General features: G+C 52.3%; 3 protein-coding genes and 1 long non-coding RNA gene across 13 annotated transcripts in view; 1 reads left to right on the top strand and 3 right to left on the bottom strand.

The window, feature by feature from the left end:
• The window catches only part of LOC133340865 (aspartate, glycine, lysine and serine-rich protein-like), a 34,111-nt gene extending 22,436 nt beyond the window's left edge, over positions 1-11,675 (bottom strand). For 3 of the 10 annotated variants that reach the window (XM_061549319.1, XM_061549317.1, XM_061549310.1), the window contains exons 1-2: positions 11,470-11,675; positions 2,181-2,310 (exon numbers count right to left, since the gene is read on the bottom strand). The gene's annotated coding sequence lies outside the window, so the exon portion shown is untranslated. Of the gene's footprint in view, positions 1-2,179; positions 2,311-3,337; positions 3,443-3,554; positions 3,577-11,447 lie in introns of those variants that run through there. The other 7 variants (XM_061549311.1, XM_061549313.1, XM_061549315.1 and 4 more) reach the window with 7 other exon arrangements.
• Positions 11,676-15,638: 3,963 nt separating this feature from the next.
• Positions 15,639-32,314, bottom strand: LOC133340859 (serine incorporator 1-like). The gene is made up of 10 exons (XM_061549297.1): positions 32,130-32,314; positions 29,184-29,345; positions 28,431-28,624; positions 27,261-27,340; positions 25,068-25,205; positions 24,030-24,199; positions 22,170-22,260; positions 21,031-21,211; positions 19,831-20,100; positions 15,639-18,875 (listed from the first exon to the last, which is right to left on the bottom strand). The coding sequence occupies exons 1-10, from the start codon at positions 32,166-32,168 to the stop codon at positions 18,737-18,739; spliced, it is 1,464 nt and encodes a 487-aa protein (XP_061405281.1). The 5' UTR covers positions 32,169-32,314; the 3' UTR covers positions 15,639-18,736.
• An 840-nt stretch (positions 32,315-33,154) lies between these two features.
• LOC133340540 (uncharacterized) lies at positions 33,155-44,518 on the top strand. The gene is made up of 3 exons (XR_009754913.1): positions 33,155-33,553; positions 37,978-38,178; positions 39,350-44,518. It is a non-coding gene; the product is annotated as an uncharacterized LOC133340540 (long non-coding RNA).
• A 12,590-nt stretch (positions 44,519-57,108) lies between these two features.
• ADA (adenosine deaminase) lies at positions 57,109-121,558 on the bottom strand. The gene is given in 13 exon segments (XM_061549328.1): positions 57,109-59,478; positions 61,690-61,819; positions 64,507-64,589; positions 66,231-66,332; positions 70,424-70,495; positions 71,252-71,376; positions 75,324-75,439; positions 77,071-77,099; positions 77,101-77,215; positions 78,268-78,390; positions 79,593-79,654; positions 118,786-118,843; positions 120,655-121,558. Coding segments are annotated over 12 exon segments (1,110 nt in total). The 5' UTR covers positions 118,834-118,843; positions 120,655-121,558; the 3' UTR covers positions 57,109-59,373.
• Between the last annotated feature and the right edge of the window lie 338 nt (positions 121,559-121,896).

Raw genomic sequence — 121,896 nt, forward strand, 5'->3', positions numbered from 1 at the left:
ACTTAGGGGAGGCCCAGGAACGGTTCAGATAATCGTCACTGGTGTTAGCCGTGAGCGGGAATCGAACCCGGGTCGCCAGGTTCATAGCGCAGCGCGCTAACCGCTGCACCACCGCTTGCAACTACCGCCGTGCAACGCCCAATGTTTGAATTCCACGGTGAGACGGGGTCAGGATAACAATGAGGCTTGGGGCCGCAGGAATTCGACCTATGCGCGGTAGCTGGTGGGTCGGGGGGGGGGTCAGTCTCGGCGACCCACGCAGGCCACCTTAAATTCAAGCGGGGTCCTCGATCGGTGGCGAGTTTCAATGGCGGGTCTCTTGCCGGTCAACATTGACCTGCGTGGAGACCCCCAAAAGGTGCTCGCCACAAATGAACCACGGTTACCGCAACAGCTCGATCGTCTCGTCGAGGAGCAGAAACCATCATCGCGCAAACTCCGGGGGTCATCCTCGCAGCAGCAACAGCGGCTTTTGCCTGCTAACCATCGAATAAGTAATATAAAAAAAGTAAAAACACGCTTAAATGAAATGTATCATACTAGTAATGGAAGAACTCCACGACTCCAGGAAGTGGTCCCGAGGCTTGCCATAACGTAAGGGACCGTAGCCAATTACAGCCAACGTCAGTTGAGCGTGGACAGTGAGTCCCAACCCGAAACATAACATAATAAAAAAGAATGTTTAAAAATATGTTGATAATTTTTTTTTATGATAGAATATAGTATTATCATCAGTATGACACAAGCACACCAAGTTTGCAGTCGATACCACATTGGGAAGTGGGTTAAAATTGAGTTACAAGATTTGAGGATACAACAACAGAGTGAGTTAAATTAAAGCAGCTACCGCATCGTACACTTTCAGATGCGCTTCTGCGGCCGTCTGGAACGCTCTTCCTTCTGATATTAGGAAGCCACCGGAGCTCTGCACTTTTAAATCATCTCGATTGACAAACTCATTTTCTCACAGCTGCTTTTTGCGTTTAGTTTGCGGTCCTTCCTTCGCACCTCCCATGAGCACGATTGGCTACGTAGAGTGTAAAAGAAGTTCAAAATACTGTACACACATAGAGACCAATAGACTCTCATAGAGACCCACAAACTCACATAGGACCCAACTGGCTGGCATAGAGATCCACAGACTCACATAAGAGACCCACAAACTCACACAGAGACCCATAGACTCATAGACATCCATATACGCACGCAGAGCCCAACTTACTGATGCTGTATATAGATCCACTGACTGCCATAGACATCCACAGACTGATACATGGACGTGAGTTGTGATTAGACCGAGTTTGCAAGTGTGCCGAGTTCATTGTCTCTAACCCCCCATCACGTGCAGTTTGGCTCTGCACTTAATGTGGATAAAATTCAGCTCTGAGATTTATACAGAAATAAATAAAAAGTGAGTTCGTCGCTCAGTCCGCTTGTCCTGGCGAGGGATGTGGCAGTCCACACCTCCCTTTCCCTGGCAACGGACTCAAGCACTACTACACTACACTACTATACACTACACTATATACTACACTATATACTACTATACACTACACTATATACTACTACACTACACTACTATACACTACACTATATACTACACTATATACTACTATACACTATACACTACACTATACACTACACCATACACTACACTATACACTACATTACTACACTACACTATATACTAATATATACTATACACTACTACAATACACTATACACTACACTATACACTACACTATACTCTACTATACATTACACTATATACTACTACACTACTATACATTACACTATATACTACTACACTATATACTACTACACTACTATACACTACACTATATACTACTATACACTATACACTACACACTACACTATACACTACACTAAATACTAATATACACTATACACTACTACACTACACTATACACTACTACACTACACACTACACTAGATACTACTATACACTACTACACTACACTATACGCTACTACACTACACTATACACTACTACACTACATACTACTACACTACACTATACATTACTACACAGTACACTACTACACTATACACACCTATACACTAAACACTACTACACCAGACACTACGACACTGCTGCTGCCCGGTAGAAAGTCCAGGGGAAGTCTACTAGGGGTGGGGGGGAGGGGTAACATCCTTACTGGGTGCCCACACCACCTCCACTGGCTCCTCTCGATCCGCAGGAGGAGCGGCAGCGGCGGCTCGACTCCGAGGCTCTCCCGGATCACTGAGCAGCTCCTCGCCCGATCACGGCGAGAGAGACCGGTGGTCCTGCGGGGAAAACCTCATTTAGGCCTCTAGTAGCCGCCATAAAACAAAAGAAACGAAACAGAAATCCGTTGGTGTGTTTAACACGTAGGCTTTCGCGACCAATGTTATTCATAATCAACGTTTTTGGGTTTAGATCGCGTTTATTTATGTGTCGTAACCCTCCACCACCCGACACGGCCAATCAGTAAAAATGTGTCACGTTGACAAAGACAAATAGTTCACTGCTTTAGCCCACCGGTGTGTTGAAGCCACAACGTTGGTGTGTTCAAGTTCAAGTTCATGTATTAGGTATAGCCCTGTGAGCCATTCGGCTCTTGAATCGGGTGCAACCGCAACAAACAAAAAACATGAACAAAAAACATCTTAAAGTGAATATGTGACTGAGTGCAAACAGAAAATCCAACGAAAAGACAGCAAAACATTGCAGAAAAAAAATCACCGTACACCAACGCTTGTGTGCAAAAATCCCAGTGGGATGCAAGTCAAACAACCAACAACAACCACAAGACAACTTAGATTAAGGCCATCAGTCTAACTCTGTACTACAACAAACAAACGTGGCTAAACCAATACACTTTTCGAAATCACCAAAATAAAGCCACGTGACTGTCAACGGTGAACCACTGCGAGTGGGGAAGGTGCAGCCCCCTCAGACGAGAGTTGGACCAGGCAGGGATCGCGTGAACTTTGAAAGGGGGTTCTCAAAGCTAGCTCTGTGATAACCACTTCCAGGGGCACGGCTCCTCGGGATTTCGTCAAGCCTCCTGACGTCACGGCAATGCTATTCAAATTATGGGGAATGAGGGGGGATATTCAATTATTTTTATCTCTAAAAACGTTCTGAGAATGTGATGAAAACATCGTGCAAAAATGCGGTTCTGCGGTAATTTTGGCCGGAGTCCAGCGACGAAAATTGAAAATTATCTGAGCATCGCAAATATCTGCTCGACTGTTATGGGACGAAGCTGTGCGTGGTAGTGTCCCGGGGAGCGGTGGCGCAGCGGTTAGCGCGCGCTGTGCTACGAACCTGGTGACCCGAGAACGATTTCAACTCATGGCCAATTGACGCCAGTGACGATTATCCGAAACTGTCCTGGGCCTCCCCTATGGCGACTCGGACTGAAATGGCCACCTGGTGTGGTGTGTAAAACATTGTTTTCAACGACAGTGTGACAGAACAACAAGTTATTTAAAACGCGGTTTGAATAATATATTTTTTTCTTCATGAAAATGATTTCACTTACGTTCCACGTTTTGTTGAAATGTAACTCGAGCGGCAACGCGATGTTGCAGAAAGGTAAACTACTAACGGAGCTGTCTAGCAGCAGCGGCTGCATTTTGTGAACGCCCCTCCCCATCTAGAGCGTTAGATGCTCGAGACCGTGAGCCGCAACGACGATGATGCGGATTAGTGGCAAGAGGAGGATGAGGAGGATGGTGAGGAGGAGGAGGATGAGGAGGATGAGGAGGAGGATGAGGAGGTGGAGGATGATGAGGAGGATGAGGAGGATGATGAGGAGGAGGATGAGGATTAGGAGGATGATGAGGAGGATGAGGTGGAGGATGATGAGGATGAAGAGGAGGATGATGATGAAGAGGAGGATGATGAGGAGGAGGAGGATGAGGAGGATGGTGAGGATGATGATGATAATGAGGAGGATGATGCGATATATAATAATTATAATCACCTCTAGGGCGGTGGAGGAAGGGGTGGAGGGGGGGGGCGGTGGAGGGGGCGCGGTGGAGGGGGGTGGAGGGGAGGTGAGGGAGGGCGGTGGGGGTGTAGAGGGGGTGGTGGAGGGGGGGTGGAGGGGGGTAGTGGAGGGGGGGTGAGGGAGGGCGGTGGGGGGGGTAGAGGGGGGGTTGGAGGGGGTGTGATTCCCGCACCCTCCTCCCTGATGTCACTTGCTGAGCCCCGCAGCAGCGAGGCGAATGTCTCGTGCGGCTACTCGGCACCGGCGACTCTGCCGTGCGAGTTGCTTTGACCTCTCTTATCGGAGGCATCGTCTCCCCCCCGTGCGACCTCTGCTAGCCAGTCCTTCGTGGTCTAGAGATGCCGGCGTCGTTCCACTCTTCATGCCTTTGAACGCAAGAGGAATGTGGCCTTCGACCAACCTACAAAGACAAAGATCCCCCGTGTAGCCTGTAGCGGACTGTTGGGGCAAGTGCTGTTAGCGAGCGCCCATGAAGGCCGGTGCGGCACACGAGGGGGTGGCCAGCACCACGCCCGGCCGCCTTTGTCTCCCCAGCGTACCAGCTACTCATTTGAGGCCGAGTCAACCTAGTGAAGGCCCCGGTCCGGTTCAGATAATCGTCACTGGCGTTGGCCGTGAGCGGGGATCGAACTTGGGTCAGCCAGGTTCGTAGCGCGGTTCAAGTTCCAAGTTGTATTTATGAGGAATATCCCTGAAGACGGAGGCTCGTGTTGCCTCCGAAACGTCGTGATTTTTATTATATTTTTATTTTACTTTTATTAATTTTAATTTTTCACCTACGTGACTTTACCGAAAAAAACCTAAGAATATGAATCATTGCAGTCACGAAAGCTTCAAATCTAGAAAAAAATATATCCCTGTGAGCCACGTGGCTCTTGAGTCGGGTGCAACCGCAACAAACTCAATATGAACAGAGAAACATCTTAAAGCGACGACGCGCAACAGAAACATCCTGGAATAAACCAGCAGCGACTAGACACGGACTGCACGCCTGCCTTCTCATAGCGCGTACGGCAATAAGACGAAACCAACTCTCATCACAGAACTCGCCAGCCACTTTGTGGCCTTGCTAACAACATTACCGACTGTAATCACCCAGAAATGTCTGTCCGTCCCGCGCGTGACGTTACTCCACATGAGGCCCACCCCCCCACGTGACGTCACTCCACGAGGCCCCCCCCCGCGTGACGTCACTCCACGAGGCCACCCCCCCCCGAGTGACGTCACTCCACGAGGCCCCCCCCGAGTGACGTCACTCCATATGAGGCCCACCCCCCCCGAGTGACGTCACTCTACATGAGCCCCCCCCCCTCATTAATATTCATGAAATGGTGGATTTTTACACGAACGCAGAGGAAGGTCGAGCTGAATGAAATAATTTATCACGCAAAGTCGCTTCAAGTTATGACGTTTCTTGACAGAAAGTGGCGGTAAACAAGTATAACCCGTAAAAACAAAGTTTTTCACTCTAAATCCTTTATATACGTGGCGGCTAGAGTCCTCTCGTCCTCTGGCTTGAGATGGCTGCCACCTATGGGTCAGATGATTGCATGGCACCATTAAGCAATTGGTAATTAAATATAATATTTTAGTCCTAAAAAGTGTAAAATTTTGGGAAAAAGAATTTCACGAACATTAATTGTCACGCACAACGAGTCTGTGTGCAAAATGTCAGCTCGATTGGATCACGGGAAGTGGGTTAAAAAACGACCGAAAGATTTGCACGGTCGTAAGCGCGCAAGCAAGCAAGCGCGCAAGTGAACTTAATATAAAGGATTTAAAAATAAATCTACGCAGCACAGTGCGACATGCGTGCGTGACGTCACTGCAAAAGAGCCCCCCCCCCCCCCCCCCCCGTATTAATATTCATGCACGCGTGGAAATTTACACGAATGCACAATAAGGTCGCGCACTCCACATGCCGCACCCCTCGCGCCATTGATAATCATGAGCCGGTGACGTCACTCCACATGCTGCACCCCTCCACAATAACCATGAGGGGGTGACGTCACTCCACATGCCGCACCCCTCGCGTCATTGATAATCATGAGCCGGTGACGTCACTCACATGCCGCACCCCTCCACAATCACCATGAGGGGGTGACGTCACTCCACATGCCGCGCCCCTCCACAATAACCTTGAGCCGGTGACGTCACTCCATATGCTGCACCCCTCCACAAAAACCATGAGGGGGTGACGTCACTCCCATGCCGCGCCCCTCCACAATAACCATGAGCCGGTGACGTCACTCCATATGCTGCACCCCTCCACAATCACCATGAGGGGGTGACGTCACTCCACATGCCACACTTCTCCCCTCATTGATAATCATGAGCCGGTGACGTCACTCACATGCCGCACCCTCCACAATCACCATGAGGGGGTGACGTCACTCCACATGCCACACTTCTCCCCTCATTGATAATCATGAGCCGGTGACGTCACTCACATGCCGCACCCTCCACAATCACCATGAGGGGGTGACGTCACTCCACATGCCGCGCCCCTCCACAATAACCTTGAGCCGGTGACGTCACTCCATATGCTGCACCCCTCCACAATAACCATGAGCGGGTGACGTCACTCCACATTGGGCAACTCCCCCCCCCCCCTCCCTCATTAATAATCATGAGCTGAACAATTTTTCTATTTGATTTTCAGATTTAATGCAATCTACACCCGTCCTTGGACGGGCAAACAAGCTCGTTATTATATAATAGGGGACATTTCAGGGTAAAGGCCCTTCGACAGTACCATAACAAGGGCGGTATGCGGTCCCTCTCTTGTGTGAGTCCGAGGGTCTTGTACGAGTCTGTAAATCTCTTTGAGTCTATGTGTTTGTGTGAGTCTGTGTGTCTGTGTGAGTCTGTATCTCCGTCTGAGTCTGTGTGAGTCTCTGTATCTGTGTGAGTATTTGTGTCTCTGTGTGAATCGTTGTGTATCTGTGTGAGTCTGTGTCTCTGTGTAAGTCTATGTATCTGTGTGAGTGTCTCTGTGTGAGTCTCTGGATCTCTGTGTGAGGCTGTGTATATATGTGTGAGTCTATCTCTGAGTGAGTCTTTGTGTCTTTGTGTGAGTCTGTGTCTTTGTGTGAGTCTGAGCCTTTATGTGAGTCTCTGTGTGAGTCTGTGTCTCTGTGTGAGTCTGTGTCTTTGTGTGAGTCTGTGTGAGTATCTCTGTGTGAGTCTGTGTCTCTGTGTGAGTCTGTGTCTCTGTGTGAGTGTCTCTGTGCGAGTCTCTGTGTCTCTGTGTGAGTCTGTGTGTCTTTGTGAGTCTGTGTCTGTGTGAGAGTCTGTGTCTCTGTGTGAGTCTGTGTGTCTCTGTGTGAGTCTGTGTGTCTCTGTGTGAGTCTGTGTCTCTGTGTGAGGCTATGTGTCTTTGTGCGAGTCTGTGTCTCTGTGTGAGGCTATGTGTCTTTGTGTGAGTCTGTGTCTCTGTGTGAGTCTGTGTGTGTCTCTGTGTGAGGCTGTGTCTCTGTGTGAGTCTGTGTGTATGTTGTATTCGCACCGTACGGAGCCAACCGTGCAAATCGGAGGTACGGCGGAAGGACAAGAAACTCAACACAAAAATAACTTCTAAAGAAACGAGTGTCAATCTAGATGGTGATGATGATGATGTAAAGGTGCATAGCTCCCGTGGCTTCCTCATATCTGAAAGAAGAGCGTTCCAGACGGCCGCAGAGGCGCATCTGAAAGCGCCGCGCGATGCAGTGGCCACCACCGTCTTTGTTCGTCTCGCCAAACCGCCATAGGAATGTGGAATGTCCACCACTGGCTCGAAGTGGGCGGGGGGGGGGGGCTAGGGAGGGGGAGCTGAGCTACGTTTCCGTTTCTATTTTGAGCAGCCGCTCGGCTGAAAGGAGGGCGAGGGCGGTCCAGTGTGCATCGAAGAGGAAGAAACGAGATCGGTCACCCCCCGACACCACCTGGGGGTGAGGGGGGGGTGAGGGGGGGGTGAGGGGGGGTGAGGGGGGGGTGAGGGGGGGGGTGAGGGGGGGGTGAGGGGTGGGTGAGGGGGGGGGGTGAGGGGTGGGCGAGGGGGGGGGGACCAGTCCCACCGGTGGGACTGGTGGGACCGGTCCCCCCCCTCCTCGCCCCCCCCCTCCTCGCCCCCCCCTCCTCGCCCCCCCCCTCCTCGCCCCCCCCCCTCCTCGCCCCCCCCCCTCCTCGCCCCCCCCCCTCCTCGCCCCCCCCCCTCCTAGCCCCCACCCCTCCCCCCCTCTTCGCCCCCCCCTCCTCGCCCCCCCTCCTCGCCCCCCCCCCCCCCTCCTCGCCCCCCCCTACTAGCCCCCCCTCCTCGCCCCCCCCTCGCCCCCCCCTCCTCGCCCCCCCCCTACTAGCCCCCCCCCTCCTCGCCCCCCCCCTCGCCCCCCCTCCTCGCCCCCCCCCTCGCCCCCCCCTCCTCGCCCCCCCCTCGCCCCCCCCTCCTCGCCCCCCGCCCCCCCCCCCTCGCCCCCCGCCCCCCCCCCCTCGCCCCCCGCCCCCCCCCCCTCGCCCCCGCCCCCCCCCTCGCCCCCCGCCCCCCCCTCGCCCCCGCCCCCCGCCCCCCCCCTCGCCCCCCGCCCCCCCCCTCGCCCCCCGCCCCCCCCTCGCCCCCCGCCCCCCCCTCGCCCCCCCCGTGTGTCCTCTCCCCCGTGCGTCTCGCCTCTTGACCCACGCGACACGAGCATTGATGGTGGTGGTGATGGTGATGATTGGTGATGATTGGTGATGATGATTGGTGATGATGATGATTGGTGATGATGATTGGTGATGATGAATGCAATGAGGGTGATGCTACACATGATGATGACAGTGGTGATACATGATGATCAGTACAAAAACGGATGACATTCGTGCTGCCGAGGATGATGTTACTGCAAATGGTTCTGCTGATATGTGATCTTTCTGATAGTGTTGATGTCACCGGTATGCTGCTGATGGTCCTGGCAATGCTGATGCTGATGATGTTACTGATAATGATACTGATGATGATATTACTGGTAATGTTACTGCTGCTGATGTCACTGATAATGTTACTGCTGATGATGATCGTGTTACTGGTAATGATACTGATGATGATGTTACTGGTAATGTTACTGCTGCTGATGATCGTGTTACTGGTAATGATACTGATGATGATGTTACTGGTAATGTTACTGCTGCTGATGTCACTGATAATGTTACTGCTGATGATGATCGTGTTACTGGTAATGATACTGATGATGATGTTACTGGTAATGTTACTGCTGATGATGTCACTGATAATGTTACTGCTGATGATGATCGTGTTACTGGTAATGTTACTGCTGATGATGGTATTACTGGTAATGATGCTGCTGCTGATGATGTTACTGGTAATGCTACTTCAGGCAGTAGACGATTCAGTGACGCCCTGAGCGGTGCCAGTGAAACACGCGGACGACCCAACTAAAATGTGTATCATGGGTCCCAGAAATCACAGCAGCAGCAGTAACATCAGGATCAGTACCAAGAGCAGCAGAAAAATCATCAGTAGTGAAAGCAACATCGCTGCCAACCCCGTACAGCTTATTGGTTACTTTCGGTAAAGTCACGTAGAAGGGAAGTAATAAAATAATACAAATAAAACATAATAAAATAATTCTCACGACGTTTCGGCCACAACGCAAGCAGCCGTCCTCGTTGTGGCCGAAACGTCGTGAGAATTATTTTATTATGTTTTATTTTTATTCTTTTATTACTTCCCTTCTACGTGACTTTACCGAAAGAACCAAGACGATGAATCCCTGCAGTCACGAAAGCTTTAAATCGAAACCCCGTACAGGTTTACACGTATTCTTGTCCAGGAAAATTGAAAAATGTTTGTGTCTTTTTGTTTGTGCTTCTCTCCTTTGTGATGTGACTTTGTAGGATGAAGGCTGAGATTTATAAGTGGCACGGGAGTGACCAATACGATCTAGACTGGTCTGTAATAAGGTAGGGGCACTGATAAGGGGTTGATAGCTATGCGACAATATGTCATCATCAGTAGCGGTATATGCAACAGCGTAATAGTGCAGAAGCAGCAGTAGTATCAACAGAAATATAACCATCGGTATCCACAGCTGCAACGTCATTTAGATCAGTAGCGACAATATGAACATCATCAGTGCGTCTTCTTGGTTCTTTCGGTAAAGTCACGTAGAATGGAAATAATAAAATAATAAAAATAAAACATAAAATAATTCTCACGACGTTTCGGCCACAACGCAAGCAGCCGTCCTCAGGTGAAGAACAGGTCTGTCGAGACGACAGAGTCTGAATGACACACCCCAGGCTTGGAGCGTATATTAAAGCTGTGAGGGAGGAGGAAGAGCGCCTTGACAAAAGAATTTGCATATCAAGAGGCATTTTAGCATATTTATGGGAAATGCAGATATGCTATTAGTACTACTTGTGAAATGCGTAGGAGGTTTGGCGAGTGGTTTAAAGTTATGTTTTGCCCGTGCATTATGCAGGATTAGCAGCATCAAAGGGAGGGGATAGGGCGAAGCATTAAGACGGAATGTTAATAGTCTGTAGCTGCAGCAAAATCGATCGGCAATGATAATCATCTTGAGCAGCAGACGTATTACAATCATCGTCGTCAGCGTCGTCGTCGTCATCACGAATCGCATCATCTCAGTCGTCTCAATCATCGCGGTCGACCTCTGTACCCCCAACCCAGACGACTCTTAACCCTCTGCTCACTCCGGGTGTCAAGCAACACAGCGCACCATGCCATCAGCACGCGTTCGACTGCGCACGGAAGTTCGCTGTTGACGTGTCTCTCTCTCTCTCACGGCGTCAACAGCAGCAGCAGCAAGACGCAGCAACAACAACCAACACAGTACAAGGGTTAGAGTCAATGAGTAGGGTAAGGTCAAGGGTAGAGTCAAGGGTAGAGTCAGGGGTAGAGTCAGGGGTAGAGTCAGGGGTAGAGTGACGGATAGAGGGGTAGGGGGTAGAGCTAAGGGTATGTGTTACGTTAGAATCGCGAGTAGCGTTAGGGTGAGCGTTACGATTTATCCTGAAGGTGAAGCTTCACTTACAAGAGAGACCACCCCTCCACCCTCCTCCTCCTCCTTGGTCAAGGCGCAGTTTCAGATGACAACGCTTCGGTTGAATTTCAATTTAAAGCTTTCGTGACTGCAGGGATTCATCTTCTTGGTTCTTTCGGTAAAGTCGTCACGTAGAATGGAAATAAAGAAATAATAAAATAAAACACAATAAGATAATTCTCACGACGTTTCGGCCACGACGCAAGCAGCCGTCCTCGGGTGAAGACCAGGTCTGTCGGGGGAGACGCTGTCTACGTGACTTTACCGAAAGAACCAACAAAACGCTTCGGTTGTTGGGAGTCGCCGTTTCGGGCGTTTGACTTGCGCCAGTCTCGCGCAGGTAAATCGCTCGCGCGAGACGCTCACTCTCTCGCACTCTCACCTGTGAGCATCACCCTCCTCACCTGGGCACGGCGGGCTCGAGGCGAGCAGCAGGATGAGGGCCCCCCGTCTTTGGCTTAATCGGCGCACCAAAGGTTACACACCCTTCACGATGGCAGCCGGGTAAACCCGCACACGGCTCAGCTGTACAGAACTTCACGAGGAAGTTGAGTGGATGTCGAACAGGCGAGTGTGTGTGTACCTGTGTGTGTGTACTTGTGTGTGTATGCGCGCCCCCTACAGATGAGTGTACCGATGTCCCGATGCAGGTGTGCAGGTGTCAGTGTGTGTGCCCCTACAGGCGAAAGCGTGTCTTGGCGTCCCACTCTATAGGCCTGTTGTGTACCTGTGCGTGTGTGCCGTGCCGGAATTCATCGGGGGCTCGCTCACAGCACTTGGTCCGACAGTCTGTTAAGACCATACGGGGGATATTTGGGGCCGTCCATAAATGACGTCACACGATTTTGAACGATTTTTGACCCCCCCCTCGTCACAAAAACTCAGACCCCCCCCTCAAATATGACGTCACAAAGCTCTGCCCCCCCCCCTTCCCAAAACCATCTTTTCATTTTGAAAATAAAACATGCTTCAAATCGCTTTAAACTATTGTCATTGTAGTGCGTATTTAATGTGGCGCTGCACTCTGATGTTGTAGGAGAAAACATTTATTAAAAAGGAGGCGTTGGAAAGCTTAAATTTAGCATAAAATTCAAAAATGTTTAATAGCAATCATTAAAACATTTTTCAAAATGTATGCTTCTCCATTCTCCCATGGAGAAGCAAACTGCTCCTTCATGGAATAAAGGGTGACCTTAGTAAATTTAAATAATCAAATAGTTAATAATGAAAATGTATCTATTTATTTAAAGTTGCGCATTTTGATGTGACGTCACATTTCTCAACCCCCCCCCCCTCGTCACACATCGTCACAAACGTCTGAACACCCCCCAGGTGCGTGACGTCATTTATGGACGGCCCCTTTGCCTTTATACAGGTGTGTACAGTACCTGTGTGTGTGCGCGCCTCTGCAGGTAAGGTGAGGAGAGGTGGTGGAGCGGTCAGCGTGCTGCGTTCCGAACCTGGCGATCCGAGTTCGATTCCCTAGGTCTTCTCAGCCTCGAATGAGTCCCGAGTACCATATTCTTAGGTTTTTTCGGTAAAGTCACGTAGGTAAAAAAATAATAAAAGTTAAATAAAAATAAAATAAAATTAGTAGTTCCACTAGAGAGACAAAGGCGGACGGGCGTGGTGCTGGCCACCCACCCCCCTCGTGTGCCGTTCCGGCCTCCATAGGTGCCACTACTCGCTAACCGCACTTGCCCCAACAGTCTGTGAAGGTTCTCGATTTGAATTTCTCTCACTTGATACAGCTATCGTGCTGTGACGGTTCCACCTGAAGACGGAAGCTTGTGTTGCCTCCGAAACGTCGTGATTTTTATTTTATTTTTATTTTACTTTTATTAATTTAAATTTTTTTTACCTACGTGACTTTACCGAAAAAACCTAAGAATATGAGTCTGTGAAGGCTACACTGGAATTTGTAGGGGCGGGAGGGGGTCTTTGTCTTTGTGTGTACCCCAAGCCTGCGTGAGAGCATGTGTCCAAAGTGCACCGAGCACAAAAGCGCTGTGGCGACGTCCCCTGCCTTGTCGTGTCCGTCTGTCTCTTATGGGGAACGGTGGCGCAGTGGTGAGCGCACCGTCCAAGGTCAAAGTGAAACCACAGACCGCTGAGCTGCGGAGCGCTTTTGTTTTTAAATCCTTTATATTAATTTCACTCGCTTGCTTGCTTGCGCGCTTACGACCGTGCAAATCTTTCGGTCGTTTTTTAACCCACTTCCCGTGATCCAATCGAGCTGACATTTTGCACACAGACTCGTTGTGCGTGACAATTTATTTTCGTGAAAATTTTGTTCCATAACTTTACACTTTTTAGGATTTTTTTTTATATTTAATTACCAATTGCTTAATGGTGGCAGGCAATCATCTGACCCATAGGTGGCAGCCATCTCAAGCCAGAAGACGAGAGGACTCTAGCTGCCACGCATATAAAGGATTTATAGTGAAAAACTTTGTTTTTATGGGTTAATTTTTTTAGAAGCGACCTGGCGAATCACAAATGACAGCTCAACGAAAGTGGCTTAGCCACGTGGGGACTGATGGTAGCAGCCGAATACTGTGGACGCGTGGACGTTGATTTTAAATGTGGAGGGAACAAAAACAAAAACCGGGGGACCTGGAGAAAAATCCACGGCGGGAGAGACACGCAGACTCCCAAATATAGAGCAGGCGTCAGGGTTGGGATCAAACCCACGAAACCTCCTGTGTACCAGGCGAGGTAGTTAACATCTCCTAGCCACGGTGAAAAAGACACACAAACTCCAAATATACAGCAGGCGTCAGGGTCGGGATCGAACCCACGAAACCTCCTGTATACCAGGCGAGGTAGTTAACATCTCCTAGCCACGGTGAAAAAGACACACAAACTCCAAATATACAGCAGGCGTCAGGGTCGGGATCGAACCCACGAAACCTCCTGTATACCAGGCGAGGTAGTTAACATCTCCTAGCCACGGTGAAAAAGACACGAAAACTCCAAATATACAGCAGGCGTCAGGGTCGGGATCAAACCCACGAAACCTCCTGTATACCAGGCGAGGTAGTTAACATCTCCTAGCCACGGTGAAAAAGACACGAAAACTCCAAACATAGAGCAGCAGGCGTCAGGGTCGGAGTCGAACCCACGACCTCCTGCGTACCAGGCGAGGTAGGTAACATCTCGACACGGTGAAAAAGACACGCAGACTCCATAGAGCAGGCGTCAGGGTCGGGATCGAACCCACGACCTCCTGCGTACCAGGCAAGGTAGGTAACATCTCGCCACCGCGATGCCCCAAAAAGCCAGAAGGGGCACGCGGCTCCAATATGGGCTCGGAGGCGTGGTGATGAATATCGAGACTCTGGTGGAACACACCCCAGACATATTCTTAGGTTTTTTCGGTAAAGTCACGTAGGTAAAACATTAAAATTAATAAAAGTAAAATAAAATAAAAATCACGACGTTTCGGAGGCAACACAAGCTTCCGTCTTCAAACAAATATCCCCCATATAGCCTTAAGACTTTTGGGGGCAAGTGCTGCTAGCGAGCACCTATGAAGGCCGACACGTTGTGAATGGGGGCGGGGGGGGGTGTGGAGGTAGCACCACGCCCGGCCGCCTTTGTCTTCCCGATGCAGGAACACCTGCACCGAGCCAGGCGGTGATTGACCCGGAACTGTGGAGGCAGCAGCGAGGGGTCGGTGGGTCACCACACAGATGATGATGTTGATGATGATGTGAAACTCATCCTCTTCTGTGGGCGTGCAGGAGAATGAGGAGGATCCGTACCCTGGCAACAAGCCAGGAGAAAGTATGGGATAGTGTATGGGGAGTTTCGATTTCAGGCTTTCATGACTGCAGGGATTCATCTTCTTGGTTCTTTCGGTAAAGTCACGTAGAAGGGAAATAATAAAATAATAAAAATTTAACATAATAAAATAATTCTCACGACGTTTCGGCCACAACGCAAGCAGCCGTCTTCAGGTGGAGAACAGGTCTGTCGAGAAGGCACAGTCAAATAATTTTCACGTCGTGAGAATTATTTGATTATGTTTTATTTTTATTATTTTATTCTTTTCCTTCTACGTGACTTTACCGAAATAACCAAGAAGATGTATGGGGAGTGTTTATGATAGTCTATGGCTATGGGATAGTCTATTGGATAGTCTATGGGATAGCGTGTGGGATAGTGTTTCCGTCTTCCGCACGTGTATTTTCTACAGGCACCCAGGTTTCCTCCCGCACGTATAATAAACACCCGTCATTAAACACCTTAATATAGAGGACTGCCAGAGCTTGGGCGATCTTTGGGAGCGCCGCCTATGAGGCTGCCGCTGCCTTTCCACTTGTCTGTGGGTCATCCTCCTGGTGCCTCCGAGTCTCTATGAGTCGTCCTCCAAGTCGTCCCCTCTCTCCGAGTCGTTCTCTCTTGAGTCGTCCTCCAAGTCGTCCCCTCTCTGAGTCGTTCTCTCTTGAATCGTCCCCTCTCTCCGAGTCGTTCTCTCGAGTCGTCCACTCTCTGTCCTCTCGAGTCATCCTCTCTCTGAGTCGTCGGGACGCTCATACACGTGCGCACACACAAACTCGCATGGCGATGAACAGCAAACATTTTCATTTACTTTCCGAAATCAACATCGCATTCAAAGCGTGCTCAGGGACGACGCAAAGTGCTCGTGACAGCACAGCGTCGTCAACCCGCGGCGCCCACCGATTACCAAGAACTCCCAAAGAGTGATCGTAACGAAGCAATGCACACAACAAAACAGCGGGTAGCATCGTGTACAGGGTACAGACCAGGAGTGGTGCAAGTACAGGGACTCCTGCACTTACAAACATTCGACTTGTGAACTTTCAGAGATACGAACAAACCCGTCCGTATGTCCAGTTGCCTGTTCGGACCGAGAGTCGTAAGTTCAACCGCCGTGCAATAAATAGATGGCGGTGGTGGCATCTACATCTGCAGAACGTGAAGAACCAGTGGCATCTACATCTGCAAGAACGTGAAGAACCAGTGGCATCTACATCTGCAGAGCATGAAGAACCAGTAGCATCTACATCCGCAGAGCATGAAGAACCAGTGGCATCTACATCTGCAAGAACGTGAAGAACCAGTGGCATCTACATCTGCAGAGCATGAAGAACCAGTAGCATCTACATCTGCAGAGCATGAAGAACCAGTGGCATCTACATCTGCAAGAACGTGAAGAACCAGTGGCATCTACATCTGCAGAACGTGAAGAGGCCAGTGGCATCTACATCTACAGAACTTGAAGAACCAGTGGCATCTACATCTGCCGAACGTGAAGAACCAGTGGAATCTACATCTGCAGAACGTGAAGAACCAGTGGCATCTACATCTACAGAACGTGAAGAACCAGTGGCATCTGCATATACAGAACGTGAAGAGGCCAGTGGCATCTACATCTGCAGAACGTGAAGAACCAGTGGCATCTACATCTGCAGAACGTGAAGAACCAGTGGCATCTACAGAACGTAAAGAATCAGTGGCATCTACATCTACAGAACGTGAAGAACCAGTGGCATCTACATCTGCAAGAACGTGAAGAGACCAGTGGCATCTACATCTAGAGATTATACAACTTTCAAAGCCATTCCCCCGTGTTTAGTGTACACGCCGTACAACACGTTTGGAATCGACGGGAGTACAGTTGGACTTGTGAACAAATCGACTTACGAACAGACCACTGGAACCGAACTCGTTCGTAAGTAGACCGCACATCCATCGTCATCCCGCCGCGTCCACTGATTACCAACTCCCCAAGAGCGATTATAACAAAGCAATACACATGCAAGAGCGGATAGCGTTGTGTGCAGGGTACAGACCAGGGGTGGTGCAGTGGTGGTGGTGTTGGCTCAATGGGGGGGGGGGGGGGGGTCTCAGCCGAAATCAATTAAGGGGGTTACCCCCCACGCCCCCCCTGCCCCTTAAGTGTATAAACTCAGTGAGATGACAGAAGAGATTTGAGAGAGGAGACAAACGTGGGGCGGAAAAATGTAGACATGGAGATGTACGGTGAGATGACAAGCCGAGAGACACGGCCAAGACAGAGACACGTGAGTGAGAGCGAGCAGACAGAGGCAAGCGAAGACAGATGGAGGCACGAGAGAGATGAGATATGTCGCGCGATTAGAGAAAAAATAAGAGAGATGCGGTATGATGACAAGCGAGATACAGAACGTGTAAGAGAAACTTGGGACTTTTTTTTAATTAGCATTTTTTTATTTGAGCTCATTTTTACACACCACCTATTATTTATTATGCAATGGAACCACTTCAACCACCACTCTGTGACCGCCTCTCCCCCACCACCACCACCACAGCTCAGCTCTGACTCGGGGAGTTGCCGATGCCCAGTGCCAGCCACCACAACCAAATGTCCCGAGCCTGCAAACCCTCCAAGGGCCAAGAGCCAAATAAAAGTTACAGTCCTGTCTATTGAAAAAGTTTAGAAATCCGCGGGAGCGCCCCTCGGCTGCTTCCTCAGATTTCCCACCCCCGTGTCAACTAAAGTTATATTTCAAAGTTAATAATAAGCTGTGTCTCGATGCAGTGGTATATGAACTTATCAGGGGGCATGGTTTCGCCACCCCTGGTATATACTGCGTGTGTGTGTGTGTTTACATATGTTGAACTTCTTTCGCACCGTACGTAGCCAACCGTGATAGTCGGAGGAGCGGTGCGGTGTGCGTGCGCATTCACCACGTAGAAAAATATTCACTGCGTTTCCACGCACAAACAAAATGCACTAATCTCTATCCAGTGGTGCAGAGCCAGTGGTGAAAATTCCACATTCCTATGACGAGGGCCGCACGAACGTATGTTAACGCGTGTGTGTGTCGCCGTGTTTGTGCGCGGGTACGGGAACCGCGGGTGGGCAGCGGTCAACCGGGGAAGCCTTCACATCCAGCAGTGGATTGACCATGGCTCCTTCCTTTCACGACGATGCTGGTAGTATACATATGCGGGTCATGCTTCTGGACAAAATCTTTCCTGTCATAGGAATGTGGAATATCCACCGTCCCCCTCTGAAACCTGCCGAAACGCTACACACCCAGCCACAAAAAACAAAGCCCCTTGGTGCAGGGAGACGTGCGTGTGTCTGTGCGTGTGTGCGTACGTTTCTGTGCGTGTGTGTGTACGTGTCTGTGTGTGTGTGTGTACGTGTCTGTGCGTGTGTCTGTGCGTGTGTCTGTGCGTGTGTCTGTGCGTGTGTCTGTGCGTGCGCCTATGTGCGTGCGCGTATGTGTGCGTGCACGTGCGTCGAGTAGTATAGTGGTTAGTGCAACGCTGCGCTATGAACCCCGGCTACAGAAGTTGCATTCCCGCTCACGGCCACCAACACCGGTGACGATTATCTGAACCGATCCTGGGCCTCCCCTAGGTCGACCCAGCCTCAAATGAGTACCCAGTGTGCGATGTGCAAACATCGTCACTAGGGAGAAAAAGGCAGCCGGGCGTGGAGCTGGCCACCCAGCCTTTGTTGTATGCATGTGCGCGCGTGTGTACGCGTGCATGTGTGTGCGCGTACGTGTGCGTGTGTACGTGTGCGTGTGTACGTGTGCGTGTGTACGTGTACACGTGTACGTGTGTACATGTGCGAAAAGCATCGGTGCCGACCCCGGGTACGCCCGTGACCCAGTGACCCGGTGCACCCGGTGACCCGATGACCCATCAGTCGAACTCGCGGTCGGACAGAATGAGCGGGGCGATGAGGGTCCAGGTGTAGAGACCCAGGCAGATCCAGCTGCTGGAGATTTTGACCCAGACGGACGGCCAGGACGTCACCATCGTCTTGCCGTCCACGTCCGGCCTGGTAGAGGCACAGTGGTGGGAGGGGGGGGGAGAGGAAGGGGAGAGAGATGGAGGGGATAAACAGAGACACAGACAGAGAGAGGCATGGGAAGCGGGGAGAGATGGAGAATGAGAGTCAAGTCAGGCTCCAAACCGGCATATGCTGCTGCTGGTCTCACAAGACGGATGAATCTGGCTCGGGGCCCAGCAGGGCCAGGGCTGGGCCTTTATGACGAGTTCACCACGCGTGGTTGACAGTTGGTACGCGGTGAGGTCACAGCATCACTACCATGTCACCCTACACCGCATCTCCACTCATTCACCACGCGTGACGTCAGTCGGTACGCGATGAGGTCACAGCGTCACTACCGCGTCACCCTACATCCGCGTCTCCACTCGTCCACCTCGCGTGGTTGACAGTTGCTACGCGGTGAGGTCATAGCGTCACTACCATGTCACCCTACACCGCGTCTCCACTCGTTCACCGCACGTGACGTCAGTCGGTACGCGGTGGGGACACAGCGTCACTACCGCGTCACCTGCACCGCATCTCCACTCGTTCACCACGCGTGACGTCAGTCGGTACGTGGTGAGGTCACAGCGTCACTACCGCGTCACCCTACACCGCGTCTCCACTCGTTCACCACGCGTGGTTGACAGTTGGTACGCGGTGAGGTCACAGCGTCACTACCATGTCACCCTACACCGTGTCTCCACTCGTTCACCACGCCAGACGTCAATCGGTACGCGGTGAGGTCACAGCGTCACTACCATGTCACTCTACACCGCGTCTCCACTCATTCACCACGCGTGACGTCAGTCGGTACATGGTGAGGTTACAGTGTCACTACCATGTCACCCTACACCACGTCTCCACTCCACGGCTCGCGTACTTCACCGGCAAGCAAAGAGAAAAACCCCCGACGTGGCGCCTCCCGGCTCGGCTCGGCGGCGGTGCACGGCGGAGCGCTCACCGGTACCAGTTGGTGAGCGTCATCATGATGTAGAGCGAAGCGAGGCACATCAGGAAGTGGAAGAAGCAGTAGCTGTAGGTCACTCCGCCCGCCTCGTTGTCTTGGGCCCGGCGCACCGCGCCACCCTCTTCGTCGCCCTCCTCGTCCTCCGGCCCGCTCCCCGACTTGACGGCGACGCCATCGTCCGCCGAGCCGCCCTCGTTCACCAGCACCGACTCGTCTCCCGACAGCGTCAGCCGCCCCACCTGGCTGTGGCTCGACGTGCGGATGCTGGGGGGGGGAGAGGGACGGGACGCGGGCAGAGACGGGGCGGAGACGGGGAGAGAGATGGGGAGATGGGGAAGGATGATGAGAGAGAGAGAGAGCAAGAGGGGGAGCAATGTGAGAGATACAGATGGAGGCAAAAATGTGAAGAGATGGAAATACAAAGAGACATGATCACCACCATCTCTATTCAGACCACCAGCACCACCACCTTCATTACCAGTAGCACCTCCATCTCAATTACTGCCACTACCTCCATAAACAACACCACTATTATCAACGACAGCACCTCCACGAGCAGCACCACCTCCCATTAGCACCACCACCAGCACCACCAACAACACCACTAACACCACCACTACCATCAGCACCGCCACTATCATCAGCATAATCAGCACCATCAGCACCACGACCACTAACACCACCATCAGCATCACCAACACCACCTCCCATTACCATCAGCACCACCACCACCAACAACACCACCACCAGCACCACCACCAGCACCGTCAGCACCGCCACTACTATCAGCACCACCAGCAACACTTCCTATTACCATCAGCACCACCACCATCAGCACCAATATCAGCACTAACAACTCCAGCACCTCCACCACCAGCACCACCACCACCACCAGCACTACCACCAGCACCACCACCATCAGCACCACTATCAGCACTACCAACTCCAGCACCACCAGCACCACCAGCACTACCACCAGCACCACCACCATCAGCACCACTATCAGCACTACCAACTCCAGCACCACCAGCACCACCACCCACACCACCACCATCAGCACCACCGCCACCACCAGCACTACCACCAGCACTACCACCAGCACCACCACCATCAGCACCACCACCAGCACCACCACCAGCACCACCACCACCCCCACCACAGCCGTGGTGAGCAGCGGGCGGTGTGGCGGCTCACCTGGAGTAGAGGACGCACAGCAGGTAGACGACCAGGCCCACGATGCTCTGCGCGTCCCACCACTGCGGCGACGCCGGCACGGCGGAGGTGGTGGGGGCCGGGGTCGTGGTGTTCACGTGGCCCCCCGCGCCCCCCGAGATGGTCGTCATCAGCGACATGAGGCTCGGGTTGCAGGTGCGCTCTGCGCGCGGAGAAAACATTCAAGTGAAAGTCGTGCGCGGTCCTCGCCCCTCGAAAGAGCTCAACGGCCGAATCGGAATCTTTATTTTAAACTGGAGAAGGAATCCGAAGAGCTATAAAGCTAGATTTGAAGCTTTCGTGACTGCAAGGATTCATATTCTTAGGTTTTTTCGGTAAAGTCACGTAGGTAAAAAATTAAAATTAATAAAAGTAAAATAAAATAAAAATAAAAATCACGACGTTTCCATTGCAACACAAGCAATCATCATCAGGTATAAATGAAATAGCAACAGAAAATTCTAACCAGAAAAACTATAGACAGACATATAAGCAGACAGATGTCTGCTTATATGTCTGTCTATAGTTTTTGCTTGTGTTGCAATCGAAACGTCGTGATTTTTATTTTATTTTACTTTTATTAATTTTAATTTTTTACCTACGTGACTTTACCAAAAAAACCTAAGAATATAGCTATAAAGCTCTTCTTCACAGATGTCCTGTCGGGGCACAGGGTCACAATGTTACGACGACAACGCTACAAAAACACGAAGTGCAAATATAGGAAAAAGTAAACACTTAAAAAAGGAAATGAAACTAAACAATGTTTATCTTACCAGGTAAAGCCCACTGAGCTATGAACTTATTTTTCAGAAGCGACCTGGCCATAAATGGTAGCTCAACGAAGTGGCTTATCATCACGTGGACATTTATAGCAGCAAAATAATCCAAAATAAACTAAATGCATGTTTCAAAAATGATGAGGGAAAAACCGGAGGACCCGGATAAAAAAATATAATTCCACGTGACCACGGCGAGAGAGACACGCCAACTCCAAATATACAGGCATCAGGGTCGGGATCGAACCCCTGACCTCCTGCAAACCAGGCGGAGGAAGATAACATCACACCAATGTGGGGCACGTCAAATAAATCATTTCACGCATCGTTCGCGATGGGTACCTGGCTCACTGCTCATCGCCGACCAGGTGAGGTACATGGTGTAGAGGGTGATGATGGAGGACTGCAGCAGGCCTGACCGGGGCTGCCCCTCCTACAAAGACAAAGAGAGAGCCCACCCCCGTGTACCCCTTGCGGCATGGTGCACGACACGGCGGTGTGGCCACAACCACCATGCTCGGTGCTGATACTGTTCACACACCGCACCAGGTGCATGTCTCTTTGAGCCCGGGTCAGCCTAGGGGAAAGGCCCAGGACCGGTTCAGATAATCGTCAATGACATTGGCCGTGAGCGGGTATGGAACTCGGCCCTCCGGGTTCGTAGCGCGGCGCGATAACCGCTGCACTGCCGCTCCCCACCGTGCCCCACCACTGCGCACAAAGACAAAGATCCCCCTTATAGCCTTCAAGAAACTGACGGGGGCAAGTGTTGTTAGCGAGCAGCACCTATTGAGGCCAGCAACGGCACATGACGGGGCGGGTGCGGCCAGCACCACGCAGCGCCCGGCCGCTCTTTGTGCGTTTCCCCGGTGTCGACGTTTTACACACCGCAGCAGGTCAGCAGGTACCCACTTTATTTAAGGCCGAGTTGACCTAGGAGAAGCCCAGGGACAGGCATGGATGGCGTCACCGTGTTTGGTCCCTTGTAACCTTGCTCCACTTAACAAGGAGTAGGGAGAGGGGGGGGGGTTACCTCTCATCTAAAGCAACGTCAACGGTGCTGTTTGTGGCTGGACGCTTGGTGCTCTTGGGCCTCATACGGACAGGAGCTCGGTGAAGACAGTGAAGAAAGTAATGCTCTCGACAATACTGGTAGGAACCACCTGGTTCCACCAGGCCACAGGGGATTATTGTGTCCGTCCGTCGTGCAGGGAGGGGCTGGGTGGGGAGGGAGGGGCTGGGTGGGGAGGGTGGGGAGGGGCTGGGTGGGGAGGGTGGGGAGGGCCTGGATGGGGAGGGGCTGGTCACACCGTGGTGCCCTTATAAAACTCAACGTTTAACCTACTCACGCCGGCTTGTACCCGCCCTCAGAGTCGGGCATATTTGCGGAATACACCACGCCGCCGTTGACCCTGGCCATTGACCGAGCAACCCAACGTTCCTTACAGCTCCCTCCGCAGGAATGTGTTTACCATCGCTCACCCACCCCTCTCTGCGCGACGCACGCAAGAGCGGATTGGGGAGGCCAACACCACGTCCGGCAGCCTTTGTCTCCCCAGTGCCGAGTGTTTACACACCGCAGCAGGTGCTCACGAAGCGGACGATCTGATAGTATGTTTCGTTTGAGATTGTGTCAGACGTAATGAGTTCTCACTCATTGCTCTCGTAGAGAGGTGGTGAGGAGCCGGCGCTACCAACGATCGCCCAAGCTCTGTGGTCCTCGAGCTATTAAGGCGTTATCGGTCAATTAACAGCGAGCGTTTGTATGTGGGAGGAGAGCAGACCACCCCGGGAGAGAAACCCACGCGTGCGACGGGTAAAACACTCCATCCCGTGAGGACGTACACGAGTCCACACATTTTGCTGCCTTTAGTATCGCCCGTTTAATTTATGGCAAGATGCAGAGGAAAGTCAGAAGCAACGCTCCAGGAAGGCAGAACGACTTCCCAGACTGACTTCCTGTATTGAAAGAATAACAATAAGTGTACTGGATTGGGACACCATGCGAACGTGTGTGCGTGAACATGTGGGAGCTTGCATGTATGAGCACACGTGTGCACGTGTGAGCGTGTGCGAGCGCGTGAGTGTGTGCATGTGTGCGCGCGTGAGTGTGCGCGAGCGTGTGTGAGCGTGTGTGAGCGTGTACGAGCATGCGTGAGTGCGCATGAGCGTGTGCGCGAGTGTGACCACGTGCGCGCGTGCCTGGATCTTGGGCAGCACGGAGGTGATGGAGATGGCGAGGCAGAGCAGCATGTTGACGGAGATGAAGGCCTTGTTGGCGACGCAGCTCTCGTGGCCGGCGTAGAACAGGAAGAAGAGCACGACGGCCACGAGCGACACCGCGTAGCCCAGCACCGTCACCGTCATGAGCGCTGCGAGGGGGGGGGGGCGCCACTCGCGCGAGTTACGGCGCTATCCCAGTCACGGGCCCGCCCCCCCCCGGATCAGCCGCACACGCGCTGTGCGTTATGGTCTATAGCGTTCACCGTGCGCGCCGAATGGAGGCTGGTGGGTGAGTTGGCGAGCAGAGGAATGGGCAGGCGGGTGAGTTGGCGAGCAGAGGAATGGGCAGGCGGGTGAGTTGGCGAGCAGAGGAATGGGCAGGCGGGTGAGTTGGCGAGCAGAGGAATGGGCAGGTGGGTGAGTTGGCGAGCAGAGGAATGAGCAGGTGGGTGAGTTGGCGAGCAGAGGAATGGGCAGGTGGGTGAGTTGGCGAGCAGAGGAATGCGCAGGTGGGTGAGTTGGCGAGCAGAGGAATGGGCAGGCGGGTGAGAGGGTGAACGGAATAGTAGATGAGCCGGTGAACGGGAAGGTGGGCGAGCAGGTGAATGCATTAGTGGGAGAGTGGGTGAAGAGGTGAGCAGGTGAGTGGGTAAGCAGGAGAGAGGTAAAGTGGACAGGTAAACGGGTAAATGGGCTCGTGGATGAACAAGTGAACGAGTGAGCGAGCGTCAGTGCAGGATGGCAGGTAGGCGAGTGAGCGAGTGGGTGAATGGGTGAGCGAAGGATTGAGTAGGTGAGAGAGTCGAACAGCTGAATGGGTGGGCTAGAAGTGGAGTAGGCAGGGTGAGTCATCGAGCGAGTGGTCAGGTGAGCGAGTGGGCAGGGTGAGCAAACGGGCAGGGTGAGCGAGCGGGCAGGGTGAGCGAGCGGGCGGGTGCGAGAGTGGGCGGGCGGGTGAGCGGACGGGCAGGTGAGCGAGCGAGCGGGTAGGTGAGCGAGCGGGCGCGATCGACTTACCCGCATACCAGCAGCGTGAGTTTCCCTCCTCCATCCTCTCGATCCAGGACTCGTTCCAGGAGTGGGCAAAGTCCACCAGGAGGATGAGCTGCATGAGGATGAAGCAGAACGCTCCCCCCATGCCCACGTAGAACCACGCTGGGGGAGGGTGTCACCGGGGGAGGGGGGTGGGCGGGCGGTGGGGGGGGAGGGTGGTGGGTGGTGGGGGGCGGGTGTGGTGGTGGGGGGATGGTGGGAGGCGGTGGGAGGAGAGACAGCGTTACAATGCTACCACTTTATTGATGGGCGGTACGGTTACGTTTCGAAGGGGTAGGAGTCATTTACTGTCGAAAATTTGAATTTCGTTCTGGTTGAACGAAATAAGCAACTGACGACGATGATGAACACATGCCCACACCAGAGCAAGTCCTCCGTTTACTTTTGGGATGCGTCCTTGGAAAAAATGACGTTAGGCGAAACGTCGACCTAAACCTATTTTACCGTTACATTTAGTGTATGTTCCCGGGGGTAATTTTGTGGTCAAAATATTGTAGACGAAAATATTAAGTACCAAAAGACAAAAAAAGGATACTCAAAAGATATGATAGAACCAGTTTAAATATACAATGTAATAGAGTACTCTCCAGAGCTGGGCTGCAGAAGAGAGGGGAGCGCAAGAGCCAGTATGGATATTAGGAAGCCACGGGAACTACGCACTTTTACATTTCGGTTGAAAACTCATTCATTTAGAAATGCTTTTTGGGATTAGTTTGTTGTCCTTGCCATGCACCTCCGATTTGCACTGTTGGCTACGCACGGCGTGAAATAAATTCAACATAGTACATACGTGCCCAAGTTGTAAACACCGAGGGGTGATAGGCCACTAGGGGGCGCCGTGGCATAGAGAATCAATGCAGTTTAAATCGAAGTTCAAGAAACTAACACTTTTTAAATCCTTTATATTAAGTTCACTTGCTTGCGCGCTTACGACCGTGCAAATCTTTCGGTCGTTTTTTACCCACTTCCCGTGATCCAATCGAGCTGACATTTTGCACACAGACTCGTTGTGCGTGACAATTTATTTTCGTGAAATTTTTTCCCCAAAATTTTACACTTTTTAGGAATTTTTTTTAAATATTTAATTACTAATTGCTTAATGGTGGCAGGCAATCATCTGACCCATAGGTGGCAGTCATCTCAAGCCAGAGGACGAGAGGACTCTAGCCGCCACGCATATAAAGGATTTATAGTGAAAAACTTTGTTTTTACGGGTAATTTTTTTTTTTACCAGGTGAGGCCCACTTAGAAGCTACCTGGACATACATAAATTATAGCTCAATGAAGTGGCTCATCATCACGTGGCAATTTCTAGCAGCCGCCAAATACTCTAAACGCGTGATGTCGATTCTAAACGTGGAGGGAAAAATCAGAGGACCAGGAGAAAAAAATCCACGCGATCACGGGGAGAGAGAGAGAGAGACATCCGCAAACTAAAAATATACAGCAGGCGTCAGGGTCGGGATCGAACTCGCGACCCCCTATATACCAGGCGAGGGAGTTAACATCTCATAGCTATCTTCTTGGTTCTTTCGGTAAAGTCACGTAGAAGGGAAATAATAAAACAATAAAAATAAAACATAATATTGATGCTACCCCTATGCCCTCCCTTTGATGCTGATAATCCTGCATAATGCACGGGCATAATATGACTTTGAAACCCCCCTGCCCACCTCCTACGCATTTCACAAGTAGTACTAATCACATACCTGCATTTCCCATAAATATGCTAAATTCCTCTTGATATGCAAATTATTTTGTCAAGGCTCGCTTGCCCCCTTCCAACCCAGCTTAAATATACGCCCCAAGCATGGTGGTGTTTCATTCAGACGCTGTCTCCTCGACAGACCCGGTCTTCACCTGAGGACGGCTGCTTGCGTTGTGGCCGAAACGTCGTGAGAATTATTTTATTATGTTAAATTTTTATTGATTTATTATTTCCCTTCTACGTGACTTTACCAAAAGAACCAAGAAGATGAATCCCTGCAGTCACGAAAGCTTCAAATCGAAATCTCATAGCTACCGCGGCGCCCCTTCTTTACCAAACCCTAACTCATTGGCGACGTTCTAGCGAGGCAACGTTCTAGCGAGGCGACGTAAACAGAGGACTTCCTGTCGTGGCTTGTTGCCAAGGCTTCAACCCTCTTAGTCACCCACCGGTGGTGAAGCCGCCTTTGGGGATGAAGAAGGACCCGACCAAGATGCCGACGAGCAGGAGGAATTTGAGCAGCCAAAACCTGCAGAAGAACAGACGGCGTGAGTTGGGGGGGGGGGGGGAGAAACTGCTGTGTATTTTCAACTCTCTCTCCGACGACGGCTGCAACAATTCACGTGCGCCGGCTCTGTCCGTCCCTATCATTCCGTTGCGGTGAGGGTAAACGCTAATTCTTTAGCCGGGTGGCGGTGGCGGTGGTGGCTACGCTGCCTGCAATCCTCCAGTGCTGTGCCGGAGGCAGCAGCGAGGGGCTGGAGGATCACCGCACAAATGGTGTGAAAATCCCTTCCCGTGAGTGGGCGTTAAGGAGGAGCAGTACTCCTGGCTCGCCAGGAAAAGGCAGTACGGCAAAGTGCAGACTAATATCATTTGGCTAATGGCGATTAAGCAGGTGGTGGTGGCTACGCTCCCCGTGGCCTGTAACCCAGCGCTGTGGAGGAGTCAGCGAGGGTTTGTGGATCACACGCAGATGTGAAACTCCCTTCCCGTGAGCAGTGTATGAATGTCTGAACTTCTTTCGCACCGTATGTAACCAACCGTGCAAATCGGAGGTGGCGGGGGAAGGACAACAAACTAAACACAAAAGGCAGCGTTGAGGAGACGTACCCTGGCTCGCCAGGAGAAAGTGGCATAGGAAAATGTGGAATCCTAACTATTCCGTCTGTATTTCGATTTAAAGCGTTCGTGACTGCAGGGATTCATCTTCTTGGTTCTTTCAGTAAAGTCACGTAGAAGGGATTAAGCGGCTGGTGGTGCTGGCTACCACCACCTGAGGACGGCTGCTTGCGTTGTGGCCGAAACGTCGTGAGAATTATTTTATTATGTTTTATTTTTATTCTTTTATTACTTCCCTTCTACGTGACTTTACCGAAAGAAATAAGAAGATGTATTCCGTCTGTATGGGATTGGTGTATCCCCCTACTCGGGAGGAAACCCATTATCGGTGCGCCACCTTCTCCTGTCAGAGCCAGGGTACGGCTGCCTACACGGTGCCGGCTCACAGACAAAGGGGCTACCGCACCGCCCCCCCCGGCTACGGGCGCCGCCGAGAACCGTTCGGCGTGATCCGCACGACAATGGCTCGGCCGCGTCGCGTGTCTCCCGTCACGGACCCGTTGTGCAGGTGGGCGCGAGGGTCGCGGCTCGTCTTCACGTTGATGGTGATGATCGACAGCAGCAGGAAGAAAACGGAGAGCGAGAAGCACACGCGGTACACGGCCTCGTATCCCACGAGCGCTTCGCAGTTCACGTAGCCGTGCACGCCGGGCACCTGCGTGCCGGCGCCGCCGTGGCACAGCGCTGGCACCTGCGTGTTGCCGGTGTGGGGGGGAGGGGGCAGGCAGAGGGCAGGAGGAGGGGGAAGAGACGGGCAAGCGCACACACACACACACGCGCGCACTATGAGTGGCAATATACTCACGTGGGGAATACAAGGCAACATCGTCCACCCGATGCTAAAACTAGTGCAGGCTGCAGCCTTGCGCTACGAGAATGATAGCGGGGAATGTACTGACGATTAATTTGAAAGACAAGGATCCTTGCATGGCCTTTGACAGGCTGTTGGGCAAAGTGCTGTTTATAGCGAGCAGCACCTACGAAGGCCGGCACGGCACACAAAAGGGTGGTGTGGCCAACGCCACGCCCGGTGGCCTTCGTCTCCCTGGTGGCAATGAATGTTTACACACATCACCAGCTACTCATTTGAGTCGACCTAGGCCCGGCTCCGATATAATCATCAACGGTGTTGGCCACGAGCGGGAATAAAACTCCGGTCGCCGGGGTTCGTAGCGCAGCGCGCTAACCACTACACTACCGCTCCCCACAGTAACACACACACAGGCACGCACAGTCACAAACGCGCGTACCTTCTTGAGCTGATTCTCGAGCCCCGGTGCCAGCATCACGGCCGCCATGATGGTGCCAAGCAGCAGGAAGAAGGCGTAGACCAGGCGCGTCACCGTCGACGTGCGGCCGCTGGGGCAGCAGCTGCACAGCAAGCAGGACGCGCGGCCACACAGGCACGGGATCTGTGGGGGCGGGGAGGGGTGAGGAGGGGGGCGAGGGAGGGGGGCCAGAGGGGAGCGAGAAGGGGGTCAAGGAGGGGGCGAGGGAAAGGGGCGAGGGAGGGGGTCGAGGAGGGGGGGCGAGGAGGGGGGCGAGGGAGGGGGGCGAGGAGGGGGGCGAGGGAGGGGGGCGAGGGAGGGGGGCGAGGGAGGGGGGCGAGGGAGGGGGGCGAGGGAGGGGGGCGAGGAGGGGGGCGAGGGAGGGGGGCGAGGGAGGGGGGCGAGGGGCGAGGAAGGGGGGCGAGGGAGGGGGGCAAGGGAGGCGAGGGAGGGGGGCGATGGAGGGGGGCCAGAGAGGGGCGAGAAGGGGGGTCAAGAAGGGGGGCGAGGGAGGGGGGCGAGGAGGGGGGGTGAGGAGGGGGGGTGAGGAGGGGGGCGAGGGAGGGGGGCGAGGAGGGGGGCGAGGAGGGGGGCGAGGGAGGGGGGCGAGGGAGGGGGGCGAGGGAGGGGGGCGAGGAAGGGGGGCGAGGGAGGGGGCGAGGAAGGGGGCGAGGGAGGGGGGCAAGGGAGGCGAGGGAGGGGGGCGATGGAGGGGGGCCAGAGAGGGGCGAGAAGGGGGGTCAAGGAGGGGGGCGAGGGAGGGGGGCGAGGAGGGGGGGCGAGGAGGGGGGCGAGGGAGGGGTCGAGGAAGGGGCGCGAGGGAGGGGGGCCAGAGAGGGGCGAGAAGGGGGGTCAAGGAGGGGGGCGAGGGAGGGGGGCGAGGGGACACAAGGCAGGTGCAGACAGCATTAGGAGGCCATTGCGAGCCCCGTCTCCAACCAAGTCGTTATGAAACCACAGAACTCCTCTTATGCACGTCCCTATTATCCGTCCTTCATACTGTCCGACAATCCTATTAACCGTGGCAGATGTAGCGTCCAAAAAAAACGCCTATTACCAGTGGCCTTATTCCTTGCTATTGTCTGAAAATATTCCCGTGTTTGCAAATGATAATACCCGCGCTAAATTCATCCTATTACACGTGATTCAGAGGAATTCAATTACTCGAAAACATTCTTTGGTTCTTTCGGTAAAGTCACGTATAAAGATAAATTAATAAATTAAATAATAGCATACGACGTTTCGATTGCAACACAAGCAATCATCATCAGGTATAAATTAATTAGCAACAAAAAATCTAACCAAAAAACTATAGACAGACATATGAGCAGACAGATATCACCAAGATACATAGAGAGAGTAACACAGTTACAGAGAGGGAGATCGTCTCTGTGGGGTGGCCTTAAATAGACAGGGGGGCAGAGGCAGAGAGAGGGAGGGGTTAGAGATACAATTTACATGTAGCTATTATTTAATTTATTATTTTATCTTTATACGTGACTTTACCGAAAGAACCAAAGAATAATTCCTGCAGTCACGAAAGCTCCAAAATTAAGATTGAACTACTCGAAAACACTAGAATTGTGATTCTCAAGCGCAGTGAAGTTGATGGTCTCAGCCTGGCCCACCAGTGGCTTCGATAGAGACCCATAGACTCGTATAGATTCAGAGATCATTAATCAATGACTAAAAATACACGTTAACTCCAATCCAGAAGGGCATTCCGAACGTGAGGACATCGTGTTTTTGTGTCCTGTTTGTTACTGTATCGTCCTTACCCCGTGCCCCTACTGGACATGTGAAGGGCGGCGCTTCATAGGATTCCTCCAATATAAACATTGCAGATTTTCAGGTCTCAAACATGCCCATTTGCTTGTTAAGTTTACTCAATTGTCTGTGCTAATCCTACATAATGCACGGGCATAATAGGACTTTGAAACGCCCCCCCCCACCTCCTACGCATTCCACAAGTAGTGACTAATCCCATACCTGCATTCCCATAAATATGCTAAATTCCTCTGTTGATATGCAAATTCCTTTGTCAAGGCGCCCTTCCCCCTCTAAGCCAGCTTAAATATACACTGCCAAGCATGGTGGTGTTCATTCAGACGCTGTCTTTCCGACAGACCTGTTCTTCACCTGAGGACGGCTGCTTGCGTTGTGGCCGAAACGTCGTGAGAATTTTATTGTTCTATTTTTATTATTTTATTATTTCCCTTCTACGTGACTTTACCGAAAGAACCAAGAAGATGTCTGTGGCGGGTTTATATCTACGCGATCTTACCCCACAAACACCTATCAGGGGTCACGTTAACAACGCGGCCACCACGAACACCGTCAAATCCCTCCTCATGGACCACCCACCACCACCACCACCATGAGAGATGAGACGTTCAAGAAGTATTCTTAATTTTTTTCTGTAAAGTCACGTAGGTAAAACATTACAAATAATAAAAGTAAAATAAAATATTATACTATTTTATTTTACTTAAAATAAAATATATTATTTTATTTTACTTAAAATAAAATATTTTATATATTTATTTTACTTTTATTAACTTTTAATGTTTTACCTACGTGACTTTACCGAAAAAAACCCAAGAATATGAATCCTTGCAGTCACGAAAGCTTTCAAATCTCGAACGTTCAAGAAGACCTCTTCCACCCCTCAGGACGAGGCCGTGGGGACCCTTCGCCATGCCGGGGTCATTCGGCTCCGTGAGCGAGCCAGGAGCGAGGTCACCCGTGGGAGATCGGTGGCGGTGACAAGGGGAGGCCCTTGTCCATCCAGCAGTGGATTGACCATGTCTGCCCACGATGATTGTGACGAGGACGACGACGGCAATGAGGGCGAGGGAGCTGGCCATGATGAGCGGTGTTCTGCCCGCCCGCTCGTGAAAACAAACAAACACAAAAATGTCAACTCACCCAGCTCGCAATGGAGCAGATGCCAATCGCGGCTCCCATGGCGAGCGGGTGGTACGTCGGCTCCTCTTGCGACGACTTCTTAGTTCTGCTTTAGTCTCCTGCTGCTCGTTCGCGGTTGTTGTTGTTGTTGCTGCTGCTGCTACGACTGTTGCGTGCGACGCTGGGAAGGGGAATTCCGTAATTGCTCTTCCGAGTTTACGTGCGTGATGACGTCACGGCGCAGGGTGACGTAATGACGTACGCGACCTCGTGCCGAGTTTACGTGCGTGGTGACGTCACGGCGCAGGGTGACGTAATGACGTTACGCGACCTCGTGCCGAGTTTACGTGCGTGCTGACGTCACGGCGCAGGGTGACGTAATGACGTTACGCGACCTCGTGCCGAGTTTACGTGCGTGGTGACGTCACGGCGCAGGGTGACGTAATGACGTTACGCGACCTCGTGCCGAGTTTACGTGCGTGGTGACGTCACGGCGCAGGGTGACGTAATGACGTACGCGACCTCGTGCCGAGTTTACGTGCGTGGTGACGTCACGGCGCAGGGTGACGTAATGACGTACGCGACCTCGTGCCGAGTTTACGTGCGTGATGACGTCACGATGCTGACGGAATGACGTCACCGACGTAATGACGCACGCAAACTTGTGCCCGGACAGCCGCGTCTCTCGACAAAGACACGTACGCGTTGTCGTTACGTCATCACGCACGGCGGTGTTGTTGACATACGTAAAGCTACGGGACGTCATTACGCACGGCGTCTTCACGGTGACGCAATCACGTGCGAGGTAAACCAACGCGATGACGTCATCGCGCATTTATTGCCGTCGTCGCACGTTACGTAACGGTGTTGGTTGACGTCACCGCAGTGACACCGGCTTAAACGTTCTACCGTGACATCATCACGCGCGAGCGCCGCCATGGTAACGCCTCGATTGTACCACGTTGTCAATAAAAACAGGGGACATCAACAAACCGATTAAACTACTGTTATTTGCAATAACATATTTGCCACACGAATGCTCGCTTTTATATTGTACAAATAACTAAGAAACCCAATTTTTTTGTAACAAATAGCCTCGGTTGATTTTAGTCCTAAGCAATGTTAATTTAGAAGATTTTATTTTAACAACCTCCCCCCCCTGCCGAGCTCGCAGTTGGTAGGGGCCGAGATTGCGCAACAGGTCAGGGGTCACGAGGCGGCTGGACGCGTCTGTCCACTCGGCGTGCGAATCGTTGCGGTGATTGTTGCCCGGCGCGTTATCCCGTTCGCGTCGTGACGGCGATCGCCTTGTAATTGTCAGACACGTTTATAATTGTCGGTCGCCTTGTTATCGTCAGTTCACATCGCGGTCGGTGACGGCGACGGTCAAAGGAAGGCCTCGGCCTCAGTCGGAACCTCGACAGGAGGGCCTGTGCATGTGAGCGGTGAGTTGGGACTTTTAAAACTCGCGTGACTGCAGGAATGAATGTGCCTTGGTTCTCTCGGTAAAGTCACGTAGATGGGAAACTAAAATTTAAATTAAAAGCAAAAAAAACGGAGCAGTATATAGAATCCGAACAAAAGCCATTGTAACGAACAATATGTAGTTAATGTTAATAGGGAACCGCATTGACAATGGTAATACGTACCGTAATTAACATTAACTTATTCACACCAAGAAATAAACAATAATGACTGTTGTGTAAAGTCGGCTGTAATCACATTATTGATACCGTGTACCACATATTCTTGGTTCTCTCCGTAAAGTCACGTAGATGGGAACAAAAATCTCAATTAAAAGGAAAAAAAACGAAGCAGTATATAGAATCCGAACAAAAGCCATTGATACCAACAATATGAAGTTAATGTTAATAGGGTACCGCATTAACAATCTTCAAAGGTACCGTAATTAACATTAACTTAGTCCCACCAAGAAATAAACAATAATAACTGTTGTATAAAGTCGGCTGTGATCACATTATTGATACCGTGTACCACGTATTCTTGGTTCTCTCCGTAAAGTCACGTAGATGGGAAACAAAAATCTAAATTAAAAGCAAAAAAAACGGAGCAGTATATAGAATCCGAACAAAAGCCATTAACGAACAATATGTAGTTAATGTTAATAGGGAACCGCATTGACAATGGTAATACGTACCGTAATTAACATTAACTTATTCACACCAAGAAATAAACAATAATGACTGTTGTGTAAAGTCGGCTGTAATCACATTATTGATACCGTGTACCACATATTCTTGGTTCTCTCCGTAAAGTCACGTAGATGGGAACAAAAATCTCAATTAAAAGGAAAAAAAACGAAGCAGTATATAGAATCCGAACAAAAGCCATTGATACCAACAATATGAAGTTAATGTTAATAGGGTACCGCATTAACAATCTTCAAAGGTACCGTAATTAACATTAACTTAGTCCCACCAAGAAATAAACAATAATAACTGTTGTATAAAGTCGGCTGTGATCACATTATTGATACCGTGTACCACGTATTCTTGGTTCTCTCCGTAAAGTCACGTAGATGGGAAACAAAAATCTAAATTAAAAGCAAAAAAAACGGAGCAGTATATAGAATCCGAACAAAAGCCATTGTAACGAACAATATGTAGTTAATGTTAATAGGGAACCGCATTGACAATGGTAATACGTACCGTAATTAACATTAACTTAGTCACACCAAGAAATAAACAATAATAAGTGTTGTGTAAAGTCGGCTGTAATCACATTATTGATACCGTGTACCACATATTCTTGGTTCTCTCGGTAAAGTCACGTAGATGGGAAACAAAAATCTAAATTAAAAGCAAAAAAAAACGGAGCAGTCAATAGAATCCGAACAAAAGCCATTGATACGAACAATATGAAGTTAATGTTAATAGGGTACCGCATTAACAATGTTAAAAGGTACCGTAATTAACATTAACTTAGTCACACCAAGAAATAAACAATAATAATGACTGTTGTATAAAGTCGGCTGTAATCACATTATTGATACCGTGTACCACATATTCTTGGTTCTCTCGGTAAAGTCACGTAGATGGGAACAAAAATCTCAATTAAAAGGAAAAAAAACGAAGCAGTATATAGAATCCGAACAAAAGCCATTGATACCAACAATATGAAGTTAATGTTAATAGGGTACCGCATTAACAATCTTCAAAGGTACCGTAATTAACATTAACTTAGTCCCACCAAGAAATAAACAATAATAACTGTTGTATAAAGTCGGCTGTGATCACATTATTGATACCGTGTACCACGTATTCTTGGTTCTCTCCGTAAAGTCACGTAGATGGGAAACAAAAATCTAAATTAAAAGCAAAAAAAACGGAGCAGTATATAGAATCCGAACAAAAGCCATTGTAACGAACAATATGTAGTTAATGTTAATAGGGAACCGCATTGACAATGGTAATACGTACCGTAATTAACATTAACTTAGTCACACCAAGAAATAAACAATAATAAGTGTTGTGTAAAGTCGGCTGTAATCACATTATTGATACCGTGTACCACATATTCTTGGTTCTCTCGGTAAAGTCACGTAGATGGGAAACAAAAATCTAAATTAAAAGCAAAAAAAACGGAGCAGTCAATAGAATCCGAACAAAAGCCATTGATACGAACAATATGAAGTTAATGTTAATAGGGTACCGCATTAACAATGTTAAAAGGTACCGTAATTAACATTAACTTAGTCACACCAAGAAATAAACAATAATAATGACTGTTGTATAAAGTCGGCTGTAATCACATTATTGATACCGTGTACCACATATTCTTGGTTCTCTCGGTAAAGTCACGTAGATGGGAACAAAAATCTCAATTAAAAGGAAAAAAAACGAAGCAGTATATAGAATCCGAACAAAAGCCATTGATACCAACAATATGAAGTTAATGTTAATAGGGTACCGCATTAACAATCTTCAAAGGTACCGTAATTAACATTAACTTAGTCCCACCAAGAAATAAACAATAATAACTGTTGTATAAAGTCGGCTGTGATCACATTATTGATACCGTGTACCACGTAATCTTGGTTCTCTCGGTAAAGTCATGGAGATGGGAAACAAAACTCTAAATAAAAAGCAAAAAAAAAACGGAGCAGTAAATAGAATCCGAACAAAAGCCACTGATACGAACAAGTTAATGTTAATTACGGTACGTATTAACATTGTTAATGCGGTACCCTATTAACATTAACTTCATATTGTTCGTATCAATGGCTTTTGTTCGGATTCTATTTACTGCTCCGTAAGTGATCAAATAAACGTAGTTTCGTTTTGTTTGCACTGTGTGCGTGTTGAACTTGTACTGGATGGAAGAACAACAAACACGAACACACATTATAAAGAGTTTAGTTGTTAATCTAGATGAAGGAAGAACGTTCCAGACGGCCGCAGAAGCGCGTCTGAAAGAACGCGATGCCGTGACCAGCGGAGATTGCGTGATGGTTTATGCTCTTGGACGAGATCAGCAAGGTTATCACACGTGTTTGTTGAACTTTTTTCGCACCGAAAAAGAGTTCTATAACTCGGTGGGCCTCAACTTACACCCGATTCAAGAGCCGAATGGCTCACAGGGCTCTACCAGATAAATTGAAACTGAAAAAACTAACTGAAAAACCTGGTAAAATAAAAATGTCATGTGAATCAATCCTTATGTATCTTCATGTGTCTCCCTATTTCTGTGTCCCTGTGTCTTTGTTACTATTTCTCCTCGTGTGTCTCCGTGTATATGTCTTCATGTGTCAGTGTGTCTCTGGATGTACATGTCTCTGCCTTTATGTGTTCCCATGTATCCCTCTTTGTCTCTTTCCCCATGTGTCTCTGACCCCATGCCTCCCCATTTGTTTTTGTTCCTATATGCTACCATGTGTCTCCATATATATGCCTCCCCATGTGTGTGCCTGTCCATGTGTGTGTGTCCCTGTCTATGTGTGTGTATGGGGAGCGGTGGTGTAGTAGTTAGCGCTACGCTGCGCTATGAACCTGGCGACCCAGGTTCGATTCCCGCTCACGGCCAACACCGGTGACGATTATCTGAACCGGTCCCGGGCCTCCCCTAGGTCGACTCAGCCTCAAATTAGTACCTGGTGCGATGTGTAAACATCGTCACTAGGGAGACAAAGGCGGCCGGGCGTGGTGTTGGCCACCAACCCCCTCGTGTGCCGGCCTTCATAGGTGCTCGCTAATGGCACTTGCCCCTCCAGTCTGTTAAGGCTATACGGGGGGTCTTTATCTTTGTGTCCCTGTCCATGTGTGTGTGTCCCTCTGTATTCCCACATCTCTTTGTTCATGTGTTTCAAATTCTATCCTCGTGTGTCCTTGTCCCTTGTGTGTATGTATGGGGGAGCGGTAGTGTAATGGTTTGCTCGCTGGCAATACGAACCCTGTGACCCGAGTTCGATTCTCGCTCATGGCCAACACCAGTGACGATTATATGTGAACCGATCCTGGGCCTCCCCTAGGTTGACTCGGCCTCATGAGTACCTGGTACGGTGTGTGGGGAGACGAAGGCGGCCGGGAGTGGTGCTGGCCACCTACCCCCTTGTGTACTGTGCCGACCTTCATAGGTGCTAGTCAGTAACATCACTTGCCTCAACCGTCTGTTGAGGCTATACGGGGGATCTTTGTCCATTTTTTTCGTGTGTATCTATGTGTCCACATCTCTCGCTGTGTCCTCAATTCTCATCACCACCCACATCCCCACCGTGTCTCCACAGAGACGCCGGGGCGTACCGCGAGTCCTGCGATCTCCCTCGATGTCTCGTCGTCCTCCCGCACACCACCACCGTCACTACCACTAATCCTCCTCCTCTTCCACTTCACCATCTGCCTCCTCTGCCCAGCGCCCCCCTCTGCCCCCCAGTGCCCCCCTCTGCCCCCCGCGGTGCCGATGAGCGCGTACGAGCGCTCGCTGTGCCGATTCGTGGACGCCGGTCGCTCAGGCCGGCGGAACGCGTTGCCCGACATCATGGCGGCGTCGTCCTCGGTGGGAACGGCGGGCCTCTCGGAGCAGCTGGCGCACGCCCTCACGCTGCTGGGGCCCGGTACGCTCTCGCACCACGGCGTCGGTGCGCGTGGGACGCGTGCACCACAACAGCCGGCGCAGGCGGGCGAGTGCACGCGCACGTACACAACCGGCACCAGAGCGAACAGCGACGTGAATGCTCAACGCCCAAAGCGCACGTTGACAGATGCGCCTGCGGTTGCAGCCACTTTTTTTCGGTCCCGCACTGAACGTCGTGCAGGTGGTGCACACTGACTGACTGAACGGTACCGATTGGTGGTCGAGGGGTGCGGCGTGCTGGTTCACACTCTCCGTCTCGTGCGTATTGAGAGGGGCCCGTTGACTCGGCGGCCGTGCGAGCGACTCGCAACGGGGAAGGTTTTGCGAGTTCAAACTCTGGTTTTGGGGTTGATCTCGGCTCGTCGTCCCACCGGGGTCGACAGAATTGGTACTGCTCTTTTGGAGAAGCTAGCGATGGTTGTCCCATGGATCGGCTTTTCCCCCCGCCACAGGAACGTGAAATCTCCACGACCGTCTCTGCAGGGCTGTACACGGGAGATGGGCCATAATGTCTCAATGCTCACTTTGAGTGCCTACTGAAGGCTGCATTTGCAGTGACAGCAACAGCAGCAGTCAGACATAAGCAGCCACACCTAACCCAACGGATGCACCTACTGCAACAGCAGTACTAACAAGCAAGAGCCAATACAAAACCAGCAGTAACGCACTCGTTCACAGCAGCGCTAACAGCGGTAGCACCATTTACTCTTATTACAGCAGCAGTAGTCGGCCTCAGTATTTGCTTTTTGACATGCCCACATGGTACGCATGCATTTGTGTCTGTGTACACGCGTGGGGATCGGTAGTGTAGCAGTGAGCGCACTCTGCTACGAACCTGGCGACCCCATTTCGAATCCCGCTCGCAGCCAACACCAGTGACGATTTATCTGAACTGGTCCTGGACTACCCCTAGGTTGACTCAAATGAGTAGCTGGTGCCGTGTGTAAACATCACCACTCGGGAGACAAAGGCGGCCGGGCTTGGTGCTGGTCACACAACCCCGTCGTGTGCCGTGCCGGCCTTCATAGGTGCTTGCAAACACTTGCCCCAACGGTTTGTTTAGGCCATACGGGGGATGTTTGTCTTTGTTGTATGTCTTCATGTGTGTCTTCGTGTGTGTGTGTGTCTTTGTGTGTGCGGGGTTGTTCTAGGAGAGCCACCGACTGGCCTGGCTCAGGGCTGTCTGCAGAGCGATGGCTCGGCGGCCAGGCTCGGAGACGGAACGGAACCCAAGCGATGAGGGTTTCTCCACCGGCCCCGTTGCACAAGTCCAGGGAACACTGAACACTAATGACACTGAACACTAATCACCCTGAACACTAATCACCCTGAACACTAATCACCCTGAACACTAATCACCCTGAACACTCAATCTAACACAAGATGCACACACTTGTCAGAGGCATACTGGACACGACTCAATAGCACATTGAACACGAGGCAATGTAATACTGAACACTAACCCAAGTGTATTTTGAAAACTATTCAAGTTCTTACTGAACACGAGTCAAAATGAATGCTTATTCAGCTACACATTGAACACGAGTAATGCTGAACACCATGCAGATGCATGCTGCACACTGGTCATACTGTGCATACGTAACACTGTTCAACAGCATACTGAACAGTGTTCATATGGCATATTGAACAGTGTTCATGAGCTTACTGAACACTTTGGTTGCATAAGCATACTGAACTAATGCGAACTGAACACTGCAGCACATGGAACATTCGTCACCATCCTGAACACTTCCCAATGAACACTACCTATCATCAACGCTATGCAGGTGATATCGGACACTATTCAGTGGCAAGCTGAACAATCAAACTGGCGTATACGGAACTCTATTCAATAGCATGCTGAGCACCATGCAGGTGCAAATTGAACGTGAATCACATGGCACACGAAAGCCATATTGAACACTAGTCAACTCGTCAAGGTGCACAGTGACCACTAGTTAGGTGCAGACTGACCACTAGTCATGCTGAACGCTCGTCAAGGGCACGCTTTCGGTTAGGGATCGGCCAAAAATCCCAAGCAAAGGGGGGGGGGGGGACCCCCTTGGAAAACGAGTCTTGAGACTCGGTGAGGCTTTTCCTGGGGAAAACAGCGCAGGATCATTGTTGTTTTGGGCGGTCATTCACTTGCACAAATCTCCGGGCAAACCTCTCTCGTGCACACAGAGACCCTACGATTGATCTTTCATAGCGGAGCGACGGCGTTGTTAGCGAGCACCTTTCAAAGCCGGAATGGCACGCGAGGGCGCCAGCGTCCGTTGGCCCCCAATTACGCGTTCCCGACCGCTTTTGTCTCCCCAATGCATTTAAGGCTCGGTCCACCTAGGGGAGGCCCAAAATAGCTTGCTGGTAATGTTTGCCACGGCCCGGAATCAAACCCGGGTTGCTGGGAAAATGTAGCGCAGTGTGAACCACTCCCCTACAGCTTAACACAAAGACAAAGACCCCCCGTGTAGCCTTAACAGACATTTGGGGCTAGTGCTGTTAGCGAGTACCTATGGAGGCCGGCATTGCATACCAGGGGGTGGGTAGCCAGCACCACGTCTCCCTAGTGGCGATGTTTACACACCGCACCAGGTACCCATTTGAAGTTGAGTCGACCTTGGGGAGGCCCAGGAACGGTTCAGATAATTATTGTCACCGGTGTTGGCCGTAAGCGTGAATCGAGCTTTGGGTCGCTGGGTTCATCGCGTAGCACGCTTACCACTATGCCACCGTTCCCCAGCCTAACACAGACAAATATTCCCCTTATAGCCTGAACAGACTTTGGGGAAAGTGCCGTTAGCGAGCACCTCCGCTTAAAACACACGCACGCACACGCGCGTACGCACAAAACCACGTGCTCATCTCACACGTAGAAGGTACGCACACAAGCACGTACCTGCACACGTGACACGCACTAACTGGAAGGGAACAACAGAGGCTATAGTTTCGCCTTTTGACTCGCGGCCTCCGCAAATATTTATTTTGTTTACGGATCGGAGTCGACGCTTTGCCAACATTCTCCAACGGGCGTAGAGGCGACTACCATTATCTCGCCTTCTGCTCTGCCTCGGAAGTTTACCGTCACAGCCACTTAGTCAATTCGCTGCTGGATGGTGGGGTTGTCCCCCCCCCCCCCTCCCCCCACTGCCTGCCGCACGGCTCGTGCGGGTTGCCCGGTGGGGGGTCGGGGAGCACCCACGAACAGAGGTCGCAAACGGGTTTTGATTCCTTACCCGTACCCGTACCCGGCCGCACCAGGGTCGCAAATGGGTACCCGTACCCGGCCGTACCCGTACCCTACCCGTACCCGGCCGGGTACGGGTAGGGTACGGGTATCGGATACCTGATTGCGACCTCTGGGATGAAGCCATGTTGCAGGCGCGAGTGGGTTGATTCTAGGAACTTGAATTGTGAGAAGAGACAAGACGTTGGGAAATGAGTGACAAACAGTTACTCACCAGTGACTCACGGTCTACCCGTACCCGTACCCAGCCGCACCAGGGTCGCAAACGGGTACCTGTACCCGTACCCGGCCGGGTAGCCGGGTATCGGGTAGGGTACGGGTATCGGGTGCCCGGTTGCGACCTCTGCCCACGGGTGAGGGAGCACAGAAGTACGGCGCAGCGATTGACTTTGCCGGCGTTGTTCTTCCACTGCCCACCCGCAACAGCCGATAGCAACCTGTTTTGGCGCGCGGGGGTCGCCCATCCAATCACTATCCAGGCTCAAACCCCCGCTTAGCTTCCGATATTAAATATTTTAAATAAGTTGCTCACTTGGTATTTCTGTCATCATGGCAGCGCGAGGCTATCGCGAAGGTGAGACGTTTGGGTTACGTGACGTGTTGGCGCCTAACAAGTTAAAGTCGTGTAAAGTCACGGATGGATATCGACGGCCAGTACAGTGGGTGGTGGTGTGATGTTTGCGATGTGGCGTTCACACTCCTGGGTGAATCGTCTTCAAATTCGGAAAATATGATCTCTTAAGTGTCCATCGCGAAGGATACTCTGCGTAGTATTTAACGGTTAGTCACACCAGCGGTATTGACCAGGGCGGCCGCTGGGCTTGAGCCACGGACCTCGGGCGACTGGTGCGAGCTTGTGGTGAACGTTGGCAGCGTTGAGTTGATCTCCCGCATTAGAGGGGTTCAAGCAGAGAATAGAGATGCTTGTTGCACCAACTTCAAAGCACCGACGATGTATCGCATGCACATGCTCCCAGGGGTTGTGGGGAGCGGGGGGGCAGGGGCTGTGAAATAGGGGGCAGGAGCTGTGGGGAGCGGGGGCAGCGGTTGTGGGTAGCAGGGGCAGGGGCCGTGGGGAGCGGTCGGCAGGGGCACTGATGAGGGGGGGCAGCCAGGGCAACAGCTTTGTTGTCCTCTGGATACACTCGCCCCCACCATAGGAATGTGGAACTTCCAACCGCAGGCTCATGGCTGTATGAAAAAAAACGAGATAGGCACCAACGCCTCCAAACTGAAGTCGAACGAGAGGCATCGCCATGAGCGAGAGAGCGATAAGAACCCGCAATACGAGGAAACGGGGACATCCCCTGCTGGGCAGCTTGTGTCCCCATCCATCCCATTACACTGGTCAACACACTTTTTCTGGCATAAGGTATTCCAACGGGTTTAAGGTGCTGATTCCAAATCTGGCATCAGTTTTTGTCTCTCACATCAGGTTTTTGAGATATCAAATATTGCATTTTCAATAAAAACTGTGGAAGAAAAATATTAAATAAATGTGGATATCTACATAAAATTATATTATAAACACACTATCCTAAAAAATACAGCACCATATTTTAACACTAAAGCCGTCACTGGCTCGCAACAACTTGCAATCGTAAGCGACAGAGTTAATTTCGGGTAAAATCAATGAAAATGGGGTATGCCGATAGAATAAAAATGAGATGTGATAGAGCAAGTCTGAGATCAGGTTTGGAATCGGCAAGTCCAGGCCAGAAAAAAGAAGTTTTTAAAAATCCTTTATATTAAGTTTACTTGCTTGCTTGCTTGCGTGCTTGCGTGCTTACGACCGTGCAAATTTTTCGGTCGTTTTCTAACCCACTTCCCGTGATCCAATCGAGCTGACATTTTGCACACAGACTCGTTGTGCGTGACAATTAATTTTCGTGAAAAAAAATTTCCTAAATTTTACACTGTTTAGGGAAAAACATTTAAATATTTAATTACCAATTGCTTAATGGTGGCAGACAATCATCTGACCCATAGGTGGCAGCCATCTCAAGCCAGAGGACGAGAGGACTCTAGCCGCCACGCATATAAAGGATTTATAGTGAAAAACTTTGTTTTTACGGGTTAATTTTTTATTGTTGACCAGTGCAAAAACCCCGCACCGATCGGCCCTCGACGGCCGTGGCGCGAGCCTCGTGATGGCCGTGTCGGAACCGGCGAGGGCCGCGGGGGGGGGGGGGGGGGGGGTCCGGTCAGAGCAGCCTTTTGTCGACTACGAATATTTATTTACAAACAAACGCTCCCCCGTGTAGACGACGGAGGACGCTTTTGCTTTTTCTGCTTCCGAGTTCGGTCGAGCGCGGCTTGGTGGGGAATTGTTTGCGGATACGGGACGCGGAGTGGCCACCCGTCCACTTGAATGGCAGTGCCGGTGGTGGTGAGGGAGAGCCCTCCGTGGGGTGGTCAGGCGAGGGGGGCATACCGACGCTCCGAGCGTTTAGCAGGGGCGCAGCCACTGGCAGGCGTCATCGGGGTCCAGATACACCCAACATGTTCAGATGTGGCACAGAGACACTACGAGTTTACACGAGGCTAGGATACACAGCAGATGTAGATGTGGCACAGAGACACTACGAGTTTACACGAGGCTAGGATTCACAGCAGATGTAGATGTGACACAGAGACACTACGGGTTTACACGAGGCTAGGATACACAGCAGATGTAGATGTGGCTGAGAGACACTACGGGTTTACACGAGGCTAGGATACACAGCAGATGTAGATGTGGCTGAGAGACACTACGGGTTTACATGTGGCTAAGATACACAGCAGATGTAGATGTGGCTGAGAGACACTACGGGTTTAGTGGGGGGGGGGGGGGGGGGGGGGGGGGGGGTGGTTGGTGACCTCTACCGACCCTCTCTGTCGTCTACCCAGCAACCGCCGGGAACTATTCGCGAGGTCACCCGCGCAACCTCAAACGCGTGGCCGTGGCCCCCTTGGCTCCTGCTTGGCCTAACCGAATGGGGGGCTCTCCGCTAGCTCGCGTTTACCCTTTGCATGTGTCTTGTAAGCAATAACGTGACTGAACGTGACTTTAATAAAGAACATGTGATGCTGACGTTTTGAATTTGTACCGGTGTCCTTACCGTCGAGTTTCAGGTTGATTTAGTTTCGCCATGACGTCACCCTGCTGCTGCTGCTGCTGCTGCTGCTCTATTTAACACATTCCTGCGGAGGGAGCTGGTAGGAACGTTGGGTTGCTCGGTCAATGGCCAGGGTCAACGGCGGCGTGGTGTATTCCGCAAATATGCCCGATTGTGAGGGCGGGCACAAGCCGCCGTGAGTAGGTTAAACGTTGATACGGGTAGGAACAACAGGTTCCACACTGCCCACCAGGGATTATTTGTCTGTCGTGCATATCCGGAATTCCGCCCCACCCATGCACCTCCCCACCGAACGCCGAGCTACGCCGCGATTGGTTGACGATGTCGGGGAGGGTGGGGGGGGGAAGGGTAAACACGCCCACTCATCCAACTGCCCCACCCCCGAACGCCGCGCTGTCCAACCAAGTTCCTACCTGCCCACTCCGAAGGAACGTGTTAAGGGCACTACGGGGTGAGCAGCCCCTCCCCACCCAGCCCCACCCCTCCCACCCCCCACCCTCTCCACCCAGCCCCTCCCAACCCAGCGCCTCCCCACTCAGCCCCTCCCCACCCTCCCCACCCAGCCCCTCCCCACCCTCCCCACTCAGCCCCTCCCCACCCTCCCCACTCAGCCCCTCCCCACCCTCCCCTCCCACCAAGCCCCACCCTCCCCACTCAGCCCCTCCCGACCCTCCCCACTCAGCCCCTCCCCACCCTCCCCACCCAGCCCCTCCCCACCCTCCCCACTCAGCCCCTCCCCACCCTCCCCACTCAGCCCCTCCCCACCCTCCCCACTCAGCCCCTCCCCACCCTCCCCTCCCACCAAGCCCCACCCTCCCCACTCAGCCCCTCCCCACCCTCCCCACCCAGCCCCTCCCCACCCTCCCCCACCCAGCCCCTCCCCACCCTCCCCACCCAGCCCCTCCCCACCCTCCCCACTCTCCCCACTCAGCCCCTCCCCACCCTCCCCTCCCACCAAGCCCCACCCTCCCCACTCAGCCCCTCCCCACCCTCCCCACCCAGCCCCTCCCCACCCTCCCCACTCAGCCCCTCCCCACCCTCCCCACTCAGCCCCTCCCCACCCTCCCCTCCCACCAAGCCCCACCCTCCCCACTCAGCCCCTCCCCACCCTCCCCACCCAGCCCCTCCCCACCCTCCCCACCCATCCCCTCCCCACCCTCCCCACTCAGCCCGTCCCCACCCTCCCCTCCCACCAAGCCCCACCCTCCCCACTCAGCCCCTCCCCACTCAGCCCCTCCCCACCCTCCCCACCCAGCCCCTCCCCACCCTCCGCACCCAGCCCCTCCCTCCCCACCCAGCTCCTCTCTGCACGACGAACGGACGAAAGAATCCCCTGTGGGCTGGTGTAACCAGGAGGGTTACTACCAGTAAGACCGGGAGCAAGAGCAGAGCCTCACCATTCGGACAAATCGCCCGATGAAGCTGGATGTAATTACCAGCGAAACGTCGTACTACTCAAATTTTAAACGATGTTGATTCACTCTTCAACACACCGGTGGGCTAAAGAAGTGAATTATTTTGTCCTTTGTAAACGTGACACATTTTTTTACTGTTTGGCCGTGTCGGGTGGTGGAGGGTTACGACACTTTTATAAATAACGCTATCTAACCCAAAAAACATTATTATGAATAATATTAGTCTCGAAAGCCTACGTGTTAAACATGTACTCCTGTTTGTGACCCCATGTGTCCCCATGTGTCTCTGACCCAACGCCTCCCCATTTGTTTTTATCTGCTACCATGTGTCTCCATCTATGTGCCTTTCCATGTGTGTGCCTTTCCATGTGTGGGTCTGTCCCTCTGTATTCCCACATCTCTTTGTATGTGTAAAGTAGTACTCGGCAGGAGACGACTTCACGGGTAGCACACTCTTTATTTTCACCAACTTGTAGTTACACGGATGACTAACACCCTACTTCGTTACACGGGTGACCAACACCCACTTAGCTACACGGGTGACAGGACACCCACTCAACTACAACTTCGTTACACGGGTGACCAACACCCACTTAGCTACACGGGTGACCAACACCCACTCAGCTACACGGGTGACCAACACCCACTCAGCTACACGGGTGACTAACACCCACTCAGCTACACGGGTGACCAACACCCACTCAGCTACACGGGTGACTAACACCCACTCAGCTACACGGGTGACCAACACCCACTCAGCTGTACTGACACGGGCTCTTACGCCCTGTAGCCTTCCGGGACACACCCAGCCGGGGTGCCCGTCTCGGCTCTGGGTACCCCCGTCCCGACCCACACGGGCGTCGGACTACGGTCCCCCCAGTCTCGGCTCCGAGCCACACAGGGCCCCTACCTCCTCCACCCCGTCTTCGGTCTTCAACTGGTTAACACTGACCACGAGTGCTCTCGCGCGTCCCCCTTTATACCCCTCCTGCGGACGTCGCTGAGAGTACTCACTTATCTGACCAATCACTGCGCACTCGCTACGATCCTCTTTTCCCAGCTTGTGTGAGCGCGCCTCACCACCGGCGCGCGCGTCCCTGCCACGCCCACACCGCGTGCCCAACCCCGCGCCCCGTGATCCATCACTCCCGGCGCACGTCAATACCACCACTACATCACCCCCTACCACATAGCTCGCAGCCGACCCGGCTGCTAATAAAACATACAACACCCCTTCACCCCCACGTGTGCCCCGTAACATAACACAAACCCTAACAACACAACATGAACACCGCAATCCGCAAAACCCAGCAACCGCCACACCCGCAACAAGAACAACATGCACAATCCGGCGAATGGCAACGATACTGTGTATGCGGAAAGAGTAACAATAAAAAAAAATTTTCTTTAATCATTTTCTCTTCTTTTCTCTCCGACTCATGCAGCGTCCCGATGTCCGAGCGTCCCTTGAACGGGACATTACCCCGGCAGAGGGGGAAGCCGGCAACGAAGTCGGGCTTTAACAAAAAAAGAATTTTTTTTTTTTTTTTTTTCATGAAAAGTGTTGCGTCCTTGACCGAGTCCGCCTTGCCGGACCGTCGTACGGCACAGGACGCAGTTGGCCATCCGGCGGCGCCGGCAGTTCAGGAAGGCATGGGCCAGGCATCGGGGCTCCGTGCGAGCCGCGGGGTTCCGGTTCCCGACGGTCAACAGCCGTCAGGTCCGAGACACCTGGGGGTGGGTCAGGTGGAGACACGTGAGGATCAGCCTGCGACACATCCCTCCCCGAGTCGACGGTCACATCACACGCTCGGTCGTCACGGCACAACCCGGGGTCACGTGGTGCCGCGTAGGGTTTCAGTCGGGAGGAGTGCACGTACCAACGGCGTTTTCCCCATTTAATCTGTATACTCTGGGGTCGTGCAACCCGCACAATTTCCACCGGTCCCCTCCATGGTCTCAACAGTTTGGGGGACGTAGCCAACGGTGCGTGTGGACAATGCAGCCAGGCCTTATCGCCCGGTTCCCAATTGTGCGTATGCACCTTCCGTTCACGCAATCGCTCGTTCGCGATCTGCCGAGAGCGTGAATTCAACCTCGCAGCCTCCCGCGCCTCAGCCAATTTGGCGATGTTAAACTTAATGTGGTCTGCCAATTTTGATTTCGCACGTGGCTGTGAAATCCCCAGTTGGACGTCCATGGCCGGATCAGCCTCCCGCCCATACATCAGAAAAGATGGAGAAAACCCCGTCGCCGCATGGGGTGCCATCCGATAGGCCGCTAGTACCCCCGGTACCTGTAAGTCCCAATCCACCTGGTCGTCGCATACCTGTTGGCACAGCATAGACGTAATCGTCCTGTTCAGACGTTCAACCATACCGTCAGTCTGCGGGTGGTACGGGGAGGTACGTACTTTCTTTGTACCCAACAGGTCGCACACCTCGCGCAACAAAACACTCGAAAAGTTTTTCCCTTGATCCGTCAGCAAGCGTTCGGGGGCGCCTTTGTCCAAAACGTAACCTTGGACAAAGGCGTCCGCCACCGCCGCAGCCGACTGGTTGGCGAGTGGCCACGCCATGGGCCAGCGGGTGAAGTACTCTACGCCAACCAGCAGGAACTTATTTCCCCGAGGTGTAGTGGGAAAGGGCCCCAAGATGTCTAGCGCGACCAATTCGTTCGTGCGCGAAACTTGAATGGATTGAAGCGGTGGATTAGCCGCTATTTGTGGCGGTTTTCTTTTAGCGCACCCTACACACCCCTTAAGAATGTTCGCCACGTCACTGCCCATCCCAGGCCAATAGTAGTCTCGCTGAATGAGGGCGAGCGTTTTATGAAACCCCAGATGCATGAGTCGTTCATGGGCAGCCAGGACGACCTTACCCCGTACAGCAACCGGCACCACAAGCATGTGACGCCGGGACATGGAGTCCCACTTCATCAAGAGGCCCTGTCTGCACACCCAGGAACCGACCCGCGTTTCCCCGCCCTCGGGAACGTTAACCTTCCGACGTAGCGCGAGTAGGGAGCTGTCGGCCATTTGCAGACGGCCCCACTCGATGAGAGGCAATGCTAACAGCGAGTCCCTCCCCGTGGGGGCGTCGACCCCCGTAGTATCCGTGGCGGCTAGCACTACTTCCGCGGGGACATCGACAGAAGGTTTACACCGCGCCGATCCCAACTGACATGCGCATTCCGTACGCGTCGGCAACCGTGACAATGCATCCGCGTTCGAGTGGCGCAACCCCTTGCGGTAAATCGTCGTGAATTGGTAGTCCTGAAGGACCTCCAACCATCGGGACAATTGGCCCGATGGCTGCGCCACCCGCATAGCGTATTGGAGAGCCGCATGGTCCGTGCGAACCGTAAAGTGACGGCCATACAGATACGGCCTGAATTGCTGTATAAAAAACACAATCGCCAGCAATTCACGCCGTGTCACGCAGTAGCGTTGTTCCGCGGGGGACAGAACCCTGCTACCGTAGGCGACCACCCGTTCGACCCCCCCGACCACCTGTGAGAGCACTCCCCCGATACCCGTGTTACTGGCATCCGTGTCGAGCACAAACGGTTGCGTGAAATCGGGGTAACACAAGGGGGGAGCCTGCACCAAGGCGTCACGAAGGGAGCAGAACGCGGCCTCCTCCTCCGGCCCCCAGTGAAACCGCACCCCTTTAGCCGTCAAGGCGTGCAGGGGCCTGGCTATGGTGGCAAACTGTTTGACAAAACGACGGTAATAGGAGGCAAATCCTATGAAGCTGCGGACTTCAGTAACAGAGGTCGGTGTTGGCCATGAGCCGACGCATTGCGTCTTAGCAGGGTCCGTCGAGATCCCCGAACGGCTAACGATATGGCCCAAATACCTGACCGATTCCCGAAGCAGAAAGCATTTAGCCGGTTTAAATTTAAGCTTCGCGGAACGCATCCTGAGAAACACTGCCCTCAGTCGCTGGAGGTGCTCCTCAAAAGTTCGGCTGAAAACGATGATATCATCGAGGTAAATCAAACAGGTGTCCCATTGAAGGCCTGCCAAAACCAATTCCATGAGCCGCTGGAACGTGGCAGGAGCGGAATGTAAACCCATGGGCAATCGGTTGAACTCAAATAGGCCTCCCGGTGTCCGGAAAGCGGTTTTAGGTTTTGATTCGTCATCGAGGGGCAATTGCCAAAATCCCGAAAGCAAATCGAGCGTCGAAAAAAACTGCTCCTGCCAAGGCATCCAGCGACTCATCCATCCTGGGGAGCGGATACGCATCGGCCATTGATATTTTGTTTAGGCGGCGGAAATCAACACAGAACCGCAGGGATCCATCCTGTTTTTTAACCAAGACGATAGGAGCACCCCACGGACTGGAAGAGGGCGCAATGATGTCGGCCGCCAACATGTCATTTACTGCCGACTGCACATGCTCCTTCTCGGCTGGACTGAGCCGGAAGGGATTCTGTCGAATAGGGGCCGCGTCCCCAGTCTCTATGTGGTGGCGCAACAGGTCTGTGCAGCCAATGTCGTACTTGTGCCTGCTAAACACGTCAGCGAACTCGAGCAGCAAGCCCCTCAATGCACCCAACTGCACACTGGACAAGGTACTGGACCCGGCACACAACGCGTCCAACCACTCCGTCCCCTCCTCACTTTGGGGATGCGTATCGACATGTGAATCGGCGTGAGCAACGAGCTGTTCCTCGACGGGTAGCGGCGCGGCGTGAGCGAGCACCGTTCCCTGCGTAATCACGGCCGGCCGCGACCCCGTATTCAGGACCACAACGAACGGCTCACTGTCCCCCCTCACCATGGTCTGGGCCACCGCTAAGCCGAGGTCCCCTTTAGCCCTGTTAGACGGCCCCAATAGAACTCCCTGCGCCCCCGCATCCGCCCCCAGTTGTTTTCTCAACCGAAGGGGTACCAACATTTGCGATCCCGGGGGCACCCGTACAGTCCGGGTTGCCAGCGCCTGCACCGTCGCACAAGCCGTGCGTATCTTATTTGGACTCTTCAAAAACTCAACCCGCCGACCCGACGGAAGCTCAATGCAGGCCTGGTCTATGAGAATTTTTATGGGCATTTTAGACAGAAAGTCCGTGCCTAGTAAACAAGGAACGGCCAACGATGATGATACAAAAATAGGACCCGCCAATTTAATGTCGCCAATACAAATATTCGCCCGAATCTGGCCGATGATTCCCAAAGATCCCCCGTTTGCCGCGTAAAATGGTACGTCCACCGGCAGAAGTGGTCGACATTGTACGGGAAGAATATTATAAATAAGGTCCGAAATAATAGTGGCCGACGCACCCGTGTCCACGAGCACCCGGACCTCAACCCCGTCAATGTACCCCGTTACCACGGACGACCCGGCCGACGCAGCCACAATCCTGTGGGCCAATTCGGACCACTCGACTGCCTTCGGGCCGTACGCGGACCCCTCTCGCCGAACCGAACCCCCGGCGCCCATACACGGTCCCCCCACCGCTAAGCGGCGATCCGAACGTGCCGTGCGTGTGGACCGAGCGTGTGAGGTGCCGTGACTTGCCGGGTTCAGTTGGGATGTCTTGAGTCCCTGGTCGTCGTCCGGACGTGGTCCCGCGGTGCGTTGACGCGGGGCCCGGCACCCGGCCGCGACGTGGCCCCGAAGGCCGCAGTTGTAGCAGACGACGAGGGACGTCGTAGGTTTCGGTTGCTCCAGCTTGCGGGAGGAGCGTGTGGGCGAACGACCTCCCGGTCTCCACTCCCCCGGCCTCGAACCAGCGAAGGCCTCCTCCCGAGGCACAGCAGGCTGGGGTCCGCTGATCGTGGCGGCCGGTGCCCCGTTCTCCACCGATGCGCAGACGACCGTCGGCTTCCGCTGTAGGACCTCGTAAGCGTGGATACTCGTGGCAATCCCCAGGGAGCAGATGTCCATCTCGTCCGCCGCATTAATGGGAACTCCCAATCCGTGGGCCAGCGCCAGCAGCTGCTCCGTCACCATGGCGTCCTTCCCCTCCTTGTCCATGCGGGGAAAAGCTGAATCCGCCAGGGCGAGCAGCGCCGTGCGATAGGCGAGCGTTGTTTCTCCAACCACCTTCCGCCGATCGTAGAACTGGTGGCGACAGGTCGAGGGCGGCCCGAACACCTTGGCCAACAGGTGCAGCGCGGCCTGGAGCGTTGAGCGGGACGACCTCGGGGCAGACGTGAAGGCCGCAAGCGCGTCGTCGTCGAGCATCGCTGGCAGCGCGCGCAGGGCCGTGGTGTCGGACCACCCCGACATTTCTTGATGCGCGATGAACCGTCGCTGGAAGGCTCCCCAGTCGCCCCCGTCCGCCTTGAACACCGACAGCGCGGGCAATCGTTGCTGGAGAACTCGATCGTCGTCGTCGTCGTTGGAACGATTTTCCCGCGCGCTGCTGTGGTTGTAGAAAATGTCGGCTCCCTCTGCAGGCGCAAAATGGAGAGCTCCGGCGCTCGCCGATGACGCGGGCTGCGCTGTGTGGAGACCTCTGGCCACGTGGTGTCCGCGTTTCCCGCCAACCGGAGGCGGACCCTCAAAAATGGCGCCAACTCCCAAACTTTTGGCGCGAAACGCCTTATGGCGGGAACCCTCCAGCCGCGCCGCCTCTTCCAACCCCGCAGGCGTTCCACCGGCCGCTGGAACGGAGATCTCCGCCAAGATCGCAGCGGCGGCGAGCAGCAACTCCGCCAGGCGGGAGTGTGCGTCCTGCAGGCTGGTGTCGGAGGCGGGCGGAGCATCGGCCATTTCCGCGAAGTGCTGCATCGGCGGCAACTCCTCGTCTTCTCCTCCCGAGGGTGGTGTCACCGGTACGTCGTCGTCTCCCCGGTCTTGCACGTGGGAACGAGAAGTCTTCCTTGTGTCCATTCTCCTTGAAGACAGGTTTACTTCTGACGCCAGTTGTAAAGTAGTACTCGGCAGGAGACGACTTCACGGGTAGCACACTCTTTATTTTCACCAACTTGTAGTTACACGGATGACTAACACCCTACTTCGTTACACGGGTGACTAACACCCACTCAGCTACACGGGTGACCAACACCCACTCAGCTACACGGGTGACTAACACCCACTCAGCTACACGGGTGACCAACACCCACTCAGCTGTACTGACACGGGCTCTTACGCCCTGTAGCCTTCCGGGACACACCCAGCCGGGGTGCCCGTCTCGGCTCTGGGTACCCCCGTCCCGACCCACACGGGCGTCGGACTACGGTCCCCCCAGTCTCGGCTCCGAGCCACACAGGGCCCCTACCTCCTCCACCCCGTCTTCGGTCTTCAACTGGTTAACACTGACCACGAGTGCTCTCGCGCGTCCCCCTTTATACCCCTCCTGCGGACGTCGCTGAGAGTACTCACTTATCTGACCAATCACTGCGCACTCGCTACGATCCTCTTTTCCCAGCTTGTGTGAGCGCGCCTCACCACCGGCGCGCGCGTCCCTGCCACGCCCACACCGCGTGCCCAACCCCGCGCCCCGTGATCCATCACTCCCGGCGCACGTCAATACCACCACTACATATGTTTCACATTCTATCCCCGTGTGACCCTGTGCCTTGTGTGTATCTAAGAAGGAGTGGCAGTGTAGCGGTTTGCTCGAATGACCTCGATTGTCACCAAAATGCCGAAAGTCTCGTTTGTAAAATGTTATTTGCAGTGGTGACACTCATGTGTAACAGCGAGAAGGACCTGAGTTTGATTTCAGACTCGGGCGCTATGCCTTTGTGTGGGGTTTACATGTTCTCCCCCTGTTTTGTAGAGAGTGAGTGGAGTTTGTATGATCTCCCCCTGTTTTGTAGAGAGTGAGTGGAGTTTGTATGATCTCCCCCTGTTCTACAGAGCGAGTGAGTGGAGTTTGTATGATCTCCCCCTGTTCTACAGAGAGAGAGAGAGTGGAGTTTGTATGATCTCGCCCTGTTCTACAGAGTGAGTGAGTGGAGTTTGTATGATCTCCCCCTGTTCTACAGAGTAAGTGGAGTTTGTATGATCTCCCCCTGTTCTACAGAGTGAGTGGAGTTTGTATGATCTCCCCCTGTTCTACAGAGTGAGTGAGTGGAGTTGTGTGATCTCCCCCTGTTCTACAGAGTGAGTGGAGTTTGTATGATCTCCCCCTGTTCTACAGAGTGAGTGGAGTTTGTGTGATCTCCCCCTGTTCTTCAAAGTGAGTGAGTGGAGTTTGTATGATCTCCCCCTGTTCTACATAGTGAGTGAGTGGAGTTTGTATGATCTCGCCCTGTTCTACAGAGTGAGTGAGTGGAGTTTGTATGATCTCCCCCTGTTCTTCAAAGTGAGTGAGTGGAGTTTGTATGATCTCCCCCTGTTCTACATAGTGAGTGAGTGGAGTTTGTATGATCTCGCCCTGTTCTACATAGTGAGTGGAGTTTGTATGATCTCGCCCTGTTCTACAGAGTGAGTGAGTGGAGTTTGTATGATCTCCCCCTGTTCTACAGAGTAAGTGGAGTTTGTATGATCTCCCCCTGTTCTACAGAGTGAGTGTAGTTTGTATGATCTCCCCCTGTACTACAGAGTGAGTCAGTGGAGTCAACCAAACATCCCGATGTAGCAGGCTCCCTCCGAAGAAGAGTCTTGGCTAAAAACATTATTATTGTCTGGCCCATCGAGTGAAGCTTTGTTTGCGCGGCACGTGAGACGTACTAGACAATCATCAGGCGCGTGCAGCGTGCAACGCGCTGACTTGTATTGCAACGCGCGGGAGTAAACGGGTTAAACACGGAACGGACGTGGTGGGGATGGGGGGGGGAGACTGGAGTTTAGGGGAAAACCGTGTTGTCAAAGTTGAACATGTAAAGACGAAAGCAAATGCGCGTACAGCGCAATGAATCCCTCGCTTTAAAGCGGCGCTTTTCTTGAACGCCATCTACCGCGTTAAGCGAGGAACTGCTGCTCGCTGCACTCGCTCGCCAGAGGTCGCAACCGGGTACCCGATACCCGTACCCTACCCGATACCCGGCTACCCGTACCCGGCCGGGTACCCGTTTGCGACCCTGGTGCGGCCGGGTACGGGTAGGCCGTGAGTCACTGGTGAGTAACCGTTTGTCACTCATTTCCCAACATCTTGACTCTTCTCACAATTCAAGTTCCTAGAATCAACCCACCCGCGCCTGCAACATGGCTTCATCCCAGAGGTCGCAATCAGGTACCCTATACCCGTACCCTACCCGTACCCGGCCGGGTACCCGTTTGCGACCCTGGTGCGGCCGGGTACGGGTAGGGTACGGGTATAGGGTACGGGTACCCGTTTGCGACCCTGGTGCGGCCGGGTACGGGTACGGGTAGGCCGTGAGTTCCTCGTGAGTAACTGTTTGTCACTCATTTTCCAACGTCTTGTCTCTTCTCACATTTCAAGTTCCTAGAATCAACCCACCCGCGCCTGCAACATGGCTTCATCCCAGAGGTCGCAATCAGGTACCCGATACCAGGCCGGGTACGGGTAGGGTAGGGGTACGGCCGGGTACGGGATACCCATTTGCGACCCTGATGCGGCCGGGTACGGGTAAGGAATCAAAACCCGTTTGCGACCTCTGTTGCTCGCTCGCGCCCCTGCAAGTCGAAGGGGCCTCCGCTAGGGGGAGGTCTGGAGCGAGGTCTCCGGTGTATTTTGTCGGCGGCAAAGAGGCGAGATGACCGAGCTCAGGAGGGCTATGCGACTGCACGCGAGCGAGTGGGGGAAGGATGGGATGGAGAACACAATGACGGAGGCGTTTTCTCGGCAGTGGCAAGATAAAGACTGACAACACCAAAAATAGTCTGCGGGTATCTGTGTGAGTCTGTGTAGGTGAGTCTGTGGGTCTCTGTGTGAGTCTGTGGGTCTCTGTGTGTCTGTGGGTCTCTGTGTGAGTTTGTGGGTATGTGTGAGTCTGGGTATGTGAGTCTGTGGGGCTCTGTGTGAGTCTGTGGGTCTCTGTGTGAGTTTGTGGGTATGTGAGACTGTGGGTCTCTGTGTGAGTCTGTGGGTCTCTGTGTGAGTCTGTGGGTCTCTGTGTGAGTCTGTGGGTATGTGAGACTGTGGGTCTCTGTGTGAGTCTGTGGGTCCTAGTGTGAGCCAATGGGTCTCTGTGTGAGCCAATATAGGTCTATGTGTGAGTTTGTGGGTCTCCGTGTGAGTCTGTGGGTCTGTGTGAGTCTGTCGGTCTCTGTGTGGGTCTCAGTGTGAGTTTGTTGGGTCTCTGTGTGAGTTTGTTGGGTCTCTGTGTGAGTCTGTGGGTCTCTGTGTGAGTATGTGGGTCTCTGTGTGAGTTTGTGGGTATGTGAGACTGTGGGTCTCTGTGTGAGTCTGTGGGTCTCTGTGTGAGTCTGTGGGTCTCTGTGTGAGTCTGTGGGTATGTGAGACTGTGGGTCTCTGTGTGAGTCTGTGGGTCCTAGTGTGAGCCAATGGGTCTCTGTGTGAGCCAATATAGGTCTATGTGTGAGTTTGTGGGTCTCCGTGTGAGTCTGTGGGTCTGTGTGAGTCTGTCGGTCTCTGTGTGGGTCTCAGTGTGAGTTTGTTGGGTCTCTGTGTGAGTTTGTTGGGTCTCTGTGTGAGTCTGTGGGTCTCTGTGTGAGTCTGTGGGTCTCTGTGTGAGTCTGTGGGTATGTGAGACTGTGGGTCTCTGTGTGAGTCTGTGGGTCCTAGTGTGAGCCAATGGGTCTCTGTGTGAGCCAATATAGGTCTATGTGTGAGTTTGTGGGTCTCCGTGTGAGTCTGTGGGTCTGTGTGAGTCTGTGAATCTCTGTGAGTGTGGGTCTCAGTGTGAGTTTATTGGGTCTCAGTGTGAGTTTGTTGGGTCTCTGTGTGAGTTTGTTGGGTCTCTGTGTGAGTCTGTGGGTCTCGGTTTGAATTTGTAGGTCTCTGTGTGAGTATGTGGGTCTCTCTGAGTTTGTTGGGTCTCTGAGTTTGGGGGTCTCAGTGTGAGTCTGGATATCTTTGCGTGAGCCGATGGGTCTCGTTTCGCTGTTGGGAGTCTGTCGGTCTCTGTGCGAGTCTCGAAGCGATTCTGTGGGGCTCTGGGAGAATCTGTGGCTCAAAAATGTGCAAGGCTAATGGGCCTCTGTGTGGGTCTGCGAATCTCGTTAAGTCGATGAAAAGATAAAATGTTGCTGACAAAAACCACCACCACCACAACAGCAACAACAACTACAGACAGATATTTTCTTTTTTAAGAAAATCACTTTTAAATTTATTAAAGACTGAGATCACCCTGTTAAATGGCTACAACAATAATCAGAAATGGAGCATCGGATCAACTCCAGGATGTGCGAACCAGCGTAGTAGTATAAGCATGTAGTAGTATAAGCATGTAGTAGTATAAGCATGTACATTGCGTCGTGTTCACAGTGGCAACATTCCGCTTATGGGCCAGCGTTTAATTACACATTGAATACCGTCAAACGTCCACCTTGGTTGTACAGCTGTGGGTCAGAGCACAGGAATAGAGTGGTGGGGGTGGATGGTTGGGGTGGAGCGGTGGAGGTGGAGCAGTGGGGATGGAGCGCTGGAGGTAGAGCTGTGGCGAGTTCACTTTCCTACGAACTCAGCCACTTGACGAGTTCGATTCCGGGCCACGGCCAATATCAGTGGCTCGGAGTGATAGCTCATTCAGTCCTGAACAACATCACCACTCACCCCGCTCACCATCCCCGCTCACCACCCACCCCCCATCACCAATTTACTGCACCAACCTGCACTGACCAGAATGGCGAAGTATGGTTAATGACCTCCATAACCGGCACAGCATGGGGAGGGCATTCATCCAGCAGTGGATTGAGTGTACATTACATTTTTGTAAAAAATCAACATTTGCAATTTAATTGTTACAATTTATTAAAAACATTGTTATTTTTTTGTTGCATATCAAGTGCTATTAATTAAGCGCTATTACACACGCAGGATCGCCAAAATTGTCCCAAAGTTGGCCCAACGTTGGGCCAACATCCTAACAACACCAACACGCCAACGTTGACCCAACGTTCTCAACAACAACACGCCAACGTTGATCCAACGTTGGGCGTGCTTCCCGGTACGGTACCCAATAAACGTGAAATGTCGGGCCAAAGGTTCCAAACCACATGCCGCCGGTGGCCCAGCGTTGGCACGCTTGAGAGCAAGGGGCGGCGCGCTGTCGTGGGTACTCCACGAATGGTGAACCGGTTACTGACAGCTGCTCCCTCCTGCAGTCATTCCGTTCAATTACGGGGAGTACCGTACACACGGCAGTAATGTCGCGGTGATATAAACGGGGCGGTCACGCGGGGTGGGGGGGGGGATTCAATTGAATTTAAAACGCCGCTCGCTGTGCGTTGCGCGAAGTCTGACGTTTTGCACCACGTGCCTCCTCCCCACCCCGTTCCTGAAGAAGATCGTAGGGCATGTGAAGCGAAACGTCGGACATCGGGCACGCTGGGCGCAGCCTGGAATCGCATCGGAGAGCCACAACCGCGGAAAATCTACGCAGTAGTGTGATTTAAAAAATATATAGAATATATATCGATGTTATTGGCCGAGCCTTTTCACGTAGGCGTACTGTTCGTAAACTCGTACACACAGCGGCTAGTGCGTACGCCTATCTGCATATGTGTGTGTGTGTATATGTGCACATGTGCGTATGAAGGTTTACGGGTTTCAATAACATTGTGGCCCCATGATCCACAGGAGGGTAGAGTAGAGATGCAGGCTGCAGAGTAGAGACACAGGCTGCAGAGTAGAGACACATGCTGCAGAGTAGAGACACATGCTGCAGAGTAGAGACACATGCTGGAGAGTAGAGACACGAGCTGTGGAGTGGAGACACAGGCTGCAGAGTGGAGACACAGGCTGCAGAGTAGAGACACAGGCTGCAGAGTAGAGACACAGGCTGCAGAGTAGAGACACAGGCTGCGGAGTGGAGACACGGGCTGCGGAGTGGAGACACGGGCTGCGGAGAGACACGGGCTGCGGAGTGGAGACACGAGCTGCGGAGTGGAGACACAGGCTGGAGAGAGACACGGGCTGCGGAGTAGAGATACGGGCTGGAGAGAGACACGGGCTGCGGAGTGGAGACACGGGCTGCGGAGTGGAGACACGAGCTGCGGAGTGGAGACACGGGCTGGAGAGAGACACGGGCTGGAGAGAGACGCATGCTGCGGAGTGGAGACGCGGGCTGCGGAGTGGAGACACGAGCTGCGGAGTGGAGACACGGGCTGGAGAGAGACACGGGCTGCGGAGTGGAGACACGAGCTGCGGAGTGGAGACACGGGCTGCGGAGTGGAGACACGGGCTGCGGAGTGGAGACACGGGCTGCGGAGTGGAGACACGAGCTGCGGAGTGGAGACACGGGCTGCGGAGTGGAGACACGGGCTGCGGAGTGGAGACACGGGCTGCGGAGTAGAGACACGGGCTGGAGAGAGACGCGGGCTGCGGAGTGGAGATGCAGCCTCTCACAGGCTGGTGTCCTGCTCCATGCCGTACTCCTTGTAGAGTCTCTGCAGGAGCTGCTTCTTGTCGGGCTCCGCCAGGAACCCCGCACGTGCCGCGTTCAGGTTCTACACGGGGACGGGAGAAGCACAAACACAGAGAGCCACAGACTCACGCAGAGAGCCACAGGCTCACACAGAGAGCCACAGACTCATGCAGAGACCCACAGACGCACGGAGAGAGCCACAGGCTCACACAGAGAGCCACAGACTCACGCAGAGACCCACAGACGCACGGAGAGACCTACACTCACGCAGAGAGCCACAGACTCACGCAGAGACCCATAGACTCACGCAGAGAGTGACAGACTCACGCAGAGAGCCACAGAGACCCACAGACTCACGTAGAGACCCACAGACTCACGGAGAGAGCCACAGACTCACGTAGAGACCCACAGACTCACGCAGAGAGCCACAGACTCACGCAAAGAGCCACAGAGACCCACAGACTCACGTAGAGACCCACAGACTCACGCAGAGAGCCACAGACTCACGTAGAGACCCACAGACTCACGCAGAGAGCCACAGACTCACGCAGAGAGCCACAGACTCACGCAGAGACCCACAGACTCACGCAGAGAGCCACAGACTCACGCAGAGAGCCACAGACTCACGCAGAGAGCCACAGACTCACGCAGAGAGCCACAGACTCACGCAGAGAGCCACAGACTCACACAGAGAGCCACAGACTCACGCAGAGAGCCACAGACTCACGGAGAGACCCACATACTCACGCAGAGAGCCACAGACTCACGCAGAGATCCACAGACTCACGCAGAGACCCACAGACTCACGCAGAGAGCCACAAACTCACGCAGAGATCCACAGACTCACGCAGAGACCCACAGACTCACGCAGAGAGCCACAGACTCACGCAGAGACCCACAGACTCACGCAGAGACCCACAGACTCACGCAGAGACCCACAGACTCACGCAGAGACCCACAGACTCACGCAGAGACCCATATACTCAGAGACCTATAGCCACACAGAGACTCATAGACTCATGCAGAGGACCCACAGACTCACATCGAAACCCATAGACTCACAGAAACCCATCGATCTGCCTTAGCAGTCTCCCACCACTTGGCCTGAGTCGCCTTCTCTTCTCCCTGGTCGCCAGACTCATGGGGACCACTCCCAATACTGGTCTCTGCAATCGGCCCTCCTCCTCCTCCTCCACCCTGCCCAGTGACGGCTGCATCACTCACCTGCCGTGTCTCCAACCTGCCACGTCGCTTACCCCATCCACCTCCTCCTCCTCCACCCTGCCCAGTCACGGCCACATCACTCACCTGCCGTGTCTCCAACACTCAAGTCGCTTACCCCATCATCCTCCTCCTCCTCCTGCACCCTGCCCAGTGACGGCCACATCACTCACCTGCCGTGTCTCCAACACCCAAATCGCTTACCCCATTCTCCTCCTCCTCCACCCTGGCCAGTCACGGTCACATCACTCACCTGCCGTGTCTCCAACACCCAAGTCGCTAATCCCATCCTCCTCCTCCTCCACCCTGCCCAGTCAGGGCCACATCACTCGACCACCTGCTCTCCCGTCTTCTCTACGGGACGTCTGGCTGCATTCCTCGTTTCTTGGCGCACAACTCCTGGCATCCCTCTCGAAGACACCTGGGCCTCAAATTTGCTGTGCTATACTCTTAGTTCTTTCGGTAAAGTCACGTAGGTAAAAAATGAAATTAAAATGAATAAAAATAAAATAATAAAATCAATGACGTTTCTGGAGGCAACACAAGTCTCCGTCATCAGGTGGGACCGTCACAGCCAGATTTGCTGCAAATCTGTCATCAGGTGGGACCGTCACAGCCAGATTTGCCAGATTTGCTGCAAATCTGGCTGTGACGGTCCCACCTGATGACGGAGACTTGTGTTGCCTCCAGAAACGTCATTGATTTTATTATTTTATTTTTATTCATTTTAATTTCATTTTTTACCTACGTGACTTTACCGAAAGAACTAAGAGTATGAATCCTTGCAGTCACGAAAGCTTCAAATCTAGAATGTGCTGTGCTAGTGACGAATTGGTCACGTCCTGTTTACGTGACAACCCTTGCTAGTTGGCCGTGCCGGGTAGGTGGCGGGTTTTAACGACACGTTTATACATTGACGCGATCTCACCCAAATCAAAACCTCTGTTACCAACTTCCTCTGGAGCTGCTCAGAGACAGCTGCTGCCGCTGTTTACCGCCGCTGCCGCCGCTGTTACCGCTATTACCGCTGTCACTGTTGTTGTCGCTGCTGCCGCTGTTACCGTTCACTTACCAGCTCCATGAAGTCCGAGTCCGTGAACCCTCCGTACTTCCGCAGGATTTTGTAGTCGGTGGCGAGCGTGGAGTCGAAGATCAAGGGGTCGTCGGTGTTGATGGAGAAGTTGGCCTTGTCCTTGTGGAACCTGCGTGCGTGCGCGTTCGTCGCAGGACCATGCTCAATCCACTGCTGGACGAAGGCCTCCGCCTCCTGTGCTCCCCCCCCCTCTCCCCCCCCCCCCCCCCCGGCGTCTCTCGTTCACGTCGCGGTCTGGCCGTCAGAATCAAACGCTCTGAAGAAGGGCCATTTCCCCGGAACGCCGCCTGTTATGTCTAATCTAATTTAATGTTTACGTAGAGCGCCTCTAGATTTGAAGCTTTCGTGACTGCAAGTATTCATATTCTTAGGTTTTTTCGGTAAATTCACGGAGGTAAAAAACAAAAATTAAAATTAATAAAAGTAAAATAAAAATAAAATAAAATATCACGACGTTTCGGAGGCAACACAAGCCTCCGTCTTCAGGTGGAACCGTCACAGCACGCTTGCTGCAGCAAGCGTGCTGTGACGGTTCCAGGCTTGTGTTGCGTCGTGATTTTTTATTTTATTTTAATTTTACTTTTATTAATTTTAATTTTAGTTTTTTACCTACGTGACTTTACCGAAAAAACCTAAGAATAGTAGAGCGCCTCCTTCGCTCAAGGCGCTTTTCATACAAAGCGGTGACAGAATGGAATGGTTGAGATGGAAGGGGCAGTGCAAGGGTTGATGAATGGGCAGCACCGTGGCATGGAGATGTTAACCACCTCGCCTGGTGTGCAGGAGGTCGTGGGTTCGATCCCTGACCCCTGACGCCTGCTGCTGTATATTTGGAGTGTTCGGTGTCTCTCTCTCTCATCATCAGCATGGTGGCTAGGAGATGTTAACCACCTCGCCTGGTGTGCAGGAGGTCGTGGGTTCGATCCCTGACCCCTGACGCCTGCTGCTGTATATTTGGAGTGTTCGGTGTCTCTCTCTCTCATCATCAGCATGGTGGCTAGGAGATGTTAACCACCTCGCCTGGTGTGCAGGAGGTCGTGGGTTCGATCCCTGACCCCTGACGCCTGCTGCTGTATATTTGGAGTGTTCGGTGTCTCTCTCTCTCATCATCAGCATGGTGGCTAGGAGATGTTAACCACCTCGCCTGGTGTGCAGGAGGTCGTGGGTTAGATCCCTGACCCTTGACGCCTGCTGCTGTATATTTGGAGTTTGCGTGTCTCTCTCTCATCATCAACACGGTGGCTTGGAGATGTTAACCACCTCGCCTGGTATGCAGGAGGTCGTGGGTTCGATCCCTGACCCCTGACGCCTGCTGCTGCTGTATATTTGGAGTTTGCGGTGTCTCTCTCTCTCTCTCCGTGGTCGCGTGGATTTTTCTCCGGGTCCTCCGGTTTTTCCACCGGGACATTTGGAATCAGCGTCACGTCACGCCTTTAGAGTAATTTGACCGCTGCAAACGTTCACGCGATGATGACGAGCCACCTCGTTGGGCTATCATTCGTGTGCGGCCAAGGTCGCATTCTCAAAAACGTTGCTGGACAGCTCAGTGGGCCTTACCTGGTCCAATAAAAAAACTAACCCGTAAAAACAAAGTTTTTCACTATAAATCCTTTATATGCGTGGCATCGGTTTTATTTTATTATTCATTTCTCTTTTTCTTGAGTAAGGGTTTCATTTTTATCACATTGGTATTTTAAATTAAATATGACATTTTTTTTTCCTAAAAAGTGTAAACTTTTGGAAAAAAAATTTCACAAAAATAAATTGTCACGCACAACGAGTCTGTGTGCAAAATGTCAGCTCGATTGGATCACGGGAAGTGGGTTAAAAAACGACCGAAATATTTGCACGGTCGTAAGCGCGCAAGCAAGCGAGCGAACTTAATATAAAGGATTTAAAAATAGGTTGCGTATAAACAAACAACACTTTTGAGTTTGAACGAGTGACAGTGATAGAGTGGCTCGTAGGGGTGACGAAAGGGTAGGGGATGGACGGGACGGAGTGGAGGGGCGATGGAGAGGAGGCGAGGCTGAGAGAGAGGAACAGAATGATGTCCGGCTCCTCCAGATATTCCCCCTCCACATTTAGAATCAACATCCAAGCCCCTTCAGAGTCATTTGGCCTCAGCAGTGATGATGATTGATGATTCGTGTGTGACGGGCCAAGGTCGCATTTTCTTAGGTTTTTTCGGTAAAGTCACGTAGGTAAAAAAATTAAAATTAATAAAAGTAAAATAAAATTATTTATTTTACCTACGTGACTTTACCGAAAAAAACCTAAGAATATAAATCCTTGCAGTCACGAAAGCTTCAAATCTAGAATCAAGGTCGCATTCTCCGAAGAAAATGGCTATGCACCACAAGTGGGCCTTACCTGGTACGATCAAAATAAAAAGTCTAAAATAATGATGACGGTGGCCGTGGTGGTGGTGGTGATGGTGGTGGTGATGGTGGTGGTGGTGATGGTGGTGGTGATGGTGGTCGTGGTGATGGTGGTGGTGATGGTGGTGGTGGGGATGGTGGTCGTGGTGGTGGTGGTGGTGATGGTGGTCGTGGTGGTGGTGGTGATGGTGGTGGTGATGGAGGTCGTCGTGGTGGTGGTGGTGATGGTGGTGGTGATAGTGGTGGTGATGGTGGTGGTCGTGGTGGTGGTGATGGTGGTCGTGGTGGTGGTGGTGATGGTGATGGAGGTCGTCGTGGTGGTGGTGGTGATGGGGGTGGTGATAGTGGTGGTGATGGTGGTGGTCGTGGTGGTGGTGATGGTGGTGGTGGTCACGACGACGACATGAGGACCCACCTCACGATGGGGTGTTTCGAGAAGTCCGCCTCCTTCTCGCCGGAGAGGCAGGCTCCCGTCAGGTAGCTGGACCAGGGGCAGATCTGCAAAGCGGGGGGGGGGGGGGTGTACAGCACCGCAGTTTGTTCGCTCTCCACGCTTCTGCCACAAGGGGTCTCCAACTCTCCGGCCACTCGGGGGAGAATATAGATCGGTGGGGGGGGGTAACGTCCGGCCCGCGGGCCGTATGAGGTCCGCTAAAATCACTTGGTGTGGCTTTGCCAAGGCAACCGCAGGCGGGACTCGAAATTCAATAAATCTCGGAGCAAACCTGGAAAAGCAGTTGCAAGTAGCAGCAGCAACATCATCAACACCAGCTCGCATCATCACACGCCTCGCCAAAGAGAAGCAGTTCCAGCCGAAGCATTAGGGGCGAGTTAATTAAACGTTTGACCAAATATAAACGGGCTAATTTTTAAGTTGACTATTTTGTATGGCCCGCGAATGATGTTATATAAATATACAAATGGCCCTTGGCAGAACAAAGGTTCCCCACCCGTGGTCTAGAGGGTCCCAGGTGCAGCTGCTGCCGCTGCTGCTGCAGAGAGGGCGGTGAGTGCAGCGTGAAAGCGGCCATCTTTGTTGGGTGAGTGAGTGGGTGAGTGAGCGGGTGGGTGGGTGAGTGGGAGGGTGGGTGAGTGAGTGAGTGGGTGAGAGGGTGGGTGAGTGGGTGGATGGGTGAGTGAGTGGGTGGGTGAGTGAGTGGGTGGGTGGATGGGTGAGTGAGTGGGTGAGTGAGTGGGTGGGTGAGTGAGTGGGTGGGTGGGTGAGTGGGTGGGTGGGTGGGTGAGTGAGAGGGTGGGTGGGTGAGCGGGTGAGAGGGTGGGTGAGTGAGTGAGAGGGTGGGTGAGTGGGTGGGTGAGTGGGTGGGTGGGTGAGTGAGTGGGTGGGTGGGTGAGTGGGTGGGTGGGTGAGAGGGTGGGTGGGTGAGAGGGTGGGTGGGTGAGTGGGTGGGTGAGAGGGTGGGTTGTTCGACCTCCATGCTCCCGCATCTACACCCCTCACCCTTCACCAATCCCGCACTGATAGCCGGCGTGGTGAAGTATGGTCAAATACCCCCCCTGCCCCCCCCCGCGCGTGACCTGCACGGCACGTGGGGGGAGGCCCTCACTCACCCAGTGGCCAGCGCGCGCTGAGGCTACGAACCCGGCATCCCGGGTTCGATTCCCGCTCGCGGCCAACACCGGTAACGATTACCTGAATAGGTACCTGGGCCTCCCTTAGGTCGACTCGGCCTCAAATGAGTACCTGGTGCGATTTATAAAAGCATTTGTCACGAAGGAGACAAAGGCGGCCGGGCGTGGTGCTGGCCACCCCCACCCCCTCGTGTGCTGTGCCATCCTTCATAGGTGCTCGCTAACAGCTCTTGCCCTAACAGTCCTGTTAAGGCTATACGGGGGATCTTCGCCTTTGCGTGCGTTTGTGTGAAGCGGTCGCTACGAACCCGGCAGCCCGGGTTCGATTCCCAACACCAGCGGCGATTATCCGAACCGGACCGTGGGCCTCCCCTAGGTCGACTCGGCCTCAAACGAGTACCTGGTGCGGTGTGTAGTAACCATCGCCACCGAGGGAGACAAAGGCGGCCGGGCGCGGCTCTGGCCGCACCGCGCCATCGCGGGCGCTCGCCCCGTCGCCTTGAAAACGACTACGCGGGGGACCTTTGGCTTTGTCTTTGCTCGCACTACCTCGAAGTGCATGTTGGCCTTGAGCAGGCGCGCGTAGAGCTCCGGGTCCTCCAGGGTGTGGTAGCCGTGGCCGATCCTCTCCGCCCGCAACACGTCCACCGCCTGCCACCAAAGACAAAGATACACCCCCCACACCGTGTAGCCTTCACAGACCGTCGGGGCAAGTGCTGTCAGCGAGTGCCTATGAAGGCCGGCACGGTGGCACACGAGATGGGTAGCCAGCGGTACGCCCGGCCGCCTTTGTCTCCCCGGTGGCGATGTTTTATGCATCGCACCGAGCGCTCATGTGAGGCTGAGTCGACCCCGCACCGGTTTAGATCATCGTCAACGGTGTTGGCCGTGAGCGGGAATCGAACTCGAGTCGCCGGGTTTGTCGCGCGGCGTAGCGCTGACCGCTGCGTTGGACGCGCTGGACGCACGCCCGGTAATGATGCATGATGTCATCAGCGAATCAGTGTCCCCGTTAATCATGGGGCAATCACAGGGCTGGACGCTCATTGTCATCATCACCACCCGCGTCATTACCCACTACGCACACGCACTCTCATACCTCTCTCATCTCACTCCCCTCCAAGCACACTCTCCTACCTCTCATCTCACTCCACTCCCCTCCACGCACTCTCCTGCCTCTCCCCTCTCATCTCACTGTACTCCCCTCCACGCACTCTCCTGCCTCTCCCCTCTCATCTCACTCCACTCCCCTCCACGCACTATCCTACCTCTCCCCTCTCATCTCACTCCACTCCCCTCCACGCACTCTCCTGCCTCTCCCCTCTCAACTCACTCTACTCCCCTCCACACACTCTCCTACCTCTCCCCTCTCATCTCACTCCACTCCCCTCCACGCACTCTCCTACCTCTCCCCTCTCATCTCACTTTACTCCCCTCCACGCACTCTCCTACCTCTCCCCTCTCATCTCACTCCACTCCCCTCCACGCACTCTCCTACCTCTCCCCTCTCATCTCACTTTACTCCCCTCCACGCACTCTCCTGCCTCTCCCCTCTCATCTCACTCCACTCCCCTCCACGCACTCTCCTACCTCTCCCCTCTCATCTCACTCCACTCCCCTCCACGCACTCTCCTACCTCTCCCCTCTCATCTCACTCCACTCCCCTCCACGCACTCTCCTGCCTCTCCCCTCTCAACTCACTCTACTCCCCTCCACACACTCTCCTACCTCTCCCCTCTCATCTCACTCTACTCCCCTCCACGCACTCTCCTGCCTCTCCCCTCTCAACTCACTCTACTCCCCTCCACGCACTCTCCTACCTCTCCCCTCTCATCTCACTCCACTCCCCTCCACGCACTCTCCTGCCTCTCCCCTCTCATCTCACTCTACTCCCCTCCACGCACTCTCCTGCCTCTCCCCTCTCATCTCACTCCACTCCCCTCCACGCACTCTCCTGCCTCTCCCCTCTCATCTCACTCCACTCCCCTCCACGCACTCTCCTACCTCTCCCCTCTCAACTCACTCTACTCCCCTCCACGCACTCTCCTACCTCTCCCCTCTCATCTCACTCCACTCCCCTCCACGCACTCTCCTGCCTCTCCCCTCTCATCTCACTCTACTCCCCTCCACGCACTCTCCTGCCTCTCCCCTCTCATCTCACTCCACTCCCCTCCACGCACTCTCCTACCTCTCCCCTCTCATCTCACTCTACTCCCCTCCACGCACTCTCCTGCCTCTCCCCTCTCATAAAGCCACAGACTCACACGATATCCACATGCTCACACAAAGACCCATAGACTCGCACCCATAGGCTCATCACAGAGACCCATAGACTCACACAGTGACCCATAGACTCACACAGAGACACCCATAGGCTCATCACACAGAGACCAATAGGCTTGCCACACACAGACCATTAGACTCATCACATAGAAGCCCATAGACTCACAGAAATCCACAGTTTCCCAACAGAGACCTATTCATGACTGCCTCTCGCTCAAATAAACACACCCGCGGTGTCCGCGCCGCGTCGAGTTGCTGTCTATGGTCTATGAACATCTGGCAGGCCGCCAGCTTTGGTTCAAGCGAGGCCCCGACGCTGCTGCTGCAGCTCATGTTGTTGTTGATGCTGAAGATTATGGGACACTGCATGTTAAAACCGGTCCAGAGTGTGCGTCCCCAGCGTTGAACCGATGCTGCTGAACTACTTGGTTCATTCGGTAAAGTTACGTAGAAGGAAAATAATAAAAATGAAACATAATAAAATACAATTCTCACGACGTTTCGGCCACAAAGCAAGCAGCCGTCCTCAGGTGAAGAACAGGTCTGTCGGGAAGACAGCGTCCGAATGAACACCACCAAGCTTGGCAGCGTATATATAAGCTGGGTTGGAGGGGGAGAGCGCCTTGACAAAGGAATTTGCATATCAACAGAGGAATTTAGCATATTTATGGCAAATGCAGACATGGGATTAGTCACTACTTGTGGAATATGTAGGTGGTGGGGAGGTCTCAAAGTCATATTATTGCTCGTGCATTATGTAGGATTAGCAGTCATAAAGAGAGGAATTCGTTGTGGCCGAAACGTCGTGAGAATTGTATTTTATAATGTTTTATTTTTATTATTTTATTATTTCCCTTCCACGTGACTTTACCGAAAGAACCAAGAAGATGGATCCCTGCAGTCACGAAAGCTTTGAACCGATGCTGCTGAGCTACAGGCACTGCCACAAGAAAGGCTGTGGGGATGATGGGAAGCGTAGAGGAAAACATGTATTTATTTACACTATGAGACCTCTTTTACCAGTGGCAAAATATAGTAGTAGGTTTTTACCCTTTAAACTGGTACAAAACTGACGCCTTTATACAAGGCATCATGTTTGCAATAACCGCAACACAAGCAGTCAAAATGCAAACAAAAAGAAACAACTCTGATAATGGTAATGATATGCACTGTCCTTGAAGTTGATTGGTCCACACCCGAGACAGCTTTTCTTAGAGCCTAGTCTCCATTGGTGTTGGACCAGATGAAGCCAAAAGGCGTACAACTCAAAAACAGTGCACTATCAGAGTATTGAGAGCTCGGGGTAAGCATTAACACTATGAGACCTCCTTTACCAGTGGCAAAATATAGTAGTAGGTTTTTACCCTTTAAACTTGTACAAAATTGACACCTTTATACAAGGCATCAATTTTGAGTTGTACGCCTTTTGGCGTCATCTGGTCCAACACCAATGGAGACGAGGCTCTAAGGAAAGCTGTTTCGGGTGTGGACCAATCAACTTCAAGGACAGTGCATATCATTACCATTATCAGAGTTGTTTCTTTTTGTTTGCATTTTGACTGCTTGTGTTGCGGTTATTGCAAACATGATACCTTGTATAAAGGTGTCAGTTTTGTACCAGTTTAAAGGGTAAAAACCTACTACTAATGTATTTATTTCTTGACCAGGACAGATATGAGGAGGACGTGTAAGTGTGATCCTGTCTATCGTCATGTATCGGACCATCAGGAGAAGGTGTATTCTCGGTTCTTTTGGTAAAAAGTCACGTAGATAGAAAATAACAATAATGAAATGAAATTAAAAAATAAATTGAAAATCATAAAAGCAAAAAACCCACGACGTTTCGTTGCGATCGAAACGTCGTGGGTTTTTCGCCTTAATTATTTTCAATTCATTTTTATTTTTAAATTTTTATTTAATTACGTCATTTTTATTTTCGATCTCTACGCGACTTTACCGAAAGAACCAAGAACATGAATTTCTGCAGTCAGGAAAGTGTCAAGTCAGGAGAAGGTAACCATTTACACCATTGGAACCTCATTTGCCAGTGAAAAATATGATAATTGTATTTTTACCCTTCTATCTGGCAACAAAACTGACACCTTTTTTACAAGGAGTCATGTTTACATAGACCACAATACCTGCAGTCATAATGCAAACAAAAAACACAACTCTGATCATGTGCGCCTTTTGGCGTCATCTGGTCCAACCCATGTGAGACTAGGCTCAAGGAAAGCTGTCTCGGGTGTGGACCAATCAACTTCAAGGACAGTGCACATTATCAGAGTTATGTTTTTTGTTTGCATTATGACTGCAGGTATTGTGGTCTATGTAAACATGACTCCTTGTAAAAAAGGTGTCAGTTTTGTTGCCAGATAGAAGGGTAAAAACACAATTATCAGGAGAAGGTGTTATCCTTCTTCACCCCCCTCCTCCTCCTCACCCCGCACCCCCCTCACCTCCTCGACGACCTTCGATGACCCCACCTCTCCAGCGTGGACCGTGCGGTGAACGCCGCCCCTCACCGCCTCCTGGTGACACCGACAACAAGGACGACAAAGTACGGGTCCACCCCTCCATCCCACCGTGTAGCCTGCGTCGGCTGTAGAGGCAAGTGCAGTGAGCTGCACCACCGCTCCCCGCAAATTACACCACATCCGTGGGGTGTGTCGGGGTGTGTCGGGGGTGTGTCGGGGTGTGTGCGGGTGTGTCGGGGGTGTGTGCGGGTGTGTCGGGGGTGTGTGGGGGTGTGTGGGAGTGTGTGGGGGTGTGTGGGGGTGTGTGAGGGTTTGTGGGGGTGTGTGGGGGTGTGTAGGGGGTGTGTGGGGGTGTGTCGGGGGTGTGTGGGGGTGTGTGGGGGTGTGTGGGGGGGGGTGTGGGGGTGTGTGGGGGTGTGTGTGGGGGGGTGTCCTCCGAGTGTAGTGGGTTGGTGTGGTGCACCCAGCTACATTCGCTCAGTGTGAGATGTGGGTGGTGTGGGTGGCGTGGGTGGTGTGTGATGGCTGTGGGTGGTGTGAGTGACTTCGGTGGTGTGAGGGGTGTGGGTGCTGTGGGTGACTTGGGTGGTGTGGGTAGGTGACTTGAGTGGTGTGGGTGGGTGACTTGGGTGGTGTGTGAGGGGTGTGGGTGCTGTGGGTGACTTGGGTGGTGTGGGCGGTGTGGGTAGGTGACTTGAGTGGTGTGGGTGGGTGACTTGGGTGGTGTGTGAGGGGTGTGGGTGGCGTGGGTGATGTGGGTGACTTGGGTGGTGTGGGTGGTGTGTGTGGTGTGGGTGGTGCGCCGCCCACCAGGAAGGTTGTGCGGTGGGGGCCCCCGGCCTCGGCCACCAGGGACTCGTCCCCCGCCAGGTCGATGGCCACCACCCCGTGGTCCCTGTACTTGAGGCACAGCCTCAGCACCTCCGGCGACCAGTCTAGCCACACACGCACACACAGACAAAGGTCCCCCGTGTAGCCTCGGCAGCCTGTTGGGGCAAGTGCCCGCTAGCGAGTAGCAAGCGCCAGTCCCGGATTATCCCAGCAGCACAAGTAGCTACATGTGTAGTAGCTACTACACGTGTAGTAGCTACATGTGTAGTGGTGATACGCGCTGGGATTAGGGATCGTATGCCAGCGCGTAATGATTGGCTGTGTAGGTGGTGACGCGCGCTGACGGTGGAGGATCAGGGGTCAGCGCGGGGTCGTGGGTTACGGGGTACTGATTGGCTGTGGGCCGGTGACGCGCTGAGAGGGAGTGATCGGGTGGCAGCGCGGTGTGATTGGTGGAGTAGTGTTAACACGCGCTGGGGAAAACGGATCGTAGAGAGAGTGCGTCGTGATTGGATCACTAAGGAACGATGCTCACGTCGACGTCCGCATCAGCTCCGTCTCTCGTGAGCAGGGGCTATAAAAGGGAATGCACACAGGCGTAAGAGCAGTATGTAACCAGCGAAGAATGAAGATGGGGATGTAGACCTAGGGCCCTGCGGTACCTAGTCCCGCTGTCCTAACGGGACCGGGACTCTGTGTAACCCAGAGGCGAGTGTAGTGTGTGTAGCCATAGGCATAAGGTCTACACGAGCCGAATGCATTGTGTGTAGCCAGGGGCATAGGGTCTACACGAGTCGAGTGTATTGTGTAGCCAGAGGCATAGGGTCTACACGAGTCAAGTGTAGCGTGTGTAGCCAGAGGCATAGAGTTTACACGAGATTAGTGGAGTGTGTAGCCGGAAGAAGGGAGACCACACGTTGTATTGTGACACGTAAAGATTTAATAAAAGTGTGTTACCCGTCAAGAAGTTCCCGCCGTCAATTACAATACTTCACATGTGTAGTAGCTACTACATGTGTAGTAGCTACTACACATGTAGTAGCTGCTACATGTGTAGTAACTACATGTGTAGTAGCTGCACGTGTAGTAGCTGCACGTGTAGTAGCTGCATGTGTAGTAGCTGCTGCATGTGTAGTAGCTGCTGCATGTGTAGTAGCTACTGCACGTGTAGCTGCTACATGTGTAGTAACTACATGTGTAGTAGCTGCACGTGTAGTAGCTGCATGTGTAGTAGCTGCTGCATGTGTAGTAGCTGCTGCATGTGTAGTAGCTGCTGCATGTGTAGTAGCTACACGTGTAGTAGCTACATGTGTAGTAGCTACACGTGTAGTAGCTACTGCATGTATAGTAGCTACTACACGTGTAGTAGCTGCACGTGTAGTAGCTGCATGTGTAGCAGCTGCACGTGTAGTAGCTGCACGTTTCAGTAGCTACTACACGTGTAGTAGCTACTACACGTGTAGTAGCTACTGCATGTATAGTAGCTACTGCATGTATAGTAGCTACTGCATGTATAGTAGCTGCACGTGTAGTAGCTGCACGTGTAGTAGCTACTACACATGTGTAGTAGCTACTACACATGTAGTAGCTACTACACACGTGTAGCTGCTACATGTGTAGTAGCTGCACGTGTAGTAGCTGCGCGTGTAGTAGCTGCGTGTGTAGTAGCTGCTGCATGTGTAGTAGCTACACGTGTAGTAGCTACATGTGTAGTAGCTACACGTGTAGTAGCTACTGCATGTATAGTAGCTACTACACGTGTAGTAGCTGCACGTGTAGTAGCTGCATGTGTAGCAGCTGCACGTGTAGTAGCTGCACGTGTAGTAGCTGCACGTTTCAGTAGCTACTACACGTGTAGTAGCTACTACACGTGTAGTAGCTACTGCATGTATAGTAGCTACTGCATGTATAGTAGCTACTACACGTGTAGTAGCTGCACGTGTAGTAGCTGCACGTGTAGTAGCTGCACGTGTAGTAGCTACTACGTGTAGTAGCTACTGCATGTATAGTAGCTACTGCATGTATAGTAGCTGCACGTGTAGTAGCTACTACACATGTGTAGTAGCTACTACGCATGTGTAGTAGCTACTACACATGTAGTAGCTACTACACGTGTACTACACGTGTACACGTGTAGTAGCTACTGCACGTATAGTAGCTACTACACGTGTAGTAGCTACTACACGTGTAGTAGCTACTACACGTGTAGTAGCTACTACATCTGTAGTAGCTACGGGCCCCACACTTTCAAGGGCTCCGCGCTAAATGCTTTCAAGCTATCAATTCCTGTTCATGATTCTGCACTTGCTCTATTACTCTAGTACTAGACTGCCTTCAACGTTTATGAACGACTGGGTGTTTAAGGTTAGCGATTTGTCGTATTGTCTGGCTGTATAGCAAATGAAAAAATACAATTTACTATGCGAGTATAAAAATTGTGTTTGGATAGTTACGTCTTTTTAGGGCCCCGTTATATCATATGCTACAGACCGCGCCCTTGGCTTCATCCGGCACTGTACCGTGTGTACTGTCTGTACTGTGTGTACTGTGTGTGTGTACTGTGTGTGTGTATCGTATGTACTGTGTACTGTGTGTGGGTATCGTGTGTACTGTGTGTGTGTATTGTGTGTACTGTGTGTGTACTGTGTGTGTGTGTCGTGTGTACTGTGTGCACTGTGTGTACTGTGTGTGTATCGTGTGTACCGTGTACTGTGTGTATATCGTGTGTACTGTGTGTGTGTCGTATGTACTGTGTGTACTGTGTGTGTATCGTGTGTACTGTGTACTGTGTGTGTGTATCGTGTGTACTGTGTGTGTGCACTGTGTGTACTGTGTGTGTATCGTGTGTACTGTGTACTGTGTGTGTATCGTGTGTACTGTGTACTGTGTGTACTGTGTGTGTACCGTGTGTACTGTGTGTGTATCGTGTGTACTGTGTGTGTAACGTGTGTACTGTGTGTGTGTACTGTGTGTACTGTGTGTGTGTACTGTGTGTACTGTGTGTGTGTGTACTGTGTGTGTACCGTGTGTACTGTGTGTACTGTGTGTGTGTATCCTGTGTACTGTGTGTACTGTGTGTGTGTGTCGTGTGTACTGTGTGTGTGTACTGTGTGTACTGTGTGTGTGTACTGTGTGTACTGTGTGTGTATCGTGTGTACTGTGTGTGTGTACTGTGTGTACTGTGTGTGTATCGTGTGTACTGTGTACTGTGTGTGTGTATCGGGTGTACTGTGTACTGTGTGTGTACCGTGTGTACTGTGTGTGTATCGTGTGTACTGTGTGTGTATCGTGTGTACTGTGTGTGTGTACTGTGTGTACTGTGTGTGTGTACTGTGTGTACTGTGTGTGTGTGTACTGTGTGTGTACCGTGTGTACTGTGTGTACTGTGTGTGTGTATCGTGTGTACTGTGTGTGTGTGTGTATCGTGTGTACTGTGTGTGTGTACTGTGTGTACTGTGTGTGTGTACTGTGTGTACTGTGTGTGTGTATCGTGTGTACTGTGTGTGTGTACTGTGTGTGTACTGTGTGTGTGTACTGTGTGTGAGTACTGTGTGTGTGTACTGTGTGTACTGTGTGTGTGTACCGGGCATGTGCCGCATGCAGCACAGGATGGAGCGCACCGTGTGTACTGTGTGTGTACTGTGTGTGTACTGTGTGTGTGTACTGTGTGTGTACTGTGTGTGTGTACTGTGTGTGTGTACTGTGTGTGTACTGTGTGTGTGTACTGTGTGTGTACTGTGTGTGTGTACTGTGTGTGTACTGTGTGTGTACTGTGTGTGTGTACTGTGTGTGTACTGTGTATGTACTGTGTGTGTGTACCGGGCATGTGCCGCATGCAGCACAGGATGGAGCGCACCGTGTGTACTGTGTGTGTGTGTACTGTGTGTGTACTGTGTGTGTGTACTGTGTGTGTACTGTGTATGTACTGTGTGTGTGTACCGGGCATGTGCCGCATGCAGCACAGGATGGAGCGCACCGTGTGTACTGTGTGTGTACTGTGTGTACTGTGTGTGTGTACTGTGTGTGTACTGTGTGTACTGTGTGTGTGTACCGGGCATGTGCCGCATGCAGCACAGGATGGAGCGCACCGTGATGCCAAACTCCGTCTCGCCCTGGCGGAAGCCCTGGTTCACCAGCGACACCACCTCGTCCGGCGTGACGTCACCGCTGGGAGGCAAGGCACAGCCATCGTCATCGTCGTCATCATCGTCGTCGTCATCACCACCGTCGTCATCGCTATCGTCATCGCTATCGTCATCGCTATCGTCATCATCATCACTACCATCATCGTCATCGTCATCACCACCATCGTCATCGTCGTCGTCATCACCATCGTCATCACCGCCATGTTCGTCGTCATCATCGTCGTCACCACCATCGTCACCGCCATCGTCGTCGTCATCACCACCATCATCATCATCGTCGTCATCACCACCATCGTCGTCGTCATCACCACCATCGTCATCGCTATCGTCATCATCGTCATCGCTATCGTCATCATCGTCATCACCACCATCATCATCATCATCGTCGTCATCACCACCATCGTCATCGCTATCGTCATCATCGTCATCACCACCATCATCGCCACCATCGTCATCATCACTAATTTCATCATCGTCATCACTACACCATCGTCATAGTCATCGCCATCGTCATCACCACCACCATCATCACTATTACCATCATCATCATCACCACCATCGTCATCACTGACACCATCACTGACACCGTCGCCACCATCGTCATCACCATCGCCGTTCGAGTGCCGTGCCGTCTCGCCAGTGATTACAACAACAACGACAGCAGCAGCAGCCAGCCAGCATCATCAGGCGGACAGCCGCAGAGTTAATTGATTTTTTTGACCCTTCTATCTGGCAACAAAACTGACACCTTTTTTTTACAGAGAGTCATGTTTGCATAGAACACAATACCTGCAGTCATAATGCAAACAAAAAACATAACTCTGATAATGTGCACTGTCCTTGAAGTTGATTGGTCCGCACCCGAGACAGCTTTCGTTAGAGCCTAGTCTCACATGGGTTGGACTCTAACGAAAGCTGTCTCGGGTGTGGACCAATCAACTTCAAGGACAGTGCATACATTATCAGAGTTATGTTTTTTGTTTGCATTACGACTGTAGGTATTGTGGTCTATGTAAACATGACTCCTTGTAAAAAAAAGGTGTCAGTTTTGTTGCCAGATAGAAGGGTAACAAAAACAATTATCATATTTTGACTGGCAAATGAGGTTCCAATGGAGCCGCAGAGTTGTGGAGGTCTCCCTCCTCCCCGTTCAGGTCCTCAACAGAGACGGGGGACAAACGCGAGGCGATGCTCACGTGACCTCACCCACAAGTTCATGTTCCTGTATTAGGTGTAGCCCTGTGAGCCATTCGGCTCTTGAATCGGGTGCAACCGCAACAAACAAAAAAACAAAAACATGAACAAAAAACATCTTGTAGTGAATATGTGACTCAGTGCAAACAGAAAATCCAAGAAAAGACAGCAAAACATTGCAGAAAAAAACACCGTACACCAACGCTGTGTGCAAAAATCCCAGTGGGATGCAAGTCAAACAACAACAACCACAAGACAACTTAGATTAAGGCCATCAGTCTAACTCTGTACTACAACAAACAAACGTGGCCAAACCAATACACTTTTCGAAATCACCAAAATAAAGCCATGAAAGCAATGATAAAGCGATCATAGGAACTCCGGCGCGGCTCACGTCGGCCTGCGCAAGCCGCCCACAAACCAACGGCGACGAAGAAGCCCCCGGGGCAATCAAGCTACCTGCGCTGCCCCCAGGGCACGGGCGTCACGTCGGCAGTTGGCGAGCAGCTGGGGGCTGTAGCGAGCCTCCAGGTAGACGACGCCCTGCGCAGCCTTGTCCGCCACCAGCTCGTACGCCACGCGGCGGATCGCCTCCCGGTCCCCACTGCCAACGGTGTGGGGAGGGGGGGGGGGGGCAGGAGAGAGACGGGGGGGGGGAAGGGGGGGGTCAGGGGGGGGGAATGGAGGGTCAGGGGGTGCAGGAGAGACGGGGGGTGGTGGGAAAGGGGGGGGGCAGGAGAGAGAGACGAGGGGTGGGAAGGGGGGGGTCAGGGGGGGGGGGCAGGAGAGAGACGGGGGGGGGCAGGGGGGGGCAGGGGGGCAGGAGAGAGAGACGGGGGGTGATGGGAAGGGGGAGCAGGGGAGGGCAGGAGAGAGACGGGGGGGGGGCAGGGGGGCAGGAGAGAGAGACGGGGGGTGATGGGAAGGGGGAGCAGGGGAGGGCAGGAGAGAGACGGGGGGGTGCAAGAGTTGGTGAGCGGTGCAGGGGGGGGGGGGTCTTATAATACGGCGTCTGAGTGTGTGTGTGTAAGTGTGTGAGTGTGTGAGTGTGTGTGTGAGTAAGTGAGTGTGTGAGTGAGTGAGTGTGTGAGTGTGTGTGAGTGTGTGTGAGTGTGTGTGAGTGAGTGTGTGTGAGTGTGTGTGAGTGTGTGCGTTTGACCACAAACAATAATTTCTGCCCCCCCCCCCTCATTTCAGCCCCCTGTCCCCTCCTCCATCTACTGGCGCTGCGTGTATGTGCGCGGGTGTGTGCGTGTGTGCGTGCGTGTGTGCGTGCGCGTGTGTGTGTGCGTGTGTGCGTGTGTGTGCGTGTGCGTGTGCGCGTGTGTGCGTGTGTGTGTGTGCGTGTATGTGCGCGTGTGCGTGTATGTGCGTGTGTGCGTGTGTGCGCGTGCGCGTGTGTGTGTGCGCGTGCGCGTGTGTGTGTGCGTGTGTGCGTGTGTGTGCACGCGTGTGTGTGCGTGTGTGTGCGCGGGTGCGTGTGTGCGTGCGTGTGCGTGTGCATGCGTGCGCGTGCGTGCGCGTGCGTGTGTGCGCGCGTGTGCGTGCGCGTGTGTGCGCGTGCGTGTGTGCGCGCGTGTGCGTGCACGTGCGTGCGCGTGCGTGTGTGCGCGCGTGTGCGTGCGCGTGTGCGTGCGTGCGTGCGAGAGTGCTCACGCGATGGCCGGCATGTAGAGGGCGAAGTACTCGAGGAACTTGGTGAGCGACGAGGGCTCCCCGTAGCTCAAGCAGCCGTGGAGCTCCCGCTCCGTGTCCGCCGGCAGCTTGACGCCGCGCTTCCTGTGCACAGCGCCACGCGGGGAGGGAGTCAAACTCGTCCCGCGCGAACCCTCCGCTTCATCCTCGCAGCGGCGATAGCAGCGGCAGCGGCTGTCGGCTAGCGCCGCCGTCGAACGAGCGCGGTGGTCGCCGCATCGTGTGCGGCGCTTCCGCGGCCGTCTGGAACGCTCTCTTCCTTGCGGTATGACGAAGAAGCCGCTGGGAGCTGTGCAACTTTTAAATCATCATCGACATTGACAAACTCGTTTCTTTGCTTGTTGTTGTGTTTAGTTTGTTGGCCTTGCCCCGCACACCTCCCGATTAGCACGGTTGGCTACGTACGGTGCGAAAGAAGTTCGACACACGTACAGCAGCACTCCTTGGTCCACACGCAAGTCTGACTCTGCTGCTGACGAGACACTGAATGTGGAAACCGCTCCAGAGTTTGTTTGTGTTGGACCACTGGTCCAGTGGAGAGAGGACGATTTGTGAATTGTCCAGTGGAGAGATGCGGATTTATGAATGAGACCATCCGCTTGTCTATATCGTCGCCCCTCGGTTCGCTGTGACCAAAGACAAAGATCCCCCATATAGCCTTCATAGACTGTTGGGGCAAGTGCTGTTGGCAAGTAGCACCGATGAAGGCCGGCACTGCACACGAGGTTGTGGCTGAGTCGACCTAGGGGATCCCCAAGAGCAGTTCTAATAAATTCGCTGTCACTCTTATTGGTCATGAGTGGGAACAGAACTCGGGACGCCGGGTTCGTCGTGCAGTGCGCTCACCGCTGAGACACAACTACACTCCAGCACTGCGTATGGGGCATGTGTATACATTTACGAGTTTTAAAATGCGTGACTATTTTTGTAAGGTTTAAGCGGTACCCGTTTTATTGCCTCGTGGTGACGGTGATGATGAAAATGATGACGGTGATGATGATAATGTTGATAAGAATGATGATGGTGGTGAAGATGATGATGATGATACCAACGATGATGTTGGTAATGATGATGATGGTGAAGATGATGGTGGTGATAACTATGATGGCTGTGATGATGATTTTGATGTTGATGGCAACGATGGTGGTGGTGATGATGATGATTACAATAAATGATGATGGTAAAAATTATGATGATCACGATTCTGATGGCGATGATTACGATGATGATTGTGACGGTGATGACGGCGATGAAGGGTGAGGATGATGATAATGATGTTTACTCACTTGGCGAATTCCAGAATGGTAGAGGGTCGAATAGCTCCATCCAAATGGATGTGAAGTTCAACCTGCGATGGGGGTGATGAGGAGGTGGGGGAGAGACAGAAGAGGAGATTTGTCAAAAAAAACATCTTCAGCCAAACGATTGCTCAACAACCCCCTGGGACCCAATCATCACTCCACGTGTTTCCACGCAGGGAAGGCAAAGACAAAGATCCCCCGTGTAGCCTCAACAGACTGTTGGGGAAAGTGCTGTGAGTGAGCGCCTACAAAGGCCGGAACGGTACACGAGGGGGTGGGTGGCCAGCACCACGCCCGACCGCCTTTGTCTCTCCAGTGGCGATATTTACACACTGCACCAGGTAGTCATTAAAGGCCGAGTCGATCTAGGGGAGGCCCAAGACCGGTTAAAATATTCGTAACCGGTGTTGGCCACGAGCGGCTATTTTTTTCGCGAAAAGCACTTGCCCCTTCAGCCTGTGCAAGGCTATACGGGGGATCTTTGTCTCTGTGCGTGTGTTGATAGGTGGGGAACAGTAGAGTAGTAGGTCACCGTGCTGCGCTACGAACCCGGCGACCCGAGTTCGATTTCCGTTCGCGGCCAACACCCGGTAACGATTATTGAACCGGTCCTGGGCCTCCCCTAGGTCGACTCAGCCTGAAATGAGTACCTGGTGCGTTGTGTAAACATCGCCACTGGGGAGACAAAGGCGGCCGGGCGTGGTGTTGGCCACCCAACCCCCTCGTGTGCCGTGTCGGCCTTCATAGGTGCTCGCTAACAGCACTTGACCCTTCAGCCTGTTCAAGGCTATACGGGATGTCTTTGTCTTTATCTTTGTAGATAGGGTGCGAGTATTCGTGTTACCCTCCTTGTCTCTCTCAGTGACCCTTGGTCTGGGGTACTAAGGGTCAGTCAGGGTGTGGGTAGACCCTTACCCCTCCCCTCACCACCACGCACCCTTGGCACATTCCGTGTTACACACAAAGGCAACATTATGGCCTAATTATGCCCCCCCCCCCCCCCACTTAATATTTATCAGCAAATCAACCGGGTTGCTAAACCACACAACGTAGGGGTGGACGTCACGGGCACAGCTGTCAACCCATCACGGTCCACCCCGTATTCCTGTACAGGGAAATTGTTGAGTTTTCAGGTCCATACGGCGTTAGAGCCGTTTCAATAGGGCAATAAAAAATAATCGTGTTTTGTCCATTTTGTTTGTGTTTCTCGCTTGCGATGGGACTTTGTAGGATGAACGTTGTGATTTATAAGTGGGCACGGGGTGACCAATACGGTCTGAATTGGTCTGTAATAAGGTAGGGGGGCACTGATAAGGGGTTGACAGCGATGTAAGATAGGGATAGTGCTATGGCTAGTGCTATGGATAGTGCTATGGATAGTGCTATGGATAGTGATAGGGATAGTGCTATGGATAGTGCTATGGATAGTGATAGGGATAGTGCTATGGATAGTGCTATGGATAGTGATAGGGATAGTGCTATGGATAGTGCTAGGGATAGTGCTAGGGATAGTGCTATGGATAGTGATAGGGATAGTGATAGGGATAGGGATAGTGCTATGGATAGTGATAGGGATAGTGATAGGGATAGTGATAGGGATAGTGCTATGGATAGTGATAGGGATAGTGCTATGGATAGTGCTATGGATAGTACTATGGATAGTGATAGGGATAGTGCTATGGATAGTACTATGGATAGTGATAGGGATAGTGCTAGGGATAGTGATATGGATAATGCTAGTGATAGGGATAATGCTAGTGATAGGGATAGTGCTATGGATAGTGATAGGGATAGTGCTATGGATAGTGATAGGGATAGTGATAGGGATAGTGATAGGGATAGTGCTAGGGATAGTGCTATGGATAGTGATAGGGATAGTGATAGGGATAGTGATTGGGATAGTGCTATGGATAGTGATAGGGATAGTGATAGGGATAGTGATAGGGATAGTGCTATGGATAGTGATAGGGATAGTGATAGGGATAGTGATAGGGATAGTGATAGGGATAGTACTATGGATAGTGATAGGGATAGTGCTATGGATAGTGCTCGGGATAGTGCTATGGATAGTGCTATGGATAGTGCTATGGATAGTGATAGGGATAATGCTAGGGATAGGGATAGTGATAGGGATAGTGCTATGGATAGTGCTAGGGATAGTGATATGGATAGTGCTCGGGATAGTGCTATGGATAGTGCTATGGATAGTGCTAGGGATAGTGCTATGGATAGTGCTATGGATAGTACTATGGATAGTGATAGGGATAGTGCTATGGATAGTACTATGGATAGTGATAGGGATAGTGCTAGGGATAGTGATATGGATAATGCTAGTGATAGGGATAATGCTAGTGATAGGGATAGTGCTATGGATAGTGATAGGGATAGTGCTATGGATAGTGATAGGGATAGTGATAGGGATAGTGATAGGGATAGTGCTAGGGATAGTGCTATGGATAGTGATAGGGATAGTGATAGGGATAGTGATTGGGATAGTGCTATGGATAGTGATAGGGATAGTGATAGGGATAGTGATAGTGCTATGGATAGTGATAGGGATAGTGATAGGGATAGTGATAGGGATAGTGATAGGGATAGTACTATGGATAGTGATAGGGATAGTGCTATGGATAGTGCTCGGGATAGTGCTATGGATAGTGCTATGGATAGTGCTATGGATAGTGATAGGGATAATGCTAGGGATAGGGATAGTGATAGGGATAGTGCTATGGATAGTGCTAGGGATAGTGATATGGATAGTGCTCGGGATAGTGCTATGGATAGTGCTATGGATAGTGCTAGGGATAGTGCTATGGATAGTGCTATGGATAGTGCTATGGATAGTGCTATGGATAGTGCTAGGGATAGTGCTATGGATAGTGCTAGAGATAGTGCTATGGATAGTGCTAGGGATAGTGCTATGGATAGTGCTAGGGATAGTGCTATGGATAGTGCTAGGGATAGTGCTATGGATAGTGCTATGGATAGTGCTAGGGATAGTGCTAGGGATAGTGCTATGGATAGTGCTATGGATAGTGATAGGGATAATGCTAGGGATAGGGATAGTGATAGGGATAGTGCTATGGATAGTGCTAGGGATAGTGCTATGGATAGTGCTAGGGATAGTGCTATGGATAGTGATAGGGATAATGCTAGGGATAGGGATAGTGATAGGGATAGTGCTATGGATAGTGCTATGGATAGTGATATGGATAGTGCTAGGGATAGTGCTAGTGATAGTGCTAGGGATAGTGCTATGGATAGTGATAGGGATAATGCTAGGGATAGGGATAGTGATAGGGATAGTGCTATGGATAGTGCTAGGGATAGTGATATGGATAGTGCTCGGGATAGTGCTATGGATAGTGCTAGGGATAGTGCTATGGATAGTGCTATGGATAGTGCTAGGGATAGTGCTATGGATAGTGCTATGGATAGTGCTATGGATAGTGCTATGGATAGTGCTAGGGATAGTGCTATGGATAGTGCTAGGGATAGTGCTATGGATAGTGCTATGGATAGTGCTATGGATAGTGCTATGGATAGTGCTATGGATAGTGCTATGGATAGTGCTATGGATAGTGCTAGGGATAGTGCTATGGATAGTGCTATGGAGAGTGCTAGGGATAGTGCTATGGATAGTGCTAGGGATAGTGCTATGGATAGTGCTAGGGATAGTGCTATGGATAGTGCTAGGGATAGTGCTATGGATAGTGCTATGGATAGTGCTATGGATAGTGCTATGGATAGTGCTATGGATAGTGCTAGGGATAGTGCTATGGATAGTGCTATGGATAGTGCTATGGATAGTGCTATGGATAGTGCTATGGATAGTGCTATGGATAGTGCTATGGATAGTGCTATGGATAGTGCTATGGATAGTGCTAGGGATAGTGCTATGGATAGTGCTAGGGATAGTGCTATGGATAGTGATAGGGATAGTGCTATGGATAGTGCTAAGGATAGTGCTATGGATAGTGATAGGGATAGTGCTATGGATAGTGCTATGGATAGTGCTAAGGATAGTGCTATGGATAGTGCTATGGATAGTGCTAAGGATAGTGCTAGGGATAGTGCTATGGATAGTGCTATGGATAGTGCTAAGGATAGTGCTATGGATAGTGCTATGGATAGTGATAGGGATAGTGCTATGGATAGTGCTATGGATAGTGCTAAGGATAGTGCTATGGATAGTGCTATGGATAGTGATAGGGATAGTGCTATGGATAGTGCTATGGATAGTGCTAGGGATAGTGATAGGGACAGCATCCCTGTCAACCCACACGGTTCACCCCGTATTCTCGTCCAGGCAAATTGAGTTTTCAGGTCCATACGGCGTACAGCCGTTTCAATACGGGCAACAAATTGTCCAATTTTGTTTGTGTTTCTCTCTTGCGATGGGACTTTGTAGGATGAACGTTGAGATGTATAATGGGGCACGGGGTGACCAATACGATCTGAATTGGTCTGTAACAAGGTGGAGCACTGCCAAGGGGTTGACAGCGATGGGGGACGATGGGTGACAGCGGGCCCCGGGAGGAAACACAACGAGCGCTGCTCGCGCTGGGAGCAGCAAGAGGTTGGCGGATCTCACACGGATTGTTTGGAACTCCCTTCTACCCGTGCGTGGGCGTCGAGTAGGTGGCCGTACCACCGTGGCTCTGCCAGGAGAAGGCGGTGCTACAGGAGAAGGTGGTGCTACAGGAGAAGGTGGTGATACAGGAGAAGGCGGTGATACAGGAGAAGGTGGTGCTACAGGAGAAGGCGGTGCTACAGGAGAAGGCGGTGCTACAGGAGAAGGTGGTGCTACAGGAGAAGGCGGTGCTACAGGAGAAGGCGGTGCTACAGGAGAAGGTGGTGCTACAGGAGAAGGTGGTGATACAGGAGAAGGTGGCGCTACAGGAGAAGGCGGTGCTACAGGAGAAGGTGGTGCTACAGGAGAAGGTGGTGCTACAGGAGAAGGCGGTGCTACAGGAGAAGGTGGTGCTACAGGAGAAGGTGGTGATACAGGAGAAGGTGGTGCTACAGGAGAAGGTGGTGATACAGGAGAAGGTGGTGCTACAGGAGAAGGCGGTGATACAGGAGAAGGTGGCGCTACAGGAGAAGGCGGTGCTACAGGAGAAGGTGGTGCTACAGGAGAAGGTGGTGCTACAGGAGAAGGCGGTGCTACAGGAGAAGGTGGTGATACAGGAGAAGGCGGTGATACAGGAGAAGGTGGCGCTACAGGAGAAGGCGGTGCTACAGGAGAAGGTGGTGCTACAGGAGAAGGTGGTGCTACAGGAGAAGGCGGTGCTACAGGAGAAGGCGGTGCTACAGGAGAAGGTGGTGCTACAGGAGAAGGTGGTGATACAGGAGAAGGTGGCGCTACAGGAGAAGGCGGTGCTACAGGAGAAGGTGGTGCTACAGGAGAAGGTGGTGCTACAGGAGAAGGCGGTGCTACAGGAGAAGGTGGTGCTACAGGAGAAGGTGGTGATACAGGAGAAGGTGGTGCTACAGGAGAAGGCGGTGCTACAGGAGAAGGTGGTGCTACAGGAGAAGGCGGTGATACAGGAGAAGGTGGTGCTACAGGAGAAGGCGGTGCTACAGGAGAAGGTGGTGCTACAGGAGAAGGTGGTGATACAGGAGAAGGTGGTGCTACAGGAGAAGGCGGTGCTACAGGAGAAGGTGGTGCTACAGGAGAAGGTGGTGCTACAGGAGAAGGTGGTGCTACAGGAGAAGGTGGTGCTACAGGAGAAGGTGGTGATACAGGAGAAGGTGGTGCTACAGGAGAAGGCGGTGCTACAGGAGAAGGCGGTGCTACAGGAGAAGGTGGTGCTACAGGAGAAGGTGGTGCTACAGGAGAAGGTGGCGCTACAGGAGAAGGTGGCGCTACATGAGAAGGTGGTGATACAGGAGAAGGCGGTGCTACAGGAGAAGGCGGTGCTACAGGAGAAGGTGGTGCTACAGGAGAAGGTGGTGCTACAGGAGAAGGTGGTGCTACAGGAGAAGGTGGTGCTACAGGAGAAGGTGGTGATACAGGAGAAGGCGGTGCTACAGGAGAAGGCGGTGCTACAGGAGAAGGTGGTGCTACAGGAGAAGGTGGTGCTACAGGAGAAGGTGGTGCTACAGGAGAAGGCGGTGCTACAGGAGAAGGTGGTGCTACAGGAGAAGGTGGTGCTGCAGGAGAAGGCGGTGCTGCAGGAGAAGGTGGTGCTACAGGAGAAGGCGGTGCTACAGTAGAAGGTGGTGCTACAGGAGAAGGTGGTGCTACAGGAGAAGGTGGTGCTACAGGAGAAGGCGGTGCTACAGGAGAAGGCGGTGCTACAGGAGAAGGCGGTGCTACAGGAGAAGGCGGTGCTACAGGAGAAGGCGGTGCTACAGGAGAAGGTGGTGCTACAGGAGAAGGTGGTGCTACAGGAGAAGGTGGTGCTGCAGGAGAAGGTGGTGCTGCAGGAGAAGGTGGTGCTACAGGAGAAGGTGGTGCTACATGAGAAGGTGGTGCTACAGGAGAAGGTGGTGCTACAGGAGAAGGTGGTGCTACAGGAGAAGGTGGTGCTACATGAGAAGGTGGTGCTACAGGAGAAGGTGGTGCTACAGGAGAAGGTGGTGCTACAGGAGAAGGTGGTGCTACATGAGAAGGTGGTGCTACAGGAGAAGGTGGTGCTACAGGAGAAGGTGGTGCTACAGGAGAAGGTGGTGCTACAGGAGAAGGTGGTGCTACAGGAGAAGGCAGTGCTACAGGAGAAGGTGGTGCTGCAGGAGAAGGTGGTGCTACAGGAGAAGGTGGTGCTACATGAGAAGGTGGTGCTACAGGAGAAGGTGGTGCTACAGGAGAAGGCGGTGCTACAGGAGAAGGTGGTGCTACAGGAGAAGGTGGTGCTACAGGAGAAGGCGGTGCTACAGGAGAAGGCGGTGCTACAGGAGAAGGTGGTGCTACAGGAGAAGGTGGTGCTACAGGAGAAGGTGGTGCTACAGGAGAAGGCGGTGCTGCAGGAGAAGGCGGTGCTACAGGAGAAGGCGGTGCTACAGGAGAAGGTGGTGCTACAGGAGAAGGTGGTGCTACAGGAGAAGGTGGTGCTACAGGAGAAGGTGGTGCTACAGAAGAAGGTGGTGCTACAGGAGAAGGTGGTGCTACAGGAGAAGGTGGTGCTACAGGAGAAGGTGGTGCTACAGGAGAAGGCGGTGCTACAGGAGAAGGTGGTGCTGCAGGAGAAGGTGGTGCTACAGGAGAAGGTGGTGCTACATGAGAAGGTGGTGCTACAGGAGAAGGTGGTGCTACAGGAGAAGGCGGTGCTACAGGAGAAGGCGGTGCTACAGGAGAAGGTGGTGCTACAGGAGAAGGTGGTGCTACATGAGAAGGTGGTGCTACAGGAGAAGGTGGTGCTACAGGAGAAGGTGGTGCTACAGGAGAAGGTGGTGCTACAGGAGAAGGTGGTGCTACATGAGAAGGTGGTGCTACATGAGAAGGTGGTGCTACATGAGAAGGTGGTGCTACAGGAGAAGGTGGTGCTACAGGAGAAGGCGGTGCTACAGGAGAAGGCGGTGCTGCAGGAGAAGGTGGTGCTGCAGGAGAAGGTGGTGCTACAGCGAAGTGTGTGCCACTAAACCACCATCTCTTTTAATCAATCTTTACGGGGGGGGGGGGGTATCGAGCGTTGCTCCCTCGCTCGAGGCATGCAGCTTTCTCCGGCCGCCCCCGTGAATAATAAACACGACTCCGCATCATCATCGTCATCAGCAATTGGCTTTAAACATCTTTAAAATAAAATTCTAATAGTACAATTGTAGTGGCATAGCGCTGGCTGCTGGTGGAAAAGGGTAACTGCGGTGTACGGCGGCGCTCGCGTCAGCAGGCCACGATAGAGACCACGAGAGGGGGGCATCTCGGGGGGAAAGGTCACAGAAGGGGCCCATCGGGAATTCTAGATATAAAAAAACTCCTATCCAGGGGCCTACTCTGGCTCCTCCCCCCTCAACCAGTATACAGTGATGCCTCGGTTCACGAACTTAATTCGTGAACTGACTCTGGTCGTGAACTGAATTGGTCGTGAACCGAGGCACATTTTCCCATAGGGTTCAATGTAAAGCCGGTTAATCCGTTCTGACCTTTTTTTGGTTTTTGAAGCACAAAAATATGAAACAAATTACAATACACATTAGTACTGTACAGTATAGTAATGTATAAAGAGAGAACACTAACCTTGCTTGAGATGACTTCAGTAAGCACTCAAACGGGTGAACTGTACAATACAGTAAGTACAGTATTGTACAGTACAGTAGTACAGTACAGTACTGTATGTGCTAAAAAGCACACCAAAAAGCAAAAAGTCACTGAAAGTGTCTTCACAGTACTCACAGTACTTCTTTCTGTGTCTCCTCTTCTCTCCACGATCTTCCTACAGGAAGTCACGACCATGTGACAGCCTGGAAATAGCATTAAAATGGCCGCGGCTCCTGTTCGTGAACCGGAGCATACTTTTATGAACTTTTCTGTACGTGAACCGAGTTGTTCGTGAACAGAAGCGTTCGTGAACCGAGGTATCACTGTATATACAAGGTCGGGTCTCTTGGAATTTCTCATTTACTTGATACAGCAAGCGTGCTGTGACGGTTCCACCTGAAGACGGAAGCTTGTGTTGCCTCCGAAACGCCGTGATTTTTATTTTATTTTTATTTTACTTTAATTAATTTAAATTTTTTACCTACGTGACTTTACCGAAAAAACCTAAGAATATGCCCATCGGGAAGCCCCGGGAACTCGCGAGTAGGTCCCAGAAGGGGGGCGTGGCCGGGGCAGAGCGTCGTGGCCACGCTGGGAGTATCAGAGGGACCCCTGAACGGGACCTCGGGACTGTCGCTGGAAGTGGGATGCCCGTCGTGCCGCTCAAGTCCATCGTCGTCACCATCTCCTCGTTGTCGTCTCCGTCTTCACCAGACAGCCGACCAACTGTTCTACGTAGTGCCGCCAATGATAGACGGTCTTAATAATAATTTATAATAGTGTACACCCACGTAGGGTGTTGTGTGTTTTACCACGATGGTGCTTGTGAAATGAAAGAAGGGCCTCCAGTTATTACTGTCTCCGAGTTGAGTCACAACACAATTAGAATGTAAAAAAACCCCAACGCAGCACTGAGTCCTAATGACTCAGCGTGCCGTATAATTGGAGTTTGTGGTCTCTCACACGCTCTTTCTCCCCGTGATCGCGTGGATTTTTCTCCGGGTCCTCCAGTTTTTCCCTCGACATTTAGAACCAACATCACGCATACAGGAACTCCTCTACTTACGAACATTCGGACTTTCAGAGATACGAACAAACCCGTTCGTATGTCCAGTTGCCTGTTTGGACCGAGAGTCGTAAGTTCAACTGCTACACAATAGATGGCGGTGGTGGCATCTACATCTATAGAACGTGAAGAACCAGTGGCATCTGCATCTACAGAACGTGAAGAACCATTGAAATCTACATCTACAGGAGATTATGCAACTTTTAAGCCATTCTCTGTGTTTAGTGTACACGCCGTGCAACACGTTTGTAATCGACAGGAGTAAAGTTGGACTTACGAACGAATCGACTTACGAACAAATCGACTTAGGAGCAGACCTCTGGAACCTAACTCGTAAGTAGAGGAGTCCCTGTATTTGTCTGCTATAAATATCCACGTGATGACGATAAGCCTCTTAGTCGAGCTATCATCTGTGATGACCGGGTCGCTTCTCAGTGGTGCCTTACCTGGTAAAATTGCAACATTTTAAAAATATATAGTTTCGTTTGAAAAAAAAAACAACAACGGTGGAATCAAGAAAGGGAAGCTGAGCTGATGAGGGTGACCCCGTGGCCTGCGTGGACTTTGAGGATGACGAGGAGCGGGACCGCCGCGTGTCTTTCTGCAAACGTCACTTTTACAATCGGCGCGTAGAACGTGGGGACGGTCAGCCTGCGGAGGCGTGGCATCGTCGGCAAACCGCACCTCCGATGAGCACGGTCGGCTACGTACGGTGTGAAAGAAGTTCAACATACACGCACACGCGCGCCTACAAACCGACAAAGCTGGGAAAAGCGCGCGGCAAAGCAGAGGAGAGAGAGAGAGACTCGCCCTGGGAATTGGTCCTCGCACCCGAGAGAACGGAGGAGCCACGTGGACCAGAGTCCCCACCACGCGTCCGCGACGTTTCGCTGATGAGGCTGAATCAAGGTGCAGAGAGGGCTGGGGGGTCGTGAGTGGGGTGATGGGGGTGGGAGGCCGCTGGGTTGCGCCCTAACCCCGGCTTGAACTCGGCCGCTCTTGACCCCTGACCCCGCTGCAAGGCGCCACGCGGTGCGATCTCGCTCTGCCGGCAGCAAGCGGCGGTAACGTGGCCGCTTGTCAGTCAAAAACAAAACCCCAACAATTGCGCAAGAGATGGTTACGCGCCATGAAAAAGTGCCCATTGCCCAAGAACTTCACCGATTGTAGAATGTAATTCGTGCTGCTAACAACAACAACAACAACCGCCATTCGCCACTAAGTGGCGGTGACGTCACCACGACGCTTGTGCCAGGCCATGTGCATCTTGAGGCCACGTGAAGTGTCGAACGCCCGCTGGCAGGAGGTCACGGGGCAGACCCAGGTGCCACGGGTCGACTGACCGAGATGACCGAGATGACTGGCTGATGCGCCACCTGTGCCCCCTACTGTACCAACTTGCTGTGCTTTAGCCACCCGGCACTCCGCTCGTTGTTGTGAGCGTCGCTCCTCCGCCCTCCGTTGTTGTTGGAGGGCGACTGCCTCCAACTGCCCAGTAGCGTCCTTCACGAGCCTCCTCCACAGAGGCCGATCTTGACACCGCTGGTACCAGTCATCGGCAAGTCCACTCAGCTCCACGTCCTCCTGTACCACATCACTCCATCTCTTCTCTAGCCCGTGCCGCGCCCGTTTAGCCCCCTCGATCCGGCCGAACAAAAGCTGTTTAGGCATGCGGTGGCTGGGCATGCGGGCTGCTAAGGCCACACACACACTCACTCTTAGTGTGGTTGTTGTTATTGACGAGCGAGTTAAGAGTTCCATCTTCTTGGTTCTTTCGGAAAAGTCACGTAGAAGGAAAATAATAAAAATAATAAAAAAACATAATAAAATAATTCTCACGACGTGACTTTACCGAAAGAAGCAAGAAGATGAATCCCTGCAGTCACGAAAGCTTTAAATCGAGAGTTAAGAGTTGTTTTTTTTCCGCACCGCTCCCCCCCCCCCCCCCGCAACGATTGCAGCCACCGACCGACTGTTCGTGAGCTGCGGAACATCGGAGCTGTAATCTCGCCCTTTTACGAGGCTCGCGAGCAAAGGTGCAAACGACACGCAACAGAGATATCCCCAACGCACCCCGGCCACCACTTCCAGTGGAACTAAGCAAAGACCCCCCACCATCCCCCCACCACCCGTATAACCTTTACAGATTGTTGGACCAAGCACTGATAACGAACGCCCACAGAGAAACCATCAGCCGCCCCCCCCCCGTCCTGTGGAACTAACCAAAGGTCCCCCCGTATAACCTTAACATAGTGTTTAGGGCAAGTCATTAATTGCAACTTTTTTTTGTTATTTTACCAGATAAGGCTCCACTGAGATACGCAGCTGTCTTTCCAGAAGCGACCGGGCCACCACGAGTGATAGCCCGACGAAGTGGCTCATCGTCACGCGGAAATGTACAGCGGCCAACAACTCTTAAGTCGAAATGCACGTTTCTTAATGTGGCGAAAAAACCGGAGGACCCGGAGAAAAAAAGTCCACGTGACCACCGGGAGTGAGAACATGCAAACCCCAAATAAATATGTAGCAAGAGTCAGGGTCGGGATCGAACCCACGACCTCCTGTAGACCAGGCGAGTTAGTTAACATCTCCTAGCCACCGTGATGATGATGAGAGAGAGAGACACGCAAACTCCAAATATACAGCAGGCGCCAGGGTCGTGATCGAACCCACGACCTCCTGTATACCATGTGAGGTAGTTAACATCTCCTAGCCACCGTGATGATGATGAGAGAGAGAGAGACACGCAAACTCCAAATATACAGCAGCAGGTGCCAGGTTCGTGATCGAACCCACGACCTTCTGTAGACCAGGCGAGGTAGTTAACATCTCCTAGCCACCGTGATGATGATGAGAGAAAGAGACACGCAAACTCCGAATATACAGCAGCAGGCACCAGGGTCGTGATCGAACCCACGACCTCTTGCATACAAGGCGAGGTAGGTAACATCTCCTAGCCACCGTGGCTGTGAGCAAACGCCCAGGTTGACTCTGCTATAGTTCTACTACCCGCGTGTGTAAGGGTGTGTGTGTGTTGTGGGGAGCGGTAGTGTAGGGGTTAGCGCGCTGCACTACGAACCCGGCGGCCCGAGTTCGACTCAGCCTCAAATGAGTACCTGGTGCGGTGTGTAGTAAACATCGCCACTGGGGAGACAAAGGCGGCCGGGCGTGGTTCTGGCCACCCAGCCCCTCCGTGTGCCGTGCCGGCTTTCATAGGTGCTGCTCGCTAACAGCACCTACCCCAACAGTCTGTTCAGGCTATACGGGGGATCTTTGTCCTTGTGCGTGTTGAGCGGTCTTAACGGATCTGGGAGCTAAAATAACGCTCCCTTCCAGGCGCTGCTTGTTGAGCTGAGACGGATGAGGGAGAATCGGGAGTTGAAGCGATCTAATCCGCACCGATGCAGGGGGGCAAAAGGCGCAGCTCTGCAACTGCGCGCTCATTGCCACTGCGGACGGATGGGGGCCTCCGCTTAGGAGGGGTTCCGCGGTGGCTAGGAGATGTTAACTACCTCGCCTGGTGTACAGGAGGTCGTGGATCCCGACCCTGACGCCTGCTGCTGTATATTTGGAATTTGCGGTGTGTCTCTCTCTCTCATCATCATCACGGTGGCTAGGAGATGTTAACTACCTCGCCTGGTATACAGGAGGTCGTGCATCCCGACCCTGACGCCTGCTGCTGTACATTTGGAATTTGCTGCGTGTCTCTCTCTCTCATCATCATCACGGTGGCTAGGAGATGTTAACTACCTCGCCTGGTCTACAGGAGGTCGTGGATCCCGACCCTGACGCCTGCTGCTGTATATTTGGAGTTTTCGGTGTCTCTCTCTCTCTCATCATCATCACGGTGGCTAGGAGATGTTAACTACCTCGCCTGGTACACAGGAGGTCGTGGGTTCAATCCCGACCCTGACGCCTGCTGCTGTATATTTGGAGTTTTCGGTGTCTCTCTCTCTCTCTCTCCGTGGTGACGGAGATTTTTCTCCGGGTCCTCCGGTTCTACCCCTCCACATTTAGAATCAACATCGCGCGTTTCCGAGTCATTTGGGCAGCAATACATTTTTCTACGTGATCACGATAAGCCACTTCATGGGGCTATAATGTGTGACAGCCACATCGCTTCTGATAATCGGCTACGTAGCTCGGCGTAGCCTTTTCTGGTACAATTAGTGAGAGATTGTGTCGTGGTGTCAAAATCAGTCATAACCACGGCAATTACCGGATCGCGAATAACAGAGCAGGCTATGGATTGACGCTTTGCAGCATGCAGCAGGGGAAACTTGCGTCTGGGTTCTTTGCCGCGGCTGCCGTATGCCTCGGTGTTCGGGGGAGACCTGAGTATAGTTGAATCGCGGGCTGTGGGTTGACGCTTTGCAGCATGCAGCATGGGAAACTTGCGTCTGGTTTCTTTGCTGCGGCTGTCGTGTCTCTCGGTTTTCGGGGGAGACCTGAGTATAGTTGAATCGCGGGCTGTCGGTTGACGCTTTGCAACATGCAGCAGGGGAAACTTGCGTCTGGTTTGTTTGCTGCGGCTGTCGTGTGCCTCGGTGTTCGGGGGAGACCTCTGCAAAGTGAAACTGTGGACGGGGGATGTGTTTGTGCCAGCGCTTTTTGAGAGATTGCGAAAAGGGATTTTCACAACCCAGAGCTGTTGTCAATTCGGCACATTGCCACACCGCTACGCAAGCACACACACACACGCACACACACACACGTACACACACACGTACACACACACACACGACCACAGAGACACACACATTCCTGGTTATACAACACAGATATACACAGACCTTGCCACCACCCCGTATAGCCTTAACAAACTGTTGGGGCAAGTGCTGCTAGCGGGCTACTGCCATACGTAACGATGCTTACAGACCGCAACAGGTGCTGGTTTGAGGCTGAGTCGACCTAGGGGAGGCCCAGGACCGGTTCAGATAATCGTCACCGGCGTTGGCCGTGAGCGGGAATCGAACTCGTGCGGCTAGGTTCTGTAGGCCAGTGTATTAAGTGATACACTACCGCTCCCCACGTATAAACACACACACACAAGACAGAGACACTCATACATACAAAGACAAAGATCCCCCATATAGCCTTAAGGTACTGTTGGGGCAAGCGCTGTTAGCGAGCTACAGTAAACGAGGGAGGATGGCCAGCTTCACGCCCAGCCGTCTTTGTTTCCCCAGTGGCGATATTAACACACCGCACCAGGTAGTCATTTGAGGCTGAGTCGACCTTGGGAAGGCCCATGACCGGTTCAAATAATCGTCACCGGTGTTGGCCGTGAGCGGGAATCGAACTCGGGTCGCCGGGTTCGTAGCGCAGCGCGCTAACCGCTACACTCTATACAAAGACAAAGATCGCCCGTATAGCCTTAACAGACTTTAGGGGCAAGTGCTGTTAGCGAGCACCTATGAAGGCCGGAACGGTACACGAGGGGGTGGGTGGCCAGCACCACGCCCGACCGCCTTTGTCTCCCTAACGGCGATGTTTACACACCGCACCAGGTACTCATTTGAGGCTGAGTCGACCTAGGGGAGGCCCAGGACCGGTTCAGATAATCGTCACCGGTGTTGGTCGTGAGCGGGAATCGAACTCGGGTCGCCGGGTTCGTAGCGCAGCGCGCTGACCGCTACACTCTATACACACAGACACGCACACACATTAATGAGCATGAAACACTCACCCACTCACACGTAGACACACACACACATTCGCTGTACACACACTCACATACACACACACACACAAACAGATGCACTACTTCACTCGGTATATCTGCCAGTCTATTACTGTCCAGTAACCTCATTAGAAACCGGATCTGGCAGTCGATTGTCTGGAGACCTCATCATAGACTGGGTCTGTCATTTTTATCGAGAGACTCCCATCAGAGACTGGGTCTGTCACTCTATTGTCTAGAGACTACATCAGAGACTGGGTCTATCACTCCATTGTCTAGAGACTCCATCAGAGACTCGGTCTGTCACTCCATTGTCTAGAGACTTCATCAGAGACTGGGTCTGTCACTCCATTGTCTAGAGACTCCATCAGAGACTGGGTCTATCACTCCATTGTCTAGAGACTCCCATCAGAGACTGGGTCTGTCACTCCATTGTCTAGAGACCCCCATCAGAGACTGGGTCTGTCACTCCATTGTCTAGAGACCTCATCAGAGACTGGGTCTGTCACTCCATTGTCTAGAGACTCCATCATAGACTCGGTCTGTCACTCCATTGTCTAGAGACTCCATCAGAGACTGGGTCTGTCACTCCATTGTCTAGAGACCCCATCAGAGACTGGGTCTATCACTCCATTGTCTAGAGACCCCATCAGAGACTCGGTCTGTCACTCCATTGTCTAGAGACTCCATCAGAGACTGGGTCTATCACTCCATTGTCTAGAGACTCCATCAGAGACTGGGTCTATCACTCCATTGTCTAGAGACCTCAACAGAGACTCGGTCTGTCACTCCATTGTCTAGAGACTCCATCAGAGACTGGGTCTATCACTCCATTGTCTAGAGACTCCATCAGAGACTGGGTCTATCACTCCATTGTCTAGAGACCCCATCAGAGACTCGGTCTGTCACTCCATTGTCTAGAGACTCCATCAGAGACTGGGTCTATCACTCCATTGTCTAGAGACTCCATCAGAGACTGGGTCTATCACTCCATTGTCTAGAGACCTCAACAGAGACTCGGTCTGTCACTCCATTGTCTAGAGACTCCATCAGAGACTGGGTCTGTCACTCCATTGTCTAGAGACTCCATCAGAGACTCGGTCTGTCACTCCATTGTCTAGAGACTCCATCAGAGACTGGGTCTGTCACTCCATTGTCTAGAGACTCCCATCAGAGACTGGGTCTGTCACTCCATTGTCTAGAGACCCAATCAGAGACTGGGTCTGTCACTCCATTGTCTAGAGACCCCCATCAGAGACTGAGCCTGTCACTCCATTGTCTAGAGACTCCTATCAGAGACTGGGTCTGTCACTCTATTGTCTAGAGACTCCATCAGAGACTGGGTCTGTCACTCCATTGTCTAGAGACTCCATCAGAGACTCGGTCTGTCACTCCATTGTCTAGAGACTCCATCATAGACTCGGTCTGTCACTCCATTGTCTAGAGACTCCATCAGAGACTGGGTCTGTCACTCCATTGTCTAGAGACTCCATCAGAGACTGGGTCTATCACTCCATTGTCTAGAGACCCCATCAGAGACTCGGTCTGTCACTCCATTGTCTAGAGACTCCATCATAGACTCGGTCTGTCACTCCATTGTCTAGAGACTCCATCAGAGACTGGGTCTGTCACTCCATTGTCTAGAGACTCCATCAGAGACTGGGTCTGTTACTCTATTGTCTAGAGACTCCATCAGAGACTGGGTCTGTCACTCCATTGTCTAGAGACTCCATCAGAGACTGGGTCTGTCACTCCATTGTCTAGAGACTCCATCAGAGACTGGGTCTGTCACTCCATTGTCTAGAGACCCCCATCAGAGACTCGGTCTGTCACTCCATTGTCTAGAGACTCCATCAGAGACTGGGTCTTTCACTCCATTGTCTAGAGACTCCATCAGAGACTGGGTCTGTCACTCCATTGTCTAGAGACTCCATCAGAGACTGGGTCTGTCACTCCATTGTCTAGAGACCCCCATCAGAGACTCGGTCTGTCACTCCATTGTCTAGAGACTCCCATCAGAGACTGGGTCTGTCACTCTATTGTCTAGAGACTCCATCAGAGACTGGGTCTTTCACTCCATTGTCTAGAGACTCCATCAGAGACTCGGTCTGTCACTCTATTGTCTAGCGACCCACATCATAGACTGGGTCTGTCACTCTATTGTCTAGAGACTCCATCAGAGACTGGGTCTTTCACTCCATTGTCTAGAGACTCCATCAGAGACTGGGTCTGTCACTCCATTGTCTAGAGACTCCCATCAGAGACTGGGTCTGTCACTCCATTGTCTAGAGACCCCCATCAGAGACTCGGTCTGTCACTCCATTGTCTAGAGACTCCATCAGAGACTGGGTCTTTCACTCCATTGTCTAGAGACTCCATCAGAGACTCGGTCTGTCACTCTATTGTCTAGCGACCCACATCATAGACTGGGTCTGTCACTCCATTGTCTAGAGACCCCCATCAGAGACTGGGTCTGTCACTCCATTGTCTAGAGACCCCCATCAGAGACTCGGTCTGTCACTCTATTGTGTAGAGACCCCCATCAGAGACTGGGTCTGTCACTCCATTGTCTAGAGACCCCCATCAGAGACTCGGTCTGTCACTCCATTGTCTAGAGACTCCATCAGAGACTCGGTCTGTCACTCCATTGTCTAGAGACTCCCATCAGAGACTCGGTCTGTCACTCCATTGTCTAGAGACTCCCATCAGAGACTCGGTCTGTCACTCCATTGTCTAGAGACTCCCATCAGAGACTCGGTCTGTCACTCCATTGTCTAGAGACTCCATCAGATACTGGGTCTGTCACTCCATTGTCTAGAGACCTCATCAAAGACTGGGTCTGTCACTCCATTGTGTAGAGACCTCATCAGAGACTGGGTCTGTCACTCCATTGTCTAGAGACCCCCATCAGAGACTCGGTCTGTCACTCCATTGTCTAGAGACTCCATCATAGACTCGGTCTGTCACTCCATTGTCTAGAGACTCCATCAGAGACTGGGTCTGTCACTCCATTGTCTAGAGACTCCATCAGAGACTGGGTCTATCACTCCATTGTCTAGAGACCCCCATCAGAGACTCGGTCTGTCACTCCATTGTCTAGAGACTCCCATCATAGACTCGGTCTGTCACTCCATTGTCTAGAGACCCCCATCAGAGACTCGGTCTGTCACTCCATTGTCTAGAGACTCCCATCAGAGACTGGGTCTGTCACTCTATTGTCTAGAGACTCCCATCAGAGACTGGGTCTGTCACTCCATTGTCTAGAGACTCCATCAGAGACTGGGTCTGTCACTCCATTGTCTAGAGACTCCATCAGAGACTGGGTCTGTCACTCCATTGTCTAGAGACTCCATCAGAGACTGGGTCTGTCACTCCATTGTCTAGAGACCCCCATCAGAGACTGGGTCTGTCACTCTATTGTCTAGAGACTCCCATCAGAGACTGGGTCTGTCACTCCATTGTCTAGAGACCCCCATCAGAGACTCGGTCTGTCACTCCATTGTCTAGAGACCTCATCAGAGACTGGGTCTGTCACTCCATTGTCTAGAGACTCCCATCATAGACTCGGTCTGTCACTCCATTGTCTAGAGACTCCATCAGAGACTCGGTCTGTCACTCCATTGTCTAGAGACCCCCATCAGAGACTGGGTCTGTCACTCCATTGTCTAGAGACTCCATCATAGACTCGGTCTGTCACTCCATTGTCTAGAGACTCCATCAGAGACTGGGTCTATCACTCCATTGTCTAGAGACCCCATCAGAGACTCGGTCTGTCACTCCATTGTCTAGAGACTCCATCAGAGACTGGGTCTGTCACTCCATTGTCTAGAGACTCCATCAGAGACTGGGTCTGTTACTCTATTGTCTAGAGACCTCATCAGAGACTGGGTCTGTCACTCTATTGTCTAGAGACTCCCATCATAGACTGGGTCTGTCACTCCATTGTCTAGAGACTCCCATCAGAGACTCGGTCTGTCACTCCATTGTCTAGAGACTCCATCAGAGACTGGGTCTGTCACTCCATTGTCTAGAGACTCCATCAGAGACTGGGTCTGTCACTCCATTGTCTAGAGACTCCATCAGAGACTGGGTCTGTCACTCCATTGTCTAGAGACTCCCATCAGAGACTGGGTCTGTCACTCCATTGTCTAGAGACTCCATCAGAGACTCGGTCTGTCACTCCATTGTCTAGAGACTCCATCAGAGACTGGGTCTGTCACTCCATTGTCTAGAGACCCCATCAGAGACTCGGTCTGTCACTCCATTGTCTAGAGACTCCATCAGAGACTGGGTCTGTCACTCCATTGTCTAGAGACTCCCATCAGAGACTGGGTCTGTCACTCCATTGTCTAGAGACTCCATCAGAGACTGGGTCTGTCACTCCATTGTCTAGAGACTCCCATCAGAGACTGGGTCTGTCACTCCATTGTCTAGAGACTCCATCAGAGACTCGGTCTGTCACTCCATTGTCTAGAGACTCCCATCAGAGACTGGGTCTGTCACTCCATTGTCTAGAGACTCCATCAGAGACTGGGTCTGTCACTCCATTGTCTAGAGACTCCCATCATAGACTCGGTCTGTCACTCCATTGTCTAGAGACTCCCATCATAGACTCGGTCTGTCACTCCATTGTCTAGAGACCCCCATCATAGACTGGGTCTGTCACTCCATTGTGTAGAGACCTCATCAGAGACTGGGTCTGTCACTCCATTGTCTAGAGACCCCCATCAGAGACTCGGTCTGTCACTCCATTGTCTAGAGACTCCATCAGAGACTGGGTCTGTCACTCCATTGTCTAGAGACTCCCATCAGAGACTGGGTCTGTCACTCTATTGTCTAGAGACTCCATCAGAGACTGGGTCTTTCACTCCATTGTCTAGAGACTCCATCAGAGACTGGGTCTGTCACTCCATTGTCTAGAGACTCCCATCAGAGACTGGGTCTGTCACTCTATTGTCTAGAGACTCCATCAGAGACTGGGTCTGTCACTCCATTGTCTAGAGACTCCCATCATAGACTCGGTCTGTCACTCCATTGTCTAGAGACTCCATCAGAGACTGGGTCTGTCACTCCATTGTCTAGAGACTCCCATCATAGACTCGGTCTGTCACTCCATTGTCTAGAGACTCCCATCATAGACTCGGTCTGTCACTCTATTGTCTAGAGACTCCCATCAGAGACTGGGTCTGTCACTCCATTGTCTAGAGACTCCATCAGAGACTGGGTCTGTCACTCCATTGTCTAGAGACTCCATCATAGACTCGGTCTGTCACTCTATTGTCTAGAGACTCCCATCAGAGACTGGGTCTGTCACTCCATTGTCTAGAGACTCCCATCATAGACTCGGTCTGTCACTCCATTGTCTAGAGACTCCCATCAGAGACTGGGTCTGTCACTCCATTGTCTAGAGACTCCATCAGAGACTGGGTCTGTCACTCCATTGTCTAGAGACTCCCATCAGAGACTGGGTCTGTCACTCTATTGTCTAGAGACTCCCATCAGAGACTGGGTCTGTCACTCCATTGTCTAGAGACTCCCATCATAGACTCGGTCTGTCACTCCATTGTCTAGAGACCCCCATCAGAGACTCGGTCTGTCACTCCATTGTCTAGAGACTCCATCAGAGACTGGGTCTGTCACTCCATTGTCTAGAGACCCCATCAGAGACTGGGTCTGTCACTCTATTGTCTAGAGACTCCATCAGAGACTCGGTCTGTCACTCCATTGTCTAGAGACCCCATCAGAGACTGGGTCTGTCACTCTATTGTCTAGAGACTTCATCAGAGACTGGGTCTGTCACTCCATTGTCTAGAGACCCCCATCAGAGACTGAGCCTGTCACTCCATTGTCTAGAGACTCCTATCAGAGACTGGGTCTGTCACTCTATTGTCTAGAGACCCCATCAGAGACTGGGTCTGTCACTCCATTGTCTAGAGACCCCCATCAGAGACTGGGTCTGTCACTCTATTGTCTAGAGACTCCCATCAGAGACTCGGTCTGTCACTCCATTGTTTAGAGACTCCATCAGATACTGGGTCTGTCACTCTATTGTCTAGAGACCCCATCAGAGACTGGGTCTGTCACTCCATTGTCCAGAGACTCCATCAGATACTGGGTCTGTCACTCCATTGTCTAGAGACCTCATCAGATACTGGGTCTGTCACTCCATTGTCTAGAGACTCCCATCATAGACTGGGTCTGTCACTCCATTGTCTAGAGACTCCCATCAGAGACTCGGTCTGTCACTCCATTGTCTAGAGACTCCATCAGAGACTGGGTCTGTCACTCCATTGTCTAGAGACTCCATCATAGACTGGGTCTGTTACTCCATTGTCTAGAGACCCTCATCAGAGACTGTGTCTGTCACTCTATTGTCTAGAGACTCCCATCATAGACTGGGTCTGTCACTCCATTGTCTAGAGACTCCCATCAGAGACTGGGTCTGTCACTCCATTGTCTAGAGACTCCCATCATAGACTGGGTCTGTCACTCTATTGTCTAGAGACTCCCATCATAGACTCGGTCTGTCACTCCATTGTTTAGAGACTCCCATCATAGACTCGGTCTGTCACTCCATTGTCTAGAGACCTCAACAGAGACTCGGTCTGTCACTCTATTGTCTAGAGACTCCATCAGAGACTCGGTCTGTCACTCCATTGTCTAGAGACTCACATCATAGACTCTGTCTGTCACTCCATTGTCTAGAGACTCACATCATAGACTCGGTCTGTCACTCCATTGTCTAGAGACTCACATCATAGACTCGGTCTGTCACTCTATTGTCTAGAGACTCCCATCAGAGACTCGGTCTGTCACTCCATTGTCTAGAGACTCACATCATAGACTCGGTCTGTCACTCCATTGTCTTGAGACCCCCATCATAGACTGGGTCTGTCACTCCATTGTCTAGAGACTCCATCAGAGACTCGGTCTGTCACTCTATCATTCTCTCGGGACCTCATCAGGGCTCAATGTGTCAACCTGCGAGTGTAAATACTGTGATCACGAATTTAGTTTTGTTTGCCTCGACCTCCGTACAGTATCCACTGTATTCTTTACAATCTGATAACTGATAGCGGTCGTGGAATTGTGGCTTTTGACAGAAACTAAAAAATGTATATGGACATCCACTTCCTCTCCGCTAGCTCCCACACAGCATGTTGACGTAACGCCTACACACTTAATGCACGTGCTTGTTTGCGAGCACCTATTAATGCCTCCTGGTGGTGGAGTTGTGGCCGGTGCGATGCAGGCCCGGGGCGCCATGTTGTGCGAGATGTTAACTCCCTCGCCTGGTCTACAGGAGGACGTGGGTTCGATCCCGACCCTGACGTCTGCTGTATATTTCGAGTTTGCGTGTCCATCTCTCTCATCATCATCACGTTGTCTAGGAGATGTTAACTACGTCGCCTGGTATACAGGAGGTCGTGGGTTCGATCCTGACGCCTGCTGCTGTATATTTGGAGTGTGCGTATCTCTCTCTCTTTCTCATCCAGTGGTCGCGTGGATTTTTCTCCGTATTCCTCCACTTTTGCCCCTCCACATTCAGAAGCAACGTGAAGCGTTTAAGAGTATGTGGCTGCTGCTATACATCTCCCACGTGACGATAAGCCACTTCGTTGAGCTATCGTTTGTCATAGCCAGGTCGCTTCTGTAAAAGGGCTATACAGCTCAGAGGGCCTTACCTGGTAACATTTAACAAAAAAAATAAGAACTGGTTTTACCCTTTCTGGCAATAAAACAGGAGGTGTTCAAACATGAAACATTTTGGAAGGAATCAAGTCTGCATTAACCACACAGTACTTGTGGTGAACATGCAAACATGTTTTGATCATTAATGTAATAAAAGGACTCAGACACTTCTCTCTGACTCCGTGTCCTTTATTTGGGGTTCGCGTTCTCCTTCCCACACGGCACTCCTCCTGAGACTCTCTCCCTGGCAGCCCCACATCTGCCTTCGCTCCCGTAGCCTTCCACGCTCCTGCAGCTCCGCTGCAGGCTCTTGGTACAGCCCTCTGGCTGCTCCCCCAGCAGCTCCATCTCTGCTCCCTGTTCCTCCGTGCGTGGCGATCTCGCCACCTCCCAATGTCAGCCCTTCGTGGCCTCTATGGCTATCTCGCCATTTCCTACCTCAGCCCTTCGTGGCCTCTGTGGCTATCTCGCCATTTCCTACCTCAGCCCTTCGTGGCCTCTGTGGCTATCTCGCCATCTCCTACCTCAGCCCTTCGTGGCCTCTGTGGCTATCTCGCCACTTCCTACCTCAGCCCTTCGTGGCCTCTGTGGCTATCTCGCCACTTCCTACCTCAGCCCTTCGTGGCCTCTGTGGCTATCTCGCCACTTCCTACCTCAGCCCTTCGTGGCCTCTGTGGCTATCTCGCCACTTCCTACCTCAGCCCTTCGTGGCCTCTGTGGCTATCTCGCCACTTCCTACCTCAGCCCTTCGTGGCCTCTGTGGCTATCTCGCCACTTCCTACCTCAGCCCTTCGTGGCCTCTGTGGCTATCTCGCCACTTCCTACCTCAGCCCTTCGTGGCCTCTGTGGCTATCTCGCCACTTCCTACCTCAGCCCTTCGTGGCCTCTGTGGCTATCTCGCCATCTCCAACCTCAATCCTCCACTCTCTCTTCCACCCCGCTGGCTGGCGCCGTCATGAGCCCCTCAGCCACCAGGCTGAGGCACGGCGACCACCCAACGTGTTCACCACCCTTCACTCCCCCGACTGACCCAGATAGCTTCCTGTCTCCCCGCTATAACTTCTCCCCCACGTCACCCTGACTCCTCCCTCTTGGATCGTCATATCCGCCCCGCCCATTTACGCCCGCATTACATTAATATGCGTATTGTCCTTGAAACTGATTTGCCTACACCAGAGGCAGGCAGCCTTCTTCATGGCCCAGTCTCATCACCACCAGTGTCAGACCAGAGAACGACGCCATTAGGCGAACAGCACAAAGACAATGCCACACTTTATTTCATTTAACTTTGATTAATTTAAATTTTTTACCTACGTGACTTTACCGAAAAACCTAAGAATATAACAATGCCACACGTATCGGAGCATTTATAGCTCGGGGTGAGCAGCGATAGAGAGGGTAAAACCTCTGCTTATTTTTCATATTTTTACATTGATTTTTTTTTAAAAAAAGGTCCCATGATAACAAAAAGGTCCCATAATCAATGTTTGTTTGTTTGTTTAAATAAAAAGGTCCACCTCAAATTTGAGAGTGGCGGGGGGGGGGGGGGGGTTGTGACCTTGTGACCTCAGGGTCCCCACCACGGCTGCCGTGGCACCCTGACCTCGCTTCGTTTTGTTTCTCGTTCCCGTTCCTGTGGACAGGAATAGAACCGAGAACCCTCCTCCCCGGGGTTGCTGGGACCGCAAGGGGCCGCTTGATAATCTCAACTAAAAAAGCTCAACTTTTAATTTTTATCTTACCAGGTTAAGCCCCCCCCCGAACCCAACTGAGCTACTTAGCTATTTTTTTTCCCAGAAGCCACCTGGCCATCATCACAAAGGACAGCTCAGCGACATGGAAAGCAGCAACCCAAGCACCACTGCCGATGACGTCAACGCGATCTTGAACAACGTCAACACACACACACAGAGAGAGAGGCCTCCTTGCCTTTTACAACCACCGGGCAGCCTCACGAGCAAATTCCACATTCCTCTAACAACCCCCTCCCCTTACCCCCCCCCCCCCCCCCATTGCCAAGGAATGGAACGCGAGGGGACGCATCCACGGAGTAGACGGAGCGAGTTTGTGTCGGTGGCTTCGGTGGAGGAGGTGGACGCCTTCATCCAGCAGTAGACTGACCATGGCCGATGACTATTTGACTATATTGTTTTTTTTAGTTGTACGCCTTTTGGCGTCATCTGGTCCAACACCAATGGAGACTAGGCTCTAAGGAAAGCTGTCTCGGGTGTGGACCAATCAAATTCAAGGGCAGTGCATATCATTACCATCATCAGAGTTGTTTCTTTTTGTTTGCATTTTGACTGCTTGTGTTGCGGTTATTGCAAACATGATGCCTTGTATAAAGGTGTCAGTTTTGTACCAGTTTAAAGGGTAAAAACCTACTACTATTTTGTTTTGTTTTAGCAGGCAAGGCCCACTGAGCTGGCCACAGATGGCAGGTTCAACGAGGTGGTCTCATCACGTGGAAATGTACAGCAGCCAAACACTCGAAACGCGTGATGTCGATTGAAAATGTGGGGGGGGAAACCGGAGGACCCGGAGAAAAATCCACACGACCACAGGGATAGAGAGAGACACACACAAACTATAAATATACAGCAGCAGGCGTCAAGGTCGGGATGGTACCCACCACCTCCTGTATACCAGGCGAGGTAGTTAACATCTCCTAGCCACCGTGATGATGATGATGATAGAGAGACACGCAAACTCCAAATATACAGCAGCAGGCGTCAGGGTCGGGATAGAACCCACCACCTCCTGTATACCGGGCGAGGTAGTTAACATCTCCTATGTTCGGGTACGGTACGGGTAGGGAAACGGGTACCCGTACCCAGCCGGGTATGGGTACGGGTACCTATTTGCGACCCTGGTGCGGCCGGGTACGGGTAAGGAATCAAAACCCGTTTGCGACCTCTGCGCACCGCCCTCGGTCTCGACCACCGGCCGTCATTAGCACGGTAGGCTCCGCACGGCGCCATAGAAGTTCCACGTACGCGCACGTACGCGCACGTACAAGTCGCCACCTCTTCCATCCGCGACGCGTCCCTCCCGAAGGCCCGCTTCGAGATCGTTCGCAGGCGACGCGATGTCGCGGTCGAACTGTGCACGCCCGTTTGCCTAACCCGTCGGGGACGATCTGTTCCGCGTGTCCCCGGTGCCACGCGTGTCCCCGGTGCCACGCGTGTCCCCGGTGCCACGCGTGTCCCCGGTGCCACGCGTGTCCCCGGTGCCACGCGTGTCGCCGGTGCCACGCGTGTCGCCGGTGCCACGCGTGTCCCTGGTGCCACGCGTGTCGCTGGTGCCACGCGTGTCGCTGGTGCCACGCGTGTCCCCGGTGTCACGCGTGTCCCCGGTGTCACGCGTGTCCCCGGTGCCACGCGTGTCCCCGGTGTCACGCGTGTCCCCGGTGCCACGCGTGTCCCCGGTGCCACGCGTGTCCCCGGTGCCACGCGTGTCCCCGGTGCCACGCGTGTCCCCGGTGCCACGCGTGTCCCCGGTGCCACGCGTGTCCCCGGTGCCACGCGTGTCCCCGGTGTCACGCGTGTCCCCGGTGCCACGCGTGTCTCCGTTACGCGGAAAGGGGACAGTGGAACGCGTGGGTCGGGGCAGTCCAAGGATCGCCTGGACACTGATCCCTCGCTGTTCACGAACTCATCGCGTCCGCGATGATGGCTGTCCGCGAATCGCCCCCTGCAACTATCGACGACTGCTGCGTCAAGAGAGGAAGCAAGTGACGAGAGAGAGTGATGATAGAGTGATGAGATAAAGGGATGATGTTCACGTATCTAATAGCTTATTCACGTATTTATTCACGGTAATTGATTAAAAAGGGTTCGGTTTTCGTAGGCCATTATCACTATCCGCGAAACGTCCCATAACGCGAGCATCTCCGGAACGTATCCCCCTTTAAATAACGAGGGGATACGAATTATACTGTCACACAGCAACGGGCAAAGACAAAGATCCCCCGTATAGCCTCCAACAGCCTATTGGGGCAAGAGCTGTCAGCCTTTGCCTCCCCCCCCCCCCCCCCGCAGTGTCGATGTTCACACGCCCCCACATCAGGTACTCATTTGAGGCTGAGACGACCTCATGGAGGCTCAGGACCGGTTTCAAATATTCGCCGTCACCAGTGTTGGCCGTGAGCGGGAACTGAACTTGGGACGCCGGGTTCACAGCGCAGTGGCGCTAACCGCCGCGCCACCGCTCCCCGCACGCCAACAACCAGCAAACGCCACCGCTGCCACCACCAGCAGCAGCAGCAGTCAGCCCGAGATAACCTCGAGATAAACCGAGCCGCTCAATTCACTTCCTGATGAAGCTCCCAGCACGCGGCGCGAAACGTCGGACGCCCGTGCCCAACAGCTGTATCCTGGTGGGACGAATGGGCTACCCCACTCAGCTACCCCACTCAGCTACTCCACTCAGCTACCCCAACACACCACGCTGTATCTTGGTGGAGCGAATGGACTACCCCACTCAGCTACCCCACTCAGCTACCCCAACACACCACTCTGTATCTTGGTGGAGCGAGTGGGCTACCCCACTCAGCTACCCCACTCAGCTACCCCAATACACCACGCTGTATCTTGGTGGAGCGAGTGGGCTACCCCACTCAGCTACCCCAATACACCACGCTGTATCTTGGTGGAGCGAATGGACTACCCCACTCAGCTACCCCACTCAGCTACCCCAACACACCACGCTGTATCTTGGTGGAGCGAGTGGACTACCCCACTCAGCTACCCCACTCAGCTACCCCAATACACCACTCTGTATCTTGGTGGAGCGAGTGGGCTACCCCACTCAGCTACCCCACTCAGCTACCCAACTCAGCTACCCCAATACACCACGCTGTATCTTGGTGGAGCGAATGGGCTACCCCACTCAGCTACCCCACTCAGCTACCGCAACACACCACTCTGTATCTTGGTGGAACGAGTGGACTACCCCACTCAGCTACCCCAACACAACCACGCTGTATCCTGGTGGAAGTAATCTGATTACCCAAGTAATACGATCACTATTGCAATGTAATCTCATTACTCAAGTACTGTAATCCGACCATCCATGTAGTCAGATTACCACGGTAATGTAGCCCGATTACTCACGTAATCCGATTACTGCTACAATGTAATCCGCTTGGTCGGTTAGTCTGATCACGCATGTAATCCGATTACGATTAGTCGAGTTATCCGGTCAATCAATCAATCCGTGTAGTCCGACCTGCCGATCATCGACACCCGGGGCTGGTGCAGGACGCGCGTCACCGCCGGGAGGAACTCCGACGGGCGTAAGGTCGAGAGTATCAGAGCATTGATTTGGACTGCAGAAGGAATCCGATGAGCTATGAAGCTTCGATTTAAAGCTTCCGTGACTGCAGGGACAACAACAGCAACAAAAAGGCTCGAAGCTTTCGAAATGTGGCTGTATCGAAGAATGCTGAAAATCCCATGGACAGCCAAAACCACCAATACACAAGTACTGCAAGATATGGGCACTGACAGGCAACTGCTGAAGACCATCGTTAGCAGGAAGTGTTACTGCCTAGGCCACATTGCCCGAAACGACCACAAATACCAGCTATTAAAGCAAATCCTGGAAGGAAAAATCGAAGGGAAAAAAATTAACCCGTAAAAACAAAGTTTTTCACTATAAATCCTTTATATGTGTGGCATCGGGGCAGCTAGAGTCCTCTCGTCCTCTGGCTTGAGATGGCTGCCACCTATGGGTCAGATGATTGTCTGGCAGCATTAAACAATTGGTAATTAAATATTTAGAAAAATTTCCCTAAACAGTGTAAAAATTTAGGAATTTTTTTTTCACGAAAATGCATTGTCACGCACAACGAGTCTGTGTGCAAAATGTCAGCTCGATTGGATCACGGGAAGTGGGTTAAAAAACAACCGAAAGATTTGCACGGTCCTAAGCAAGCAAGCGAACTTAATATAAAGGATTTAAAAACGACCAGGACGGCCAAAAACGACATGGCTCAGTAACATCAAAACATGGCTACAATTAACAACAGCAGCACAAACTCTACACGCCGTGCTAGACCGGGACCAATATCATCGTGAAGTCGCACACGCCGTTAGGCAGCACTCAAGAAGAAGAAGACTGCAGGGATTCATCTTCTTGGTTCTTTCGGTTAAAGTCACGTAGAATGGAAATAATAAAATAATTACATTTAAATTAAACATAATAAAATAATTCTCACGACGTTTCGGCCACAACGCAAGCAGCCGTCCTCAGGTGAAGACCAGGTCTGTCGAGGAAACAGACCTGCTTGCGTTGTGGCCGAAACGTCGTGAGAATAATTTTCTTATGTTTTATTGTAATTATTGTATTATTTCCATTCTACGTGACTTTACCGAAAGAACCAAGAAGGTGAGGAAGCTCTTTATTTTCTTCTTCTACAGATGTCCAGTAGGGGCACGGGGTCAGAACGATGCGACAACACAATTTTGACTCAAAACTTTTCAGTAAAGTCACGGAGATAAAAAAAATAATTATAATGAAAATAAAATGAAGACAAATATCACTACGTTTCGATCGCAACATAAGCGGTCGTCATCAGGAAAAAGGAGGTCAGCCTTTAAAGGCAAACTGTTGGCAACTATTGGCATTGTTGCTGCATTGGCATTGTTGCCAAGAAGATGAATCCCTGCAGTCACGAAAGCTTTAAATCGAAATTGAATGTTTATAAAGGTTTGGAGATGGTCGTAGCAGCAATGCCAATGCAGCAGCAATGCCAGTGCAGCAGCAATGCCAATGCAGCAGCAATGCCAATGTAGCAGCAATGTCAATGTAGCAACAACGCCAATGCAGCAGCAATGCCAATGCAGCAACAATGCCAATGCAGCAACAATGCCAATGTAGCAGCAATGCCAATGCAGCAGCAATGCCAATGTAGCAGCAATGTCAATGTAGCAGCAATGTCAATGTAGCAACAATGCCAATTCAGCAGCAATGCCAATGTAGCAGCAATGTCAATGCAGCAGCAATGCCAATGTAGCAGCAATGTCAATGTAGCAGCAATGTCAATGTAGCAACAATGCCAATTCAGCAGCAATGCCAGTGCAGCAGCAATGCCAGTGCAGCAGCAATGTCAATGTAGCAACAACACCAATGCAGCAGCAACGCCAATGCAGCAACAATGCCAATGTAGCAGCAATGCCAATGCAGCAACAATGTCAATGTAGCAACAATGCCAGTGCAGCAGCAATGCCAATGCAGCAACAATGTCAATGCAGCAACAATGCCAGTGCAGCAGCAATACCAATGCAGCAACAATGCCAATGCAGCAACAATGCCAATGCAGCAGCAATGCCAGTGCAGCAGCAATGCCAGTGCAGCAGCAATGCCAATGCAGCAACAATGCCAATGCAGCAACAATGCCAATGCAGCAACAATGCCAGTGCAGCAGCAATGCCAATGCAGCAACAATGCCAATGCAGCAACAATGCCAATGCAGCAACAATGCCAATGCAGCAACAATGCCAATGCAGCAACAATGCCAATGTAGCAACAACGCCAATGCAGCAACAATGCCAATGCAGCAACAATGCCAGTGCAGCAGCAATGCCAGTGCAGCAGCAATGCCAATGCAGCAACAATGCCAATGCAGCAGCAACGATGCCAATGCAGTAACAATGCCAATGCAGCAGCAGCAATGCCAATGCAGCAGCAATGTCAATGTAGCAACAATGCCAATGCAGCAACAACGCCAATGCAGCAGAAACGCCAATGCAGCAATCAATGTCAATGTAGCAACAATGCCAATGCAGCAGCAATGCCAATGTAGCAGCAATGTCAATGTAGCAACAACGCCAATGTAGCAGCAATGCCAATGCAGCAACAATACCAATGCAGCAGCAATGCCAATGCAGCAGCAATGCCAATGCAGAAGCAATGTCAATGCAGCAGCAGTGCCAATGTAGCAGCAGCAATGCCAATGCAGCAGCAATGCCAATGCAGCAACAATGACAATGCAGCAGCAGTGCCAATGTAGCAGCAGCAATGCCAATGCAGCAGCAATGCCAATGCAGCAACAATGCCAATGTAGCAGCAATGCCAATGCAGCAGCAATGCCAATGCAGCGGCAATGCCAATGAATCAACAACGCCAATGCAGCAGCAATGCCAATGCATCAACAATGCCAATGTAGCAGCAATGCCAATGCAGCAGCAATGCCAATGCAGCAGCAATGCCAATGCAGCGGCAATGCCAATGCAGCAAAGGGGCCGCCCCGCTCCCCACACACCACACTGCTGACGGTGGAGGTTGACTGACAATAAAACCCAAGTGAAGTCGTGACTTGGGAGATGGAGCGATGAAATCCGTCCGTGCGGAATGTTGCATCGCAGGATCAGCAAGGGGTTGCCGGCTGGGGGGGGGGTGGGGGCTTCATCCAGCAGCGGATTGACCATGGCTGCTGCTACTGCTGTTGATGATGATGCTGATGATGTGGAGAGATTGACGTCGGTCTGTTGTTAAACAAAATAAACCCCGAACTCTCCATCGAGTTCAGAGAGAGAGAGAGAGTTCAGAGAAAGTTGAAAGGGAGTTGACAGAGAGAGGGGGAGAGCGGAAGACACCGGGAGGAGGTTTGGAATCTGAACTTAATCAACCCCTGGGCCGGAGACTGCATGGGGTGTGTGTGTGTCAGAGCATCGGTATGTGTGTGCGTATGTGTGTCAAGGAATCTGTGTGTGTGTCAGAGAATCGGTGTGTGTGTTAGAGAATCGGTGTGTGTGTTAGATAATCGGTGTGTGTGTATGTGTGTGTGTCAGGGAATCAGTGTGAGTGTGTATGTGTGTTAGAGAATCGGTGTGTGTGTGTATGTGTGTGTGTCAGGGAATCTGTGTGTATGTGTGTTAGAGAATCGGTGTGTGTATGTGTGTGTGTCAGGGAATCAGTGTGAGTGTGTATGTGTGTTAGAGAATCGGTGTGTGTGTGTATGTGTGTGTGTCAGGGAATCTGTGTGTATGTGTGTTAGATAATCGGTGTGTGTGTATGTGTGTGTGTCAGGGAATCAGTGTGAGTGTGTATGTGTGTTAGAGAATCGGTGTGTGTGTATGTGTGTGTGTCAGGGAATCAGTGTGAGTGTGTATGTGTGTGTGTGTCAGGGAATCAGTGTGAGTGTGTATGTGTGTAGGTGGGAGCGGTAGTGTAGCGGTTAGCGCGCTGCGTTATAAAGCCGGCGACCCGAGTTCGATTCCCGCTCACGGCCAACATCAGTGACGATTATGTGAACCGGTCCTGGGCCTCCCCTAGGTCGACTCAGCCTCAAATTTGTACCTGGTGTGGTGTGGAAACATCGCCACCGGGGAGACAAAGGCGGCCGAGAGTGGTGCTGGCCACCCACCCCCCCCCCTCGTGTGTCGTGCCGGCCTTCATAGGTGCTCGCTAACAGCACTTTCCCCAACAGCCTTTTAAAGGCTACACGGGGGATCTTTGTCTTTGTGTGTGTGTATGTGTGTGTGTATGTGTGTGTATGCATGTATGTATGCGTGTATGTGTGTGTGTATGTGTGTGTGTATGTGTGTGTGTATGTGTGTGTGTATGTGTGTGTATGTATGTGTGTGTATGTACGTCCATGTGTGTGTATGTACGTCCGTGTGTGTGTGTATGTATGTGTGTGTATGTACGTCCTTGTGTGTGAGTTCACCATAATCACTTCCTCTCCCTCGAGAGTAACCCCAACGCTTTTCCTCTCTGCCCCCCCCCCCCCACATATTTCCACCATCTACTCACTCACCACTACGCTCACCACCCCCTCCTCACCACTCACGCAACTTTAGGAAAGTTTCAACGTTTCCCGAAAGCAACTTTGATTGCAAGCAGTGCCCGATTATCCCAGAAGCACAAGTAGCTACACGTGTAGTAGCTACACGTGTAGTGGCTACACGTGTAGTGGCTACACGTGTAGTGGCAACACGTGTAGTAGCTACACCACGTGTAGTAGCTACACGTGTAGTAGCTACACGTGTAGTAGCTACGGGCCCCGAACTTTCAAGGGCTAAATGCTTTCAAGCTATCGAATCCGGTTCAGTGATTCTGCACTTGCTCTATTACTATAGTACTATACCGCCCTTCAACTTTTATGAACGGCTGGGTGTTTCAGGTTAGCGATTTCTCGTATTATCTGGCTGTATACTATGAAAATTAGACAATTTTTAAATATTAACGTTATTTCTTTTCTTGGTTCTTTCGGTAAAGTCACGTAGAAGGGAAATAATAAAATAATAAAAATAAAACATTATAAAAATATTCTATTTTTATATTATTTTATTGTTTCCCTTCTCCGTGACTTTACCGAAAGAACCAAGAAGATGAATCCCTGCAGTCACGAAATCTTTCAATCGAAAGTTTTACTTATTTATTTAGGGCCCCCTTTATAACATAACATATATGCTAGAGGCCCCGCACTAACTTCATCCCGCACTGATTCAGTTCCCATACGGGCATCAATCGCCTCCTTCATCACCCCACTATCGCTGCCCACCCTGTGGAACGGGACCCGCGTTCCTTCTTCACGGGAACTCTTTCACGCACTTGAGGTCACAAACGACACCACAGAGACAAAGATCCCACCACCACCGTATAGCCTCAACGGACTGTTGGGGCAAGTGCCGAGAGTGAGTAGCAGCGCCTGTGAAGGTCCTTGGCACGGCACACGAGGGGGTAGGTTGCCAGCACCACCACGCCCGACCGCCTTTGTCTCCCCGTTGTGTGTGTTCACTGTGTGTGTGGGGGGGGGGGGAGGCGGTAGCGTGGCGGTTAGCGCGCTGCGCTACGAACCCGGCGACCCGAGTTCGATACCCGCTCGCGGTCCTGGGCCTCCCCTAGGTCGACTTAGCCTCAAACGAGTACCTGGTGCGATGTGTAGACATCGCCACGAGGGAGACAAAGACGGCCGGGGCGTGATGCTGGCCACCCTACCACCCCCTCCGTGTGCCGTGCCGGCCTTCATAGGTGCTAACAGCACTTGCCCCAAAAGTCTGTTAAGGCGAAACGGGGCATCTTTGTTTGTGTGTGTGAAGAAGTCTGGACGAACCGGTACTTTGAGATGAGCGTGGGGGTTTGGGTCACGATATCGGCAGCATCCTCGATAAACCGCGAAGAGGGAAGTTTAAGATCGCCTGACCGAGTTGTTTTTTTGGTCACGTATCTCACACAAAGCACACAGTGCGCTAACCACTGCGCCACCGCTCCCCCCACCGTACACACACACAGAGAAAGCCCCTTCACCAGACTGCCGGGGCAAGCGTTGTTAGCGAGCAACAAACGGCACACGAGGGGGTGGCCAGCACCACGCCCCGATCGCCTCTGTCTCCCCGCAGTGGCGATGTTTACTACACGCCGCGTGCACTCATTTGAGGCTGAGCCGACCCAGGGGAGGCCCAGAACCGGTTGGGACATTCGCCGCAGGTGTTGACGGCCGAATCGAACTCTGTTGGCCGAGTTCGCATCGCGTAACACAACGACAAAGGTGCCCCGTGTAGCCTTAACAGATTTTTGGGGCAAGTGCTGTTAGCACACGAGAGTGGCCAGCACCACGCCCGGCCGCCTTTGTCTTCCTAGTGGAGATGTCTTCACACCGCACCGGGGTGCTCATTTGAGACTGAGTCGACCTTGGGGTGGCCCAGGACCCGTTCAGATAATCGTCACCGGTGTTGGCCGTGAGCGGGAATCGAACTCTGTTGGCCGAGTTCGCAGCGCAGCGTAGCGCTAACCGCTGCACCGCCGCTCCCCACCGAGCAAACGTGGCACTCCCACACACACAAACACAACACTCACCCACCCCACACCACAACTCCCCTCCACCAAACACGCACCGTGTTTGCTTTCGGCAAATTGTGAGCAGCATCTGGCACCGTCCGCCCACTAGGTCGACTCGGCATCGACAGCATCAGCGACGGCTCGTAACGCGTGCTTGTTGCAGCCCATGAACGAGCGTGGGCAGACAGACACGAGTTGCTGCTACAGCCCATGAACGAGCGTAGGCAACGTGCTAACCACTACTCCACCGCTCCCCTACGACACCACCACAGCCAGCTCTCACGATCCACCAAATTGAATCCACTCCACCCAGCAGCAACCCCACACGCGAGCTGATTTCATCGCTCCATCTCCTCCAGGCGGACGTGCATCCCGCAGTGGATAGACCCCACCCCACCCACCCGAGCCCCCCCCCACCCCCTACCCGCCCGCCAGGCCCCCCCACCCACCCGGCCCCCCCACTTGGTCGCGTATTGCCAGGTACGTCAACCACCACCTCCAGCCCCCCTCTCAACTCCCTCGGTGGCGCGTGTGCAGTGGGGCCAAGCAGACACGCAGAGACACGGGGCGACACGCGGACGCGGGGACACGGAGACACGCAGTTAGTTGGGAAAATTCTTGTCGTGAATGTTGCCAGCGCCACTGATTGATGAGATCATAACCGACGAGGGAAATCTCACTCGGCTACAACGCGTTCCCAACCAGCCACCCCACCGACCCACCCAGCCACCCACCCACCCAGCCACCCACCCCACCCAGCCACCACCCACCCCACCCAGCCACCCACCCACCCCACCCAGCCACCCACCCACCCCACCCAGCCACCCACCCACCCCACCCAGCCACCCACCCACCCCACCCAGCCACCCACCCACCCCACCCAGCCACCCACCCACCCCACCCAACCCACCCCACCCAGCCACCCACCCACCCCACCCAGCCACCCACCCACCCCACCCAGCCACCCACCCCCCACCCACCACCCCACCCAGCCACCCACCCACCCACCAAGCCACCCACCCACCAAGCCACCCCACCTCACCCAGCCACCCACCTCACCCAGCCACCCACCCACCCAGCCACTCAGCCAAATGACTCAACTAAATTGGCACGTTTTAGGAAAATAATAAAATAAATAAAAATAAAACAATAAAACCACAGCAAGAAAATGGTCAAACGACTCAACTAAATTGGCACGATTGGAACCTCAATCAACTTCAAGGACAGTGCATACATTATCAGAGTTATGTTTTTTGTTTGCGTTATGACTGCAGGTATTGTGGCCTATTCAAACATGACTCCTTGTAAGAAAAAAGGTGTCAGTTTTGTTTCCAGATAGAAGGGTAAAAAAACAATAATCATAATTTGGCACGTTTAAGAGATATAATACAAATAAATAAAAATAAAACAATAAAACCACAGCAAGAAAATGTTCTTGCTGTGGTTTTCACACCTGATGATGAGTGCTTGTGTTTCTCTCTCTGCTTGTGTGTCTGTGTGTGTGTCTCCGTGTCTGTGTTTTGTCTTTCTCTCTGCTTGTGTGTCTGTCTGTGTGTCTGTGTTGTGTGTCTCTCTCTGTGTCTCTGTGTGTGTCTCTCTCTGGTTGTGTGTCTGTGTGTGTGTCTCCGTGTCTGTGTTTAGTCTCTCTCTCTGTTTGTGTGTCTGTCTGTGTGTCTCCGTGTCTATGTTATCTCTCTCTCTGCTTTTGTGTCTCCGTGTCTGTGTCTCTCTCTCTCTGCTTGTGTGTCTGTGTGTGTGTCTCCGTGTCCGTGTTTTGTCTCTCTCTCAAGTTTAGCAATCTTTGGAAGAACGTTAATCAACCAGGTGGGGTATTTTCTACCCACGTGACTTTACCGAAAGAACCAAAGAGTATGGATCCCTGCAGTCGCGAAAGCTCCAAATCAAGTTTGAGGACATCGGCGGGTCGCAAGTGCACCAGTCGCTGGATGTGGCTACTCACCACCTGATAGACCCTCACCAGATACTCACCACTACTCAGCACTCACCATCACCACAATTCTGCCCATATATTGCCACTGCACCGCGAAATGCAAACGCCTTGTGACGCCACAGCGCCGGTGAGCATTCAAAACATCGAAAGCTTCGCGCGCCCAAAACCATTTGATTTTGCAATGCGCATAAGTCCATCAGCAGGGGACACGGGGTTTAAAATGTTGCGATCTGCATGAGAGCGGTTTCTGTTCGACTCCGCGAGGAGATACAAAGGCGATCGAGTGCTTTCCAACGAGCACCACTGCATCCACCCACAATTGCACCACCAGCAGCAGCAATTCACCACCGCACTACCCCACCACCACCACGTGCATCAACACATCACTTCCACCACCACGACACACAAAGACAAAAGATTCCACGTGCAGCCTGTAACAACAGACTGCTGGGGCAGGTTGAGCAGCAGCAGCAGCAGCGTCTGTGAAGGCTGCAGGCACTGTGGCACACGAGGGGGTGGGTGGCCAACACCACGCCCGACCGCCTTTGTCTCCCCAGTGGCGATGTTTACACACCGCTCCAGGTACTCATTTAAGGCTGAGTCGACCTAGGGGAGGCCCAGAGCCGATTTAGATTAACGTCGCTGGTGTTTGTGGCCGTGAGCGGGACTCGAACCCGGGTTTCCGGGTTCGTAGCTCAGCGTAGCGCTAACCGCTGCACCACCGTTCCCCACACACACACACAGACATCACACACACACACAGACATCACATACACACACAGACATCACACACATACACAGACATCTCACACACACACAGACATTACACACACAGACATCTCACACACACACAGACATCTCACACACACACAGACATTACACACACAGACATCTCACACACACACAGACATCTCACAGCTCACACACACACAGACATTACACACACAGACATCTCACACGCACACAGACATTACACACACAGACATCTCACACACACACAGACATTACACACACAGACATCTCACACACACACACAGAGACATCACACACACACAGACATCTCACACACACACAGACATCACACACACACACAGACATCTCACACACACACAGACATCTCACACATACATCCACACACACAGACATCACACACACACACAGACATCTCACACACACACATCTCACACACAGACATTTCACACACACAGAGACATCACACACACACACAGACATCACACACACACACAGACATTACACACACAGACATCACACACACACAGACATCTCACACACACACATCTAACACACACACACACATCTCACACACACACACACAATCTCTCACACACACACACATCACACACACAGACATCACACACACAGACATCACACACACACACAGACATCTCACACACACACACATCTCACACACACACATCTCACACACACACACATCTCACACACATCTCAAACACATCTCACACACACACACATCTCACACACACAGACATCTCACACACACACAGACATCACACACACATCTCACACACAGACATACATCTCACACACACATCTCACACACACAGACATCTCACACACACACACATCTCACACACACACACACAATCTCTCACACACACATCAAACCCACACACACGTCTCACACACAGACATACATCTCACACACACACCTCACACACACACACATCTCACACACACACATCTCACACACACACAGACATCTCACACACACACATCAAACACACACACATATATGTGTGTGTGTGTAGCACCGCGCGATAACCGCTACATTACCGCTCCCAACCCACTCATCACCACCACCAATACAGTACACCAATGCATCACAAGCATCACCACCACCGCCAATACACCATCACCACTACTACTACTACACCACTACACCATCACCACTACTACTACACCAGCACCAATACACCATCACCACTACTACTACACCACCACCAATACACCACCACTACTACTACACCACCACCAATACACCATCACCACTACTACTACACCACCACCAATACACCACCACTACTACTATTACACCACCACCACTAATACACCATCACCACTACTACTACACCACCAATACACCATCACCACCACTACTACACCACCAATACACCATCACCACTACTACTACTACACCACCAATACACCAGTGGGTAGTGAGTGGGTAGTGAGTGGGTGGTGAGTGAGTGGGTGGGTGGTGAGTGGGTGGTGAGTGGTGAGTGAGTAGTGAGTGAGTGGGTAGTGAGTGGGTGGTGAGTGAGTGGGTGGTTAGTGGGTGGTGAGTGAGTGAGTGGGTAGTGAGTGGTGAGTGAGTGGTTAGTGATTGGGTGGGTAGTGAGTGGTGAGTGAGTGAGTGGGTAGTGAGTGGTGAGTGAGTGGGTGGTGAGTGAGTGGGTGGGTAGTGAGTGGGTGGTGAGTGGGTGGGTGGGTAGTGAGTGGGTAGTGGGTGGTGAGTGAGTGGTGAGTGGGTGGTGAGTGAGTGGGTGGTGAGTGAGTGGGTGGTGAGTGGGTGGGTAGTGAGTGGGTAGTGGGTGGTGAGTGAGTGGTGAGTGGGTGGTGAGCGAGTGGGTGGGTAGTGAGTGGTGAGTGGGTGGTGAGTAGTGAGTGAGCGGGTGGTGAGTGGGTGGTGAGTGGTGAGTAAGTGAGTGAGTGGGTAGTGAGTGTGTGGTGAGTGTGTGGTGAGTGAGTGGTGAGTGAGTAAGTGGTGAGTGAGTGAGTGAGTGGTGAGTGGGTGGGTGGTGAGTGCGGCCGCCTCACTCGGGATTTGGAGAAGTCGCTGACTCCGTTCACGAACTTGGAGGCCATGGGCCCGACTCTGGAGCGGCAACACGCGGAGTGGAGCGGGGGGAGTGGGAGAGAGTGGGGGGGGAGACGTGTGTGTGAGAGTGAGAGAGTGTGTGTTGTGTGAGCTGTGTGTGTGAGAGAGTGAGAGAGTGTGTGTGTGAGCTGTGTGTGTGAGAGAGTGAGAGAGTGTGTGTTGTGTGAGCTGTGTGTGTGAGAGAGTGTTGTGTGTAAGAGAGTGAGAGAGTGTGTGTGTGAGCTGTGTGTGTGTGAGAGTGAGAGCGTGTGTGTTGTGTGAGCTGTGTGTGTGAGAGAGTGTTGTGTGTGTGTGAGCCCTATGTATGTGTGAGAGTGTGTGTGTGTGAGAGTGTGTGAGTGTGAGCTGTGCGTGTGTGTGTGAGCTGTGTGTGAGAGAGCTGAGTGTGTGTGTGAGTGTGTGAGTGAGAGCTGAGTGTGTGTGTGAGCTGCTGCTGCAAGAGAGCGCTGTGAGTGTGTGTGAGAGAGTTGTGTGAGAGTGAAAGAGTTGTGTGTGTGAGCCCTGTGTGTGTGTGAGAGAGTGTGTGTGTGAGCTGTGTGTGTGAGAGAGCGTGTTTGTGAGCTGCTGCTGCAAGGGAGCGCTGTGAGTGTGAGCTGTGCGTGTGTGAGTTGTGTGTGTGTGTGAGAGAGTTGTGTGTGTGTAAGCTGTGTGTGAGAGTTGTGTGTTAGTGTGTGAGCTGTGTGTGAGTGAGAGCTGAGTGTGTTTGTGAGCTGCTGCTGCAAGGGAGCGCTGTGAGTGTGAGCTGTGCGTGTGTGAGCTGTGTGTGTGTGTGAGAGTTGTGTGTGTGTGTGAGAGTTGTGTGTGTGTGTGAGAGAGCTGTGAGTGTGTGTTTGTGTGTGAGTGTGAGCTGTGTGTGAGTACTGAATGTGTGAGAGCGCTGTGTGTGTTGTGTGTGTGTGTATTTGAGAGAGCTGAATGTGTAAGCGAGCTGAGTGTGTGAGAGTGAGAGAGTGTGTGTGTGTGAGCTGTGTGTGTGTGTGAGCTGTGTGTGTGTGTACGCTGGCGAGCTGAGTGTGTGAGAGCTGTGTGTGTGTGTGAGCTGTGTGTGTGGGAGCTGTGTGTGTGTACGCTGGCGAGGTGAGTGTGTGTGAGTGAGAGCTGAGTGTGTGTACGATGGAGAGCTGAGTTTGTGTGGACGAGGGAGTTGTGTGTGTGTGTGAGAGAGGCGTGTGTGTGTGTGAGAGATGTCTGTGTGTGTGTGAGAGGGACAGAGACGTGGGTGTTTGTGTGAGATGTCTGTGTGTGTAAGATGTCTGTGTGTGAGAGTGTGTTTGTGAGGGTGTATGTGTGAGAGGGACAGAAACGTGGGTGTTTGTGTGAGATGTCTGTGTGTGTGTGTGTGTGATGTCTGTGTGTGAGATGTCTGTGTGTGTGTGAGACAGAGAGTGTGTGTGTGTGAGAGAGAGTGTGTATGTGAGACAGAGAGTGTGTGTGTGTGAGAGTGTGTCTGTGTGTGTGAGATGTCTGTGTGTGTGAGAGAGAGTGTGTGTGTGAGAGGGACAGAGACGTGGGTGTGTGAGAGATGTCTGTGTGTGTGTGAGGTGTCTGTGTGTGTGAGAGTGTGTGTGTGTGTGTGTGAAAGAGAGAGTGTGTGTGAGACAGAGAGAGTGTGTGTGTGTGATGTCTGTGTGTGTGAGAGTGTGTGAGATGTCTGTGTGTGAGATGTCTGTGTGTGAGAGTGTTTGTGTGAGAGATGTCTGTGTGTGAGAGAGACGTGTGAGATGTCTGTGTGTGTGATGTGTGTGTGAGAGATGTCTGTGTGTGAGAGTGTGTGTGTGAGAGTGAGAGGAGACAGCGAGTAGGGGTACCTCTGCGTCGCGCTGTGGGAGTGAGTGAGTGAGGGGGAGTTCGCCGGGCGACGGAGCGGGGTGCGGGGCGACGCCTGAAGGAGGAGCCCGGCCGAACCGACCTCAGCAGTTCGCTCCAACTCGGCAGAGTTCAAGCCACTCGGCGACGCGAACGGACGTGGGACAGCGTTGCGTGTGCCTCTGTGTGTGTGTCTGTGTGCGTGTGTCTCTGTGTGTGTGTCTGTGTGTGTGTGTCTCTGTGTGTGTACGTGTGTTTGTGTCTGTGTGTGTGTGTGCGTGTGTGTCTGTGCGTGTGTCTGTGTGTGTATTTGTGTCTGTGTGTGTGTGCGTGTGTCTGTGCGTGTGTGTCTGTGTGTGTCTGTGTGTCTGTGCGTGTGTCTGTGCGTGTGTGTGCGTGCGTGTGTGTTTCTGTGTGTGTCTGTGTGTGTGTGTCTCGCTAACAGCACTTGCCCCTACAGTCTATTAAGGCTATACGGGGGATCTTTATCTTTATCTGTGTGGTGTGTCTGCGTGTGTGCGCACCGGGGGGAGCGGTAGTGTGGTGGTTAGCGCTACGCTGCGCTACGAAACTGGCGACCCGGGTTCGATTCCCGCTCACGGCCAACACCGGTGACAATTGTCTGAACCGGTCCTGGGCCACCCCTAGGTCGACTCAGCCTCAAATGAGTACCTGGTGCGGTGTGCAAACATCGCCACTGGCGAGACAAAGGCGGTCGGTCGTGGTGCTGGCCACCCACCCCCTCGTGTGCCGTTCCGGCCTTTATAGGTGCTCGCTAACAGCACTTGCCCCTACAGTCTGTTGAGGCTATACGGGGGGGATTTTTATCCTTGTTATCTTTGCGTGCGCGCCGTGTTTAAGCGCACCTCCGATTGTCAAGGTCGGCTTCGTACGGCGCGAAAGAAGTTTCCACGTGGGGCCAACGGCGAGGCAACCGTCAGTCACCTCGTGCGGTGGCCGTCAAGCGCCGGGTCGCGTGACGGCGGTGCGAGCTCCACGCTACGTCGGTTTCGCTTTGTGCGCTCCTGGTTTTTTTTGGAACGCATCTACTACCGCGTAAAGCGAAGCAAACCTGTGGCTGCGCGCGCGTGTGTGTGTGTGTAAGCCTCGGCAAGGTAAGGTAATTTACCCTTTTTACCGGGTAAGGGTAAGGTAAAAGTGTCGACATGCCAAGGGGTAAGGGTAAAGGGTAGGGTAAAGGTAAGCTCGTTGCTTTTTAGCTTTTAACTTACCTTGCTAAAGAG

This window comes from Lethenteron reissneri, chromosome 10 (assembly GCF_015708825.2).
Source record: "Lethenteron reissneri isolate LAM-NWPU_2019-01 chromosome 10, ASM1570882v1, whole genome shotgun sequence".
Lineage (NCBI taxonomy): Eukaryota > Metazoa > Chordata > Hyperoartia > Petromyzontiformes > Petromyzontidae > Lethenteron > Lethenteron reissneri.

Coding starts and splice junctions, on each gene's coding strand:
- LOC133340859 (XM_061549297.1), bottom strand. CDS start 32,168: ATGGGAGCCGCGATTGGCATCTGCTCCATTGCGAGCTGG. Junction 28,625..29,183: donor TCGAGAATCAGCTCAAGAAG/GTACGCGCGTTT, acceptor GGCAACACGCAG/GTGCCAGCGCTGTGCCACGG. Junction 22,261..24,029: donor CCGTGCTGCCCAAGATCCAG/GCACGCGCGCAC, acceptor TTGTCTTTGTAG/GAGGGGCAGCCCCGGTCAGG.